The following is a 144,179-nucleotide window of genomic DNA, read 5'->3' as shown; positions in this document are numbered from 1 at the left end:
GGATTCTCCAGGCAAGAGTACTGGAGTGGGTTGCCATTTCCTTCTCCAGGGGATCTTCCCAACCCAGGGATCGAACCCCGGTCTCCCACATTGTAGGCAGATGCTTTACCGGTTGTCTCCTTTGGTAAGTTTATTCCTAGATATTTAATTCTTTTTGTTGCAATGGTGAATGGGATTGATTCAATAAATGACTTCAATAAATGGTGCTGGGAAAACTGGACAGCTACATGTAAAATAATGGAATCAGAACACTTCCTAACACCATACACAAAGATAAACTCAAAATGGATTAAAGACCTAAATGTAAGACTAGAAGTGATAAAACTCTTAGAGAAAAACATAGGCAGAACACTTGATGACATAAATCAAAGCTAGATCCTCTAATACCCACCTCCTAGAGTAATGGAAATGAAAACAAAAGTGAACAAGTGAGACCTGATTAAACTTAAAAGCTTTTGCACAGGAAAGGAAACTATAAGCAAGGTGAAAAGACAACCCTGAGAATGGGAGAAAATAGTAGCAAATGAAACACCTGACAAATGATTAATTTCTAAAATATACAAGAGGCTCATACAAGTTAATCCCAGAAAAACAAACAACCCAATTAAAAAGTGGGAAAAATACCTAAACAGACTTTTCTCCAAAGAAGACATACAGATGTCTAACAAACACATGAAAAATGCTCAACATTGCTCATTATTAGAGAAATGCAAATGAGTGAAGTCGCTCAGTTGTGTCCAACTCTTTGCGACCCCATAGACTGTAGCCTACCAAGCTCCTCTGTCCATGGGATTTCTAGGCAATAGTACTGGAGTGGATTGCCATTTTCTTCTCCAGGGGATCTTCCCAACCTAGGGATCGAACCTGGTTCTCCCACATTGTAGACAGATGCTTTATCATCTGAGCCACCAGGGAAGTCCATTGTTAGAGAAATGCAAATCAAAACTACAATGAGATATCACCTCACATCAGTCAGAATGGCCCTCATCAAAGAGTGTACAAACAGTAAATGCTGGAAAGGATGTGGAGGAAAGGGAACACTCTTGCACTATTGGTGGAAATGTAAATTGATACAGCCTCTATGGAAGACAGTATGGAGATTCCTTAAAAAACTAGGAATAAAACCACCATATGACCCAGCAATCCCACTCCTAGGCATATACCCTGAGGAAACCAAAATTGAAAGAGACACCTGTATCCCATTGTTTATTGCAGCACTATTTACAATAGCTAGAACATGGAAGCAACCGAGATGTCCATCAACAGATGTATGGATAAAGAATTTGTGTTACATATACACAATGGAATATTACTTAGCCATAAAAGGAATGCATTTGAGTCAGTTCTGATGAGGTGGATGAACCTATAACCTATTATAGAGTGGAGTCAGAAAGAGAAAGATAAATACTGTATTCTAACGCATATATACGGAATCTAGAAAAATGATACTGAAGAATTTATTTACAGGTAACAATGGAGAAACAGACATAGAGAATAGATTTATGGACATAGGGTGAGGGGCAGAGAGGGTGAGTTATGGAAAGAGTAACATGGAAACTTATATTACCATATGTAAAATAGATAGCCAATGGGAATTTCCTGTATGGCTCAGGAAATTCAAACAGGGGCTCTGTATCAACCTAGAGGGGTGGGATGGGGAGGGAAGTGGGAGAGAGTTTCAAAAGGGAAGGGATATATGTATACCTATGGCTGATTCATGTTGAGGTTTGACAGAAAACAGCAAAATTCTTGGAGAAGGAAATGGCAACCCACTCCAGTATTCTTGCCTAGAGAATCCTGTGGAAAGAGGAGCCTGGTGGGCTGCTGTTCATAGCATTGCATAGAGTCGGACATGACTGAAGCAACTTAGCATGGATGCATGTGTTGAAGACGGAAATGGCAACCCACTCCAGTGTTCTTGCCTGGAGAATCTCAGGAACGGAGTCTGGTGGGCTGCCGTCTATGGGGCCGCACAGAGTCGGACATGACTGAAGCGACTTAGCAGCAGCAGCAGCAGCAAAATTCTGTAAAGCAAATATCCTTCAATGAAAAATAAATTAATTTAAAAAAAAAAACTACCTCCAAAAAAAAAGATAACCAGTGGTGGATGAATATAAGTATCTAGAGAGCTCACGTGCCTTCATGTTTGGTAGAGAGAAGGTGAAGGTACTTCATTATTTGGTGACCCTGGCTAACTTTCTTTTAAATTACCTTTTTAAACTTGACAATTTTAATGTGCATTTCAAAGTCCTTTAGGTGAATATTCTTGGTCCAAATTCCATGATATTTTGAATAAGTCTGTAACATTATACATTACTGCAGATGTAACTGTGATTTAACAGCCATTAGATAAAATCTTTTGCCTTCAATGTTTGTCATTTTGAGTATGATTTTGATTGTGAGTACACCTCAGAGAATTTCAGTCCATCATAGAGATCACCCCCCGACACACTTCTATTATGAATTTCCCTTTCTGTAAGAGTCATAGAAAGTCTCAAATGGCATGTCACTGCATGTCATATGTGGCTGCAAAGGGGATAGAAATTTAGCTCCTAATATTTAGCAGTTTTCATTGCTCAGTGTTGAACCTACCTTCCAGTTTAAAGAGATCCATTGTTTTGTGACGTTAATTCCCAAGTAGATAATTAGTTGTTTTATCATTTGAGACACATGATCAATAATTTAAAAACAGAACCACAAAGAGGTAGAATGTGCTCTACTAAGCACAACCCTGTTGTAATTTTTTTTTTTTTTTACTTCAGAAAAAGTATCAAGTGTTCCCATGAATTTTAGAGAACAGCAAATATCAGTTTAGGAAACACCTTTTGAACTATATGTCACCAATTAAAAAACTAATGATGCCTTAATTCTGGAAATGACAACCAAATGAAAGGTGTTTTCAGGTCCTGGGAAGCACAACACCATGAGAGGGAGGGAAGGAAAATAGCTTCTTTGGGAAAACACAGGCACACCCACACACACGGACATCTACATGGTAACTCATGACAATCCACTCATGTTCCTTCACACGTGTGTGTATTTGTGCCTCTGAATGTTCTCATTGCTAAGTTTTGCTATGTATTTTCTATGGGCCTATACATTTAGCTATTTTTCTAAGTCAATAATTTATGCAAAGCATTTCACTCTAACACCCAGGCCAGAGCATAGAACATTCACAATTAATGGGCTTCATGTATTTTTGTTTCCAAGCATTGAGTTGTATCTTGACTGAGGTTCATTTTTACTTGTCTCAAACCTGTAATTATAAATATTACAAGCGAAGTTTAAGTGTAACAAGGAAGAAATTTGCTGTGTCTATGAAAATTCAGTTTAAAGTTCTAATATGTTCTAAGAAGGGGAATCATTAAAAAATGCTTTTGAATTAATTGTGGGAAGAAAAGTTGTTACAAGAGATCAGGGAATCAAATGTTACCATTTATGGACATTCTGCACTCTGCTCTCTTTAGGAGTGTCTCTGAGTTCTTACTCCATTTTTTTTTTTTTAAATGGGGCTAGTAGTTAATTACAGATATGAGAAATATAAGAAAAACAGTGACAAGCTCTATCAGTTGATCTATTTCTAAGAAAAGGCTTGACTTTATATCAAAAGATCAATTAAAAGATGTATAATTTTTATGTTTTTAGTTAAAATTTTTAAGACTTGTGTACATCACGTTTTCAGAAAAGTTCACATTTAGTTGGATATTTCAACTAATCAATTACCTATTAGCCTGAATCTCATCACAGAAAAGTGCTTTTAATGCAATTAATTGATGCTGGTCCCATTCCATAAAGTATTTGAATCACCTTACAAAAACACAGATGTTTTTATAAAGTTATATAAAACATATATGTAAAATGTACAAAATATTATGTAAAAGTGTAATGTCAAAGCTGAGATTTTAAGGAAAAAAGGGGAAAAAGGAGAGAAAATAATAAAGCCAGTTTTATTTAGTTCTTGAGATTAAGTTCTAGATTTCAGACACATTAGTTTTTGAATGGCCAAAACAAAGAGAGAGGTCAACCACAAAATTAATAGCATCCACATTGAAATAAAAGAGAAAAATGAAAGCAGTCTAGTTGCTTAGGCAAAATGCAGCTTTTTCTGATATTAAGAAAAATTTGATAAATAGCATATCAATCTTACATGGTTGTTTGAATTCTTAAATAGAGCTGAAATAAAATACAATTTAAAAACTCCAAAAGACTTTATGGAATGGCAGTATTTCAGTGTAAACGTCCAAGATAAGCTTATATGAATACCAGGTCATTTCTGTGTGTTCAAATTTACCAGAAACAGTTCATGGCTTATCTCATTATTTGTCACTGCAATCAGAGTGTAGGTGGCATCATAGTACCATTTTAAAGATACGAATCTGATGCCAGAGGCCAGGGCTGGAGGATTAGCAAGCAGGAGACCAAGTCCCAGGATGCCACACCCCTGCCCAACATCAGGCTGACACTTACCTTCTCAAGTATTTTTATTCCATTCCACTGAACCTAATCTTTGGACAGTTTCCCTGAATTGCTTTTGCTTATATTGATAATCAAACCTGCTGTCCTATTAGAATCACTTGGGCAGTTTTAAAATATACTTTTGGGCCTCACATTCCAGCCAGAGAGTCTGATTCAATCAGTCTAGGGAGGGACTTGGCATCAGTATTTTTTTTTAAATCACCCTAAATTGAGACCTGTGGAGGTGAGATAAGCATTTCTTTATTATTAACATAAATGATGCTTTGAAAAATAAGGTCCTGATCTGTATCTTCTGGGTTTACTGTCCCCTTAGGATGTGCTATAATCTTTTTTCTCCTGTTTTCCCTACCTCCTTCCCATCCAAACACCTCTGTGCCTTTTCATGACTGAGTGGTATTCGACTGTATATATGTACTACATCTCTCTTAATCCATTCCTCTGTCAGTGGACATTTATGTTGCCTCCATGTCCTGGCTGTTGTAAATAGTGCTGCAGTGAACATTGGCGAGCATGTATGTTTTTGAATTATGGTTTTCTCGGGGTACATGCCCAAAAGTGAGATTGCTGGTCATATGGCAGCTCTATTTCTGGTCTTTCAAAGAGCCTCCATACTGTTCTCCACCGTGGCTTCATCAATTTATATTCCCTGCAACAGGGTTCTCTTTTCCCCACACACTCTCCAGCATTTATTGTTTGTAGATTTTGTCATGGTGGTCATTATGCCCAGTGTGAGGTGATCTGCATTTCTCTAATAATTAGTGATGTTGAGCATCTTTTTCTGTACCTTTTGCCCATCTGTATGTCTTCTTTGGAAAAGTGTCTATTTAGGTCTTCCACCCATTTTTTTGATTGGGTTGTTGTTGTTTTCTTGGTATTGAGCTGCATGAGCTGTTTGTATATTTTGGAGATTAATCCTTTCTTAGTTGCTTTATTTGCAAATATTTTCTCCCATTGTGAGGGTTGTCCTTTCAACTTGTGTATGGTTTCCTTTGCTGTACAAAAGCTTTTCAATTTAATTAGGTCCCACTTGTTTATTTTTATTTTTCGTTAGTCTAGGAGGTGGGTCAAAAAATCTTGCTGTGATTTATGTCAAAGAGTGTTCTTCCTATATTGTCCTCTGAGAGGAACTATTAATGCATATATGTGAAATTAAAAAACAGAAGGAACAGGTAAAGAGAATGAAAACAAAATCAATAGCAGTAATTTGGGTATTTATCACTTTGTTTTTCCTTTAGAATTAATTCTTTGATTGTATTTATATTCATTGATAAATGCTGTGATAATATCAAAGAAAATTTTCAAGAAAATAAAAAAGATCACCCAAATCTCATATGCTAATACAGCTATTTTGATTCTAATTCATACTCACAGGTATATTTATATTTCCATTGTAAATGCTTAATAAATGTAAGCTATTATTATAATTCAAAAAAAAAAAACTTAGTGGTTTTAAACACCATCTCACAATCCCCTCAGATTCCACGGGTCAGGGATCTATCTGGACATGGATGGCTTATCTCTGGTCCATGGCCGCAGGGGGACTTGAATGGCAGTGGGTGAGAATTATCTTCCCTCAGGTCTCTGAGGCCCTGGCTGGAATGACAAGAAGGCTGGCTGCAGCTGAGATTGTCCCTGGTGCCTTCCACAGGCACTGTCCATGTACTCTGGGTGTCCCCACAACTCTGCCTTATATGGCAGCTTAAGGCTCTGAGAACAAAGGTTCCAACTGACATTCATTGGCCTTTCCAGCTGTGGACAGTCAGTCTGCCTCCCATCTGGTGAACTCTATTGACTGAGGCAGACACAGACCTGTTCAGTGCCCAGAGGAGACCAACATCCCACAGGTGCGTTAGACTCAAGAATAAAGTCTCTTTATGTCTCCCTCAAAGTACGCCAGTGTTCTTGCCTGGAGAATCCCAGGGACAGTGGAGCCTGGTGGGCTGCCATCTATGGGGTAACACAGAGTCGGACACGACTGAAGTGACTTAGCAGCAGCAGCAAAGTACATAGGGCATCTCAGATGGCTCAGTGGTAAAGAACCCACCTCCCAATGCAGGAGATGTGAGTTCAGTCCCTGGGTTGGGAAGATCCCATGGAGAAGGGGATGGCGACCCACTCCAGTATTCTTGCCTGGGAAATCCCATATACTGAGGAGCCTGGCAGGCTACAGTCCATGGAATCGCAGAGTCGGACATGACTGAAGTAACCTAGCATGCAAAGTACATATTGTCTACCTTAATGGGAACTATATCTAAGTATTTGTTGAGCTAGTATAGCTGTTACACCATAGTTTAGAATGATTTTTAAACCTACTGGAAAATAATAAAACTGAGCTCTTTAAAGTGCACTTTACTTAGCAAGCAAACTGTCTAAGCAAGCTCCCCCACATAGTCAGAGCAGAGTATCAATGAAAAGACAGCTACACTATGATCTCAAACCCTTCTTTTAATAGGTATGACACATCTATTATAAATAGGATCTAGATAAGAAGAATGGTTCAATTCAAGCTAATCTAGAAGACAGGTAAAAAGCCAGGGTTCTATGATATGGTTACTTAGCAAGATCTTTGATAAAACACAGAGCAAAATTCAGGATTTTTAGGGATCATTTTTTAGTTTTCCTTTCATTTCCATGAAACAAGTTACAATTACAGGGCATCTCAATAATCTTTTCAGGAAGCTTGGCTCCTGGTTTTAATACAACAATGAAAAGTCCCAGATTTCTATCAGTATGTTGGATTAAAATTAATCAGTCAATGAATTTTTTCCAGACCTAGTCCTTATTTACCATAATTGGTTTAGGTAATTAGTTGGCTCCCTACCAATTTTTAACTAAATTTAATTTGAAATTTGTTTTAACATTGCAATACAGTGAATAATACCCCTCCCCCCCAAATCCTAATCCCTAGAACCCGTGAATATGTTACTTTACATCATAAGAGACTTTGCAGATGTGATTAAATTAAGGAATTTTGGATGGAGAGATTAGCCTGGATAACCTGAGCAGGCCCACCGTAATCTTGAAAGTCTTTATTAGAGGCAGACAGGAGATCAGATGAGTAGAAGTAAATAGAAGCAAGAGGTTAGAGTGATATTAAGAAGTCGTGAGCCAAAGAATGCAGGTAGCTTCTAGAAACTGACAAAGCAAGCTTTAAAACAAACTACAAACTAAACTTAGTTAAAAATTGGTAGGAAGCCAACTAATTACCTAAACCAGTTATAGCAAGAAAGTCATTTCTTCTCCAGTTCTGGAAGCAACTAGTCTCGTTAACACATTGGCTTTAGCCCAGTGAGCTGATTTTTGGGCTTCTGACCTCTGGAATGATAAGATAATAAATCTGTGTTGTTTTAAGCTAAGTTTATGGCAATTGGTTATAATAGCAATAGGAAACTAACAAAAACATTCAGGATAGACATCTGTACCTTTCATTAGATTGGTCCAAGTACTGGTGTTAATATTGATTCCTACACCGGCTACTTCATCACTGTAAAAATATTAATGTCAGCTTTTGTTGGTTTAGATTTCTTTGACTACTTGAGAAAATACTGTATATGGCCATCCTGGAGAAAACTTTAAAGTCAAAATCCAGGATTAAAAAATCAGATGAAGACTGGCCCTTTCACCAAAGGATGTTTTGTTTAATCAAAGGCAGATTTATTGCATGAGTCTTAAATATTGAGCCATACTAGAACTTTTTAAAGTGAGTCAGCTTAGAAAATTGCAACTTGCTTCCCAGTTTTGGGAGCATATCTATTGCATAAAGAAATCAACCAAGGAAGGAAATGATAAAGATAAAAATAAAAAGAAATTTTAAAAATGAATGTAATTTCTTTTTGAGCACAGAGAACTCTACAATAGGCTTGGCATTAGTAACCTTTATGCTTTCCTTATATTCCTGAAATATGCTGAGTTGTAAAAATTAAGATAAATGATGTGGTGATGTCTGGCTTAGCATCTGGCACATGATGGGTGTATAAGTAATATTAGTAGAGTGTGAACAGAGGTGGTGTGGTGGCTACAGGGCAACAGGCTATTTATTGGAAGGTGATGGACATCCCCAGCTTAGAGCAGAGGGAGAGAGACACCAGCTTTTCCTTTTCCTTTTCAGTAGAGGAGAGGGGGAAAAGGGCCCCTTTAGTCTGGCGCTGTGCCAGGGCCTTAAGCTAGTAATATTAGCAACCATAAATAATTTGTGTTGACACTGACACACTTCTCAGCCATCCCGTTTTCATAATGTTAGTGAATCCACAAACATGAAGTGAGTTTTTAGTGCTTGACCTATGTGTTTTACTTCAGAGCTCTCTTAACAGTGAGCTAACAAATGGAATAATAAGTGGTGCCCTTAGCAGACCATTGTTGTTCAGCATTTGCCAAAAGGCAAATGTCTGATTGATTGCGCTCTTTCTCTCTTGCTGTCTCTTTTGTCAATAGAGTATTAGTAAAGACATTTGTCACCAATACTGCAGTGAGAAAGCTTTTCTCAGAATCCTGTGGTGTCTGTTGTAAGCTGACCTACTGTCGCTGAATGGAAATGCAAGCTGTTCCAGAATTTAGCTAGCTAACTAGAGGGTTGAGAAGCTCTGCGTAGTGGGCAAGGAATTTTATCTCGAAGTGATGTTTGTACATTTGCACTTTGTGGAAGACTGAAGACATGTCACACCCTAGCTGGTAACTTCCTGATCTGGGGACATGTTGGTGCCTCCACGCAGTTCAGGTCTCACCTTTTCTAAGCTTGTACTGATGATGTTGAAGACAAGTACCGATTCCTCCCCACTCCCCGCCACAGCAGCAAAGACTCCATCTTGACCTGGATTCTGAGATTTTGCTTAACTGAAGTTTGAACCATTGAAAAATGGAATATTGATAGTATAGTACTTCACTATTGGAACAGAAAGAGATGTGACCAATAGTAATAAGGGTCTTTCTGACTTAAATTCAGTGTATGACCTCAAGATGCAGGAAGAATTCTAAGATTCCTTTTAGATCTAAACATGTATAATTTTATGTTTTAAATCAGTTGTAAATGTTAGCCATCTTTTCTAACACAGTGCTATTACTTTTTAAAGTAGTGGTTTCCAGCTTGGTGTGATTTTGCCTCCTATGGAACATTTGGCAATTTCTGGAGACACTTGTGGTTGTCATGACTGGTGGTGTGGTGCTATTGGCATCTAGTGGGTTGCAGCAGACTGTTAGTGCCCCCCCCCCGCCATTCATATGTTTGCATACCTTATTTATTCATTCACATAACTGATGTGATGATATTGGAGATGGAGCCTTTGGGAAGTAATTAGGTCATGAACCCTTATGATGAAATGACTGTCCTTGTAAAAAGAGGAAGAGTGCTAACCCTTGATCTCTTTTTACCAAGTGAGGATCTGAAAAGACAGCTCTCTATAAACCAGGAAGAAAGCCTTCACCAAGAACTTAATCATGCTGGCACCCTGGTTGTGATCTTCTAGCCCCCAGAACTATGAGAAATAAACGCACTGTGTTTCAGCCAACCTATCTGTTATATAGAATATAATGTGTGTGTGTGTGTGTGTGTTAGTTGCTCAGTTGTGTCTGACTCTTTACGATCCCATGGACTGTAGCCCACTAGGCTCCTCTGTACATGGGATCCTCCAGGCAAGAATACTGGAATGGGTTGCCATTTCTTTCTCCAGGAGATCTTCCCGACCCAGGTATTGAACCTGGGTCTCCTGCATGGTGGGCAAATGCTTTACCATCTGAGCTACTAGGGAAGCCCCAAGGTATAACATAGGGTAGTATAATATATCATATAGGATGTTCTATTCTAGCAGCCTGAGCTAAGACATGACCAGAGCCCAGAGTTGCTGCTGAAGAATTCTGCAGGACACAGGACAAGCTCCCCACAACCAAGATCAATCAATCCCCAAATGGCAGGTGTGCTGAAGCCAAGAAACCCATGAATGAGAGTCTGTAGGAGAAGGTTAAGGAATGCAACTCGTCATAAGCAGAAGCTCACAGTTGTATGTCCTGGGAACAGTTTGCTAGTTGCGTAATTGCAAGTTTTGCAATGTTGATTATTACTTAAGAGGAAGCAAAGCATGCTCCAACTGAGTGGGAGAAACAGACGTGAACTTTCTGAATTACGAGGTTCCTCTGCCAAGGACATTCAGAAGTACAATTTGGGTGCTTACACAAATAGAAGACATTTAAATGTATCCATCCTCTTAATTTCACTTTTTTTCTGAAAAGAGCACTCACAAGAAATCCCATTTACCTTAGGCATAGCAAAATAATTTTCTGATGGGAACTCCTTACCATTACCAGGACAGAATGAATTCTCATTGGGAAGTCTTGCATACCTTTCAGCTGGAGGCTGAGATCCATTCCCACAAGACCAGGGTGTTGCCTAATACACACTTGATATTCGAACCTGTAGGCAGGCTACGTGGGTTCCACCTGGGAGCTTGTTAGCAGTGCAGAATCTCAGGCCCAGCCTTGATTTCCTGAATTAGAATCTGCATTGTTACAAAATGTGGGTGGAAGGTGGAGGTAGATGGCTAAGCATGTTCAAGATCAGGTGCATTGCTAGATGATCTTCATTCTATGGTAATCAAGCCCTAATTTTTGAGCCTGTGAATGAAATGCATTTCACTCCTCTCAAAATATGTGGGCACTTATTAATGACCAGTGCTGGGCTTCCCTGTTGGTTTAGATGATAAAGAATCTGCCTACAATACAGGAGACTTGGGTTTGATCCCTGGGTCAGGAAGATCCCCTGAAGAAAGAAATGGCAACCCACTCCAGTATTCTTGCCTGGGAAATCCCAGGGATGGAAGAGCCTGGTGGGCTACAGTCTATGGGATCCCAAAGAGTTGGACACAACTGAGACTAACATTTTCACTTTCTGTTGTACTGGGCAAATCAGTTCACCTTTTGGGCTTCAGTAGGACTGCAAGCAGATCCAACCAATCCATTCTGAAGGAGATCAGCCCTGGGATTTCTTTGGAAGGAACGATGCTAAAGCTGAAACTCCAGTACTTTGGCTACCTCATGCAAAGAGTTAGCTCACTGGAAAAGACCCTGATGCTGGGAGGGATTGGGGGCAGGAGGAGAAGGGGATGACAGAGGATGAGACAGCTGGATGGCATCACTGACTCGATGGACGTGAGTCTGAGTGAACTCCAGGAGTTGGTGATGGACAGGGAGGCCTGGCGTGCTGTGATTCATGGGGTTGCAAAGAGTCGGACACGACTGAGCAAATGAACTGAACTGAACTGAAGTCTCATTTTTTGAAAAGAGGGAGTGGCAATGAAAGAATCTCTAAGTTCTGTTCCACTTCTACCATGGTAGGAATAAATATAATTTTTTTATCCAAAATAAATATCATTTATAGCTGCCTGAGTTACCCTGGTGAATGTAAATTTAAAAAGAAGGTCTCTGGCCAGTACATACTATCAATGCACATAGAAAGAGACCCATGTATATTCATAGCCACTGAATTTTTATGTAAAATATTCTACCTCCCACCTACTGAAGTTGGAGTGTGCCTCCTCTTGACTGGCACTTGGATCTGCTCTCTGTAGGAGCATTGCTTGCCTCCCTGTACCTGCATCATCTGTAACCATAACCAAACACCCACCTCAGTGGGCTAGGACAGTAAACAGTCTGCCTGCAGTGCGGGAGACCCAGATTTGATCCCTGGGTCAGAAAGATCCCTTGAAGAAGGGAATGGCTACCCACTGTAGTATTCTTGCCTGGAGAATTCCATGGACAGAGGAGCCTGGAGGGCTACAGTCCATGGGGTCGCAAAGAGTGGGACACAAACGGAGCGACTAACACTTACTTCAAGTAGCAGCCTTGTCTGTACAAGCAGGCTCAGCCTGGTTGTGCCATGTGGGCTCCTGTGCAATGCCTACTTCTTCCCGGTCACGCCACTTAAGTCCCAAAGGAGAAGTCACCCAGCTGCTTTCTTCCAGCCTGTCACACTTGAAAACAGGAAGCCTGGGTTTTAGGAAGATCTTGCAAGACAACTCACAAAGAAGAAAAGTGTTTGCAATCAGGCTTCTCTCAAGAGCTGCTCCTGGAGTGTGATTTCGGAGATGCGAGTTTGGCTTTTTGGTTTTGCACAATCCAAGAGACCATAAGGTCACAGACACCAGCCCAACCACAACACTACCACACCTCTGAAGCACAGGCAGGGCACTCAGAGTTCTTTTTCCTCTGGAAAAGATTGAATACAAGCGGAAAAGTGAGATTTCTTCTTACTATAAACCAGAGCATAGAAAAATATAATGGTTTTTTATTGTCTAGGTAGCCAGTGCAAACTGCTCCATGATCTAGAGTTGGAAATAATGTCACATTTCTTCATTTCTCAAGGCAAATTAGAACTGGGCCCAGATGAGCAAAACATCCACAATTAGTGTCCTCGCCCAAGGGTATTTAAGAACTCAGGGAGCCTTTGCAGGTGGTGAGGTGGGAGACTTGGCGGGGTGGGCATCTGGACTGTGGCTCCTGCAGACCTAATGTGGTCCTTACGCCAGGCTTTGCTCACACACAGTCCACCTAGCCTTGCAGCCACATCCATGTGCAGCTTTCTGCCTGGGCCTGTGGGGTCTCCTCAGATGGGATAACCTACTTCCACTGTCCCTTAGAAAGACATCAGACGTTAAAGAAGTCGAGCTCTTCTACACCTCGAGCAGGAGAAAATGTATCTTTCCTTCATTCCTTGACATGTCCCAGTCTGCCTTCTATCATAATAGGTAGGAATTATAAAATGATTATTAATATTTCGTGCACTTTTGAACACTGTAGTAGGATTTACATTGCTATAATATTTTCAGAGGGCAATTTGGCTGTTATCTTTCAGTATTTTAAATGTACATATACTTTATGTTAGATATTCCAATATGAAGAATTTAATAAATATCTCAAAGTATACAAAGACATACATATAAAGATGATTATTCCTTCTTTGTTTGTAAAACAGAAAAAATTGTAAACAACCTAAGCTTCCATTAATAGGGGATAGTTGGATAATTTGTGGCATGTGCATACATTAAATCACTACCCAAACTCCTAGTAAGAAAAAAACTCAATCATTCCATAGAAAATATGTTAAGTGAAAAATCTTCATACACCCACACACAAATGAAACAGTGAAATGATTGCATATAGAGTATGACAGTATATACATCAATGCAGCAGGCCATTAAATTTTTGCAATTTAAAAATGGTAAATTCTGGAAAATGGTTTGAAAAAAATGAAACTGACTTTTTGTTTTATGCATTTCTTTATACACTTTGCAACAGCAGGAACTACATTTGCAAATATAGGTTTAAATTTGGCTGTTTACATTGAAAATATATTACACCTATAATCTGAAAGAAATAATAAAGATGAACATATCTTCATTATATAGTATTACCAATCCCACCACTGTTCTGTAATGAGCGTACTGTCAGCCCTTACTCGTTATGCATAATTTATCGTGTCAAAGGCCTCTCTTCTTGGACTCTGTGTAAATAATTGTCTCCTTTCTAAGTGATCCAATCTGCTTGGTGATCTTTACAACTATGCTCCACAGAGCAAAGAACTATTTACTTGTTTCAAGGGGCTATTGGAAAAGAGAAAGATACAGGAATTAGGTGTGCTCAGTCTTGTCTGATTCTTTGCAACCCTGTGGACTGTAGCCCATCAGGCTCCTCTGTCCGTGGGATTCTCCAGGCAAGAATACTTTAACCTTAGGGGGGAAAAACAGTTCTTTGGTTCCTTCCTCCATTTTTTAATTGAGGGTTTGTGTTTTATAAAACTATTGGGTTTCTATATATGAAATTTTATGAATTTCATGAAAATTTTTCATGAAATTTGTTTACTATTGGGTTGTTATACATGAGGTCCATGTATAGCTTGGATATTAACTTTGTATTGGATATGGGGTTGGACTTTTAGTTTCTTGATTGTTTCCTTGGCTGAGCAGAAGCTTTGTAGTTTGCTGCAGTCCCACTTGCTGATTTTTACATTTGGTGCCTTTGCTTTTAGTGTCAAATTCAAAAAAATCATTACTAAGGCCAAAGTCAAAGACCTTAACCACTTCCATTTTCTTTTAAGATTTTAAGAATTTCAGATATTACTTTCAAGTCTTTAATTCTTGTGTATCATGTAAGGTGGAGGTCCAGTTTCATTCATTTCATTCAATTATCCAGTTTTCTCAATACCTTTTATTGAAGAGACTATATTTTCCCACTGAGTATATTTGGATCCCTTGAAAAATATTAGTTGACCATATATGAAAGGGTTTATTTCAGGGCTATTTATCCTGTTCCATTCATCAATATGGCTATTTTTATACCAATACCACACTGTTTTAGTTACCATAGCTTTGTAATGTAGAAATCAGGGAGTGTGATATTTTCAACTTTGTGTTTAATCTCAGGATGACTTTGGCTATCTGGGGTCTTTCGTGATTCCATACATATTTTAAGGTTTCTTTTTTTTTTTCCTCTCTCTCTCTATTTCTGTGAAAAATGTCATTTGACTGCTATAGATATTGTATTGAACCCAGAGATTGCTTTGGGTAGTATGGCCTTCTTAACAAAATTCTTCTAATTCATGAGCACAGAATACCTTTCTGTTGTGTCTTCTTCATTTTTTTTTTCCATCAATATCTTATAGTTTTCAGTGTATAGATCTTTTATCATCTTGGTTAAATTTATTCCTAAGTAGTATATTATTTTATGATGCTATTGTAAATAGGACTGTTAATTTCTCTGATAATTCATTGTTAGTATGTTAAAACATAACTGGTTTTTGTACATTGTGTCTGTGTCCTGCAACTTTACTGAATTTGTTTATTAGTTATTTAACCATTATTTAGCGGAGGATTTTAAATTTTATTTTTCTAAAAAACTTTTATTGCTTTATAGTTGCTTGACAATTTGTGTTAGTTTCCGCTGTACAGCAGAGTGAATATGCTACACACACACACACATATATACACACATATATATACACATATATATACACATATACACACACACACACATATATATATACACACACACATATATATATACATATATATACATACACACACATATATATATACACACACACACATATACATATAACACATACATATCTCCTCTATTTTGGATTTCCTTTTCTGTTCAGTTCAGTTCAGTTGATCAGTTGTGTCCGACTCTTTGTGACCCCGTGAACTGCAGCACACCAGGCCTCCCTGTCCAGCACCAACTCCTGGAGTTCACTCAAACTCACGTCCATCGAGTTGGTGATGCCATCCAGCCATCTCATCCTCTGTTGTCCCCTTCTCCTCCTGCCCCCAATCCCTCCCAGCATCAGGGTCTTTTCCAATGAGTCAGCTCTTCACATGAGGTGGCCAAAGTACTGGAGTTTCAGTTTTAGCATCACTCCTTCTAAAGAATACCCAGGACTGATCTCCTTTAGAATGGACTGGTTGGATCTCCTTGAAGTCCAAGGGACTCTCAAGAGTCCTCTCCAACACCACAGTTCAAAAGCTTCAATTCTTTGGTGCTCAGCCATTTAGCTCCTTCCCATTTAGGTCATCACTAATATGCAGAGTCCATCATGAGAAATGCTAGGTTGGAAGAAGCACAAGCTGGAATCAAGACTGCCGGGAGAAATATCAATAACCTTAGATATGCAGATGACATCACCCTTATGGCAGAAAGTGAAGAGGAACTAAAAAGCCTCTTGATGAAAGTGAAAGAGGAGAATGAAAAAGTTGGCTTAAAGCTCAACATTCAGAAAACTAAGATCATGGCATCTGGTCCCATCACTTCATGGGAAATAGATGGGGAAACAAGTGGAAACAGTGTCAGACTTTATTTTTCTGGGCTCCAAAATTACTGCAGATGGTGATTGCAGCCATGAAATTAAAAGACGCTTTACTCCTTGGAAGCAAAGTTATGACCAAGCTAGATAGCATATTGAAAAGCGGAGATATTACCTTGCAACAAAGGTCCATCTAGTCAAGGCTGTGGTTTTCCTGTGGTCATGTATGGATGCTGGACTGTGAAGAAAGCTGAGCCCCGAAGAATTGATGTTTTTAAACTGTGGTACTGAAGACTCTCGAGAGTCCCTTGTACTACAAGGAGATCCAACCAGTCCATCCTAAAGGAGATCAGTCCTGGGTGTTCTTTGGAAGGACTGATGCTGAAGCTGAAACTCCAATACTTTGGCCACCTCATGCGAAGAGTTGACTCATTGGAAAAGACCCTGATGCTGGGAGGGATTGGGGGCAGGAGGAGAAGGGGACGACAGAGGATGAGATGGCTGGATGGCATCACCAACTTGATGGACGTGAGTCTGAGTGAACTCCAGGAGTTGGTGCTGGACAGGAAGGCCTGGCGTGCTGCAATTCATGGGGTCACACAGAGTTGGACATGACTGAGCGACTGAACTGAACTAGGTCACTGCAGAGTACTGAGTAGCATTTTCTGTGCTATACAGTAGGTTCTCATTAGTTATCTATTTCATACATAGTATCACTAGTGTATACATTTCAATCCTAATCCTCCAGTTCACCCACCTTTACCCTTGGTATCCATACATTTGTTTTCTACATCTGTATCTGTATTCTGTATTTCTGATTTGTAAATAAGATAGTCTATACCACTTTTTTTTTCAGATTCCACAATATGCACTAATATGATATTTGTTTTTCTGACTTCACTCTGTATGACAGTCTTTAGATTCATCCATGTCTCTACAAATGACCCAGTTTCATTCCTTTTTATGGTTGAGAAATATTCCATTGCATATATATACCACATCTTCTTGATCCACTCCTCTACTGATGAATATTTAGGTAGTTTCCATGTCCTAACTACTGTAAATAATGCTGCAGTGAACATTAGAGTGCACGTGTCTCTGAGTTATGGTTCTATCAAGGTGTATGCCCAGTAGTGGGATTTCTGGGTCAATGGTAGCACTGAGTTTTGCTTTCTGAGGAATCTCCATGCTGTTTTCCATAGTACCTGTATCAATTTACATTCCCATCAACAGTACAAGAGTGTTCCCTTTCCTCCACACCCTCTCCAACATTTATTGTTAGTAAATTTTTCGATGATGGCTATTCTGACTGGTGTGATGTGATATTTCATTGTAGTTTTGAGTTGCATTTCTCTAATGATTAGTGGACATTTCATGCAAAGATGGATACAATAAAGGACAGAAACAGTATGGACCTAACAAAAGCAGAAGATATTAAGAAAAGGTAGCAAGGACACACAGATGAACTATACAAAAAAGATGTTAATGACCCAGATAACCACCATGGTGTTATCACTCACCTAGAGACAGACATCCTGGAGTGTGAAGTCAAGTGGAACTTAGGAAGAAGCATCACTATGAACAAAGCTACTAGAGGTGATGGAATTCCAGCTAATCTATTTAAAATCCCCAAAGATGATGCTGTGAAAGTGATGCACTCAACATGCCAGCAAATTTGGAAAACTCAGCAGTGGCCATAGGGCTGGAAAAGGTCAGTTTTCATCCCAATCCCAAAGAAAGGCAATGCCAAAGAATGTCCAAACTACTGCACGATTGTACTCATCTCACATGCTAGTAAAGTAATGCTCAAAATTCTCCAAGCCAGACTTCATCATTACGTGAACCAAAAAATTTCAAATGTACAAGCTGGATTTAGAAAAGGCAGAGCAACCAGAGATCAAATTGCCAACATCCACAGGATCATAGAACAAATGAGAATTCCAGAAAAGCATCCACATCTGCTTCATTGACTATGCTAAAGACTTTAACTCTGTGGATCACAACAAAGTGTGGAAAATTCTTCAAGAGATGGGAATACCAGACCACTTTCCCTGCCTCCTGAGAAATCTGTATGTAGGTCAAGAAGAAACAGTTAGAACCAAACATGGAACAGTGGACTGGTTCCAAGTTGGGAAAGGAGTACATCAAGGCCGCCTGTTGTCACTCTGCCTGCCTATTTAACTTGCATGCAAAGAACATCATGAGAAATGCTGGTCTGGATGAAGCACAAGTTGGAATCAGGATTGCCAGGAGAAATATCAATAACCTCAGATATGCAGATGACACTGCTCTCAAGGCAGAAAGCGAAGAGGAACTAAAGAGTCTCTTGATGAAAGTGAAGGAGTAGAGTGGAAAAGCTGTCTTAAAACTCAACATTATAAAAACTAAGATCATGGCATTGGATCCCATCACTTCATGGCAAATAGATGGGAAAACAGTGGAAACAGTGACAGATTTTATTTTCTTGGGCTCCAAATTCACTGCAGATGGTGACTGCAGCCATGAAATAAAAAGATGCTTGCTCCTTAGAAGAAAAGCTATGACAAACCTAGATAGCATATTAAAAAGCAGAGATATTACTTTGCTAACAAAGGTCCATCTAGTCAAAGCTATGGTTTTCCCAGTAGTCATATATTGGTGTGAGAGCTGGACCATTAAGAAAGATGAGCACCAAATAATTGATGATTTTGAACTGTGGTGCTGGAGAAGACTCTTCAGAGTACCTTGGACAGCAAGATGATCAAACTAATCAATCCTAAAGGAAATCAGTCCTGAATATTCATTGGAAGGACTGATGCTGAAGCTGAAACTCCAATACTTTGACTCCCTGATGTGAAGAACTGACTCACTGGAAAAGACCCTGATGCTGGCATAGATTGAAGGCAGGAGGAGAAGGGGATGACAGAGGATGAGATGGTCGGATGGCATCACCGACTCTATGGACATGAGTTTAAGCAGGCTCTGGGAGTTGTTGATGGACAGGGAAGCCTAGTGTGCTGCAGTCCATGGCCTCCCTAAGAGCTGGGCATGCATGACTTAGCAACTGAACTGAATGATTAGTGCTGTTGAGGATCTTTTCATGTACCTCTTGGCCATGTATCTCTATATCTCTGTAGAAATGTCTATTTAAGTCTCCTACCCATTTTTTGATTGGATTGTTTGTTTGTTTGTTTGGTATTGAGCTGCATGGGTTATTTGTATATTTTGGAGATGAATCCTTTGTCAGTTGCTTCATGTGCAAATATTTGCTCCCATTCTGAGGGTTGTCCTTTTATCTTGTTTATGGTTCCCTTTGCTGTGCAAAAGCTTTGAAGTTTAATTATATCCCATTTGTTTATTTTTGTTTTTATTTTCATTACTCTAGGGAGGTGGGTCAAAAAAGATCTCGCTATGATTTATGTCAAAGAGTGTTCTGTGTTTTCAAAACTTTGTGACACAGCTGGTCTGTGGCAGATTGAATTTTCTTTATGTAATAGCACAGCATCTGCAAATAGAGACAATTTTATCCTTTCTGATTTTGATGGCCTTTATTTATTTACTTGACCTAATTGCTCTGACTAGGATTTCCAGTAGTATGTTGAAGTAACAAGAGTGAGCATCCTTGTATTATTCCAGATCTTAGAGGAAACGTTTCAGCTTTTCACCGTTGAGTGTGATATTAGCTGTGGGCTTGTCATATATGGCCTTTTTTATGTTGTGGTACATCCCTTCTCCAACAAGATGCTTGGAAGATTTTATCATGAAAAGATGTGAAATTTTGTGGAATGCTTTCTCTATGTTGACTGAGATGATTATACGATTTTTTATTCTCCATTTTGTTAATGTAGTGTATCACAATATTTGATTTGTGCATGTTGAACCAACTTTGCTTTACTGGAGTAAATTCCAGTTGATTATGGTATATGATCCTTCTAATGTATTGTTGAATTCAGTTTGCTAACATTTTGTTGATGGTTTTCACATCTATGTTTATTGAAGAAATTGTCCTGTAATTTTCATTTCAGTGTCTTTGGCTTTGGTATGATATTAACACTACCTTTGCAAAATGAGTTTAGACGTGTTCTTTCATCTTTTTTTTTTTTTTAATAGTTTGGGGAGGATTGGTATTAATTCTTATTTAAATGTTTGATTAAATTTACAAATGGCTATTTGCTGGAAGGTTTTTGATTTGTGATTCATTCTCCTTAGTAGCAATTAGTCTATTAAGATTTCCTATTTTTTCATGAATCAGTCTTGGTAATTTACATGTTTCTAAGAATATATCCATTTCTTAGAGGTTGTCTAATTTGTTAGCATAATAATTGTTTATAGTCCTCTCTTATGATTCTTTGTATTCTTTGGTGTTAATTACAGTGCTCCCTCTTTCATTTCTAATTTTATTTATTTGAGCGCACTCTCTTTTTTTCTGGGTTAGTCTGCCTAAAGGTTCAGCAATTTCGTTTATCCTTTCAAAGAGCCAGCTCTTAGTTTCACTGACTTTTTCCTATGTTTTTTAGTCTCTATTTCATTAATTTCATCTTTGTATTTCCTTCCTTCTTTTGACTTTGGGCTTGGTTCTTTTTTCTAGTTCCTTGTATTGTAAAGTTAAGCTGTTTATTTCAGATCTTTCTTGTTTCTTAATCTAGACATTTATCACTGTGAAATTTCTCTTAGAACTGCTTTTTCTGCACAGCATAATTTGGTATGTTGTGCTTTCATGTTCACTTATTTCAAGATATTTTTATTGCACTTTGATTTTGTCTTTGATCCATCGGTTGTTCAGAAGTGTAGCGTTTAATTTCCACATACTTGTGAATTTTTCCAGTTTTCTTCTTATAGTTGACTTCTTGTTTCTTATTATTGTGGTTGGAAAAGATGCTTAATATGATTTCAGTCTCCTTAAATTTATTAAAACTGAGAAGAATGTGTTCTGCTTTCAGTAGAAATGTACTGTAAATGTCTGTTAGGTCCATCTCCTCTAAAATAGCTTGGGTTCATTTTCTTATTGATTTTCTGTTGACGAGAACCTTTCACTGTTGAAAGTGGGATATTGAAATCCCTTAGTACTTTTGTATTGAAACTTATTTCTCTCTTCAGATAAGTTGATATTTTCTTTAAAGATATAGAGCTCTTATAAAGGGTATATGCATATTTATTGACATAATAGCCACCAGATGAATGGATTCCTTTATCATTATGTAATAGCTTTGTCTCTTGTTTAAGCTTTTTGGTTAAAAATCTATATTTTCTGATGTAAGTATAGCTGCCGCTGCTTTCTCTTGGCTTCCATTTGCATGGGATATATGTTTCCATCCCTTAAGTTTCAGTCTACATGTGTCCTTAAATCTAAAAAGCGTCTCTTGTAGATAGCTTATAGATGGTTCTTGTTTTTTGTATCCATTCTGTAACTCTGTGTCTTTTGACTGGAGACTTTAGTTCATTTCTACTTGACTATTGACAGATATGGGCTTATTACCATTTTGTGAATTGTTTTCTTGTTGTTTGATAAATCCTTTGTTCCTTTCTTCCTCTTTTGTTCTCTTCCTTTGTGATTTGATAACTTTCTATAGTGGTATTCTTAGATTCCTTTTTCTTTACCTTTTGTGTATCTACTATAAGTTTTTACTTTGTGGTTAACATGTCTTACATAAAACGTGTTATATTTATAACAGTCTATTTTAAGCTGATAACATTTTCAAGTGCACACAAAAGCTCTAAATTTTAACTCTGCATTTTGTGTTCTGATGTCAAAATTTATATATTTTAACTTTGTATATGGGCTTCCCTGGTAGCTCAGCTGGTAAAGAATCCATGTGCAGTGTAGGAGACCTGGATTCGATCCCTGTGTTGGGAAGGGCATGGCAGCTCACACCAGTATTCTTGCCTAGAGAATCCCGGGGGACAGAGGAGCCTGGTGGGCTACGGTCCATGGGGTTGCACAGAGTCAGACACGACTGAGCAACTAAGCACAGCACACTAGCCCTTTGTATATAAGTTACAGCACACTAGCCCTTTGTATATAAGTTAACAAATTATTGAAATTATAGTTATTTTAAAGTATTTGTCCATTAATCTTTGTACTAAAGTTATAAGTGATTTTCACACCCCCTTTACCATATTAAAGTATTCTGAAGTAAATTGTATATTTACTTTTTACCATCTGTTTTCATGTTACTAATTAGCTTCCTTTTGTTTCAGCTTGTAAAGTCCTCTGTAACTTTTCATGTAAGGCTGGTCAAGTCATGATGAACTCTTTTAGCTTGTGTTTGTTTAGAAAACTCTTTGTTTTTCCTTCCATTTTGAAAGGCAGTTTTGCGTAGAATATTCTTGTGGGCAGGTTGTTTTCTTTCACCATTCTAGTTAAATCATGCCACTCCCTTCTGCTTTGCATGTTTCTGCTGAAAATTCTGATCATAGGGTTCCTTTACATGTAAAAAGTTAGTTTTGTCTTGCCACTTTTTTTTTTCTTGTGCTTAAATTTGATTATTTAATTATGATATATCTTGGTGTGATCTCTTTGGATTCCTTTTGTTTGAAAGTCTGTTGGCTTCCTGAATTTGAAAATCTGTTCATTTCTGCAGGTTAGGGAAGTTTTCAGTCCTTATTTCTTTGAATAAACTTTCTGCTCCTTTTTCTCTCCTTCTGGTTTGAATATTGGTCTGACTATTGGTGTTGCATAAGTTCCTTAAGCTATTTCATTTTTTTCATTCATTTTTCCTTTTACTCCTTGATTGGATGAATTCCACTGCCTGTTGCTGAATTTCTGTATCTTTTCTTTTAGTTGATCTAGTCTGCTGCTAAACCTCTCTGTTGAATTTTTCAGCTGAATTATAGTCTCAGCTCTGTGATTTTTCACTGTTTTAAAATATTTTCTGTCTCTTTGTTGAAATTCTTCCTTTGTTGATGCATTGCTGTCCTAACCGTGATGAGCATCTTTATGAGCATATTTTGAACTGTCTGTCAGGTTAGTTACTAATATCTGTGTCATTAAGATCTGTTTCTGGAGGTTTATCTTGCTCTTTTATTTGAAAAGCATTTTCCTGTTTCTTCATTTTTCTTGACTGTCTGTGTTGGTTTCTATGCATGAGGTAAAGCAGCCCCTTTCCCAGTCTTGACCAAGTGGTCTCATGTAAGAGATGAAACTCATCAATCAGTCCAGCCTGACATCTTGGTTTTCTCTCAAGACTTTGTAGTTAACCAAGTTGCCCACTTTGTTCTTAGGGATTCCCAGGAGTTGAGGGCATACCAAAACCTGTCAGTGTCCCTAGAAGGAAGATCATGCTCAGGGCCTAGAATGTGGACCATCAGGTGGAAGGCAATGCATGGAGTTAAGTCCCTCTCAAGGAGAAACCAGAGATGGGCATTTTTTTCCCCCTCTGCTTCCCCTGTATTGGATCCAGGCATATTGTTGCAGGGATTTACCTGAGATTGTCACAGTCTTTTTAGACATGTGAAGGGAGGCCCCTGGTATGTCATTACCTGACACACCAGGGATTTGCCCCTTGGGCAGCAATTATAAAACCTGGGGCATAGACATATGTATAAGCTCCTGCCAGGGAGATACTGGTGACTTGGAGCAGGCTACCAGGAGACAATGAGAGAGGTGTTTGTTAGTTTCCATGGTTTCTGAGAACGTTCAGCTATCCCCTATATGTGTGCTAAATTAAAAGCCTACATTTTAGGCAGCAGCTTTCAAAGTATGCAGAAGGACTCCTTTAGGGGAAAGACTAGGAGATGCACAATTTTGTCTGCTCTCTCTGTACCAAAATCTGGAAGAATAGCTCTATTGTAAGCACTTGCACACCCGTTAACAACTATTTCTTTATTTGCTATAGTCTTGTGGATCCAAGCCTCATTAGCCTTAAGAATTAGAAGTTTTAGGGAGCATATACCTCCGTTGAGAGTTTTAAAAGTGGGGGTATTATCTGTTGGACAAACTCCTTGCTCCTCAACGAGAATCTGAAAGTTAGGAGTTCCCTTCCAATTGTATGGTGCTGTGTCAGGTCATGGCAAGCATGTGTCTCAGCTTTTCCTGGCCATTTGATGCAGGCTATTTTCTAATTTGCCTGATACATAGGGGTTGTTCCCTAGTTTCAGATTTCTTTCAGAGGTAATTGCTCTCTGTGTAGATAGATTCAGTGTGTACATAGGAAGATGGGAATTCAAGAGTCTCCTCTATTGCCATCTTGGCTTACACCCCTGTTCATAATTATCTTAGTGGTTTATATCAAACCTTTAGATACTTATAGACTTTTAACTGAATCAATTAAGGAGGATTGAAGAATTTGGCTCCTCTATGGTGTATGATGGCGCCATTATAAAACTAGAAAAGAAATCTGCTATCATGAGCTTTGCTGACATGCATTCCAAATTGAACTATGAATGTTAACTATTCACCCAGGATCAGTTAAGTCTGGTACCACAGCTTCTAGTAATCAAGAATTATTAGAACCAGAATTATTTTTCTTGATTTTTTACATGCTTTATTTTGTCACTTTATCAAATTACTCCAAAAAGAAGAAGATAAATTTGATTAAAATGAGAACACATAAAATAGTATAGCATGAGCAGAAAAATAAATGCAAAATGACAGCAGAGAAATAAATTGGAGTGAAAAGTTAATACAAGTTAGGAAGAGATGAAAATAGAACACAAATGTGCAGTCTGTAGGAGCATAAATCATTGATCTAGCTGTGCCCTGACTTGGCTTTATGCTTCTTGGTGTTCAGAATAAAAAGAGAATCCATTATAATTTGATGAGGTGAAAACATGCTGTTTTCCTAGTTCTGATACTAAAAAAGGCAAATGGATCCTTTTTGAAGGGACTTAAATACAATCGCGACAGTAATTGCCATAATGTATCTCATAAGACTGCTTCTCTTACTACCTCTCAAAAAAAAACTAAAAACCTCCCGAGATAAGCTGAGTGAAACTCCTTCTGCATATGGTTCAAAGTAACAAGGCTAAACTACAGAGTTTTTTGATGGTCAAGTTGGATCAAAAGAAAAGTTTGTGGTATTTTTATAGGTGATATAGAGAAGAGCTCCTATAGTGAGTACTTGAGATGTAGAAGTAACGTTCAACTTTCTACATAGTAAAAAGCTGGATTGAACGAATCTGCATGCTTAGACAGAGAAATGACAGATAATTTCAATGTGGATGGGTGTGTCATAGGTCTTCCAAGTTGTATTTGTAAAATAAGGACTCTGAGCCATAGGTACAATCCAAGAGAAGAACCTGGGATCTTTTGCCATAGATCATATTTTTCTCAAAGTACTTTCCTTGACATGCTAATATCATGTAATAATGAGGTCTGAAAATGGTTCTAGTGTCAAATAAGTTTGGTGAATATTGCATAGCAGTTCCATTTCTTGGAAAAGTAGTAGTAGTGATGCCTGGCAGTACTACACACACACAAAAATACTGCACAGCACAGTAATACATTAGAGAGCCATAATGAAGGAATCTGATTAACTTTTCTTTGCTGAGTGTTTCCCAACTTATTTGATTATCAAATCCACATGTTAATATTTGGTGTGACTAATATTCTATAAAACAGACCCTGAAAAATATAGTTTCTGATGACATTAACTCAATGTGTTATTAAGATTAAAACCACTTTAAAAAACATCAATGTGAAGAACATTCTAGGAAACAAAACAGTAGACATTGATGCAGAGGTCCTGCATACCAGCAGCCAGAATAGGATTCTAGTACATCTACTTCAAACAAGTATAAAATGGACATAGGGCTTCCTCAAAACCCCAGAAGGTGAATGAGAATTTGTGTAATGGATGTTTAGAACATGCAAGGTAGTGAGAAGTCAAAATTCTTTTTATACGACAAAATCTTTTTGGTAACTCGATTTTTAAATGAATGTTCAAATGTAGTAGTTAGTGAATTCAGGGAAAATATGGGAATCTATTATCTCAGTGTTGTCATATTTTTACAGTGAAGTATTCTCAAGATTTTTTAGTCCCATTGGCAATCTAGGATTTTTCCTTGATATATATATATATATCAAATGCAAGATGACATTTTGTCAATGGCTTTAGTGCAGAGGCACATGTTAATTTCCTAGGAACCATGAAGTTCTGTCAAGAGCAAAGAGCCATCTTGAATATTCTAGCTGTTATGAATGTTGAGTGGGAGACATTTGTTTCATATCCCACTAGAATCAAGCAGAGAGACCTCTTGAAAGATTGGTCAGTCAGATGGCCAGATGATTCTTAAGTCTGGTTATGACAATTTACATGACAGAAGAAGGTCATTTTAGGTAGTGCCTGTGCGCATGCTAAGTTGCTTCAGTCGTGTCAACTCTTTTTGACCCCATGGATTGTAGCCCACTAGGCTCCTCTATCCATGGGATTTTCCAGGCAAGAATACTGGAGAGCGTTGCCATGCTCTTCTCTAGGGGATCTTCCTGCCCTAGGGATCGAACTTGCATCTCTGATACCTCCTGCGTTGGCTGGTGGGTTCTTTACCACTAGTACCCCATATTAGCATTAATTATCTCACATTCTAGCTTCAGTTTCCTCAACTATAGGGATTCCTCACTAGCCTTGCCTTAGCAGATTCCACACAAATATTCCTGCCCTGCTATCTGAGGTTTAACCCACCGTGTAGCAGCTCAGCTTCAAAAGAAACTTTAACTGCTTGATGCATGTAGTTAAACCAGTGATTCAATCCCTGTTGTATCTTATTGAAGACCAACCTGAATTACTAAAAAAAATTTTTTTTGAACTTGGAGGTAAGGTGACTTCCACACAGTTTTTAATCCTACCAGTTACTGGTGGTGTGGGGTTACATAATCTTCTTGAATTCTTCTTTTTCCAAAAAAGCTCACCTTCCATAGTCATTGGCAATTCTGATAATGGTTGTGAAACTGGTTTCCAAATACAGCACTGAGTGTCCAAATACACTGCCCTGCATTCAGCAAAGAAAAGCTTTCAGACAGTTCTGGGTCACTTATTCTCTTTGAATAGTCTTTTCTTCAACCTATCTGTGTGATAACATCATGGTCTAGGTAAAAATGTGTTTTTTCCCCATAGCATCATAGATGCATAGCTGAAAATTGCATTCTCAAAAAGGCTGTATTAATTGTAAAAGAAGAACCAACACTTAGCTGTATATCTGATATTTCTTATCTAACAGCTAAATTACTAGAGTAAAGCCATTCTTCTCCTAGGAATCTGGCCAAATTCAGGTTATTTGCAAAGACCAGACACATTGATCAGGACCCTTCTTTAGAAACAAAATGCAGGCTATAAGCAACATATTGCCTGGCCTCTGACATGAGCTAAATATCTGGAAAAGGCAAAGCTGTAATGAAACTGTGTTGGCTGTGTTCTCCCATGTTTCTTTGCCATGCCCAGGCAAGACTGGAGCTTACCAGGCACCACCATCATTCATAAAGGGGAGGTCCTTTTGAGGCCCAGATGTAGCTGAGGTGGAGCTGAGGGATGGAGACTACTGCAGAGTGGCAGGAGAGGGGCAGAGCACGGCTCTTCTGTTTGTTTCTAGACATGATCATAAGTGTAGTGTTAGTCATTCAGTTGTGTCCGACTCTTTACCACCCCATGGACCATAGCCCGCTAGGTTCCTCTATCCATGGGATTCTCTAGGCAAGAATCCTGGAATGGGGTAGCCATTCACTTCTCCAGGGGATCTTCCCAACCCAGGGATCGAACCCGGGTCTCCTGCATTGCAGGCAGATTCTTTACTGTCTGAGCCACCAGGGAAGCCTCGATTATAATCAGACATGATGATAATGGGGGAGTAACTGTTTTCTTCCCAAAGGCCTTCTTTGCCTTCTTAAAATCCATAACCACTGTATTAGTTTCCTGTTGATATTGTTACAGATTACCACAAACTTAGTGGCTTAAAACAATACAAATTAATTATCTTAAAGTCCTGGCAGTCAGAAGCCCTAAAATCAAGCTGTGGACAGGGCTGCCTCCTTTCTGAAGGCACGAGAGGAGAACTGGTTTCCTTGCCTTTTCCAGCTTCTAGAGATTGCCTGCATTCCTTGGCCTGTGGTCCTCTATCTTCAGGCCAACAGCAGAGTATATTCAAATTTCTCTCTCCTTCTGTCCTCACCTCTCCTCTTTTGACTCTGACCCTCCTCCTTTCTTCTTATAAGGACTCTTATGATCACATGAGACCACCAAGGTAACAGAGGACAAGCATTCCATCTCAAGGATTTTCCCTAGTAACATCTGTGAAGACCTTCCTGCCATCCAATCTGGGATTATAATATGCACATCTTTGGGGGCACCATTATTTTATCTACCACCACCATCCTGGTTGTTCTGACTGCTTTTTAGAATAGTTTCATTGTGTATAAAATTGGGACAATGATATTCACCCCCTGGGGATATAAAGTCAATGAGATAGCCTGGCTTCAGCCATCATAACAAAACACTTGCATAGTGGCTGTTAGAAGATTTTTTTATGTGTTCTGAATTCAGAGATGCAGAGTTGAGATTCTGCTCTCACTGCTGCCTGCTACCTGAAGAGGCCACTTTGCCCTAGGTTTTCTCACTTTTTAAATGCACAACTTGAGTTTTCGCATCAACCTATGAGTAATGACTCAAATTTCAATATAACTCCACCTATAAAAGGCTTCCCAGGTGGCTCAGTGGTAAAAACCCAGCTACTAATGCAGGAGCTGTGGATTCAGCTGTTGGGTCAGGGAGATCTCTTGGAGAAAGAAATGTGACCCTCTCCAGTATTCTTGCCTGGGAAATCCCATAGACAGAGGAGCCTGGCGGGTACAGTCCATGGGGGGCGGGGGGTGGTCACAGAAGAGTCGGGCACGACTTAGAGACTGAACAGCAACAACAGCTTGAGTTTTCTCATCAGCCTGTGAGTAATGACTCAAGTTTCAGTCTGACCCCACCTATAAAAGAAAGCACTTGGAACCTCCTCACAATCTCACCCACTTCTTTATAGGAGTTAGAAGGCACTGTCCTGCATATATCCACATACCAGTTCTCCCAAGTCCTTTCTACTCTGGGCCCTTTTGGTTCACTCAAGTCCAGTAAAGAGAGCAGAAAATCTGAGGAATAGGAACTAGTAGAAGATACAGGCAAACTATGATTGGGACTATTAGATGAGTCAAAAGTCAAGTATTTCAAGCACAATTAAGTTCGCAGTGTCAGAAAAAATGATCATGATAAAATGTCATCACCTCTGTGAAAAGCAGACAAAATTGAAACTGTAATTCACAGTCATCATCCCTTCATTTGAAGGCTACTTCTGTCCTGAGCCAATCTGTCTGCTGTTAATGCTCCCAAGTTTAATTGGCTAATATTTTCTCTAAAAGCACTCATGGATAGCGTATTTTTCTCTCTCAGTACACTCACTGACTGTATCTTTATAAGGATAATTTATATCCTGCCTTTAAAGAATTTGTGGCAGCTGACATGAAAACTTAAAAAGTGTTGTCTAGAGGGAAGTAATGGATGAAGCAGGGGGAGTAGTCAGCGAACATGCATGCTAAGTCACTTCAGTCCTGTCTGACTCTTTGGGGCTTCTCAGTCCGTGGGATTCTCCAGGCAAGAATGCTGGAGTGGGTTGCCATGCCCTCCTCCAGGGAATCTTCCTGACCCAAGGATCAAACCTGCATCTCTTACCTTCTCCTGCACTGGCAGGTGGGTTCTTTACCACTAGTACCACCTGGGACACCCAACAGCAGTCAGGCAGAAGCACAAATAAATTTGCCAGAAATACAGCCCGAGGGAAGCTGTTGCACTGAGCACAAATCTGAATTCTGTGCTTTCTGGCAGCATGGACAGGTAGATGAAATAAACTAGATAGCACTTTGCTTGAAGAGAAATCTTTTTTCTCAGTCTGAACTCTGACTTAGTTCTGCATCTCAAAGGTGCCACTGAACAAATTAATGGACAGTGGAAAGGGCCCTGAACTGAAATTTTTACCAAATTAGGTTGCCTTTTAATAATGATGATGATGATAGTTGTGATGGTCAGGTTTGGACAGAAAAATCTTTTCTGTTACTTGAGTTTCTATGAGAAAGGATGAACACTTCTAGCCTCTTGTCTTATCCCTTAATTTTCTCCTTGGAGAAAGGCTGGGTGGGAGATGGCCACTGTTCAATTTCCTCAAATATATGAAGCAGATCTTTCAATGGTCTTGGGCATGAGGAATTTGGATCCTTTCCTCCTTTCTTGATCTCTCTGGAACTATAAGAGACAGTGACATGGAAAAGCAGGCTGGCTCTGCCCACTGAAAATGATCCCAGAATAGTCTACACACGGGTCTAGATTAAAGACTGAGGAATGGAGTGGTCAATTCCCGTTTGACTTTTCTAAGTTATAGTTTCTAATGATGATGACATTTTCCTCCATTACTTTTTTCTCTTTTTTTTAATTATTATTTTATTTTATTTTTTTACTTTACAATACTGTATTCATTTTGCCATACATCAACATGAATCCACCACGGGTATACATAAGTTCCCACTCCTGAATCCCCCTCCCACCTCCCTCCCCATACCATCCCTCTGGGTTATCCCAGTGCACCAACCCCAAGCATCCTGTATCCTGCATCAAACCTAGAGTGGCGATTCATTTCTTATATGATATTATACATGTTTCAAGGCCATTCTCCCAAATCATCCTGCCCTCTCCCTCTCCCACAGAGTCAAAAAGTCTGTTCTGTACATCTGTGTCTCTTTTGCTGTCTTGCATACAGAGTTATTGTTACCATCTTTCTAAATTCTATATATGTGTTAGTATACTGTATTGGTGTTTTTCTTTCTGGCTTACTTCACTCAGTATAATTGGCTCCAGTTTCATCCACCTCATTAGAACTGATTCAAATGTATTCTTTTTGATGGCTGAGTAATACTCCATTGTGTATATGTACCACAGCTTTCTTATCTATTCATCTGCTGATGGCCATCTAGGTTGCTTCCATGTCCTGGCTATTATAAACAGTGCTGCGATGAACATTGGGGTACACGCGTCTCTTTCAATTCGAGTTTCCTTGGTGTGTATGTCCAGCAGTGGGATTGCTAGCATCAAAATTCAGATGGAATTGAGAAGTATTTATTTTTGGTCTTGGTCCTTTAGGTTACCCACTAAAATCTGTTTCTTCTTTTTCCATAGAAATAGAATTTTTGCTGGGCAGATGGTTGCAGCCAGGTATAATCTGAGGACTAAGTCCATGGGTACCAAAGTTGGGTGGGAAAAAAATGTATGCAAATTGTGACTTTAGCTCTTAAAGATCCTTGGCCTGAACCAGTTCTTTCCTTTCCTTTCTCCTGGTAGGAAAAGGCAGTGGCTGGAGCACGCTGAGGCTAGAATAGTTGCCCCACAAGCCTGGGAAGCATTTTGGAGCAGAGCCCACATCCACTTACATGAAAAAAAGCCCAATTTTGAAATAACTCATTCTTTGATCTCTTCATTATACCATGCCGCTCACCTAACTCCAAACCAATACGGACTCCAAAACCAATAAGAACTAACAATTCTTTAGCTTTTTTTGGAGGTTTTTTTTTATTGTTTTATATCAACATGTATTTAACAATGTTGTGTTCGTTTGATGTATACAGCAAAGTGATTCAGTTATACGTATACATCTATCTATTCTTTTTCAACCCATATAGGTTATTACAGAATATTGAACAGTTTCCTGTGCTAAACAGTAACTCCTTGTTGCTTATCTATTTTAAATATAGCAGTGTGTACATGTCAATCTTAAACTCCCAGTCTATCCCTCCCAGACACCCTTCCCCACTGGTAACCACAAGTTCATTCTCTAGGTCTGTTTCTGTTTTGTAAATAAATGCGTTTGTATCATTTTGTTTACATTCCACATATAAGCGATATCATATGATATTTGTCTTTCTCTGTCTGACTTACTTCACTTAGTATGATCACCTTCAGGTCCGTCCATTATGTCATTCTTTTTAATGGCTGAGTAATATTCCATTGTGTGTATGTACTATCTTCTTTATCCATTCATCTATTGATGGACATTTAGGTTGCTTCCATGGCTTGGCTATTGTAAACAGCCTTGTAATAAACATTGTGGCACATTATCCTTTTAAACCATGTTTTTCTCTGGACCATATGGTAGGTCTGTTTTAGTCTTTTGAGGAACTTTGATGGTGGCTATACCAGTTTACATTCCCATTTCTCTGCACCTTCTTTAGCATTTATTAGTTGTAGATTTTTTTGATGATGACCATGGGCTTCCCTGGTGGCTCAGACGGTAAAGCGTCTGCCTGTAATTTGGGAGACCCAGGTTCGATCCCTGGGTCGGGAAGATCCCCTGGAGAAGGAAATGGCAATCCACTCCAGTATTATTGCCTGGAGAATTCCGTGGATTGAGGAGCCTGGTAGGCTACAGTCCACAGGGTCGCAAAGAGTCGGACACGACTGAGCGACTTCCCTTCACTACATTGTGATTGGTGTGAGGTGATATCTCATTGTAGTTTTCATTTGGATTTCTCTAATAATTAGCAATGTTGAGACTTTTTCCATATTGGCCATTTGTATGTCTTCTTTGGAGAAATGTATATTTAGTCTTCTGCCCATTCTTTGATTGGATTATTTGTTTTGGTGATATTAAGCCTCATGAGCTGTTTGTAAATTTTGGAGACTAATCCCTTGTCAGTTGCATCATTTGCAAATATTATATCCCCTCTTGTGGTTGTCTTTTTGTTTGGTCTAGGGTTTCCTTTGCTGTACAAAAGATTTTGAGTTTAATTAGGTCTCATTTGTTTTGTTTTATGGCTATAACTGTAGGAGATGGCTCAAAAAATATTGCTATGATTTATGTGTCAAAGAGCATCTGTTTGTGTCATCTTCTGTTTCTTTCACAGTATCTTATAGTTTTGGAGTACAGGACTTTTGTCTCCTTAAGTAGGTTTATTCTTAGGTATATTATTATTTTTGATGCATTAGGAAATGGGATAATTTCTTTAATTTCTCTTTCTGAACTTTCATTGTTATTGTATAGAAATGCAATGGATTTCTATGTATTAATTTGTATCCTGCAATTTTACTGAATTTATTGATGAACTCTAGTAGTTTTCTGGTGGCAGCTATAAGATTTTCTCTGCGTAGTATCATGTCATCTGCAAACAGTGACAGTTTTACTTCTTTTCCAATTTGATTCCTTTTATTTCTTTTTCTTCTCTGATTACCATGGCTAGGACTTCAAACATCATGTTGAATCAAAGTGGTGAGAATGGACATTCTTGTCTTGTTCCTAATCTTAGAAGAAATAAATGCTTTTAGCTTTTCATCATTTTGAGTATGATGTTAGCTGTAGGTCTGTCATATATGGTCTTTACTACATTGAGGTATTTTCTCTCTATGCCCATGTTCTGGAGAGTTTTTATCATAAATGAGTGTTGAATTCTGTCAAAAGCTTTTTCTGCATCTATTGAGATGATAGTATGGTTTTTATTCTTCAATTTACTGATGCAGTGTATCACACTGGTTGATTTGCAGATAATGAAATGTCCCTGCATCCCTGGGATAAATCCCACTTGATCATGGTATATGATCTTTTTAATGTGTTGTTGGATTCATCAGTGAGAGATATTGGCCTGCAATTTTCTTCTTTTTGTGTGTGGTATCTTTGTCTGGTTTTGGTATCAGGGTGATGGCGGCCCCTTGAGTGAATCTGAAAGAATTCCTTCTTCTGCAATTTTTTGGAATCATTTCAGAAGGATAATAGTTAACTTTTCTCTAAATTTTTGATAGAATTCGCCTATGAAGCCATCTGTTCCTAGAATTTTGTTTGTTGGAAGTTTTAAAGTCAGTTTCAATTTCAGTGCTTGTGGTCAGTCCTCTTTAACACTTAATATCATGTGCCAGGATCTGGGTGGAGCACTGCACATGTATTATGTCACCTGGGTCTCATCAATATCCTCTAAGGTAAAGTCATTACGTTCTTTTTTGAGGAAGGAACAAAGACACAGAAAGGCCAAATAAGCAACTTATACTACACACACAGCAAAGGAACAGAGTCAAGAGTTCCAACACAGTGTCCCCTGCCTTGGTTCTTAAACATCATGATGTCTTGTCCTTTACAAGGACTTGGAGCAGAGAACTGAAGGCAGGGTTTCTCTATTTCCATGGAGAGTCAGAACAGTGTACCTTGAAGATAGAAAATGTTTCAGGTTTGCCATGCACCCCCTTGCAAGCCCTGGAGAGGGGAAGGTCTACCCACTCCAGTATTCTGGCCTGGAGAATTCCATGGACTATATAGACCATGGGGTTGCAAAGAGCAGGACATGACTGAGTGACTTTCAGTCACTTCACTCCCTTGAAAATAATTGAAATTATTTGAATTGTCTGTGAAGCTAGAACAGGGAGGCAGTCAACAGAAGAAGGATAATTTTAGTTAGAAGGGCAAGCAGAACCCATCAGGATAAGTGCTGGAGACCATTCTCCGTGGGGCTCTTGTGTTTCTACATGTGCTTTCAAGCAGAGGCACTGGCTGCTTTTGTTCTGAACCATCTTTTCAAGGAAGTTTGTATAGTGAACAGCCTGAGAAGATATTGAAGGTATTTCCCTTCAGAGCAAAGGGTCAGGCATGTCTACCACCATCTTAAAAGATTTGGGTCCCCTAAGCTCAGGGCTCCTTTTCTGTAACTGTGTGTGGGGATGTTTGTCTTGCCTTGTCGGGAACTAACACAAATGCATATGCTGGCTGCTATTACTATTGTAAGTAATCAACCACCGTTTGCCTCTGACTCAGAAATCATGTCTTTTTGCAGTTAGTTAATGTGTTGGCTTGAATGTAGGGGAGAGTCTTAAACTATTCCGAGTGCTTGACAATAAAGTAAGTTTTTCTATTCCCTTTTAATTGCAATGAATCACTCAGTATTCAAAGGCAGTTGGTCTGGATTTTCTACCTGTCAGTTGATTGAATAGGGAGAAAGGAAAGTCTTTAAAGATAATGGAAATTAACACCCTTGAAATAGATATTCATTCAGTCAGAATTCATGTCCACCCAATTCCGAAACCCAGTTCCAAATCGTGTTGAGAAAGTTCCAAAATTAGATTTCCGTACTTTCAAATGTCAACAAATACATAGTCTAAAATGTTTTGAAGATACAGCATGATGGGGAAATGGAGTTGATAAATTTTTAGACATTCCACAAGGATTAGGATGTCCAACTTTACCTGAAAGGAGGGTGAAACTATAATTCTGAATAGAAAGAAAATAAAAATTTCATCCATAGTGGTTAAAAAATAATGTTATTTGAATATTTTGATTTCCCTAACTGGAGAATAAAACCAATCTCTTGTGCTGGGGAAAAATTACTGGTTTAGAACTCAAAATAGGTGAGATCATTTTATCAACTAATTGTGCAACTTCCACAAAATAGTATCTGGGCCTTATTCTTTCTTCAAGCATAAAAGAGGGGTCATGAACTATATCAGCTGGAAGCTCACATCTAACATGGAAGTTAATGGAATCCTAGACTCTCAGAAGTAGAAGGAAAACAGTAGTGATAAAGTGTAACGTTTCAGAATTTTGAATTATTTTCTCAGCATAAATTCTAAGTGGTGTTTCTAGAGACAGGAAGATCATTACATTTCAATGAATCAGTTTATTTCATCTCTAGAGATATTTCAATAAGGTCTTCTTTATATTAAGTAAAATCTGTCATTGTTATTCAGTCACTAAGTCATGTCTGACTGTTTGCAAACCCATGGACTGCAGCATGCCAGACTTCACTATTTTCCTGTCCTGCACTATTTCCTGGAGTTTGCTCAAACTCATGTCCCTTGAGTCAGTGATGCGATCCAACCATCTCATCGTCTGTTGCTCCCTTCTTCTCTTGCTCTCAATCTTTCCCAGGCTCAGGGTCTTTTCTGATGAGTTGATGCTTCACATCAGGTGGCCAAAATATTGGCGCTTCAGCAACAGTCCTTCCAATGTGAATATTCAGGGTTGATTTCCTTTAGGATTGACTGATTTGATCTTGCTGTCCAGGGGACTCTCAGGAGTCTTCTCCAACTCCATAGTTCAAAGGCATCAATTTTTCGGCACTCAGCCTTCTTTATGGTCCAACTCTCAATCTGTACATAACTATTGGAAAAACCATAGCTTTGACTAGATGGACCTTTGTCAGCAAAGTGATGTCTCTGCTTTTTAATATGCTATCTAGGTTTGTCATAGCTTTTCTTCCAAGGAGCAAGCATCTTTTAATTTCATGCCTACCGTCACCATCCACAGTGATTTTGGAGGCCAATAAAAATAAAATCTGTCACTGCTTCCATTGTTTTCCCATCTATGTGCCATGAAGTTAATGGACCGAATGTCATGATCTTCGTTTTTTGAATGTTGAGTTCTGAGCCAGCTTTTCATTCTCCTCTTTCACCTTCGTCAAGAGGCTCTTTATTTCCTATTGTAACTTTTATCATTGATCCTGGATTAACTTCTGGACCATAAATAATCTCTTTTTCCCCAATTCTAGTTTATTAGTTATTTGAAGTAGGTAATCATATCACAGACCTCTTCTCTTTTCTAATCTATTAATCCCTGATTTCTATAAATGTTTCTACATATGAGTCTTGTGTTCCTTCAAATTCTGGCTGGCTTTAAATTGTAAGCTGTTTCATGCAGGCCTGTATACTTTAGACACCAAACAGAATTCTGTCCATCACTCTTCCTGAAAAATTTTTCTAGAAGTGGAAGAACTAGCATCAGAAAATGACCCCCATGGGCAGTATATCCTGTCCAAGGTGGTGATGGTGGGGCTGGGGGTTGGGTAGGAAGCCAGGACTGATTCTGCCTCAGTTCAGTTCAGTTCAGTCGCTCAGTCATGTCTGATTCTTTGTGACCCCATGAATCGCAGCATGCCAGGCCACCCTGTCCATCACCAACCCCTGGAGTTCACTCAGACTCATGTCCATTAAGTCAGTGATGCCATCCAGCCATCTCATCCTCTATCGTCCCCTTCTCCTCCTGCCCCCAATCCCTCCCAGCATCAGAGTCTTTTCCAATGAGTCAATTCTTCGCATCAGGTGGCCAAAGTACTGGAGTTTCAGCTTTAGCATCATTCCTTCCAAAGAAATCCCAGGGCTGATCTCATTCAGAATGGACTGGTTGGATCTCCTTGCAGTCCAAGGGACTCTCAAGAGTCTTCTCCAACACCACAGTTCAAAAGCATCAATTCTTCAGCGCTCAGCCTTCTTCACAGTCCAACTCTCACATCCATACATGACCACTGGAAAAACCATAGCCTTGACTAGACGGACCTTTGTTGGCAAAGCAGTGTCTCTGCTTTTGAATATGCTATCTAGGTTAGTCATAACTTTCCTTCCAAGGAGTAAGCATCTTTTAATTTCATGGCTGCAGTCATCACCTGCAGTATTCTGCCTAGTGGAATTTAAAAGTCTAAATGCATCAGCACAGGACAGCTAATGGGGCCAAATTAAATTCTGTCAAGCATGTGCACATACCAGGGGAAGAGGGTAGTTAACCTCTTCCCCTGGTAAATGTGATTTTCTCAGTTGGGAGCCAAAGGATCAATTGGGGTCACTCAAATTACAGTGTAGCTTGGGACAGGCCTCCCTAGTCTAATAGTTATATTGGAAGATTATCCTGATGGTTTTCATATTTTAATGTAACACACATCTCATCAGAGGAGTCTGTTAAAAGGTGACCCTCAGAGACCATAGATTCATTCTCTAAGTCTGTGAGTCTGTTTCCGTTTTGTAAGTACGTTCATTTGTATCATTTTTATAGTTTCCACATATAAGAGATATTATGTGATATTTGACTTTCTCTGATTTCACTTAGTATGAGATCTCCAGGTCCATCTATATTGCTGCAAATGACATTCTTTCTTTCTTTTTAACAGCTGAGTAATATTTCATTGTTTACATGTACCACCCCTTCCTTCCCCATTCGTCTGTCTATGAAACATTTAGTTTGCATCCATGTCTTGGCTATTGTCAACAGCCCTGCAATGAACACTGAGGTGCATGTATCCATTCCAATCATGTTTTTCTCAGGATACATGCCCAGGAATGGGACTGCTAGATCATATGGTAGTTTTTTAAAGAAGTTCCATACTGCTTACCACCAATAGAACAACAGAGTTCCCTTTTCACCACACCCTCTCCAGCATTTAGTTTGTAGATCTTTTTCACGATGGCTATTATGACTGGTGTGAAGTGGCAACTCACTGTAGTTTTAATTTAGATTTCTCTAATAATTAGTGATGTTGAACATCTTTTCATGTGCCTCTTGCTCTCTGTATGTCTTCTTTGGAGAAATGTCTATTTAGATCTTTTATTTAGGAGCGAGAGGGGAACTAAGAGCAATAAAATATTATCATGTTACGGAAGCCAAGGTAAGAAAGTATCAAGGAAGAAAGATTTCTTGACTTAACAGAACATTTTTACAAATTGGTAGTAAATTCACACTGTGAAGATTTAAGGAATAGGTCAGTAATGAAGAAAGCAAGTCATAGCAAGCTGCTCTATTTAGATGTAAAACAATAAAAATGAATGAGTGAATCGACAGATGGAAAAAGAATGAAGTAGCAGTGTGATTTATTGTCCTTAGAAGAAAATGGTTGATGCTTGTGTGCTGGAGAAACCAACACGTTCAATGTCAGAAAATGCAAGAAAAAGGAGTAGGGAAAGCCTGAGAGGATAACTGATTGATAAAAACATAAAGGTAAAAGAGGAGGAAACTGATTGTCACATCAGACTTTCTTGGAGTCAAGTCAGAGATAATATCATTGGGGAGAGTGAGAAGATGGAGACACCATGGCAATCATAAAATGCCGGGTTAACAAGGCAGAAATCTTCTATCTCTTATAAGTGAGAAGTCATGAGGTAGGCAGACAGGGTTTATTTTGTGGTTTCAAGTCATGAGGGACCCTGGCGTGTCCTGTTTTCGCTTCACCATCCTAGTTTAATGGCTTCCGTCTTCAAGGTTCAGAAGAGCTGCTGAATCTCCACTGATCACACCCATGTGTGCTGGTTAGAAAGGAAAAGCAAAAAAGCACAAAAGACTTCTTGCAGCTGCATTAGTTCTATTTCAGCATCCTTCTTGGAAGTATCACAAAAGTTTTGCGTTCATATATTTGGCCAGATCTTATATTAGCTAAACCTATTGACTGAGCAACTGAACTGAACTGAACTGATTGATAAAAGAGTCTGAAAAACGTAGTCCTTTTTCTCCCTCAATGATCAGAGAAAAGTCAGGGTTCTCTTACAGAGAAAGAAGGAAGATATTACTGGTGTTAGGTAATTGTCAGTCTCTGCCAAAGACATGGTAAAAATTTGTGTGTGGTTCAGTCTCTCCGTTGTGTCCGACTCTGCAACACCACGGACTGCAGCATACCAGCCTCCCCATCCTTCACTCTGGGAGTTCGGTCAGATTCATGCCCATAGAGTCGGTGATGCCATCCAACCATCTCATCCTCTGCCACCCCCTTCTCCTCCTACCTTTAATCGTTCCCAGAATCAGGCTCTTTTCCAATGAGTCAATTCTTCGCATCAGGTGGCCAAAGTATTGGGAGTTTCACTTCAACATCAGTCCTTCCAATGAATATTCAGGACTGATTTCCTTTAGGATGGACTGGTTGGATCTCCTTGCAGTACAAGGAACTCACAAGAGTCTTCTCCAACACCACAGTTTGAAAGCATCAATTCTTCGGCACTTAGCCTTCTTTCTAGTCCAACTCTCACATCCGTACATGACTACTGGAAAAACCATAGCTTTGACTATATGGACATTTGTTAGCAAAGTAATGTCTCTGCTTTTTAATGCACTGTCTAGGTTTGTCTTAGCTTTCCTTCCAGTTCAGTTTGTGGTGAGGCCATTATTGCAGTTTTGTCACTTTGTCTAGCAAAACTGCTTATCAGGAAAAGAAGTGGCCAGGCTCTGTGCTGTGCTGAGTTTTGGCCGGGGCTATGGATTGGAGTGTCAGCTACCTATAAGGGAATGAGCAATTTCAGGATAGAAGCAAACACATTGCTGATGCCCTGATACTGAGCTCCAGGCTGATGGAGTGAAAAAGAACAATGTGTACTCACAGGGCTGGAGATCACAAGAAGGGCAAAGAGCTAGTTGAACAAAGAAGAAAGGATCAGGAAAGTGGAAGACAGTGTGATTAGAAAAGGAAATTTGACGTTGGCAAAAATTAGGCAGTTATAAGTGCTCAGAGTTTGAGATGTGATTGTTTTTAGCTGGAATGGAAAAATAGATTATTATATTGATGTGTAAGAGTTCTGGAAACATGCCTAGAAGGATCATTGATAAGGATGATAATCAAGAGATTAAAGTAGAAAGGAGCACTGGAGACTAAAAACCTAGATATTCATGAAATAAACAGGAAACAGAATGAGAAGGAACAGTACCAATGTAGAGACTTACCTACAACTGAGGTTGACTGGAAATCACAGGGAAATGGTAATTACGGACATTTATTCAGTACTTGCTATGTGACAGTCAACAAACTGTGTTTTTAATACAAAATGATTTTTAAATAAACTATTTAGGAATAATTTTAGATTTACATAAAAGTTTTAAAGATACAGAGTTCCTTTATTGTCTCCATTCATTTTCCTCTAAATTGAACCTCTTACATAACCATGGTACTTTGGTAAAACTAGGAAATGATACTGGTCCAATACTATCACCTAAATTTTAATTTGGCTTTCTGCAGGTGTTCCACTAAAGCTTCTTTTCTGTTGCAGAACGCTGTCCAGGATACTCTATTATATTTTGTCTTTATCAACAGTTATGTCTCCTTAGTCTTTTAACCTGTGAAAATGTCTCAGTCTCCGGTTTTCTTAACACTTTGAAGAACACTCCCAGAAATCTTGAGGAATCTCTCTCAATTTGGGGTTTCTCTGACATTTTTCTCATGATTAGACTAGGGTTTGGAGAAGGCAATGGCACCCCACTCCAGTACTCTTGCCTGGAAAATCCCACGGACGGAGGAGCCTGGTGGGCTGCAGTCCATGGGGTCGCGAAGAATCAGACATGACTGAGTGACTTCACTTTGACTTTTCACTTTCATGCATTGGAGAAGGAAATGGCAACCCATCCAGTGTTCTTGCCTGGAGAATCCCAGGGACGACGAAGCCTGGTGGGCTGCTGTCTATGGGGTCGCACAGAGTCAGACATGACTGAAGCGACTTAGCAGCAGCAGCAGACGACTAGGGTTACGTGTTTTTGAGAAAATGCCACAGAGCAGAAGTGTACTGACCATACCATTATATCTGAGAGGAACACCAACACTTATCATTGTTAAACTCGACTGCTTGGTTAAAGTGGTGCTAGACAGATTTCTACAATGCCAACTTTTAACTTTTTCCCTTTCTTTACTGTATTCTTTGGAAGCAAGAGGCTGAGTTTAGCCCACACTCAAGGGAAGGGGGGTATTAAGCTCCCTGGAAGCTTAATTATCTATTAGAAGGCATAGTTATCTATACTCAGGATTCTGCTATTAGGAAGATTTGCCCTTTTCCCCATTTATGCAGCCCTTTATATCAGCATGGAGTCATGGATATTTCATTCCGTGAGTTGTAATCCAATACTGTTATCGTTTTGCTCAAATTGTTCCCATTTTGGCCTCCTGAGAACTGTTTTTATATAAAGTCTCTGTGGAATCCCCCAACAATACAGTGAAGCATTACTGTTATCCTTATTTTGTAGAAACAGAAACTCAGGCTGAGAGAGAGGAAGAAACCTTCCCAGTGATTCACATCGTATGTGTGCTGAAGCCAGGAGTATGACCTCAGTGTCTGAGTGCTTAGCTCTCTTAGAGGAAAAGGATCTCGACGAATACAGATCAGAGATAAGCTGTCTCTATCACCATTTCAGAGGTAAGATCTGTTTTTGAGAGGATCATCACGAAAGTAGTCGTTGCGGAGAGGACGTGCTTCCAAAGGGTCAGTGTGAAGAGAAGGAACCACAAACAGTGATCAGAAATGAGACTCTTGCCAGGTGGGAGGAGAGGAGAGTAACTGAAGGAATAATCAGACGCAGGGTAAAACTAATACCACAGAAGCAACTGAAGGAAAGAAATCCATTGAGGCTACAATATATTTGGCTGCAGGGCCACAGAGAACCAGCCTATGGTAAGAAGGAAGTTAAGCGAACTTCAACAGAGCAATGTAATGGAAGGAAAACAAGATTTCAGGAGCTCAACACTGTTTTAGAGAAAGGAGGCAAAGAAGTGATAAGGAGAGGGATGCAGAATTAAGTAACATTTTTTCCAGGATAGAGGATGACCTGTGCACAGGTAAGCTTATAGGAGAGAGAAAAGATTCTGGAAGAGGAAAATACAGTGGTCTACAATGTTAATTTCTGTTGTACAAAGTGATTCAGTTGTACATATACATACATTTTAAAAATAATCTTTTCCATTATAGTTTATCATACTGAATATAGTTCTCTGTTGTTCCATGTCCAGTTCTAACTGTTGCTTCCTGACCTGCATATAGGTTTCTCAAGAGGCAGGTCAGGTGGTCTGGTATTCCCATCTCTCTCAGAATTTTCCATAGTTTACTGTGATCCACACAGTCAAAGGCTTTGGCATAGTCAATAAAGCATAAATAGATGTTTTTCTGGAACTCTCTTGCTTTTTTGATGATCCAGCGGATGTTAGCAATTTGATCTCTGGTTCCTCTGTCTTTTCTAAAACCAGCTTGAACATCTGGAAGTTCACGGTTCACGTATTGCTGAAGCCTGGCTTGGAGAATTTTGAGCATTACTTTACTAGCATGTGAGATGAGTGCAATTGTGCGGTAGTTTGAGCATTCTTTGGCATTGCCTTTCTTTGGAATTGGAATGAAAGCTGACCTTTTCCAGTCCTGTGGCCACTGCTGAGTTTTCCAAATTTGCTGGCATATTGAGGGCAGCACTTTCACAGCATCATCTTTCAGGATTTGAAATAGCTCAACTGGAATTCCGTCACCTCCACTAGCTTTGTTCATAGTGATGCTTTTTAAGGCCCACTTGACTTCACATTCCAGGATGTCTGGCTCTAGGTGAGTGATCACACCATCATAATTAACTTGGTCGTGAAGATCTTTTTTGTACAGTTCTTCTGTGTATTCTTGCCACCTCTTCTCAATATCTTCTGCTTCTGTTAGGTCCATACCATTTCTGTCCTTTATTGAGCCCATCTTTGCATGAAATGTTCCCTTGGTATCTCTAATTTTCTTGAAGAGATCTCTAGTCCCTTGGACTGCAAGGAGATCCAACCAGTCCATTCTGAAGGAGATCAGCCCTGGGTGTTCTTTGGAGGGAATGATGTTAAAGCTGAAGCTCCAGTACTCTGGCCACCTCATGCAAAGAGTTGACTCATTGGAAAAGACTCTGATGCTGGGAGGGATTGGGGGCAGAAGGAGAAGGGTCCGACAGAGGATGAGATGGCTGTATGGCATCACAGACTCAATGGACATGAGTTTGAGTGAATTCCGTGAGTTGGAGATGGACAAGGAGGCCTGGCGTGCTGCCAATTCATGGGATCGCAAAGTCGGACACGACTGAGTGACTGAACTGAACTGAACTGGACTGATAGTTCTCTGTGCTATACAGTAGGACCTTGTTTATCCATTCCATATATAATAGCTTACATGTGCTAACCCTCCTCATGGACATAAGAGAATAGACTTGTCATTCCCAAGGGGGTGGGCGAGGGTTGAGGGAGGGATAGAGTGGGAAGCTGGGGTTAGGAAGGGTGTTTAATCTTGAAGGCAAGGGATCTTGTTCTTCTCCCTCATTGGAGGTTGGCTTAAGAGCAGAGGCCAATGGTACTGCTGGGGTCAAAGTACATAGTCACTTAGGGTGTGCTGTGGGGTTTTGATAGTTTCAGTTGTATTAGTGGAACTGGAAGCATGGTCCTCTGGAGACACTGGGAAAAAACTTAGAGCAATATTCCTTAGTCTGGTGAGTAGCTAATAACATCCCTGGTCAGTGACTGATAGGCTTGATAACAGAGGGGCAAGTTGAAGTCACTCATGCTGAAGGAAACCAGTTGACTAAATGAAAGCAGGCATCAGGAATATGATTATCTGGATTTTTTTCTTGGTTCTTTGAGATCAAATATTTGAAACTGAATATATTATGCACTTTTCAGACAAAAGACAGTATTAGTCTTTCTCAGATGTTCAGACTCAGGTGTAATGTGCATTTGCTATGTTACTATCAAGTTGTTATGATTAAGAATAAGTGTAAAATTAATGTAAACAATTGTTACTGAGAATGAACTTTTTCTCAGGAATTTTTCTTCAAATAATGCCAACTGCAGAATTCAAGGTGAGTGTTTAATAGTTATAATGTAATACCAAAGGCTTAACATGGTATATTTGATAGAGACTTAAGTTCAGGCAATAACTTTTCTTATCAAAGCACAAAGTAGAACATGGGTAGTTTAAAATTTTTTTCATAAATATTCTTAAAATACTATTAAAATGGAATGAATACTACCACCAGTAAACTATAACACTGATTGTGCAAGGTTTAAAAGAACAGTCCATTGCAGAAGCATTTTAATCTATGAGTTTCCTTGAAGTCTTTTTTTATATTCCAGTAAAGCCCAAAATATTCAGGGGAGCAGAACTTCATAAGAAGTTTAGGAATTACTGACATAACCTATCTTTAAATATTATAGGTTGCCTTCATCTGACATAATTACAATACTATACTATAAGTGCTCATTTCCTTTATGTGGACCAAAAATAATTTGCATTAAAACATACTATTCATACTTGGTGATTATTTTATTACCATAAATTATCGTATACAATTTTTTGATAAGGATATTATAAATCATATTTTAAACAAAAATGTATGCATGGCATATGTAAGCAGTAACATCTCGAAGGAGAAAACACCCATGAAAACATTTACCTAAAATTTAGTAACACTGAAAAACACTAGATTGTGCAGAGTAATGATTAAAAGCTATGTGTAATACACCGGAACACTGGTAAGTCTTCAGGTACTGGAGGAACAACCTGGCATAGGGAAAAGATCAGAGTAGGAACAGCCACGTCCTTAGAAGTGCATGTCATCAAAAAATAAATCCCTCAAAATAGCATTACACAGAGATTCTTCCTTTGGCACTTAACAATACAGACAAAGGTGTATTGGGTTTAATGTGATTTTATTATTAGGTAAATTTTAGTTACTTTATATAGATAAAAATATACAATATTGCTTTAAGTTTTTTAAGTGTATACTTGATCGTCAACATATTCACATACAGTTTAGAAGCCTGTTTTTCCCCCACTACACAGTTCATCCAGTAACATGTGGAAGACACTAACAAAAATTATTTAGATGAAGACTTTTCATAAAAGATTTCAATGTAAAAGTGGAATATTAATCTGGTCTAAATCTTTAGTGATTCCTCCTGCTACAAACAAATTATGAAATGTTTTAGACAAATTTATTTTTTTCAACACTTGAATTCATTGTCCAGGTTCAAAATTCTGTTGGAAAATGCATAAAACTGACTTAGCTATTGTGTCTGAAGTCACTTTTATATACATTGATTTACTAAAAAAAGAAAAGTATAGTATTTTAATACTATATTTCAGTTAGGGATTTCATTGTGTTTTTATATAATACATGCAAAACATGTCTATGCCTTTCAGCTGTCCTATTTAAGTAAAAGAAAGTCAGACGGTGGCACTTTAAAGTCACCCAAGGATGGTAAAGTTATTAGTGGTCTGATTAATTTGCTACTTAAAAAGACACAGTGATAAAATATGTTAAGACCCAAACAAGTTATTTATGTGCATATATAAGGTATGCACTATTTTTCAATGAAAGACTGAAAACATTTTACAAACATCATTGTTCATTATAAACTATACAATGCACCATTTTTTCACTTATACCAATACTTTGCACCAAACATTGCTATATTTAATCTTAACACTCCTCAAATATGAGAAAAACAAATAGTTTCCACTGTACTAAGAAGTGAAATTTATAAAGTCAACATATTACATTTTAAAGGATTACAGGTCTAAAACAGTTTTTAAAGAATTTATACATATTGAAATGGGTGCTGTACTTATTAAAGAGCTAAAAATAAAGCTGCTTCTCTTCATTTTAAGTTAATACTCAGGGTTGCATTTAACAGCAGATTCTTTACAGGGCAACATTCAACTATTAAGGTGGAGATTTTAGTAAAGCTAAATGGTGATATATCTCTTACTTCTGAAAACTCTTGAAATTTTAGTGCTGCTCTCTTACAATAACTAAAAAAAAATTTAGGAAGATATTTCCACTTCCAAAATTTTTCAACGTAAGGCACACGGCAACATTAAAATCTAGAAACAACTAGAGTAAGTAATAAATATTTCTCTTTTCAACCATTATTTGCTCTTTACCTGAAGAAAGTGGGTGAGTAGTGCAGTTGAAACATGCCTAGATTAATAAAAATGACTGAATTTAAGAAATACCAATAATATTTGTGTGCAGAATGTTATTAATTTTAAAAAGAAAAAGTATATTTTATGTAAATATATATTTTACATAAAATATACTCCCTACAGTGTTATAGGTAGAAAAAAGTGTGAGGCACTTACATTACCAAGGAGGGAGGAGCATACTGAGATTATCTTTTTATACAAGCACCAAACCATTTGTTTTAACCTCTGAGATAAAAGCAGAAGCTAAGAGTAAAAGGAAATAGTTCATATTTGGTACACTAATAATCTACAAGTTCAAAACACAAAGTATTTTATTTCAATCTGATGGAAGTAATTCCACCAGAGAAAAAATTTTCATATTTAAAACTGTCAAAATATCTCCCTGAAAAGGTTCTGTATATTCTGTGGTATTATTTCAGAATACTGTAAACTGTAGATGGTATTTCACTCCTCTGTGACAGCATACTATTCTAATGATGGTAGTATAGGTGAATAACTCCTCTTATTACAAACCAGATTTTAATGTTTTTATAACAGTGAAAATAACACGTACATCAATGCCTCCATGTGAACTTGCTGACATCCAACAAGGACAGTCTTATTACTCTGTGATGCTTCACAAACTACTCAAAAACCAAGGTGAGGAGTGGGCTTGGAATTACAGGAATCCACCGGATGTCAAATCAGGGTAAGTTCTGGCTTCTGATGGGTGAAGATGGGTGGCAGGCTGAGTGTTACTCATGCTGTTTAATTCAGCTGGATACGTTTCATTTAAAATTGCTCCGTTCTGAAACTGCAAACAGCAACACAACTTATTAGAACAGATCCTTCATATATATTAAACCATCAGGTATGTGAAATGTAGTTCTAAAATCTTTATCCTCCAAGTTGTTCTTGTTAAACTTCAAACTCCTTTACTGCTATTTTAACTCATTCAGTGAAGTTGTATTGAACACATGTATTAGTTGCACTTAGAATCTTTCAGTTTCTCCATTAGATAGTATAGGTGAGTGATATCATTGTCTCACTTTAGATGTGGCGATCCATTGACTATCTGATCAATGAAATGCCTTTGGTTTGGGCAGGAGCCACTGGATCAGAAGGTACTAGCCACGAACCACAGGTACTATTCTCCGTCATAAGTCTGCTTTGACCAGATTGTATCTCAGTAAGTTTTAGGTACCAATAAACTAACTACATTCAAGATCACCACATTGGACTACAGATAACCCAGAACTTTCTGAAAAGCAGCAAGTTATGATTTGCGAGAGGTTTCTTAATATGCCTTATATACTATATACCATGGGTATGATTTCTATAACCAATTTTATTCATAATATGCTTTCAAAGTACTACTAAACTTATTGTCCTAATTATGGAAATAAAAATTACCAAAGTAAAATGCTTGCTCTTACCTTTTAACAATGAAATTTAGTCTCATTTCCATAAGTGCTACTGGAAAAAAAGGAGGGAGGGGAGGACCTTGAGACACACAGTTCTGTGGAATAATAATTAGTTGGTGATGGACAGGGAATCCTGGCGTGCTGCAGTCCATGGGGTTGCAAAGAGTTGGACATGAGTGAGCGATTGACCTGAATAATTCCATAGTTCTACAGGTTCTTATAGATTAAAGAACTTTTGAATCTTAGTATAATTAGTGAAAGTAATGGATTATAATCATACCTTTAATTGCTTCAAATGAAATTTACCTTTCTAAAGCCTATGTAACATTAGGTTTCAGTCCTTCTAAACGTTGTCAAGTTTTCAAAGGGAAGGTAATAATCGCCCACTAAAAGGTAGGTTTTGGATAAATTACTTTCATCACTCAATACAATGCACATCAGCAATTGTCTTTAAAGAGACTGTGTGCTAAGTCACTTCAGTCGTGTCCTATCCTTTGGGATCCTATGGACTGTAGCCCGCCAGGCTCCTCTGTCCATGGGATTTCCCAGGCAAGAATACCGGAGTGGGCTGCCATTTCCTCCTTCAGGGTATATTTCCAACCCAGGGATCGAACCTGTGTCTCTTATGTCTCCTGCATTGGCAGGTGGGTTCTTACCACTAGCGCCACCTGAAAAAAGACTTGTCTAGAGCAGTGCTAGTCAACAGAAATACAATGTGAGCCACAAATGGAGTTCCAATTTTTTTTAGATTTAATAACTTTTTTTTTTTAAAGGTGCTCAGTCATTTCCAAGTCTTTGCGACCCCATGGACTGTAACCCTCTAGGCTCCTCTGTTCATGGAACTCTCCAGGCCAGAATACTGGAGTAGCTAGCCATTCCCTTCTCCAGGAGATCTTCCCAACCCAGGGACTGAACCCAGGTCTGCTGCATTGCAGGCGGATTCTTTACTGTCTGAGCCACCAGGGAAGTCCAATAACTCCTTGGGGGAATATGTAGGTCCAGAATTCTTACTATTCATAAGGAAGTAACACAAAACAGTGGGAAAGAAAACACTGTAAGGAGCTGGTGCTAATGCAGGCCCTCTTCAGAATATAATTTTATATAATTCACTTCTCTACAGTTTACAAGTTACCTACCTGTGCTTATTCTGCAGCAATGTTGTGAGATAGATTGTAACTCATTGTTAAATTTTATTATAACTGAACAATGTCAGGAATGAGGATAAGAAATTTTTTCACAGTTTTTTCTAGGGAAAAACTCATATGTAATCAAACAAACCAAGTGTATAAAGAAGATCAGGAAAAAACAATGCGAAAGCTGCAAATGACATTTATAAACTATTATTACAGTCTTATTGGGATTTGCTTCATGACTAAAATACACAACATTAACTCAATATTTTCTAATGGAAAAGCATAAAGGCAAGCATAAGAGATTCCTGGGTGGTCACGAAGAGCAGCGATCATTAGGAAGTACTTTAAGTTACCATGTTGGTAGAAGGGTCTGAATGACACATTTAAAAACATCCAGCTTGAGTCTCGTGATAGAAAGCCAGAAAAGTTACCTTTCTTATTTTTCTTCAGATACCAGGGAAAAAACTATTTTACCTTGAAGGATAAAATGAAGATAGAACACAGAGGAGCCTAGGACTTTTAACAGAGATCACCTAGGACAAAAGTATTTGAAGGAAGCACATTGATACTGGTTTTAACCCAATTTCAACAGGAAAAGAGTCAACATTTAATAATAATGAGTATAATCTATAAAAATACTGAGTCACTGTGTTATATACCTGAAAATGTAAATCAACTATGTCAACAACAACAAAAAAAGAGCTTTGAAAAAGCTATTTTTAAAACCTTAAAGCTTTCTAAGTCAGCATGTTTAAAAGGTCAGATTTAAAAATAAAATCAACATTATTCTAAACAGTGTACTTTTAACTAATTTTACTTGGTAATTTTACTTTTAACTTATGGATGTATTCATACTGCTTTCGTCCTTGATTTCTTTTAAATGATATACTTGTATTAGTAATGTAAAGGTACCAGCTTACACAAAATAGTCACAAATAAAATTAGAAATGTTCTCCCATACATGCTACAGATAAAATGTTAAAATCAGTCACTGACAGAAAACTCATAATTTACATCTGTTTATAATTTATGAAGAGGCATTTGAAAGGACTTACTCAGTTTGAGAATACCCTTACCTTGTTTACAAATGCCTGTGAGCCCGGCGTGGTTGGGTTGTACGGCATCTGAGCCAGCTGGCTGTGCTGAGGGTCTGGCTGGCACTGGTACATTGAAACAGCCCCAGCGTAACATGTCTGAGGAGCTACCATGGCCGACTGTGGATTGAGTCCATGCTGTTGGTTTTCAGGAACTTGTAAACATGAGACAAAATCTTCTAAATTAGAAGCAGTAGTAGGGTACGGGGCTGGTTCAAAATTACCCATGGGAAAGTCTAACTGTGTACCCTGAGGTTGTGGTGGCAACCCAGGCTGACTACAGGGTATCAAGTTCTGGGGGTAAGGCATAGGATCAAGCTCAGGTTTGTAGGGAAACTCTTGACTAGTCCCGGGTAAGTCTGCAAAGACATTGTACTGCTGGAGGTCTTGCTGAGGACAATTCAAAGGCACAGATTGGTTAGAGTTCCAGTTTGCAAACATGTTGTTAACTTGCATATGCTTCATTTTCTGACACAGTTGTTGCTGCTGTTCCACTGCTGTGTGCATCTGATGGGGCTGCAGCTGCTGCTGGTCTAACTGGAGCTGCTCCTGGACCATACAGCTAGGGTTCAGAGCCACGGCTGGCTGCTGAGGGTACCCTGAACACCCGAAGGTAGGCTTATTTAAAGAGTCTTCAACGTAGGTCAGAATTTCATCTGTTAAGTCAATATCTCTGAAGTCATCTTCACCGGAAAAGTCAGTTCTGAAAAATTCCTCATTCTGTTGCATGTGTTGGATGTCTTCAAAATCAATGCCTAGGTGTTTCATAATGCTGTACAAGTCACTGTTTCTGTTATCTGTAAAGAGCCCGGCATGATCTCCAGGGAGAGTTGGGTTCATGTCCTGAGACTGGCTGATCTGCTCATGTTTCAGGATACTGTCACTCCCCATAGGCACAACACTGTTTCGCCAGTTACTGCACTCATTCAGAGAGTCACTGAAAAAATTCCTTTCAAAAGGTGCACTAGTTGAGGCAGGATAGAGGTAAATAGCCTCGTCTTGTTGCATCATGGCATTCAGGAGGGAACTGGGGTTGAGGGAATCCTTACTTAGAGTTGGTGTGTCTTTTCCACCAGCACCATTTTTAGTCTTTATTGGTAAGGGATCCATTATGGAAGGAAAGGGGCTGCTTATCTCATATAGAACGGCGTCTCCAGTGGTAAACATAAATGGCAACTTCATGTTGCGTTTGTTTAAGTGCTCCATTCCTTCTTCATCGCTACAATTGGGCACAAGAAAGTTTGCACGTATTAGAAAAAGCCGTATCCTAAACATTTCCAAAATAAGAAATTTTAAAAAAGAAAAACTAGCACACAAAATACATAGTAGTTAAATTTGCTAGAGGTGAACATAAATTTGAGAGAAATCTTTCTGATGACAAGTAATTAAAACTGTTTACAGAACTTTGGATAGACTTTGTCCAAAAATTTAATTTCACTCTCAGATTCCATCCCTACCTGAAAAAACAAATTCTGAATGGAACACAGATCCAAATATACCAGTGAGGCATGCTGAAATATAAAGCTCTAAAGGAAGATTGACATATGAAAATTAAAATGTTTTGCATGGGAAAACAATCGTAAGTTAGGTTAAGGCATGGAATAAATGTCATAGTTTCATATATACTATATAGTGTGTATATGTGTAAAATTTAATGCTGGTATTACGTAAAGAGCTCCAAATAGGTCTAACAACCTCTTTATAACTAATAGAACAAGCAAACAAAAATAGCAAATGTATAAAAACGTGAACAAAACAAACCAGACCACTGATACGTAAAGAATACTGTACATACAAGGGAACGTGTAGTCTTGATAAGAGTTTGTAGGAGATTTTATCAACACTGACCATACACTGGATTATAAAATAAGCCACAACAAATTTCAAAGGACTGAATTCCTTCAGTCTATTGTCTAACCTCAGTGGAATTAAAGTCAAGTAACAAACAGACAACTAGAAAATCCCCTAGTATTGAACAGTACATAACACTATGTTTCTAAATAATTCCTGAATAAACAAGTCAAATACTAGCACATATTTTCAACTGAATGATAAAGACAAAGGACTGTAGTTAAAATCATACTTAAAAGAAAAACTAATACCTTAACCAAATACATTAAAAAAGAAAAAGATGGAAAGAAATTCAAATTATACCCAAGAAGAGTAGAAGGAAGGAAATAATACTGAACAGACATAACTGGGTAACAAATGTATAACAGGAGAAAAATCAATAAAACAAAAGCTGACTCCTTGAGAAGGATGATAAAATTAACGGCCTTCGAGGAATAGTGACGAAGACAGGGCACAAATTCCTAATACCAGAAAATATGTCTTAAAATTATATGAGTACAGAACTTATAGAACAGAAAGAAAATAAGAGCATAAAGGAGAAAAATCATGATGTTGATGAATGCGAAGTAAGTATTTGGTGTAAAAATTCAACAACCACTCATGACGATGATATTCTTCTGGTAAACTGAAGAAAGGGATGCTTTTAAACCTGAAACAATAAACCCAGTATTTACAAAAATAACAGAAGACTACTTACAAATATCATATGAAATGATCAAGTATTTGAAGTCTTTCTCCCTTAAAGTTGGGATTAAGACCAAAATGAATTATCATTATTTCCATTGCATTCTACAATGGAAGAACTTAAAAAAAAGAACAAAACGAAGTCTAAAGGTTAAAAGAAAAAAATTATTTGCAAACAACATAGGACATATAAGAAAACCTTAGAAAAATGTCTACAGATACCTTATTAGAATTAATAAGTGAGATGAAGGTCACTAGATATAAAACACCAATATTAAAAACTCAACTATTTCTATATATTTTTATATATATATATATATATATATATATATATGCACACCATTTAAAACAACATCATAGAACATATCTAGGAATAAAATTAAAATATGTATAAGACTCAGGTAAGCAATGGCACCCCACTCCAGCACTCTTGCCTGGAAAATCCCATGGATGGAGGAGCCTGGTGGGCCGCAGTCCATGGGGTCGCTAAGAGTCGGACACAACTCAGCGACTTCACTTTCACTTTTCACTTTCATGCACTGAAGAAGGAAATGGCAACCCACTCCAGTGTTCTTGCCTGGAGAATCCCAGGGACGGGGGAGCCTCATGGGCTGCCGTCTATGGGGTCGCACAGAGTTGGACACGACTGAAGCGATTCAGCAGCAGCAGCAAGAACAATACAGCCCATTATTAAGATAAAAACATGGGTACATACACATGGACCACCACATTCATGGGTTGCAAGATTCAATATAGAGATGTTAATTTTTCCAAAAGGAACTATAATTTCAATATAGTCCCATTAAAAATCTCAACAGATTTTCCCATAGGAATTGGCAACTGATTGCTAAATATATATGGAAATATGAAGGGTAAAGAAGAGGCCAAGACTCTATCCAAGGAGAACAAAAATTCTGACCAAACAAAATGGTGGGCATAAAGATAGCAAGGCCTATCAAGATACAGAATAGTTAAGACAATGTGCTTTGGAATAAAAACAGACAACTTGACCCATGGAACTGAGAAGCAGAATCACAGATACAATCCTCTGATTGAAATGTAGTGCAGTGAGGAAAAGGTGGTCTTTTCAAAATAATCATCTTTTAAATAAATGTTACTAGTCGACTAAATGTCCATATAAGGGACAAAAAGTAATTGTGATCCCTATCCTCAAAGCCACATACACAAATCAATTCTCCAGAGTAGAGAAAAGGTGTGCAATGTGAATATTTGACAACATCCCCACTTCTAGAACATATGAGAAACTTAAGAATCACTGCCTGCTTATTAGCAAACACATGCTAAATAAAGCACTATTATATTTTTATTTTAACAGAAGGCCCTGACTTTTCACCTTACTTTCAGATACCCAGGATGAACCCTTGGAGTTTCTGTTAATCATTCTCTTCAATAGCTCTACATCCATAGTTGTTCAAGAAAGTTGGTTAACTCTGATTTCTCAGTGTCTTTAACTTACCTAGGCTTCTCTCTACACATATTACCTTTTCGGTGTTTATTTCCAGTGTAAATTCTCCTCGAATTTACTTTAAGGTTTTCATGTAAGAAGATTTCTAAACCAAAGTGTTAAAAATAAAAAAACCAAAACATGAAACATTATAGGTCTTTGTGCTTACGTTAGCGGTCTCTGAGTTGCAATGATATAATCTGGTCTTCCATTTTTATAAACTAAGCGTGCATTTGACTGCACCCAAGCCCATCGATTGTCTTTCGTAAGAAGCCTGAACACTATCATGCCACTCTCTCCAGTCTTAATCACTAAAACAAACAAACAAACAAACAAAATTAGCAAATCTAAAATCAACACAGTAATCTCTATAATATTTCTGGGTATAATTCACATATCACCAAAGATGATAAATACAGTGATGACTTCTAAGCACAGTATATTAAAATGCATCAAGATAGTTCTTCAGCATTGCTGTTTTTTCCTATTTCAGACTAAATTTATTATTTAAATGATTCAAGGAAAGATTAAGTCAGACAATTCAAGTAATATGTGAAACTATTAGGAAGTATAGTTTAGGGGGGAAATTGTTTTCATTTTTAAAAGGGAACATGTCCTACAGTCTGATATTTTACTCTACAATTTTAAAGTATAATCTGGGCTTCCATGGTGGCTCAGATGGTAAAGAATCGGCCTGCAACGCAAGAGATGCAGGTTCAATCTCTGGGTCGGGAAGACCCCCTGGAGAAGAGAATGGCAACCCACTCCAGTATTCTTGCCTGGGGAATTCCATGAAGAGGAGCCTGGTGGGCTGCAGTCTGTGGGGTTGCAAAGAGGCAGACACAACTGAGCAACTAACATTTTCACTATGTTAACAAAGTTATGAAATAAATTGATGAGACAAAATGGCCATTTTCAGAGTAATTAAGCTACTCCATTCCTGTGTGGCAGCTAATGAATTAAAAGTGTAACTCCAGTTACTCACAGTTGTGTGATACTGAGTAGAAGCTAATCCAGATAGTTTCCTTAAACACTTTTACATCAGTAATAATCTGAAACATATCCTCGAGTAAAAGGTATTTTCTCAATCAAGTTCATAAGAAACTGCAACTTACTCCGGATGTGGTACTCAGCACAGTAGAGCATGTCAGCAGCATGAATAAACTGGTATCCTGATCCTCTCAAGCACAGCTCCGCTTCAGTGTAGCCTAAAACAAGTTTTCCTCTGTTTAAAGGGAAAATAACCACAAAATTGAAATTTAACACAAATGAAGTCACCTACATAAATTATTTAGTTATTTTCTGCACTATGTTGACACTCAGAATTTCACACTAGCAGGTAGAAACGAACACATTTCTATAATTGCTCTCTTTTGTATATGTCTGCAAATTTCAGTTTTAGATAACTTTCATGGTCTTCATTCAGGAGAATAATCACTAAAGATGAGTCTAACAGAGTAGACTGAAATACAGTCTATTGTATTTCATATATTTCATATAGATGAAATACAAAATCTTTAATTATATTTTAGAATACTTTTACTTCATTTGGAGGGGCAGGGTTTCTCAAACCTGTATGCATTCCCATACTAGGAAGGAGAAAAGCAGTAACATACTTTGGTTACTGAACTTCCAGGGCAAAAAGTCAAACTTCGTACAATGTAAAACAAGCCAGCAATAAATGGATACTGAATCTTATTAATATAAACACATTATCTGTAATACAGAAATTGTGGCAATACTGTAAGATATAAAATAAATGATCTGTGAATGTGATGAAATTATTTTAAAGGGCTATGCTACAAACTATGAACTAATACTAGCTACTATGATAATAAACAAAGTTATAAACTATACCAGATGGAAAAAAAATATATAAGACAGACACATTTATAAAATACACATTTGGTAAAATAAACCTGAAAAAGTTTCACTTACTTGGCATCACAACCAGTAGGTGTGAAGTCGAGTTTGTGTTTGGTTCTAAAGATGAAATTTTTGGTTCGAATTTCAAGTATGGATGGTGGCTGCAGTGGAGTAGCTATTGCAAACAAAGCCAACTGAGGTGGAAGCATCGATCCATCTTTCCCTTTCTTGTTCTGTCCATGAAGATATTTCAATCTCCCTTGGAAATTCATTGCCTTAAGAAACAAAAAGTTCATTAAGATGAATGCTGTATAAAGGTTCCATACCACCCCAGTCTGATCACTATGACAGAAAGATATTTTCTGGGCTGTGAGTTTGCCCCGGGGTGAAAAGTGACAATAGTGGGAAGCTGAGTAGGCATTATAGCCAATAGGAAGCTTTTGGGACTGGCTGGTTGCTTCTACAAAATGTCTGTTAGATCTTCATAGCATATGTCTGTCCTCTGGGGATGGGTGAGAGACTTAGTTTCCAGTCAATCTTTTCCAGAGGAAAGCAGTAAGCCACATTTCTGCTCAACTCCAGTCTGAAGTTAAGAGGTCTGAAGAAAGAGCAAAGCACACAGAATGGAATCCAGCTCTTGGAGAATATAAAAAGTAGAATTTCCTTATACAACTTACCTGTTAAATTAGCATACAATCACTTCATTTTAAGCCTTTTTAAATAAAAGTTTTGTTTTTTTAAACTTTTGAAAAATAAATAAAATGGTTCCTTTTTAAAGGGCTCAATCAAGGCCATTTTCAGTGTTTTGATAATTCCACAAAAGTTCATGAGGCTATCAAATGCTATTGTTGTTCCCTTCTTCCCAGGAAGCCCATTAAAAACATCCTAAAAGATAGTATGAGACTGTCCTCAAGGGACTGCTAAGAGACCCACTCCTTGTTTTAACAGGTCACAATAGGAAGACCTACATAGTTTTCTGAGCTTGCAGCTGCCCTAGCATCTATGTCTAGCATGGGTCCGTGCACAGTGCATGCTCAAAATCTATTTCCTGAACAAACGAATTGTGATAAAGTCAGCAAGTACACATTAATTTTCAAATATTCATGGGCTCGATTCCATAGCTCAGAGTATATTTCAAAACTCAAGGAAATCTTTTCTGTAGAGAGAAAACACAACTGTTCAAAAACACTAAAATGAATCCTAAAACCATATAAAGAATGCAGACCTCTATTAGGATAAAGAATAATTTTAGAAGACAGAGGAAACAGACAATCATGACCACGATCAATTTGGTTGCTTAAAACAGTACTGACCAGGCCAAGGGATGACTCTGACGTCCATGTGACACCAGTACAAGGGAGAAAAGGCCCAATTACACAAAGAAATTTCATCTAGAAATACATACTAATTGATCATCAGCACAAGGAAAACGATCTCAAAGCACAATTCTAATTCTGGGTAAGCAAAATTCAGACATAAACACCCCAACAAAAATCATGTTGTGAACGGATCTGTGGTGGAGTGCACTGTCTTAAGGATACAAGTGAGAGCCTGGACCATCTACCTCCCCTCCTAGCGTCCTCCCTTTGCAGGTCATCCTGGGAATTCACACAGGGTGTTGTGATGGAATTCACTCCAACGCATGAGAGTTCACACTACACAAGAGTGTCTCATACCAGATGAGGACCCTGCAGTGATGAATATGCAACCGTTTTTCTACATGGCAGTTATTCTAGCCATATGGAAAATGCCGTGATAATTTTACCATCTAGCAGGCATTAAACCCAAAGAAGATAATAAGCAGTGTGCCACCAAAAAAGCGCCACATAATTATCTTATACCTACAAAGTCCAAAAGAAGGGCAAAATGCAATGGTCAATGTTATTCCATTCAGTCTTTGTTATACTGCATCCTAAAGGATAGAGGCTCTGAGTTACGGAAGATATTTTCAAAAATCTAAAAAGACTTTTAAAAAGTTACTTTCCTTTATAAAACTATTTAATTAAGTAGATTTTTATAACCCAAACTCAAATACATTCAGATTTGTTTCTCTTTTCTTTTTAATTTTCTACAACTTCATAATAAATGCCAGTATAAGATGCTACACCTTACCAGAAAACCAGATGAATTATCTAGCAGACACCTGAGTCGGCAGATGAAGCACCTCTCCATAAACGAAGAGTTCTCTGGAGGAATCTGGTCTGGGTCATAATACATGGCTGGCTGGGAGAGTCCATTAGCTTCTATAGAAATAAATAGCAACGCAAAGTTACTTTCTGTTTTGCTAAAAATTAAGTATTTGGGCTTCTCAGGTAGTCCTAGTGCTAAAGAACCCACCTGCCAGGGCAAGAGACATAAAAGACATGTGTTCGGTCCCTGGGTTGGGAAGATTCCCTGAGGGAGGGCCTGGCAACCCACTTCAGTATTCTTGCCTGGAGAATCCCATGGACCGAAGAGCCAGGCAGGCTACAGTCCACGAGGTCACAAAGAGTCAGAAACAACTGAGCAACTTAGCACAGCACAGCACAAGTGTCTGAATAGCTGAAATCTGTGTTCATTTCTAAACCAAAGCTATATTCTGATTATTAAAAAAAATCACTTTCAGAAGAGAAGCTAGTGAAAAGAAATTAAAACTTATTGAATAATACTTTTACTACATAGAACTTTACCTATTCAGCTGCTTTTATTTCTACTGAGCTATCACTGTCAACAATTTCTATATTTTCTAACACCTTTTTTCTCCTTTTTAACATTTTTACATATGTATGAAGACACTGCTTTTGTTGAAAAAAGTATTTTTTAATTCCTCCATCTGCCAGTTTGCTTTTATATTTGGTGCATTTTAAACCCAGAACAATCTATACACACTCCAGAATTAACCTTGTACATTCCATCCCCTCTTTCACAATAATGTAAGAATTATTTTTATACACTATATTACTGAGTATATGGCTATACTTTATCACTTGGAATTCATCAATGGCTGTCATCTCTCGAGGTCCTCCTTAGGTCATCAGGCTTCTTGTGACCTGGTTCTGGCCCACGGCTAGAGATTCATGTCTTTCCCCTTCTTCCTCATCTTCACTGTGGAGTTCCATGCCCCTAAAGATTCTCTGCCTCCTTTCAGAGAATTCAATTCCCAACACTACCTTTTGGTAAACATTCTTACCATCAATTCTTTGTCCGGAGTCTGGACACTGTTGGGGATTTAATGCCCAGTGCAGCTGGCGCTGAAATTCAGCTCGGTCTTCGGTATGGATCAGTTCATACACACTCTGATGGATGACATCAGACTAAAGAAAAAAGAAACAAAGAAATTAACAAGTAGTGCTGATTTTTAAATGAACGTCCGTGGTGCCTCAGTGGTAAATAATCTGCCTACCAATGCAGGCGACACAGGAGATGTGGGTTCAATCCCCAGACTGCGAAGATCCTCTGGAGGAGGAAATGGCAACCCACCCCACTATTCTTGCCTGGAGAATCCCAAGGACAGAGGAGCCTAGCAGGCTACAGTCCATAGGGTTGCAGGGTCGGATGTGACTGAGTGACGGAGCACGCATACACTGATTTTTAAAAATGTGGTTTATTAATTTCAAAACCTAGTTGCTCGATTACAGGGTGCTTTTTAGTGGTGATGTATGCAAATCAAACAATTGCAACGCTCTCCTGGAATTAAAAACAAGAAAAGCTAGAACGACACAAGCACTACAGCTGACAAATCAAAGGTTATTTGTCATCGCTTCCCTATGTGAACCACTTTTTAGTCAAATAAGTCACGTTCCTGTTCCTTAACTGCAACACGTGAGGTTCTGCTGATTTTTATTTATTGATCTTTTAAAATAGAGCCTCTTATACAGAGTGAAGTAAGTCAGAAAGAGAAACACAAGTATCATATATTAACACATATATATGGAATCTAGAAAAACAGTACTGATGAACCTAGTAGAGAATGAACTTGCGGACACAGCAGGGGAAGGTGCAGAAGGGACGAACTGAGAGAAGAGCACTGATACATACATGCTATCATGTGCAGAACCGGCAGTGGGGAGTTGCTACACACCACAGGGAGCCCAGCCTGGCGCTCTGTGATGACCTAGAGGGCTGGGGAGAGGGGAGGGAGGCTTACGAGGAAGGGGGTACATATATATAAAATTATGACGGATTTGCATTGTTGTACAGCAGAAACCACACAACATTGTAGGACAATTTTCCACCAATTAAATTTTTAAAAAAAATCTTCCTTTGACAAAACTTGTCTGAACATTCAGTTAAATTTGACTTCCCTCAGCTTGAAGTATTACATATTTCCTTCCCTGCTCTCTAACAATTTTCCTGACATGAAATTTTGACTTCTAGTAGATTCCCTAAGATTAAGGGATATTGCCTTTACAAAGGTCAGAGTCTTTCCTCCACCTCTTGCTTCTCAGCATTTACTACAGTGCTGAGACCTTAGCCTTTCCACCATTAGTGTTCTAACTTTTTTATTGCAACTCACAGCAAGAAATATTTTCCATCCCTTGTGTGTGTTTGTTTGTGCGCATATAGACATGGAAAAAAGTTCCACAGAGAGCTTTTATGTGTGACAATATTGTGTTTCCTATTTTATTTGAAGCAGCTAAAAAGAATGACTGGTGATCCTCTGTATCAATTTCATCAACCACTCATGAGTCATGACCTGCAGTTTTAGAAATGGTGCCATAAACCACCATCAATGTCAGATATAAATGTTTTCTTAAAGAATATCCAGGTTAGGTATAGATATGAAGAAAAAAAAAACAGATTGGGAAATAGCTAAGCTTTTTTATTTCTTAACTGTTATGAATCAATCAAATAATAATTAAGCTAGTTATGTAATGAAGTTTCTAACAGGTTTTTCCATGGACATTAATACATTTCCTTTAAAATTCAAAAATACTTAGGTCTGGTGTCAGGAGCCAGATTCCACCTCTTTAGCTATCCGGACTTGAACCTTCCTATGAACCTTTTCTTCTAACATGAAGTCATCTCTGTGCCATTCATTACACAACTGCCAGAGTTATCTTATGAAATATAGATTGGAGCACATGCATTCCCTTCAACAAAAGTATTTAGTGGCTTCTATAGTGTGTATGACATAATTTAAACTTCAGGCCATATAACAGTGAAGACAGTGTTATTCGACATCAGTCTTGGCATCACCTGTTGAGCCTGTTAGAAATAAAATACATGGGCTCCACTATGACATACTGAATTAGATTATATGGGACTGACACTCATCAATTTAATGACGTTTTTTCAGTGATTCTTAAGAACATTAGAAATTAAGAACTACTGATATGTAACAGTAGCGAGCATTCAAGGGTACTTACAAACTGTTCCCAAATCATATTGGATGTTTTCGCCCCTCAAATACACAGAACACCTTATGAATCCATATTCACCATATACTTAGTAACATTAAACCAGACACACTTACCTCCTTCAAGGCCTTCCAGCCTACTACCTAGAGTATGGGTAGCTCTTCTCTGCATTCCCTCCACAACTGTCCACTCATCTGGAGCCCACAATCTCTTCAGATTAAATACCATTTCCTTCAGGAAAACTTTTATAATCCACACAAGTAGGAATTAAAGGGATAAGCCACAGTAGTTTGCTTGTACCTTTACGTATCACCTCATTCATTTCATAGTTACCACTTGCCCTCCAATTTCCATAACTAATTTGATGGCAAATATTCTCCTGTCTGCCCCCATCCAAACCCCATCTGCTCTTTCTTATACATAAGAATTCCTTATAAATGAAAGAGGAAACACAAAACCCATGAATCACATGTACCTTTAAGGAAATTATAATGCAGTAAAATATTAAAAGCATAAAAATATATTAGCTGCAAACATATACTTTTTTATTCTATAACATATGCATTTCAATTACATTTTAATCTAAAAATTGTCACTTGTGTCCGTAAAGTATACGATAAATAAAAAGTAGTAAGTTAATGTTCAAAAAAGAATTTTTTAATGACCTAAGGAAACTATATTTACCTGCTGAAACCCCAGGTAATCTTGTATGGTAGAAGAAGCATAGAAAACCAAAGCATCTGTAGTGACAACCAGTACAAAGCCATTTAGTGCCTGCAACGAGAAAAGTTAGAAGATTAGTAATGTGACTAACTAACAGTATTATCATCCGTTAAGTATTGACTTCAATTAAGGTTATTACTTTTACTGATGAAAAATCTCTTAAATCGTTAAAATGATTACACCCCAGAAATGCAGACACACCACACCCCTAGTGGTGAAAAGAATCCATTCTTTTGATTTGGCCAAAGAAAATCTTAGAGCTCACTGAATACTCAATCACAATAACTTGAATAGAATATTGATTTCTTCTTCCCCATGCGCTATAGATTTTGTTTTTAATATACTGGACATGTTTTCTAAACATAACTGTATACATATCATTTACTGCACTCTGTCACACTGCTTTTAAAGGAAGATAGCATGTAAAGATGTTGATTAGAGCCTTAAAAGAAATTTGATAGCAGAAAATCTCTGTGTAAAGGTAGTTTAAGCACTAATGCAGTTTGAAATTGATAGTATTATAAAACACTGAAAACATTTTTATTTTAGAAAAGGAATACAAATGGACTATACATTAGAACTAATATATACATGTAAGACAAGTATATAGCAAATTAAGTTCTATTTAATATAATTACTAATAATATTTACGTTTAAAGCTATCATATTTTATAGATGTTATTTCTATCTGTTAACCTATATACTACACTACTTTTTCCACTTTGCCTCCGTTGGGACAATTATTTTTTATTATCCCTTTTTCTTTATTTTAGTTTAGAAGTTATGCTCTCTTTTCCTATTCTTTCAGTGGTTGTTTGAATCCTATGTTAATATCTCTATATGGTAATAAAAGTATTTAGATCACCCTAAGAATTCATTGTGATCACATCTTCTAAATCTCAAGCCCTCATTACTGCCTGCTTGAGTTCAACTCAGTACTTGTTTTTCTTCATGCTATGTGCTCTGATTGTTAAACCCTCCTGAGACACTCTTTTCTCTGTAAAGCGAGACATGGAATGGTTTAGTTTAAGAACCACATAGTTTGGAGTCAGAATTTGGACTAGATTCTTCTGTCTCTTACCAACAGTGTGGTTTTGTTATTTACCAGTTCAAGCTTTAGTGTCCCTGACTGAAAAACAGGCTCTTTATCGGGTGGATAGGATGACTGTGTCTCACCTAACGCAGTACCTGGTATAGAGCTGGCACGCTGTGGAAATGAGCAGATCAAGTATTACCAGATCATGCTTTGTGAACTACAGGGACACACAAATGATAGCAAGTAGTCTGCTCAGCACTTAATAAAATGTTACACACCAGACAGGACGCATGCTCAGTAATGAGATTCACCAACGAACAAGCCGTCGCCCCTGTGCTTATGATGCCCACACACTAGTAAATACCCTCACTGTCAGACGGGGTGAAAGAAACACAGTGACTGTCTTCCTTTTCACTCCAATCCCTTGCAGCTTCAGGATCCCTAGTCTATATTATACTTCTGAGAGCCTGACTATACAGACAACAGACAGCACCTACTCTGTAACAATCACTTTTCTCAATGGTTTCTTATGGATTCAAGTAACTTAATTCCCTCAGCAATCCACAGAAGTAGGTGTCACAGTCCAGTCTGTAAATCGAGGACACGGAAGTGAAGAGCCGAGAGCTAGGAACAAGCTGAACCACAAGGGAGAGGTTGGCTCTAAAGTCTGCCCACGTAGCATTGTGCGTCGTACCGTGATCTGCTACCTTTAAGCATTACTAATCACCAACTGTTGTATGGCTGTAACTCACACAATCACAACTGGGATCTGAGATCCCTGACTTCACATATTACGCCTTATCAGACCTGGCAGTTTCCCCAGGATGAATAATGGCAATGGCACCCACCAAGAACTAAAATGTCTAATGATTAACACCCTCCAAATTGAGCATTCTTAAATTTCACTTGGTTGTAGTACGGTTATGTCCATTACTGCTTTTTTTTGTCTGTTTTGAAAATATCTTCCTTCCAGACAACAGTACCCATCGATCATATGCATATTATTTTGGAGAATATCATGTTTTCTGAAGAGTGAAAGAAATTTAGTACTTTCCAAGAAGCTCATTAGTGTATTCCAGAAGACACGAAGATAATTTAGGGTATGCCAGTAACTTTTAGACAAATGTTAACTGTCAGAAATAAACCAAAAAGCCTCTAAAAAATATACATGTACATATCAGTTTTATATATATATATATATATATATATATATATATATAAAAAATGATCTGAAATACCATGTGGAATGAAGTTATACTGAATTACTATCTCAGCAAGTTAAAAGAAGGAATAAATTTGGTAATTACATACTAACAAAATTATTATTATTAGTCTCAGTCACAACTATCTGAAAATCATGTTGAGCTACACTTACTATTTAATAAGAGAAATGAACTGCAATTAACAGTTATTTATAATTTGAACTGTTATTTCAAAAATGAAGCTGTAGATTTTAATAAGCACAATATTAGGTGTCACCAGACAGAACGTATATGCATAATGAAAAGATACAAAAGTTACTTATTGTTTTATTTTCATTCCTTTTATAAGACAGTAATAAATTTAATAAAGAAAATAAATATTTTAAACTTTTGTTAAATATTTAAAAACATTTTCTTCATGTGCCTCCTTTGTTAAAACCAAAGGCAAAGACTCACCAAAGTTATAAGCCAAATAGTGTGCTGTACCTCTGGACATATCTTCTTTGGTAACTAGTTGACAACCACACATTATGGTAACTGTACATAATGAAATATCCCATCTTCACATGTCTACTATGCTTTTGGTCATCTACTTCATATGGGAGAATAGGTACTGTCCTAAGGAAGGGTTTCCCAGATTGTGGTAGTGCTAAAGAACCCACCTGCCAACGCAGGAGACCTAAGAGACAGGGATTCCAACCCTGGGAAGATCCCCTGGAGGAAGAAATGGCAACACACTCCAGTATTCTTGCCTGGAAAATCCCATGGACAGAGGAGCCTGGGTGGGCTACAGTCCATTGGGTTGGAAAGAGTCAGACATGGCTGAAGTGACTTAGCACGTCCTAAGCAAATTGTATAGTATGTGATGCCTCCTGCTGGAGAATAATCTACAAATGGCATAAAACAGAATTAATGACGGACTATTCATTTTAAATATTTAAATGCTTCCAATTTTTAGAACAATTAAAAAGTGAACACCAGCTTGCAGCAGTATATTTTTATTCTGGGCCCTTGACATAGGATATGTTGACAATCTGTCTAAATGTTTTAGAGAGAAAATAAAAATCACTGGCCTATAATTTAAGCCAGTTTAAGATAAGAAGTATGAAGCATGCCACATTTGTCTGTTTTCACCTGAGATAAAGAACTTCCTTATTACGTTACTACATAAACCGAGATGTATTTAATCACATTGTGTGTGTGTGTGTCTGTGCGTGTGGTGTGTGCGTGCACACACACGCTCAGTCATGTCCAACTCTTTGTGACCCCCATGGACTGTAGCCTGCCAGGCTCCTCTGTCTATGAGATTTCCGAGGCAGGAATACTGGAGTGGGTTGCCATTTCCTTCTCTAGAGGATCATCCCAACTCAGGGATCAAACTGGCGTCTCTTGTGTCTCCTGCAATGGCAAGCAGATTCTCTACCATTGTATGACCTGGGAAGCCCGCTATGTTTAATCACATTAAGCAGCAATTATTAGAATGCTTTCCTGTGACCTAAGGGGTCTTTGTGTTTCAGCTAATATATCAATACATAGAAATCCTCAGCCAGAGGCAGGAGGATGACTCATGGTTATTTAACTTTTTTCTAACATAATGGAAGCAAAAGTTAATTTTCCCTATCAGGGATTTGAACACAATTATAAAATTATAATTTGTTACAGACAATTTTATAAATTAAGTGTTATAAATTGTCAGGTTACACTTAAGCATTTACTGAATGAATGGAGTCACTGAAACTTACAGCTACTTTTTATCCCAGTTGCAAATTAAGTTCACATCTCAGTTCACTGGGTAGAATTAAAAATCGTTATGCAGAATTAAAAGTTCTGTAGAATTAAAAACCTGTAATAATAGTACAGATTACAGCACACATCCTTTAAATTTTGAGTTTCTTCTCTTTAATATCTTTGAATTGAAGTAGAGTTACTTTGCAGTACTGAGTTAGTTTCAAGTGTACAGCAAAGGGACTCAGCAATGCATATGTGCATACTTCATGGCATACCTCTTCATTCTTTAACAGAATAAATATCTGAGAGTTTAACTGAGAATCAAGCATTTTATCGGCTCCAAGAGAAAGAAAAATAGGAAAAGATTTCAAATACTTTCACAGACAAATCTACCAGAAACTCTCAGAGTTCTAATGCATGACAATAGGGCTGATAGAGGCTTAAAAACATCTATAGCACGTTGGTAAGTCATACACAGCCGCTAAAAGAAAATATAGTTACAAGAACACATTGTTCAGGTTAAGAACAATTTCAAACTATTACATAAAATTATTTTAATGGAACTATATTCCTAAAAACATATACCTAAAACCAATGTCTTAATGGGAACCTTTAAAATGATCTAGAATTTCTTGCTATTTAAGGAAATGCAACAGGGAAAGTGATAACTAGACTTCTAATACTTCATAAAATTCCATTTATTCATGTACTAGCATTATACCAACTACTGTAGTTCAGATGAAATTGCTATGAATCACTGAGTCCTAAAGAAACGAGGGACAGTTAAGAGGCTGTTAACTAATTTTCCATTTATAATGGTTCTAATGAAAAAGAACTCTATCTACTACAATTTACCTGTAGTAAGAATTCCCCTTCCTGCAAGTTCAGGCCTTCTCTGAATTTGCTTCTACAGTTGTCCTGGACTCCATTTCTGTCAGCTGGGGAGGACTTTAATGCAACTAGGGAAAAAAGAGGGGAAAACAAGGATACAGTAGTTAGTTTTTAAAATAAGTGATTTCAAAGAGCTCTAAGAAAAAAAAAAAAAAAACCTATGTACACCGAAAAAAGAATTTGAAAAATTGGTATCTACTGGTACTGCAATGACTAAGTAAACAGTCCTTTGCCAACGGGTGGTTTCTAATGCCAGCTGACAGATTCTTAAAGACAATTTTTGATGAGTTCAGTATACGATTTTTGGCATATTACTTAAGAAGTTTCAAGTAAACTGTTTCCCAGGTGGCACGACTGGTAAAGAACCCTTCCTGCCAATGCAGAAGACCCAGGTTTGACCCCTGGGTGGGGAAGATGCCCTGGAAAAGGAAATGGCAACCCACTCCAGTATTCTTGGCAAAGCCCATGGACAGAGGAGCCTGGTGGGCTATAGTCCCTGGGGTCACAAAGAGTCGGACACAACTGAGCACACATTATTATTATTCAAAGAACTGTATGGCATTGCTATAACACTCCTCTGGTTCTTATCTATTTAGAATAATATAGTTCCTCACAACATAATCTATAAAAAAAAGATTAATCTCTCTATATAATCATCTAACTTCTGTGAACTAGGGGCGGTAAGAGAAAGAATCGATCAAACCCCTTAATAAAGAGATATATGTCCATTAAAGTTAGGGTCCTCTAGTTTTAGGGTCAAAAAACCTTTTAGTATTGTTATTAACTTCATATGAAACTTATAAGTCAACTCATGGAGAATTAACATCTTTAAGATGTTGAATCAGTCTGTCCAAGAACATGTATGTTTCTTCATTTGTTCAAGTCTCTATTCTTTGTCCCAGTAGAATGCTGTAAAGTTGTCCACAAAAAGAGACTCGCACATGTATTTTTATGTCTGTTCCTAGGTATTACACCTTGTAACATGGCTTCTCTTTCATTAAGTGAAGTGGTATCACTCAGTCGTGTCTGACTCTTTGCAATCCCATGGACTGTAGCCTACCAGGCACTTCCGTCCATGGGATTTTCAGGCAAGAGTACTAGCTAACTGCTTGTGGACTGCTTATGTGAAGGAGAGGCGGATGGGATGGTGAGATGCTTCCAGTAGGAGATACCATGCTCTCAAGCAGCATGTATCACCACCTTCCCATCTCTCTCCTGTGTGTGTATGTGTGTGTACGCATTTAGTCTGGGAGACAGCACAGCTGAACAAAAATAATAACAGCCACCATTTACTTATTCAGTGTTTTCCTGAGCACTCTCAAATATTCTCTCAGTTAAAACATGTGCGCATTGGTATCACAGAGAACTGAGTTCAAATCTCAGCTCTGCTATTTCCTAAATGTGGGAGCGTTTTGAGCCTGTCTCCTGGTATGTAAAATGGTAATTGAGAAAACAAAAAATTACCCTGCAGGAGCTGTTGTAAAAAATAATTCAAATATATGTGAAATTTCCAGCACAGAGGAACTCAGTATTACTTCAGTAAATGGTAGCTTTACTTATTAGCAGTACTTCCCAGAGCTTATGGATTTCCCTTTTCTAAAGTATGGACTTTTAGACACTGTTATAATACCTTTCTATTTTACTGATCTTTTTGTAACCTGTGATATTTGAATAAGAGAAGCCATTAAGCAAAACAAACCTTGACAATCTTTTTAAGATCTCTTACTTCATCAAATTTTTATGTGCTAAGTATAATTGGGCTCAGTGATAAACCAGAGATTTATTAATAACCAAATTTCCTCTCAGTTTGAGAAAAGCGTTCCATATAAAACATTTTCATGTTTGAAGTCTATTTTCTGGTAAATCACCAATGCATGTGTCACATTTCAACCTTATGCCAAGTTCTGGCCTTTGCAACTTTTAAAACATGTCTCTGAAAGAAGAGGCCAAAACACTGGCCTCTGAATATAACAATTCCAAAAAGGCCACAGAACAGATTTCCTTAGGCCAAAAAACAGTTTGAGGTAAACTAACTGATCTGATAGTTCACCAAGACCAAAGGAAAAGGTTCAATATCTTCTCACTGAAAGGTAGAGGACGGAAAGGTTCTTCTCCCCTTTATATCCTGTTTCTCCCCTTTATATCCTGTAAGTTCTCTTGTTTGCTTTCTAGCGGCTGCACTTGCTGGAGTCCATTAAAGCCTCACAATGTCAGGGTTAACTACACTCTCCTACTTTTCCAAAAGCTCCAGCGTGAAGGAGAGGAGCACTGACAGGCAAGAATACCGGAGTGGGTTGCCATTCCCTTCTCCAGGGGATCTTCCTGACCCAGGAATCGAACCCAGGTTTCCCACACTGCAGACAGATTCTTTACGGTCTGAGCTGCCAGAGAAGCCCAATATATATACCACCATGTGTAAAATAGCTAGCTTCTGGAAGCTGCCGTACAGCACGTGGAGCTCATCAGTGGCTCTGGGATGACCGAGAGGGGTGGGATGGGGGTGAGGTGGGAGGGAGCTCAAAAGGGAGGCTGTGTATCTATACTTACGGCTGATTCACTTTGTTGTACAACAGAAACTAGCACAAGACTGTAAAGCAATTATACTCCAATAATACAATACAATAAAAGGCAAAAAAGTTACACCACATATTGGTAAGATTTGTTCTTAAGAAAACAAAATCCAAACCCTGATATTATGAAAGAAGCAAAGTCATCCTAAAAATAGATATGAATAGGGTCAAATTTAAATGTCTAAATTAAATCAGGAATCTTTTAAAATTAACTTTCAATCAAAACAATCTATGTCAGTTCCCACTAGTATTACTGGACGGCTGAGAAGCTGAATAAGAAATGAAAGAGGCCATTCATCTCAGTAACTTGTTTCTGGTCTTGTATGGGAGATATCAGCCAATGTAATTAGACATTAGACAGACTCTGCCTTTAAGTAGGGCATAGAAGCTATGGAAATAAAGAACTAGAAAAGAATGCCAAAAATATTAAGTACCAGCATGGAATTTAATTAAAATATTAGAGAAACTTGAAAGAGACAAAGTATAAACTCTTTCTAAACAACAATACGTACAGTTCTAACTGTTGGAGGGACAATACTTAATAGGTGTAACTACTGCTTAAGTAGGAAAAGTGACGAGTGCATTTTGGAGAAGGATCACTAGGGTTCTTCCAAAGACAAGCAAACAAGTACTTCTGTTGCTCTCATCTTTAAGGCTAATAATCACTCAAGAATTTAAGTAAATATTGTGCAAAGATCAGTCCAGGAAGGTACACTCCCTTCCCATTCTCACCTAAAAAAATACTAATATGACTTTTTAGAAAACTCAGATCCTATAGACTTGCCCCAAATTATGTAATTTTTGCCCTTCCACGAATCTGTCCTCCATTTCTTGATTTCATACCTACCACCTCTGCCTTCTAGGAGATGTATTAATTAATAATACTCACTTTCACATGCACATTTCTTGCCTTGATTAGAAAGCAACAGAAGAGTAAGAAGCAGATGTCGGGAGATGACCTTCCTACCACCTGAGTGCCCTTCAATAATTTCCTTAGTAATAATGTGTGATACTCAGAGCTCACACTCTATGCCAAGCCATTTCCAGGTATTACATCTTACTTAATCTTCACAAGAGTTATAAGAGACTGGCCTTATTGTCCTTTCAGTAGATTAGGAAACTGAGACTTAAGGAGGTTAAGAAACTTTACCAAGGTTATACCTTGAAATGGTAAAGCCGAGATAAGAACCCAGGGAGCTAGACCCCAATAGCATGAGCTATTACCAACCACCTACCAGACTTCTCCCCCATGCTAACCACCTGTTATCTTTCCTTTCCTCATCTTTAAATCAGGACAGTGATAGCTCTGGAGACAAATTCTTATGAGGGCTAAAATAGCATGCGGAGTACTTGGGTAATGCCTGAATCTATAACTGACAGTCAAGTATAGAGAGGACAGGCTGTACCCTGAGTTTATACACCCTCAAACCATGATGGCAGCTGACACTAAAAGTTACACACCAGGGATAACTGAGTGTTTTCTCATCTCTAACCAGGGAGCATTAATGAGTGTCTGACAGGACTGCTATGATGACTATAAACATAAAATTGAAGGTATTTCAAACTTATAAGTTGTTATAAAAATTACATGCATAATCAGATGGAGAAGACACTTTAATCATCACACCCCTGGAATTAAATACATGGTAGTTTACAGAAACAAAATATACTATCTGAAAACAAGTCATGAGTCAATTCTGCTACTGGGAAATCTCTGCCCTACTGCACAGACCTTGTTAAAACCCTTCCCTCATCTGTAGGAACAGCCATCTTCCAAAGTCTGCTGTAAGGTTCTGACTGTGAGCATTCAGGGGGATATTAAGGTTATAGACCACCACAATATTTCAACTATTTCCTCTTTGAGAGATCAGTGAAACAGCTGTATAAGAATTTAATTGATAACAGAATTTAGAGTGTAAATATGTCACAGCATTATCAGATTATAAGATTCTAATTATTACCAACTGATTCAAGCCTTTTTCCCCAAATTCAAGTCTTATTCCCACATGCACTTAACTGTATCCATGTTTCTTAACATGGCACTTTCTTTCCTTACATAGCAAAGCTGAGATTTCCATTTCTCCCTACAAGCCAAATATTTCCTCTTCATAAACATGCTCTGAATTGTTAAGAGAGAAATTCACAGGGAACAAATATTGGCATGTAGTAAACTATACTTTGTATTTTGTTACTATTGTTGGCATTTAAACAGAAGGATGTCATGATAAATGCCTTGCCAGGAAAAAGCATAAGTCTTTTTAATCTCTGTTGATATAAATTCAATTTCTTTTACAATAATATTTATCACCCCCTTTATTACCTCTGGCAGGAAAAGTTTAAGTTCTATTCCCACATTCATATAAGCATGTAAGAGAGCAAAACTACCACCAAAAATTAAAAAGGGCTGAATAAAGCAGTATTTATTGAATAGAAGGGCTTCCCTGGTGGCTCAGAGGTTAAAGCGTCTGCCTCCAATGCAGGAGACCCGGGTTCGATCCCTGGGTTGGGAAGATCCCCTGGAGAAGGAAATAGTAACCCACTCCAGTATTCTTGCCTGGAGAATCCCATGAATGGAGAAGCCTGGCAGGCTACAGTCCACAGGGTTGCAAAGAGTCGGACACGACTGAGCGACTTCACTATACTATACTATACTACTGAATATAAAAAATACTATATTACTTAATACTACATACCCCAATTGAGTATCAATGAGTATTTACAAATAATTTCCAATCATATATAAGTGTACCTAAGGGGAGTTTCTTCTAGATCCTTTGGGGTAATAAGATATTTCGCTTCGGTAACATGAAGTTTGCTTTTTGGTAAAGGAAGTATTGCCCTTTTGTGAGAAAGAAGAAACTGAAGTTTAAAAGAAAAACTGAGACGACCCAGAGAGATGGTACGGGGAGGGAGCAGGGAGGGGGGTTCAGGATGGGGAACACGTGTATACCTGTGGCAGATTCATGTTGATGTATGGCAAAATCAATACAATATTGTAAAGTAATTAACCTCCAGTTAAAATAAATAAATTTATATTAAACAAAAACAAAAACCCATGTTGCATTCTAGGAGAATATATATATACTATATTTTCCTAAGTCTCTAGGAGACAAAGATGTATATAGTTCAGTGCTTTCTGATGATAGTCACAGATTATTTTTTCTACCTGGAAGTTTCTACTCACCAAGGCAGAATAAAAGTAAATTTGGTTTTTAAAAATCCAAATGTTAGTTTATAATGAGTGAATGTAGGCTAAAGTGGTAGTTACTGTCTTTTTTTAGCAAATCTAAAAAAAAAAAAAAACCACCCATCATTCTAAAGTTGAAAAAGTCCTTAAAGTTAGATCAAGTGGAAACTATCTAACATACTCTCCATCAAGTGGAAACTGACTTTGAATGATATTACTCAAAATTTTTCAGTTTTACATTTTAGTTACGTGCAACTCTACTGTAACTACATGTTAGGCCTCTGAATTATTGAAACCAACTAGAGCAATTAGTTTACCTTTTCAGTGGGAACTGAGCTGCATTTGACTTTCCATGTAAACAGTGAAATTAAAACTGCATTCTAAGTAGGAGAATTTAATCAACCACAGCAGTGATTCTCAAACTTTCTCAGACATCAGAATCATCTGGAAGACTATTAAAACACATTGTGGGACCCCAGCCTCTAGAATTCTGCTTCTGCAGGCCTAGTATGGGGCCCGTCAGTCTGCTTCATTAACAAGTTCCCAAGAGATGCTGAAGAGAAGGTACCACTGCTCCGAGTGACTCAGAAAATCAAGATTGAGGAAGTAACTCACAATGTTCTGGATCTCATTCCCTCAAGTCCTCTAAAATTATCATTCATCTGCTTAAAGAGTTCATTTGTCTTCAGGAAGGAATTCTCATCTCAATTTTATAAAGATGAAAGTAGAACCACAAAACTGACGACTGAAACACAGGGCAGTAACAAGAAATTCTACACGTCCAGCTGGCCCGTGAACAACATGGGGTTTGATCTGGGCAGGTTCACATATATGTGGGTTTTTTCCCCAGCAAATAACACAGCACTACATGATCCATGACGGGCTGAATCCACGGATGCAGAGCTTTGGCTAGAGAGGAACCATGGGTGTGGAGAGCTGACTATAAAGTTTCATGCCTGTTTTTGACTAATCTTCATGTTGTGCAAGGGTCAACTGTAAACAATTTTAATTTCAGAATCTGGTTCACAAAGATCTTACTATTTAGGATAAATCCACTACAAACTTACAACATCAGGCAGGCAAGCATTCGTACTGTTCATGCTGAGAATATGAAAGCTGTGGAACAGTGAGGATACAGGTCTAATCTAAAGCCACACGGTTAGGTAACTGAACCACCTCCAAGTCCCCTTCCTGCTGGTGTTCTCCTTACACAACAATCTCCCTCTACTGGGCCAGGACAAGCAGAGGGGAGCTACCTCTGTGATACAGAGACTAGACACTATCAACAGTCCAGTGGACAACAGCATGTTCTGTAAAACCGACCATAAAAGCACTCTCACACCATGCAGGCAAACTTAAGGCTGAATGAAGTGAAAATGGCTTGGTCATGTCCAACTCTTTGCAACCCTATGGACTGCAACATGCCAGGCTCTTCTGTCCCTGGGATTCTCCAAGCAAAAATACTGGAGTGGGTAGCCATTCTCTTCTCCTGGGGATCTTCCAGACCCAGGGTCTGAACCCAGGTTTCCCCCCCGCCCCCCAGCCTTTGTAAGCAGATTCTTTACCATCTGAGCTACCAGGAAAGCCCAATTTAAGGCTAAAACAATTCAATACAGACAACTTTAGGTTCCAGTTGGTCCAATTTTACTGTTTCCCCTCTCAGCCTTCCACTGTGGGCACCTGGATGGCTTAATGTTTTCTATGGACAACCAAGAACCAGAAATTACTTCCTCTAGTATTATTATTTTTCTGTGGACTTAAATTTCATTTTAGTTTGTACTTTCAGGTGTAATTTTCTCCTTGACCCTCTAAGAACTTGAAACACCAAATGAGGTCATCTTTGAGCAAGCATCACCATAATGACGTTTGCTGAAACTGTATCACAATTTCATGTTACACATACACGCACACACGTGCTTTCCTCTCTCTCTGCCTCTTATTCTATAGGCTTTCCCCAAGAATATTTTTTTTCATTTTCATGGTTTAAAATACTATTCCAATGACACTATGATGACTCCCAAATTTAAATCTCCAGCTATGAACAAATAAATGAATTTGACCAACAGATTAAAAATGATTGATCACCCCATGCACCTCTGGTCAATTAATCTATGACAAAGGGGGCAAGACTACACAATGGTGGAAAGACAGTGTCTTCAACAAATGGTGCTGGGAAAGCTGGACAGCTACCTGTAAAAAAATGAAATCAGATCATTCTTTAATACCATACACAAAAAATAAGCTCAAAATGGATTAAAGACTTAAATGAGAGACTGGATATTATACAACTATAAAAACATAGGCAGAACACTCTGTGACATAAGTCACAGCAAGATATTTTTGATCTGCCTCCTAGAATAATGGAAATAAAACCAAAAATAAACGGGGCCAAATTAAACTCAAACACTTTTGCACAACAAAGGAAAGCACAAACAAAATGAAAAGACAATCCACAGATTGGGAGCAAATATTTACAAATGATGTGACTGACAAGGGATTAGTCTCCAAAATGTACAAATAGCACGTGAAGCTTAATACCATCAAAAATAATCCAATCAAAAATGGGCAAAGACTTAAATAGATATTTCTCCAAAGAAGACATAAAGATAGCCAAGAGGCACATGAAAAGATATTCAGCATCACTAATAATGAAATGCAAAGGAGGTATCATCTCACACCAGTCAAAATGGACACATGCACCCTAATGTTCATTGCAGCACTGTTTCCAAGAGCAACCTAAATGTCATCAACAGAGGAATGGATAAAGAAGATGTGTGTGTGTGTGCGTGTATATGTATATATATATGTGTGTGTGTGTGTGTGTGTGTGTGTATGTGTGTGTGTGCGCGCGCGCACAATGGAATATTACTCAGCCATTAAAAAGAATGAAACAATGCTGTTTGCAATAACATGGATGGACCTAGAGATCCTCATACTGACTGAAGTCAGTCAGACAGGGAAAGGGAAATATATGATATCCATTATATGTGGAATCTAAAAAGAAGTGATACAAATTAACTTATTTACAAAAATAGAAACAGACTCTCAGACTTAAGAGATAGAACTTATGGTTACGGGGGGCAGGGGGACAGTTAGGGAGTCTGGGATTGGTATGTACACACTGCTATATTTAAAGTGGATAACCAGCAAGGCCCTACTGTATAGCACAGGGAACTCTGCTCAGTGTTATGTGGCAGCCTGGATGGGAGAGGAATTTGAGCAAGGATGGACACATGTATATGTATCACCGAGCCCCTTCACTGTTCACCTGAAACTATCACAACACTGTTAATCAACTATACTCCAATATAAAATAAAAAGTTTTAGAAAGGATACCACACACAAAAAAATCAAAAAGTCAAAAAGCCATAAGGGCATTAAAAAATAATACTATATATATAATTACTGAATAAAAATGATTAGTGGTAGTGCTACTGTGTCTCATTACAGACCCTCAAGGGATTAATTTTACATTATATGTGAAAATAGTTTCTAAAACACTATAACAGGGCAGATGTATATTTCCATTAACCAACAGTGAAGTCTCACAAAGTCTCTCAAACTAAAATTTAACTAAAGACATTTACAACCTGTACTGGGGGCAGAGGGAGGGGGTGGGTAAGAGAAAACTACAAAAGTTGGGCTGGCTTTAATATTTCCCCAGTGGTAATCTTCCTTTAAAGAGAAAGCTAAGCCCATAAATGCATAACCAACTGGAACTGCTCATGGCCAAGCAAGTAAGGATCAAGGATCCTAGAGTCATATAACACTAGGAAATGATCAAAGAGAAAACTCATTAAAGCAGTAAATTTAAAAGAGACAAGAAAGAAGCAAAACATAGTATAAAGAACATAATGAGTGCAGGTTCTGATATGCATGTCACTGTGTTTTTAAAGAATACTTGCCAAAGCAAAGAAAACCACTCTAGATAAAAGTATCCTATATAAAATATCATAAAATAATTTTGTCATTTTATTTATTTATTCATAGAATTTAAGGGTTTCCCTGGTGGCTCAGTCAGTAAAGAATCTGCCAGCAATGCAGGAGACTTGGGTTTGATCCTTGGGTTGGGAAGATCCTGGGAGAAAGAAACGGCAGCCTGCTCCACTATTCTTGCCTGGAAAATCCCATGGACAGAGGAGCCTGGCAGCCTACAGTCCGTAGGGTCACAAGACTTGGACACGACTAAGCCGCCACCCATAGAATTTAATGCCTCTTTTGCTGTAAGTTAGACTATACGTGGAAAAGAGACATTAAATTCCTGACCCATATAGGTCATACTATTAAATATAAGAGCCAGGACTTGAGTGTACTACACCCTGACTCAATAAGAAAGTCCTACCATTCTTTTCATGTATCCATGTTTCCATCTGCATGGATCTGGTTATATTAAGTCCATAAATTAAAATTTAAAAGAATCTCTAAATTTTATGAGTTTATTTATGGAAGGTATCATGAATATTAGAGTTTTCATGTTTTCAGATTCTGGGGAAAAAAACACATAAATTATCATCTGAAAACAGCGGGTTAACGAAACAACACTATTGGATGATTTCAAATGTGTTGATCTTTTAGGACATTTCTAGAACTCAGAAATTACAGTTGCTATGTATGATACTGGAAGTTTTGTGAATTACTTGGCCTACAGTATTTTTTTTTAAAGAATTTAATTTCCTTTTTTTAAAAAAAAAAAGGAAATAAAGTTAGCACACAAATTCAGTGAATGTAAAAAACACATATACAAACATCTTAAACTTTTATATCAACCCTTAAAAAGGCTCTATTTCTTAGTTGGTTTTTACTGCTTGTTCAAGTCCATTCTTCAAATATATACTTCAAATACATATATATACTTTTCAAGATAATGTTCTGAAATTGAGAGAAACACACAAGCTAAAGATGAATAAACACAATAACTCTTTATTGAAAACCTAATGAACTGGAAGCGAATAATTAAATATCTACAAAAGGAAGACCAAGAAAAAAAGCACATACAATTTCTAATTTAAAAGAGTCCACCAAGATCCATGGTAAACACTGAGGCTGAATACATTCTAGATCATCACATAACAGAAGTTGATGCTTCTCATCCCCTCTTCTCACAGCATTTTTAGACTCTATGAATTTAAGATACTCCAATGTGCAAAATGTTCATGCTTTATAAGACAGTGATTATTTAAGCATGCACGGTGACTCATGACTCACTGCCCCTATGTTATCCAGCTTTCTGTGTTGTGTGTACTAAGCTGCTTCAGTTACGTCGCGTTAGCTTTGCGACCCTATGGACTGGAGCCCACCAGGCTCCTCTGTCCATGGGATTCTCCAGGCAGGACTATGGAAGTGGGTAACCAGTCTCTCCTCCGGGAATCTCCCCCACCCAGGGATTGACCTACGTCTCTCGCATCTCCTGCACTGGTCGGTGGGTTCTTTACCACTAGCTCTACCTGGGAAGCCCCATCTAGTTTTACAAATAACCAGAAAACTGTCCCCCGTGACAGCTGCAAATGCAGAACTTTGAAATTACAAACTCAGATCCCCAAACTCACCTCTAGACACAATCACCTTTTTCCTGTTTCTGAGTTTTCCTTTCCACAAATTAAATCTGTACATCTTCATTGTAAAGATGTCATGAAGAGTAACTCATGACTGAGGTATAATGAAGGATGTAAGATTTCACAGTTAAAGACTATATTTAAAGGGACAACAAGTACTATGGATATTTTACAGAATGAACAATTCCACATGTCCTTGACACTTACTATTGTCTCAAAGAAAGAAAACTTTTCTGCCTTTTTTTACTTCATTATAGATACTTGTGTTTCAACACAGAAGTGGATTAGTCATTCTCATTAATTTTGGGGAGGGCTGTCAAAAAGTAGAATAATGCAAATGATACTTACATGATGATGAATATTTTTTAAAATGATAATGAAATCTAATTTAACATTGTTCACAAGCTGAAGTCACTCTTACTAAGAATAAACCATCACCATACTGATTCAGACTGGCTAACAAGCACAACGTCCACTCTTTGATCCTGGCTTTAAGAGATAATGAAGAAGGAAACAACCCTTTTCCTTCACGTCACTCAATTTCAAAGACTAGGTCACATGCAACCCCCCAAATCTAAGTCTCTTTTAATAAACTATTATTGATCACAGTCATTAAGTTATTTAAATTTTATTCTAAATATTCTCCATCTCAGAGGTAACATATTATGTGAGTTTAAAACTCGCTTGTGACATAGGTCTTCCTTATATTTTCTACTTTAAAAAAAAATTAGAAAAGGACAGTTGAGTTTTAACATCTGAAATCTGATAGAGAAGTATGACCACAATGTTAAAGATTTCAGGCTTTCGCACTGACTTGCCAGGTCACAGGTCCACTTGGTCATTTTATGTCCAGAGGCTTGCTTCTCTTGGATTTAATCTATCAAGCAGCAAAAACTGCACTTTCCTAGGTTCCTATTTAATTACTAACATCAGAAAACAGCAATTTGGAATTTTTAAAATTTGTTTTCTAAAAATAGAGAAGACTCTACAGAAATACTTCACAGATACATAATTTAGAAAAGCCTTTCAACTGTTAAGCTGGCAAGAATGGAAGGTAACCCAGAAGAGCAATGCTGCTGAGGAAACTGAACAGAACTTAAAACACTTACAATTCCAATTAATCTAGTATTAATATGTGGTTGTTAATCCTTAAACATGTCTAAATGTGTCCATGGTGCAGAAATTAAAATGTCCCTATACTCTGGGATTTTTCATCTATCGAATGTACAAAGAGAGTGCTTTTTTCTTTTAAGTTCAGAGTCCTATTTGTACGTCCCATCGGCGCTGACATAACTTAAAAATACACCTAGACTGGCAGACTACTGGGAAGCGCAACAGGGACAGCCAACAAGGAAGAAAACGACCCTGGCTCAGGAGCAAGATAATAAACACAACGCGAAGGCAGAGAAGCCATGAATGCAAGGGGCTGCAGGGAGAGCGCTGCGAAAGGGCAGTGAGAAGGTCAGTTCAAAGCAGACTGGGTCCTTCAGCACTTCCACATGTCTCACTATATGATTCAGCCAACTGATGAAAGACCATGTAACAACCTCTTAGTGCTCCAGCTCCTTAACACAAACATTCCCTGCCTCTGTAGATTCTGAAATAAGAAAAGAAAATAATTGATAGAACCAACCACAGTCATTGTAAGTGGCTATTCACAGCGAGATTATCTGGAAATTACAAAATATTAACATCATAAACCAAGCCCCAGAGACACATTTCATATAAAGTATATAACTCAGAATTTCAACATGAATTTTACATTGTTATTCAGATATGTTAATACAATTAATAGACTTTCTGAGTGCTCACTCTGGGGCAGGCACTGTCCTAAGTATTTAAGGTGTAACAATAAACACAATATTCTCAAGGAGCTTCTATTCTAGTGAAAAAAACAGGCAATATGTGGCATGTTTAAATGCACCAAAAGAAACCATAAAGCATTGTATTATGAAAATGAAAATGCTGTAATGATTACTTCATCTATAAAATAAGTAGAAATTACAAACTGAAAATTCTCTGGACTTTACTATCTACAATACCTGTAGTTCAAGAGTTTTCAAGGATTAAACATTCAAAGACTTCCTCCATTATTTCCTTAGTTGAAACCAAAACTAATAACTAACAAGCTTCTAATCCTTTTCCCTCCCTTGAAAATACTCCCTAACTGTTGCATTATAAATATTTCATGTGCACATTTTTAAAGGATTTCACATACTATATTTGTCACAGTTTATAAGACACTCGATCTTGAACTATTAGAGGGCAGAAAAGCCTTTCCCCCCCTTTTTTCCTTCTTCATGAATTTAGCACAGTGCACAGTATTTAGAATAAATAAAGCACAATCTTGAATTACAAAAGGTATTTAAAAACCATTTTAGTTTCATAATGGTACAGAAACACCTTCTAACTTTACCATAATGACTGAGTTTTGTTCAAGTACTCTAAAGTTAGAGTTTAGAATGTTCTGATTAATTAAAAATGGATCAAGATTAATGTTGTACTTGAAACTTAAGTGCTGCTTTTCAGACAGTCATGGAAATAGAGTCATGGCTTCACAGTCTAAGAAGATCCCATCCAAGTTGGATTATTTAAACTTGCAATAAATAGATGTATTTTCTTGGAAAAATATCTATTGTTACAGTAGAACTTGAGTTTCCTTTCTAACAAGATTGTATGATTACTCGTTTATATTGTTCTTTCCGCAGGAATTAACACACCCCCTGTTTGCATCCTGTTATTCACTTAGAGCTTCCCTTCGCTCTACTCTCTCCCTAACAGTGGGAGAGTGGTTTTCACCACACACAGAAATCCTAATCACTGTCCTCAAGCTCCACATTTCCCTGTTTGCACTTAGTATCTGTTTAGGTCATAATGATCACCTGAAAATTTTATTCTCTGTGTGCTTCCAAAATACTGCATTGCCTTCCTAGACCACTGGTGGTCTGGGGGAGACTTTGGGATTTTTCACTGATTATTTCACTCACCTTCCACCTAACTCTATTCCTGTATTGAACAACCCTACAGTAACTGCTTAGAGTACACATTTCACTTAACCTCAAGCAAACACACATAAGTCTTTCTAAAACTGTCTACATCTGGATTTGTCTTTCTAAAGACAAAGAAAAAATATTTAAGTGACATAGGGCATAAAATCAGATTAAATCATTGTCCTAAACTTATCTAGATTGCTTATAAAAATACAGATTCCTGGGTTCTGGATAAACCTAATCAGAATCAGCAAAAGAAAGGTCACATCCTAGAATGTGCATTTAACAACCTTTCCAAGTTATGCTGAGGCACACTTAAGTATAAACACCAGTAATTCAAAGGACCTCAAATGAAAGATACTTTGATGAAGGAATGACACTAAGAGGGTAATGAGAGCCTACTGTCAAATACACTGAGCCAGAATAAAACATAAACTCACTAGTGAAGAGCCCAGAAAACCCTTTTTAACAAGTAACAATTCCATAATGAGCCCTGCTAAACTATGACATTCTTTATAAGGTAGATTTTGGAAACGCTTTTACTTGTGGGATTTAACAGGATACACATCCAATCATGAAAAAATATGTATAGATAGTTTTTAATTAAATATGCACATATTAATGTGTGTATGCATATGTGTAAGCATAAACACATATACACAGAGAGAGAGAGAAAGACAGCCTCAAAAGCAGTAAGTATTAATATATTAGTACTTAAATTGCACACTGGCTATCCTCTAAGCAGCTTCAATTCTGCCCCACTGCTTCTAAACAGGAAAATCCTACACATTTCCCCCCTCTCTTTAACATATAAGCTGATTGCCCACGAGGGAGGAGCAGGAAACAAAAAGGCCAAATGATCATGTCAGTACATCTTTATCAGAGTGAAGGAATAATGGCTCCTTGTTTCTAGACTATAAACTCTCTAAGGGCAGAGACCACATTGTATGTGTCACAGACGCCCCATCACAGGTCTGACAGCACCACATGTGAAGAGATGCTGAAGGTCAGGACTGCATCCCAAGAAGCTGGGAGTGCCCTTGAGGTTACAGTCGACAACAGGGGCGCCCAAACTTGCCACCACCCCAGTGTATTTGATTCCAATGCACTCAGTAAGGCTGAAGATCTGTTAGAAATGCCCAGCGGACAACTGATGCTGACCATCTGGGGACTAATAGTTTAAGAAGCACAGACCGAGGGAAAAGCCTTCAGGATTTTGCTACATATATGGTTCCCAGAAGACAGAAGTAACCGAGATGTGGTCTGCAAAAACAACAGAGGGAGTCTGGAAAGTTAGTTTCTAGCTCCTGCTCGCAAAATGACTGTACAGCTGATACACAGACACACCACTCAATATCTCATAACTCACCCCAAAGATGAAGGGTCTGGAAAATTCAAAGACTTTTTATACAGAACAGAGAAAATGTTAAGTATCCACTATGAACCTTTAAATATATAACCCTCCCTGAAATTATCATCCTGAAATCAGTGTATATTGCTCAGATTTGCAATCACTGAACTATATAGTTTTTTAACCCAAAATAAACGACATATGGCAGGCAAACAAACCTATAAATAAAAAAGATGCTCAGACTAAACACAGCAAACCATCTAAACACAAACCTAAAGCGAAATAACTGTCTTGCGATATTCTGCACACCAACTGCAAATTCAAGCATCTGTAACTGTGTCAAGGGCAGCACTGTTAGCATCATCTGACCGTCTGTAAGAAGTGCAAAATCTCTGATGACAGTGAAACCTACTGAATAGGCATCTTCCTCTTATCAAGGTCCCTATGTGATTGTGAGCACGTTAAAGGTTAAGAAGCACTGACATAAGTCATTGAGATTGTATCATTCATTCTCTACTGCTGTTGGTCAAATGGCATGGTACATTTAAAAGACTGAACAGTTTCTAAAATCTCTGACATAAAAGCAGAAACAGAGAAGACAGACAAAAGAGAAATCAAGGAATTGTTCTGCATGAAGAGACCCACTGAAACAGTATTTCCAAACCAAAACTTCCATTTAAAATACTTTATGACTGCAACAGACTACACGATTAACAAAGATCACCTAGTTCAAATCCCTTGCTTTCAGCTGAGTCAAGCGATGCTAAAAGATTAAAGCAAAATAGTTGTCAGTGGCACACTGGCGACTGAAAGCCAAGTCAAGTCCACTGCCTCCAATAACGAAATGCTCTTCCCAGTGGAAGAAGATATTTTAATTACATTTTCCTGGAGTAAATATATAGTTAATTATAAAGCAGCAGAACTATACATAACTTTCAAAGGACGAACGAAATGATATATCTGTGAAACACAGTGAAGGAAACCCAGCAAAAATATATCATAGTAGTTAATTTGTCTCATTCTTTCCATTAAGAAAAGACTTTAAAAATTTGAGTTGGAAGGAGAAGAACCGGAAAGTGTCATACTTAACATGTGTTATAATTTTCAAAGAATGACATACGTATCCTTTAAGTGGCAGCATCTGTTTGATGAAGACATCGGGAGAACTGATTTTTAGAAATATTAAAAATTAGGCTTTGCTACCCAAGTTTTATTCAACAGCAATAAACAAATCTTTTTCACATAAGGCTAATCTTTTCAGTTTTCAACACAGAAGCAGTAACAGCCATAAGCAACATAAGTACTTGGTAAGCGATTATGGAAAAATTAAACCCTTCTGTCTTACCATCAAAGAAGCTCTTGGCTCTCAGATAACTGACACTGAGCCTAAGAACGGAAAGTTTGTCCAGCTTGTTAATAACATCTTGTGGGAAGGGCAGCAGGCTGGCCAGCCGGTCCAGTTCTGTATTCAGTCGGTCTCTATGCCTCTTTGAAGGATTCGATTTGATTCCTTCAGCTGGGACTGGCTTGACACTGAAAAACAAACAGAATTCCATAAAATACATTCCATAAAAACATTTTTATCATGTTATAACATCTCAACTATGTTCCTAACAAAACATTTAAACCTACTGCAAGTTTATATAAATTTTTTTCCAAAATGCTTCTTTCACATCTTAATTAAGAAAAACAAGATAATAGGTAAACTCTTTTGTAATGTTTTATTAAAAACTATAAACCCATCACAGGAAAACGCCAAGTACCTCTTCCACACCTCATACATCTGTGGTACATGGTTCCCAGTTAACAAATCCACTAGGGTTTTTTTCTCCCTCAAACACAGCCATTGCTAGGGGGAAGAAAGAAATCTCCATAACTTATGTAAAATTATGCCTCCTTTGCTTTCTTTCACAAGAATCATCTTGGCATCATTTAGGTTGTAGATAAACAGAAATGACCTTAAATAAAAAGCTGTTTCTTCATCACCCTCAGCTTCCTGTATTCAACACTTTTCATCCTGACAGTGAGAACGTCTCAAAGCCATTCTTGCATCTCCACAGGGTCCTCCAGCCATCTAATGGGGTCCTCCAGTATTAAGGCAAGAAAAATCTGACCTCAGTTATTAGTATTTATTGACCGACAAATATTCGAGGTTAATTGCTTACCTGCAATTACTGGCAAATTTTATCTTTATGACATAATTTGTGTCTCAATTAGAAAATCCAATGAAATTCCATCATTTAGCATGATTTTCATCTGAGAGAAAAGATACTAATGGGTAGGAGTAGAACTTGAGTTCAGAAATGAGAAACTGAACTTCACACAAAGGCCTTACCCAGGATTTCATAACAGAAATCCATAAAAGTGAATTTACAGATCATCAGATACCCAATGTTAAAATATAGAGAAGATATTATAAAAAAAAGTCATTTTTAGGTCATGTCTCTATACCCTTCCATTTACCAGAAAATATAAAGAATATTAAGAGCATTCTTAAGATGAAGACTTCTTCCAGTTTTACTGGAGAAGACAAAGTATTTTTGATGACTCAAATTATAGTATTTTTAAAAGTATAAATTGGCTTGAGTATAATGCTATTAATTTGATTCAATCAAAACATTTCTAGATAGCATGCTTTCAATGTTACATGAAGTAACATGAAGAAGTAATACTTTTTTTAAAGAAGTCATATTTCATGCAAGAATATGATAGAAAGCAATATGAAAATTCAGCATATTTTTTTACACTGTCCCTAATGGGTAATTTCTTCAGAACTTGTTTATTTCTTTTTGTTTCTGTTATAGTTCCTGTCATTCCTACAAAAAAATAAGAGTATGAAATTGGTAAAGTGGCACAGATACAAAGTAAGTCCTAAATACTTTCCTCCAGACTTCGTGCATAACTCCATACCTAGTCGAAACTGAAGACTCTCTCTCTAGCTATTTTCCCTAATCACATGTGAAATGAAACTCAAGTCACATCTAGTTACTGCACTTCTCCAATTAATCAACTGAATTTCAACTTTTACTTATAATGCGTGTCCACCCCACTGAATAATTTTCTACCAACCAATCACCTGTTAAATATTTGTTTGCACCTATTATGTCCCAGGCAGTCCCAGAAAACATTCTTCTCCTCTACACTGAGAGAGTGTTACAGGGGGCTGAGGATAGTGAGCAACTGCTTGAAAAAAGATTTTTATACAAAAGGTGGTATATGAGCTGAACCTTGAAAGGTGAACAGGATTTCAGCAGGCGGCACAAGTGAGAAATGGTAAACAGTGAGAGGAACTATCTGAGAAGCTCAGAGTGCAAGAGAGAGACAGGGAAGCGGGTTAGGGCCAACTCCCTTCAACAATATTGACCACCCACCACGTGCCACACCCACAACACTGAGCTGTGAACAAAACAGAAGAAAGCCCCTGTTCTCCCGAAGCTTACATTCTGATGGGAGGATCCAGAAATAACACAAATGAAGAAAGAAACAAATAAGCATATAACTTTCCAGGCTGGTGAGTGTTGAGAAGAAAAATAAAGCAAGATAAGGAAGCAAGGAGTGATGTGGTGCTGGTTTTGATCTGCAAGGAAGGTCTCTTGCTGCGATGGTTTAGCACAGACAAGGATATAGTGAAGGAGTGAGCCATGTGGGCATCTGATGAAAAAAATTCTTGAAAGAGGAAACAGCAGGTTTCCCCACAGAAATGGTATGAAGTTGGCCCTTGGTATCGGGAAGTCAGCTTCAGCTCTCAGCTGGGGTTTACAGGACCAGTCTTGGGCTGCCCTAACTCTGGTGACGGAGGGGATGGGATGCAGGGCAGACCACAGTACAGCCAGTCCGCTTTTCTCAAACATAAATCCGTCACCCTCTGATCCAAACCGCCCAGCAGCTCTGCACAGTTTACGTTCCTTGACCTAACAAACGAAACCCCCTCTTGATCTCTCTATGGCCCCGAACTCTTCCTCTGGTCTCTGATGCCCCAGGCAAAACCTTCCTTGCCTGTTATTCTCCGGAGCAAAGACAGGACATAAGTTACCCATACGTACTCATGCTCTCATACACGTTACTCCCCAGTATCCCTGTGCTCTGTCACAGAAGCTTCAAAGTGCTGTTCAATTAGATCATGTTTGCTGTCTTCCCCGACCCACTCCTATGATTCCTCCCACCCGACTAGGCACTGTGTGCATCTTATGCAAGTGCCTTCGATAGCCATTCCACGAGGGAGTATTCTGGGCTGATAGCATTTCCCACAACTGAAAATAAAATCCAGTTGTGTGCTCTTGGGAGCTTTCCAGTAATGATTATAAAACACTGGGGAGAAGACAGTAACACAAACACTGAAGCAAGACAAGCTGCTAAGACACAGAAAGAAATAACAGAACAGTCGGAGAAAGAGGTTCAGCAGTGCTTCTACATGTGATATTGCTGCCTGTCTAGTACTGGCTCTTTGCAGAAGTCAGGCCTGCACTAGCAGAAGCTATTTCTTTACGCACTGCAAACTGTCCACAGTACTAATGTATTATTATGCACGTACTGGACTATTTAGCAGAAGATCAAATTTCCTAAGTGCTATGCAACCTATATTGCATATACTTATGTGTTACTCTTATTACATTGTTAACTTCATCATTTTGTATCTGTAATGCTCAGCATAGTACTTGACACAAAGAGGACTCTCAATTGATGGCTGCTGCTCAGAAGAGTCCAGAAAGGAAACGACTGGAGCCTGTCCAAAAGGAGTGATTGTGGGGTAGTAAGGATGGCCTGGCTTGAGATTTTTTAACAGCACTTTGAATCCACCACAAAGCTCATATGTAGCCAGACTCAAATGGTCACTCAACCAGACTGACTTGCTGACTTCCTAGGTACAGGGAGTAACAGGAAAAAAAAAAAAAAAATTGGTGAGGAGAGGTCACAAATGACTGGGATTTGGAGCTCGGGATAACAACTACATTTTCTAATGGAAGGTATGCCAAACAGAGAGAAGGTACTCAAGGATAGACCTCATTTATACCTAAATGATGTCAACATTTAGGTATAAAGTTGAGGAAAGGCAGTGGGCAAAAACAGGACAGAGAAGAATCAATAAGGCAGACGGGAAAAGAATTAGGGTAGAATATTTTGCAGGTCACAGAACAAAGTCAAATGCACAAAGTTACTAAGGAAAGCCAGGGCTGAGAAGTACTGGACTTGGCATTTCAGATCCACTATTGTTAAAGCTAAAGGAACAGACCTGACAAACCTTTTCACTGATTTTGTGAGAAATAGTCACAACTATTTTGTGAAACTATTTCACCCTTATCCAAGCCTATTTAAGATGCACCAAACAGTAAAAAGAGAGAGTAATTCTACATCAAACACACTTGACTTGAGTTATGCAAGCATTACTTCTGTATTCTCTTCAAACCTATGCCAAAACATACTGCCAACCATCTATTTAAACAAAAGGCTAACATTTGAAATATAAGTAAATGTCTCCAAAAGATTGGATTTGAGATATTTTGAATTCAGACATCTTCTGAGAGACGGTAGATGCTGATCATGTAAAGGAGTCAATTTATTATTTTTTTTTAAGCCTTAACCACAAAAATCTTGTCCCAACCTGTAAACCAAAACTGTTGTGAAAGCAAGCCTTCAGCTGACTGCATGCCATGCTTTGCTTTAGAAGCCGTGTGTCCCGTAAGTACTGGTGTAAAAGGCCCAATGGTATGTCCAATGCCAGCTAGCATGCTCCTTGTAAAGCCTTTTTACTATCCCGAGCTAAACTGTCTCTTAGGCTCATAATTTGTGCTCAGTATTTGAAACACAGCTAAAAAACATAAGGACCCAGTTTAACCATAAAGTACTGTGTTCGTAGATGTTCATATTTTTATGTGGCATTTACCATAAAACCTCAAAATGACATGCAAAGACTGTTTCAGTAATCCTATGAGATTAAGGTGACATTTTCTAACGGAGATTACCTATCACAGGACTGAGTCTGCTCTATCAGCTTTTTCCTGTGGATGATTTAATCTACCCTCACTGCTTCAAGCTACTTACCAATAACTTGTTTATTTCCAGTCTCTGTACCTGAATGTCCTCAAGTTCATGTTTTTCAGAACTCTGAGCACCCCTTCTCTGCATCTACAACGGTATGACTCTCATTCCAATAGCTAGGATATTGAAGTATTCCTCGATAAATCTGTCTACCATATCCCATTAAGCCCAGCTCCAAACACATTCATTCTTCATTTCCTCCCTATGGCTTCAGTGCATACTTATTTATCTCTAAATGCGGAATATCTACCATCATAAATTATATGCCTCATGTGATACTGGAGAGGGCAATCTATGACATGAATAAAGTCAGATTTCACATTAAGCTCAATACAGCTGGGTATCTACTTCCCTATGTGAGGCAAAAAAGGTCTACAAAAACTTCTGAGCATTCTGACCGGCAGTTCCTTGTACGGAGTCTTAGTTTCTCCATTACTCTCCTGTTCCCACTCTGTGGCGATGATGGCTTCTTCCCTTTCCTGCTTCTGCTATGCTCAAGGAGCAGTGATAAGGTACAAACAGCATGTAATCTTTAGCACAAGACTTTCACAATGAAAGCCAGAACATGAAATACGCCCTGGAAACCACTGTTACTTCCAAAATCCTAAAAGAAAAAAAAAAAATGTAAGGATGATCCCTTTAGCCTCTTCTGTTTTGAATATGCACTTTTTTCTAAGTCTTTTCCTTGGAACCCATATAGAATACATCTACCATATGCAAAGCACTAAAACATGAAAAAATTTAAGTGGTGGGCAATTGTTAAATTAATAGTCTCAGATATCTACTATGTGCATGGTACTAGGATGCTCTAGGTGCTACAAAGACAAAGAAAAGACACTTATCTTTTCAGAGCTTTTCTTTCTTACTAGGAGAAGATGCACTCTGTAACATGGCAAAAATCAAACATAATGTATTGCTCAATAATGTAGGTGCCTTAAAAGTTATGTTGGAGAATTAAGGAAGGTAAGATTCGGCTATAGGTAGAATAAAGGGGGAAGGTTTCATGGAGACGTGGCTTCTCAATCAGGTCTTAAGAGATACATAAATCGCTTCCAGTTCCATGATGGCTGAGTACATGGCTTTCTGCAACTATCCTTCTCTTCCAGAAAACCATGCCAAACAAGGAAATCAGAGACAGAAACACAAAATCTGTCTTGGATAAAGCAAAGACATAGCTAAACCCAGATGTAAACACAGATATAAACAATAGGAAGATGAAAAATAGGTAAACAATGAAATCGATGACAATGGAGAACAGAAAGGAAATGTAATCAGAGTGTATCACTTAACTCAGCAGTATACAATATATACGGTTTAAAAAGTAATGAAACACTGCAAGTGAATTGAATCCAAAATTGTGATAAAACTTATATTGGGAGGATGAAGAAGAGATTAAATAGCATTGATAACCATAACTATCACAGTAAAAGATCATCAGATAATGCTTAGTATGCCAAACTTAACATTACACATGTATTTTTTACTTCTTAATGTACATGTGTTGTTTAAAATGAATACTTTTCAAAATAGTATTTCATTAAAAATAAGGTAAAAGAGCGAACTGAAAAACATAAGACAAAGAAAACTAGTATGTAAAGGACATCTCTAATAGAAAAATCTGCAAACATACTATTATTCCACACATACAATCTCAACATAGAAGTTCAATTGCCCACCCCATCTTTTTTTCCTATGAAGTTGACAATGAATATTTGCAAAGCAAAAATGCAAGGATATAGGCTCCCCTACAGACCACCAATAGGAATATAACTTTTTTGGTAATCTGACAGTATGTTTCAGAGCATAATATCTGGCTCAACCTTAAAATTACATCATATTTTTGTACCCTAAATTTCCACTTACAGGAATTTTTCCCAAAGGAATGAACTAAAACTTCATACAGAAATTCACAAAACTCAAGGATATTCTTTGAAGTACTACTTGAAGTATTGAAAGATTGGAAAGAAAAAATTTCTGCCTCAAAATAAATTACAGAACATTAGCAGAAGGGACTACTCTGCTGCCACTGAAAACAATGGTTTGCAGGAGGTGAGGCTGGTAGTAGCTCAATGAAAATAGAAGGAAAGGAACCGAGAAGGCAAGGCGTGAAAGTACATATGGAGTGAAACAAGCATACCATCAGGTAGGGGCAATGTTGAATAATTTATTTCAGAACACTATTCGAGAAAAAACAGTGAGCATTATAAGGAAATCTCCATATATGGGTGTACCATACGCATCACTGAACATATTCACCTGGACAATATTGTGAAGTTGGAACAAACACAAGCTTTGGAGCCAAAAGACCTAGAATCTGATATTCAGACTCAGCCTTTCATTTACTACCTAACAACTTTGAATCTGAACCTTAGGTTCCTATAGAGGAAACTGAAATAATAATAAAACCTTTTCATAGTACTACTATAAAAATGAAATAAAATGATGTCTGCAGAGCCCTGTGCATGCCTGTGTCACAGTAAACACTAACAAAGAGTAGTTTTTTGTTACATTAAACCAGTATGCAAAAAAATCAATTTTAAAAGAAGCACAGAAATAGAAAGGTACTGGTGTCAAAGATCTGATGATATTCATTTCTAAGCAACTGTCTTAATTATGTGCATCAGTAAGCACGTACTATGTTAAGGTTTTCACTAGTGGAGTACCACATGTCATCACCCACAATTGAGAACATATTCGTAGACTGCCTCTTACTGTTTCACAGGAGAAATGGTCATTCTGTGACAGTGCAGGCTAAAAGTATTTACAAATGAAATTTAAGAGTTTCTGTTTCCTCTCTATCATTAGCAGCCTTTACAGATTATAAAACACTTTTCTCCTGCTAATTTTAGTTGTGAGAGTGGCAGTGTAGGTGTGGACTGCCCTGCCTTATTGATCAATCACTTGCTCGGACCAACAAAAGCAAGGAAACCAGGCTGCACCTTTTAGTTTAGAACTAGTGTTTTTCAACCTATATCTCACTGTTTCCTCTTTTCATCATTTATTTTGAATAGATTGCTGCTGCTGCTGCTGCTACTGAGTCACTTCAGTCGTGTCCGACTCTGTGCGACCCTATACACGGCAGCCCACCAGGCTCCTCTGTCCCTGGGATTCTCCAGGCAAGAACACTGGAGTGGGTTGCCATTTCCTTCTCCAATGCATGCTAAGTCGTTTCAGTCGTGTCCAACTCTGTGCGACCCTATGCACAGCAGCCCACCAAGCTCCTCTGTCCACAGGATTCTCTAGGCAAGTATACAGGAGTGGATTGCCGTTTCCTTCTCCTTTAACAGGTTACCTATAGCTAATCACTTTCATTCATTTACTTCATAGTTCCAACATCTAAGAGCCTCTACAGCCACTACGTGTAAACTATCTGAAGGAAACTACTTGAATGAAAAACAACAGTGGAGAAATAAGTATGTAACTAAAAAGACTTTTTTTTTTTTTTTAAAGCTACTTAGGTAATTGTATCATAGTACACTTATAACTAACATTTTCAAGAAAACATTGCAAAATTTTATTCAACTAAGTAGGCATCAATATAACTGAGATTCATTTAGTTTAGACAGAATGAACAGCAATTTCGTAAACACAGCAAGGAAGACACTGCTTTTCTATTACTGTTATTAGTGTGTTACCAAAGTTAAAGGGTCACCTAAAGGCTGAGAGTTATTTCTAATTCTGACACTTCATGATAGCTGGTTTGATCATCACTACTGTTGATATCATTTTCAGGTGTAGATTTTATTTAATCAACACCTATTATTTGCCAACATTCAGCACTAATTTTCTGCAGAAATGGTAAACTGAAGTACCACTAAAACTTTTTATGTATTAATAAAGCTTAAAAACTACAAAAACACACCCAAAGTTATTTTCATTGGTGGGGGGGAATTCAGACTCTAATTCAGTACTGTGTTTTTCACCTATCTTCATGATGCACAGTAATTAAAGAAATGAATAACAGGTCCTTCACCACCAAAGAAAAATATTGATAAAAGAAGAGGAGGGTTTAAGTAAAAAGATTGCTTTTTCTTAATTTAAGGTTTTGGTTGGTTTTTTTTTTTTTTTTTTTTTTGGAGCAGGGTTATTTTAAGGAACATTTAAGGAAACAGAATAGAACCTATTCCTAAGATATCTTTGAAAATCTCTTTAGGAACATAGATTGGATTCAGGGCTGCTTCAGGTCCTTTAATTTTTCTACCCTTCATTACCCTAAAAAGAAAGGAAACATTTATTGAATGTCTACTATGCACAAGATACTTTAGTAGGATTAAACTGAACACGTTTAAAATCATTTTGTACTATCAATAATGATAACTTTGAATGTTGGACTTCACCACTAGGGGGAGTTTATCTTGTTTAATAAATACCACTGAAGACAGGGAGATTTTCAGGTTAAAATGATGTCACCCATTTGATTCCAAAATTTTATAGAATTCTGTATTTAATGGTCATTTTATTAATAGTTCCTTGATTATGTTACAACGTATTTTCTTCTAAGTAAAATACAGAGGCTCACTTACAAGGTCAAAGTTAAACAGATCTTAATATCATTTTCAGCTCAAACAAGATGAATTTTTCAGACAATATACCAACATATTAGAGTGTCTATTAGTTATAGTAATTTAACTTAAAAAACATTAAAATACTGGGTTTATGGCTCCATTCTTAAAATGGACTCTAACTGCATTTTAAGTTCATCATTTTTCATTCAGTTAAAAACAATTTATGAACAACTTCCCGTGATTCTGTAAATGTCAGCACTAGGCTTTTCTTATGGAGCAGTGACATTTTAAGGCGTTTGTAGGATTAGAAGCCATGCATGATGCTCAGTAAAGATCTGATAAACATCTCTGCTAACTAGATAAAATAAGGGTGAATGTGGAAATACTTTGGTTGTATTACAGGAGATATTAAACACAAATATATTAAAGTCTTAGAAAGCATATTTAATTGCTAATAATAAAAGGTACATCCTTAAAAAAAAGAAAATGTGCAATAATATATTTACAGGGAAAATCTTTAATAAAATGGTAACAAGAAGCCCCAAATGTTAAACTTTAAAATGAATACAAAAATTAGAGCATTTCATTGAAGTCACCTAGGTCCTGTGTAACATACTTCCTGAAATGCAATAACTTAAAATTCTCAGGTTTTCTAACTATACAAATAAAACCTATGATATACATATATATATTATACATTATGTCAAGTGTACTTTTGTATTAACTAAAATACACAGAGGTGTCTGTGATGCCTTTCAATTTTAAATAACCATCAAGGACCAAGTCAAATTAGACAAGCACATTTTTTATAAGAAACCATTCTATAAAACACAAGTATTGTAAACCAATGTCAACAGAATTGCCAAGATAAAAACTGCTGACTTGACAGTATTCCTAATGTCAACCACGCTGCAGGATAAGTCTTCCAAATTTTAATCAGTCTATTTATAGATGAATATCCTCTGTTGATGCCAAGTCTAAATCTGAAGGACTGCAATCACTGAAATTCTAAAAGGAAATTAAAACCCCAGAATACTGAAACCTTTAAACTGGTCTTTAATATTAATTTTAAACTGCTATTTTTCTGGTTTGGATTAGTGACCTAAATTTAGTCTTAAGCCACATGCACACTTGTGATTTGTTCTGAGTAACCGTTTAAAGTGTTCTTAAAATTGTTTATGAAAGTTTGAAAAATGTGAAGTAAAATAACTCAAGGATAATAATTAGGAATAAACACATGAACATTGCCAACTCGAAAAAGTAAATCTGTGTTAAGCATGGATTTTTCTTTTTTTTTTCTGAAAAAAATTAAAGTATTTGCCATAATCACATAAATATCCCACCAAAACAAACAAACCTAAGTTTGTACTTTATCAGAATTGACCAAACTTTGAAGTAGAGGGAAAAGGGAATTAAGAGAATGATGCTAAGAATGAAAATGTCTGTTTCAATAATTCCATCTCCAAATTATTTGCAGACCCTAAAACCACTTCCAAAGTGATAAATCTCCCCCAAAAGATGACTTAAAATACAAATCTTCTACTGTATCCTGGCTACTACACTCACTCAAAGCTGCTATCACCTCTATACATTTTATTGATATGTTCACGCTGAGCGCTACAAAATTACTGCCAAATAAGTAAATAAGAGTATAACAGAAAGCCAGTTTCAGGGAACCAAAAAATACCTTCAGAGGCACTCAGCCCCTTTCTTGCACACAGCACGTGTTTAGCTATTTAAAGCATCTCGCCCTACCAGGAGTAAGAATGGTGACCGTCCTCTAACCTAACAGAGGAGGATATTAAATGTGAAAGGGGATTTCAAGACGGGCTTAGGTTAACTAATCCACCAGCCCCACAGGGCAGAGGAGAGCTGTTAACAAATTAGGACCACAGCACAGTGAACAGCGCTGCAAATGGCTGGAGGTGTGAAAGGGTGCTCTGGAGAAGGGGTTCGGGGGGGGGGGCAGAGAACGGGGGGCACAATTTTTAAAATGCAATCATTAATCACGGAAAAATCCAAGGCCTGGGGTTCTCGACCGGCCTCCAGATCTCGATTCCACAGACTGCACAGGGAAGGGACCTAATCCCCTGGCCTCGGGGATTTGGGGGCGGGGTGCGGCAGTGTCCCGCGCCTGAGCGCCCACCTCCCCACAGCACAGAGGACAGGCTCCGGAGACTCACGTTTTCTGCACCGGCTTCCGCCGCTTACGACTGGCGTAGGTGATGTTAGCGCTGCTGCTGTTCATGGTGCCTGGCTGGCTGCGGCTCCTCCCGGGCGCGGACGGCCCTGTCCCCGGGACCCGGCGGCAACTGGGACGGGGTTCCACTTAACCGCGGCTGCTCCACCTGCGCCCTCCCGGGGCGATGGCGGAGACACAGCACCCCAGGAGCCGCAGGGCTTCTGCAGCCCCGCACGTCCAGGTGCGCGGCCCGGGCCTGGCGCCGAGGGGCGAGGGGCGGAGACCGGGGAGGCTGGAGGCGCAGGTGCCGTCTGTACCAGCTGAGGCGGCGCCGCGCTGCCCGCAGGTGAGGCGGCGCGAATGGAGGAGGAGCCTGGGCTGTCTGTTTGAAATCCCGGCCTGGGTCGCTCGCTGTGGCGGCGCGCCCCGTGACCGTCGCTGCGGCCCCTTGGGTGAGGGAGGCGCCGCCGCGCTGCGCTGCTCCCGGGATTTCCCCGATCCCGGGTGCTTCCCGCCTGCGGAGCTCGGACTCCGGCCGCTGCTACGGGTGCCACCAGCTTCCGCTCGGCTATGCGGCTACCTCTGGTCTGAGCCGGTGGTCCCAGTCACGCTTTCAGAACCTAGCGTCAAGTGGACTCGCCCTGCGATGCCTCCCGCTGCTGCTTGCACCGGCTGAATAGCAGAAGCGCCCCCGACCCCTCTCCAGCCCCGCCCCGCCCCTCGTAGCCCCGCCCCATCCTACTTGGCCCCGCCCTCCGCTATATTTCCCTTGAGGGCCCCACCCTCCCGGCACGTGATGACGTAAGGCGTAATGACCCCCACCCTCTCCAGTAGCCATCTTCTTGAGGTCAAGGGGAGGAATCTGTGGACACATTTCCAGTCCATAAAGACATGTGACGACAAATTATGTGTAGCCAAAGTCTTTGTAATCAGACAACCTCAAGGAAAGAAATGCCAAGTAGTGAGCTTAAATTCACCTTTGCAAGAGACAGTGAGTCAGCCAACTTTTGGCTAAGCATTACAGTGAGCTGGCAGATAACCTGTGGAACTATAAATCTTCCTAGAGGAGAAGGCTTCAGGAGGCCACATCTCAGTTGAACTTGAAGGCTAGGCATTTTTCTTGTCTTTTTGTTTTGAGTTTGATTTTTGTCTCCGTACAAGACAGTATAGTATCTTTTCCCCAGGCAGAATAACTGTTACACTACAGTCAGATTTCAGGAAGGTGGGAAGGCAGGCAGCAGGAGGCATTTGAGAATAAGCAGTCTGGTATAGCTGGAGAGAGAGAAGCTGGAAGTGAAATCCAGGAATCTAGGGTCAAATCATAAAGCCTGATCAAGAGTCCACATATTATTCTGCAGTCAGTGGAAACCTTTGAATGATCCACAGCAGGCAAGAGACATTCTAGTGTTTTGGAAGTTTTAAATGACAGTGCAAGCTGGATTACAGGAGAAAAAGACTGGATGCCGAGAGAGTAGTTAGAGTTGTTGAAGTAGTCCAGGTGAAAGTCCAGGGAAGTGACAGTGGGATGGAGGGGAAAAAGAGCAGATAATAAGGAAATAGACAAACAAGAGAGAGCAATCTCAAGTACCTCCAACATTTCTGACTACTCCTGTGCCTTTACCCAGAAAAGTAAACACAGGAGTGTGTTTTGCTTGTCAGGAGAAGGGCAATCAGACTAAGAAGTCTAGATGAAATCTGGCACCATGTCCATTCCTACATTTCAAAATGTCATCAAGCCATTTCCATCCGGTGAGTTTGTTACCTCACATTCAGAACATCAATAAATTGAACATTGTTTTCTTTAGCTGAAACCTCACTGTCATATACTCAACCATTATCCTATCAACCCTATGAAATATCTTCAACTCTTCTACAACTTACATCTAAATATTCCAACAAATACTATTTAATTTTGTGTATTGCAACATCCCTAATTCATCTTCTGCCACGTTATTCTTCAATAATAACACAAAAAATGCCCAACTCAAATGCTTTATCATTTGAGATTCCTATCCAAATATGGCGTGCTTCCCTCCTAGCTCAGTTGGTATAGAATCTGCCTGCAAGGAGGGAGACCTGGGTTCGACTCCTGGGTGGGGAAGACCCCCTGAAGAAGGAAATGGCAACTCACTCCTGTATTCTTGCCTGGAAAATCACATGGACAGAGGAGCCTGGTGGGCCACAGTCCATGGGGTCACACAGAGTTGGACACAACTTGGCGACTAAACCACCACCATGCTCTCAAGGGATATTGTAATGGAGAAGCACATGATTAAGTATGGTCTCCTAGTAAAGAAAGTTGACATAGTCATTGAGACAAAGGTAGCTTTCCCAAAATCATGATGGTGGAGTTGAGGTCTGACGGATAAAGTCTTAGAAGAAAAGAGGGGAAGACACTGCAAGTCAATGAAACAGTACAAGCAACATCCCATTAGTGGAAGGAGCCTGGCAAATTTTATGAGGGACTAAAGCAAGTGCAAGATGAGCAGGGGAGACAGGCATGAATGATCAAATTTATTCTTCAAAATATCACCATATCTTCAGGGTGTAAAGGAGGTAGGAGCAGAATGCAATGGAAATGATATTCCATGGGAAGCCATTTACAGTAGCCCAGCCAATAGATGGTAATTATTGATACAGGGTGGAGGTGATAATATAGATGGAAAAAAGCAAATAGGTTCCATAGAATTCAAGGAGGTCCTAAAAGATGGAATGGATGGATATGTGACACTGAAGGAAGATGTGTCAAAAACAGTTTTTTGCACTATGCATCAGGCTATGTGAAGATGGCAGGTAATGGTGGGAAACTATTACCCACTCCAGTATTCTTGCCTAGAGAATCCTGCAGACAGAGGAGCCTGGTGGGCTGCTGTCCATGGGGTTGCACAGAGTCGGACACAACTGAAGTGACTTAGCATGCATGCATGCATTGGAGAAGGAAATGGCAACCCACTCCAGTGTTCTTGCCTGGAGAATCCCAGGGACGGGGGAGCCTGGTGGGCTGCTGTCTATGGGGTCGCAGAGTTGGACACTACTGAATCGACTTAGTAGCAGCAGCACTTATAGTTGAGGTAGCTCTGAGCTATCTAAGGTGTGTCAAGTAGGCCACAGGATATATAGGTTTGTAACTCAGAAATGTATGAGCTGGAGATATCAATTCAGAAGTCATCTGCATTTAAGTGACAAGAGATTACGTAGACTCTTGGGTGTGGATATATGCTAGAAAAGGAAGACAGGACTCAAAGGAACTTTAGTTTGTAATATCTAATAACTGCATAGAAGAGGATGGTCTTGTAAAACTGTCTGAAAGAGAGTTTCCAGAATGTTAGCAGGAGAATAAAAGACTGTCTTGTTGGAGGACAAAGTGGAAAAATGTTGGAGTGGTTCACAGAACTGCATGCTGTTGGGAGGTTCAAATAAGACGAGAACTGAAAATGTCCTTTGTGGCTTCCTACCATGGGGTAATTTTGTGACTTTAGCGAACACTGTTGGTGGGCTAATGGACCTACAAATTAGATGGAAGGGGAACAGAACTGAATTGGAGATGAAGTGATATCAGCAAACACAGACAATTCTTCAAAAGAAAAGTCTGTGACAGAGACCTAGGACCGCAGCTAGGGGGAGTAAAGGGTTAAATTAGGCCCTCTCCCTTTTTTTTAAGTGGGTGATATTTAAACGGATGAGAAAGAGATGAGAGAAAGATTGAAAATGACTATGTTAAAAAGACGAAAAACTCTAAGATTAGATGCTGAAAATAATAAAGGGAGGAAAGAACGCTAAAGCAGAAGAGGGGAGTGAGGATTATTACTGTAGTTTAAACAGCAGCAGAAACAGCTCCTCTAGTGCTAACTCTTTAGAGTGGTTCACAATGAGGTTATAAGAAATGCAGTCTCTGGGTGTCCTTACTGACTCAAAACCTGAATCTAACAAGATCTCCCACGTAACTGAAATGTACATAAAGGTTAAGAAACATTAATCTACAGAAGCTGGGGGACAGAAGGGTGGTGGGTGAGATAGAATAGGCTGGTAATTTTGGATCAGAAAGATAAAGAAGGTTTGATGAGGAGGAATTTCTAGCATGACCTACAAAAGTACAGGTGTGTTTTGTGGTTGATAGTTTATGGTGGTTTTTTTTTAATTTTATAAGACTATAAGGTAAAAGTGATCCAGGATGTGGCAATAGGGGCACTATGTAGACGTCAACTCTATATCTTGGATATGTGATGAGAGAAAATAAACAGATACTATTTGGGAGATGATAGCTTTGGGGAGGGCTAGCTTTTAGTTTAAGGGAAAAGATGAAACAAGGTCCCAAAGAAGACAGTGCATACAGGGGACTTTGCTGTTTACGGATTAGCAATTCCAAGTGCACAAGATCAACCATCTTTATCTTCTCTTTTATTTCCCCATCTCTGTACTTTTACCCATAGTCATTCTGCCTAAAAATGTATAATCAAATAATCTCTTTGTCTAAAAACTTTAAGGGTGAGAAATGCATAACAAAATATAATTTACCAATACTATATCTTAAAGCACTTTTCAGAAAACAGATATACTGAATGCACAAAATCCATGAATCAATCTTAATTTACTATTTTTTTAAAGTCCACCTTTTTTTTTAAAGTTGTTATAGTTATTTAATGCAATTGTTCACTATCTTACTGTGTCCTACACCTATATCCTTACTTTCTGTTCACTTTAGGATTCTGTTTGACTTTAGTAGTTGATTCTTATACCAGGATGAAAATAGAATATTAATAAGATTTTCAGAATTCATTTCAACAGTAACATCATACATTTCCCTTAAAATTTGTGCTTAATATGTCAGTAAAATTAGGCTTTGTAGTAGAGTATCATTAAAAAAAATAAGCTGCCATTTTCTAGAGACTATCACTTTTCTACTTCTGATATCACTACTGTAGGACGTTTCTCAAAGTGTGGTCTGGACCTTTGATAAGATTTTGAAGTTTTGTATTTGAGCAACTTTTATGAAGTAATATGACTTTTTCTACCGCAGAGCTAAATATAGATCGACAGAATAGGATAGAAAGTCAGGTACACCATGTACCTATGGGAACCATATCTATGACAAAGCAGGCAAGAATATACAAATGGGGAAAGACAATCTCTTCAATAAGTGGTTCTGGGAAAACTAGGCAACTGCATGTAAAAGAATGAAATTAGAACTTCCCTAATGGTCCAGTGGTTAAGAATCTGTCTGCCAATGCAGGGGACACAGGTTCAGCCCCTAGTCCGGGAAGGTTCCACAGACTGTCCAAGGCAGGACAGCTAAGCCCATGCACCACAACTACTGTGCTCCCAGTCTAGAGCCTGCGCTCCACAGAACAGAAGCCACTGCGTTGGGAGGCCCGCTCAACGCAACTAGAGAGCAGCCTCTGCTCACAGAAACTAGAGAAAGCCCACGTGTGGCAACAAAGCACCTAGCACAGCCAAAAATAAAGTTTTTTTTTAAAAGAATGAAATTAGAACATTCTCTAATACCAAACACAAAAATAACTCAAAATGGATTAGAGACATAAATGTAAGTCCAAATACTTTAAAACTCTTAGAGGACAACACGGGCAGAACATTCTCTGACATAAATCACAGCAGATATTTTTGATCCATCTTCTAAGGGTAATGAAAATAAAACAAAAACAAACAAATGGGACCTAACTAGACTTAAAAGCTTTTGCACAGCAAATGAAGCCATAAACAAAAATGAAAAGACAACCCACGGAATGGGAAAAAATATTTGCAAATGAAGCAACTGACAAGAGATTAATCACTCAAGTATACAAATCATGCATGCAGCTCAATATCAAAAAACAAACAACCCCATTAAAAAAATGGGCAAAAGATCTAGACATTTCTCCAAAGAAGACATGCAGATGGCCAAGAGGCATATGAAAAAGCAGTCAGCATCACTAAGTGTTGCGTGCATGCTAAGTCCCTTCAGTTGTGCCTGACTCTTTGCAACCCCATGGACTGTAGCCCACCAGGTTCCTCTGTCCATGGGATTCTCCAGGCAAGAATACGGGGTGGGTTGCCATGCCCTCCTCCAGGGGATCTTCCCAACCCAGGGATTGAACCCCCATCTTTATGTCTCCTGCACTGGCAGGTGGGTTCTTACCACTAGCACCACCTGGGAATCCCCACTAATTATTAGAGAAATGCAAACCAACACTAGAATGAGGTATCACATCAAACCACTCAGAATGGCCATTATCAAAAAAGTTACAAACAATAAATGCTGGAGTGGGTGTGAAGAGAGACCCCTCCTATACTGTTGTTGGAAAAGTAAATTGATATAGCCACTCTGGAGAACAGTATGGAGGTTCCTTAAAAAACTAAAAATAGAGTTACCATATGATTCAGCAATCCCACCCCTGGACATGTATCTGGAGAAAACCATAATTCAAATAGATACATGTACCCTAATTTCATTGCAGCACTATTTACAATAGCCAGGACACAGAAGCAACCTAAATGTCCACTGATGGAGGAATGAATAAATAAGCTGTGGTACATATATATATATATATATAATGGAATACTACTCAGCCATAAAAAAAGAATGAAATAATGCCATTTGCAGCAACATGGGTGGACATAGAGATCGGCATATTGAGTGAAGTAAGTCAGAGAAAGACAACTATTATATGACATTGCTTACATGTGGAATCTAAAGAAAAGGGTACAAATGAACCTGTGTACAAAACAAAGAATATCATGTATAAAAGAAACTTACAGCTACTAAAAAGGAAAGAGAGGAAGGATAAATTGGAAGATTGGGGTTGACATATACACACTGCTATTAAATATATATAAAATAGATAATAAGGATCTACTCTGTAGCACAGAGAACTCTACTCAATAAGCTGTAATGGCCTATATGGAAAAAAAATGTAAAAAGAGTGGAGATATATATATATATATATACATATATATATATATATGATTCACTTTACTGTACACCTGAGATCAACAGTGTAAATCAACTATACTCCAATAAAAATAATTTAATAATAAAATAAAACCACACTTTGCAAAAAAAAGAAATTTTCTTATAAAATTATTTTGCCTGTAAGAGTTTATGAATATTTGACTGTCTTATCCAAAGCAAGGTTATGCTTTTCCTTAGTTTAGATGAGATTAGATTCTGAGGTTCCCAATGTAGCTATATGTGTATGGGTTCCTTTTCACTGATAAATATTATGAGAAAAAGAAAGTTTTAGGAATGCTATTATAAAAAAGCAGCTGTTTTAGAATTAATAATTGAATGCTAACCTTATTCTGTCAGAGTATGTGCACTTATTCATTTCATCTGGCAAGGTTTTAGCTCCTATAATATACTGGACTGTGGGATACAGTGCTGATACCAGACATATTCCTAGCCTCTTAGAACTTAATTCTAACTAGAGAGAGAAGAATTCATTAAGTAGTTATACAAATAAATGTATGTATAACTGCTGCTCTGAGAGGTGGTATGAAATGACTACTCTGAATAGGTTAATTTGACTTGCTTAAGGGAGGCTGCCCTTAGGAAGCATGAGCCGAACTGTGAGGCAAAGGCAAGCATTTTGTAGGTGACATGGGGAGGGGAGGTGTGCCCCATGCAGACATTTATTACTATTTTTCCCTTCTCTTGAGTCCTGCAGCTTCTTAGCCCAGGGCTTCAGAGTGATCTATGTCACTTATTCTCTGTTTCTACATCTCAGATCACGTATTGTTAGTGACATTAAATATTTAAGAGAGTATAGCCCATCCTTCACAAACTGTGTACTGAGGCACCCCAAGGGCATCACACAAAGTCAAAGAGGCACCCTCATGGGATATTTAAAATTTTCAAGGCCAACAAAGTGACATCAGCTTGACAGTATGTAAGACACTACCTTCAATTAGCTTAGAACTTTAACGTGAAACTGTACTCAGTCCTTTTGATTACATCTTAGGAGACGGTTTCGTAAGCTGCTGTTGTAAAACTCAGGAACCATGGGAAAACGACTGTGGGACAGGAAACGAAGGTATGGTTTCCTATCCAATTCAAAGTTTTCAGAAAGATGTAAAGCACACAACAAACATGCACATACTCTTAACAAAAAGCAACATTTTTTTAAATGTATGTGCATTATTTTGTGAAATAGCAACTAAGTAGTTACGACAGATGTACATAATAAGTTCAGACCTAACTACTTAATAAATGGAATTGTTATTAATAGGTATTTCTTTTAGCCTCCATAACATGAAAAAATTTCTGAGACACTAAGAGAGCCATGAACTGGGAAAATTCGGGAATCTTTGGCATAGCTAAACCTTTCATTAACCTGAAAAACCTCAGGGCCAACAAGATAAAGTGGCCTGCGAATCAGCCAAGAATTCAGGTCTCGTGACCTCTATTCCAGTCAAAAAATATATTTTATCTCACTGTGAACTAACTTGATTCATTTCTTAAAAACTAATCTGGTTACAAATTGCCTGCCCTGACTCTAACACAAAAGAACAGATATAAACATCTAAGGGCTATTTCTAAACGCTTACTGCCCTCTTCCCTTGCTTGGATATTCTACACAATGTCGTAATCAGAAGCAAGAAGAAAGTAACACCTTTTTGGTTAATGCTAACCTGAACGCTGATAAGAAAACTAAAGTGATACATAGAAATAATCTGTTATTCATCAAAATTATTTCTATTTACTTAGGAATAATGCTTTGTTGTCAGAAATGTTAAGATTTTTTGAAAAAATGTTATCTGTAAAAATATTAACATGTATTAGGTTCAGATTTTGCCTTTTGCTTGCTGGGTCTTTTATTCTTTTATGAATGTAAAACTTGATTATGAAAAAGTTACGAAGTTTTATATTTTACAGGCCAAGACTCATGTCTGACATTAAATTTGCTCGAGCCCTTGATATTCCAGGAAACAGATGGCACATAAGCGAAAGAAGACTCCAGTGAAATTTCTGCACTTCTCTGGTTTGGGAACAAACTTAAAAGCCAATGTCCCCATTTCGCAGCATCCACAGACTGAAGAATGTATGTGTACAGTAGTTACTCGTGCCTTTTGAGAATTTAACTGCTTTAAGCTAATATCAAATTATTCATTTTGCTGTATCCACTAGCTACTTACATATACTAAACTGCTAGTAGCTTCCGTTACCTTACAAATATTTTTCACTTGTTCTTGTACTGTACATTTGAAATTTCTTCTTTATACACTCTTTTGCTTATACTGCCTGACTTGCATAAAACTGTACAATGCATCAGAAGTCAGCATTTATATGTGTAAGACGTATACTAAACTAATTGCTTTAAAAAAATCTTTTGGGAAAAACTGTTAACTTGCACCCCAAGTAAAATCTTCTCACATTAATGCTATGCAATGATATGAGGGTTCATAGAACCTTCCTAAAGCAAAGTCTATAGCAAGCATCAGAAACATCTGCCATTACCTGACTGGTAAGTAGATACTGATAAAGGAGATCTGGTTACATAATTAATCAAGGGGATGTCGCTGAGGGTGGAGTGTCCTGTGTATCAGTGGGTTCTCCACCCTTCCCTCCTAAGGCAGGGTGAAAGAATTTCCCTTGTAAAACTTTAAACTTTCGTTGAGCGTCTTTCCTGCCTGAACCTAGATCGAGTTGCCATCTGCCTTTACAGTGACAAGGAGTCTTGAAGGAAATAGGTTATAAGGATTCAATTTATTTCCAGCTTTTGGATACATCTTACTCTTTACATCCCTGCTTTAAGTTGAATCCATTCTGGTTATCTGGGTCTATAAATAATAACATAAAGCAAATGGGTTTCAGAAAAAAAAGCATGGAAATCAGTAACTGGTTTGGAGTACATTGGTATTTAATGAAATCCTAACTGGTTATTTTATAATGTAAACAATTCTTATCTAAATTCTTCAGGAAATAGGACTTTAAAAATATTTATTAGATACTGTGTCTTTCTATATTTCCTCATTTAAACTACGATTTTGTGATCTCAGATTTATGTCATTTTTTTGCATGATTCTTTGAAGCAAAGCACCGCTACCACCACCACCACCAAAATATACACCTGTGTTAGTAAAAATACCAATCTAAATCCAGCTGTAGTGTTTTGACAGTATTTAAAAAGCATATGAAAAATTGAAAATGCAAACTTCCACTCATTCTTCCTTGACTAACTCAGAGTTGAACGCTAACTTTGCAAGAACTAGGTTTTCTATGTAGTAACATGAATTTAACCCCTTCTTTTAACTGCAACACAGCATAATTAATAAACCTAAACAGAGATGTCTAAATAGACATTATCTAGTAATTGACATTTTAATGTATAGAAGTGTCTGTACCTCAATCATTAAATGTGCATATAAAAAAATGTTCCCAAAGTTGATTTAAAAAAGCATGTGGAATGAAAGTTGTGATTATATTTATATTAATGAGATATTAGAGATACATTAAAATTTTTCCATGTATCCAAATACTTCATTTGTATATTCCATATTTTAAATTTTAATATTGAAGTATACACTTAGGAAGATTTCTCAAAGTGGAGTTTCAGCCTTCTGTTTTTCTTTTATGCATAATTAAAATTCAAGAGAATTTAGCATCCCAAGTTTTTTCCTTTTAAATGTTTTCCTTGCACTGTTAGCAGAAAATGCAAACAAATAAAGATAAGGGACAAATATTGCCAGATTGGCCATTTTACCCAGTAGAAAGAAAGCCACTAATGTACTTTAACGATGTCCTTTCCCCCATTTTAATAAGAAGGTTTGTGTTGTTCTGACATTAAATGGATTAAGCAGCAAGCCTGCTGAGAAAAATACTCAAAGGTATTAAACCCTTGCAGTGTTGGTTTAACTGTAAGTACTGTAAAATAAGATTAAGTCTGAGTTTGGAAGAAGAACTAGATTTGACATAAGACTAAAAGGTAACAATATTCACAGATGCCTGAATTAATGCTTCATTGAAAAATATAATTAGCACAAGATTTGAAAATATGTCTCCTTTGGCAAATGTCTTCAGAGAGTAATCAGTGCTAGAGACTGATGTAGTGGAAAGAGCACTGGGCAAGTGGCCAAGATCTCTGAACTCACATTTACTGCTCCAGCACTCGCTAGTTCTGTGACCTTGGATGAGAAATTTCAAAAGCCTTTGAATCGCATGAGGTGGATGTGGCTGGTTGGCAACTATTCCCCGCTTTGTAGTGTGCATCCCTGGACTGCAGTAGCTCGAAGGCTAAAAATTGCACTTCCCAGATTCCTGCACAATTAAAGTTGCAGATGCAAATGATGTTCAACCAATTAGATGCACCGGTTGAGATTTAGAAGGCAGAAGTCAAGTGGAGGTCATCTTCCTGCTGCTTGTATTGTTTTCTGCTAATAAGTAAGATGGCAAAGACATGACTTTCGTGTGATGGCGTCCAGCATCCAAGTTCTACATTTCATGGGTTTTGAGAGGCTGTTGTGGCAGCAGTGGTGGTTTCTTGATTCCTTAATTGTAGCTGCAGTGGGCACTTTTGAACTCAAATTCTGTAGTGACTTCTGGATTCCTCACCTTTCTGACTGAAGCAGAAGTAGAGGTTCCCCTAGTAGGTCAGCTCTGCAGTGTTCTGGAGCACAGCCTCCATCAGCCTCCACAGCCTTTCCAATTATTTTCTAAGCTTTTAATTCCCTGTATTTAGTTTCCATCTCCTTAAAGAACCTGGGTCTTATTCTGGTTCCTTTCCTGATACATACATATGCACATTTCATTCAAACCTCATAGGGTCATTGAGAAAACCAATCTGGTGCTATTCAAGTATATTGAATATTGTTTCCTCCTTTTTTAAAAAAAAAAATAATGGGTGTTTGTGACATTACAAGCAGCTGTTAAAAATGTCTCATGGTACTTTCTTGTCATTCATTTTACTTGGATAATATTGGTCTAAACACATTGGTTCTATTGGGCAAATAACACAGAAGCAGCAATTGCATATTCTATAGGTATCTAGATATTATAAATCTCTGGTCCTAAGAAAGCCCATGACTTTGGATGGAACCTTTCTTATAAGTGAAATGAAAATCTTCCCTTCGATTTTATATGTTCCTGTTACTATTATATTTCTAAGATGATAATAATTAGAAGCACTGTGGATGATTGTGCAAGTGGAAATGGACTGACGGTCTGTCAAGATTTTGAGCAGATTTGGAAAAATTTGGCTGTGTGGTCTCTGACCTCATACTTTCTAAAGTAATAAAATAACCTAACCTTTTTCTACCATCCTTTTCCCCACAGGAAGTTTTTGCTGCATCTATTCATGGGGTTGCAAAGAGTCGGACATGACTGAGTGACTGAACTGAACTGAACTGATGGCACCAAGAGAATTTTTATCTTTAAAAAGATAAAAATGCCACATGCCAAACCATCATGAAGGCATCAATATTTTTCAAATCAGGTACGTATTTCCTGACTTTGCTTCACCACTCTCTGATGTCAACCTGGCTACTGACTCATCTCCGTTTCTGTGTGTGTCTTTTTCTGTGCCCTTGAGACAGACACACACAGACCCTTATACATCCATGTATACAGATAAAGCTAGGGATAATTTTGGTCTCTCAGTTCTTAAATTCATTTACTTGGACCTCAATTATGATAAACACTCTCCAGTTTTCCCCAATGGGAGAATTCAGAAAACAAAAGAATTACACTGAATATTTATGACCTTCTTATATTTTGGGGGCTTGTGGCTCAGCTGGTAAGCTGGTAAAGAATCCGTCTGCAATGTGGGAGACCTGGGTTCGATCCCTGGGTTGGGAAGATCCCCTGGAATCTTCCCAAGGGAACAGCTATGCACTCCAGTATTCTGGCCTGGAGAATTCCAGGGACTGTATAGTCCATGAGGTCGCAAAGAGTTGGACACGACTGAGTGACTTTCACTTTATATAATTTTAAATATTGGACAAAATCGCTCACTGGCTTCCATAGTGTCCAACTCTCTGAGGCCCTGTGAACTGTAGCCCACCAGGATCCTCTGTCCATGAGACTGTTCAGGCAAGAATACTGGAGGAGTGAGATGCCATGCCCTCCTCCGGGGGATCTTCCCAAACCCACATCTCTTCTGTTTCCTGCATTGGCAAGCGAGTTCTTTACCACTAGTACCACCTGGGAAGCCTATGGAACATAATAAACTGCATCCAGTTGTCTAGTGTGCTGTGTATAAAAGCCTATTTACCCCCATATATGTAAAATTCTATCATATAAACCCATTTTCTTGATTTCATTATACAGAGTGAAGTAAGCCAGAAAGAAAAACACCAATACAGTATACTAACACATATATATGGAATTTAGGAAGATGGCAATGACGACCCTGTATGCAAGACAGGGAAAGAGACACAGATGTGTATAATGGACCTTTGGACTCAGAGGGAGAGGGAGAGGGTGGGACGATTTGCGAGAATGACATTCTAACATGTATACTATCATGTAAGAATTGAATCGCCAGTCTATGTCTGACGCAGGATGCAGCATGCTTGGGGCTGGTGCATGGGGATGACCCAGAGAGATGTTATGGGGAGGGAGGTGGGAGGGGGGTTCATGTTTGGGAACGCATGTAAGAATTAAAGATATTAAAATTTAAAAAATAAAAAACTAAAAAAAAATAAAAAATAAAAAAAATAAAAGTTTGTTTGGGGCCAATTCTAAATCTTAGTAAAATAATTCCTAATAGTTCCTAATGTTCCTTAGTAACATTCCTAAATCTGTACCTCAAATTCCCCATTCCATCTTAAATACTACCACAAACTTTGTTCTGAAAACACTTTGTTCTGAATAAATGTCACTTCCCTTCTTAAGAACCTATAATTTCTTCTTGTCCACAAATCAAGTTGAATTAGCCATACTAAGATATCCCAGAAACTAATCTATCTTTACTTAATTGTTTCTTCCACATTCCCTAACACGTCTCCACTTCAGTCAGACTAATTTACTTGTGATTTCCTGAATATGTCAAATTCATAGTTTTCTCTTCATCATGTTGGAAAACCTACTCTCCACTTATTCAACTTGAACCTATCAATCTCATAAAGTACTTCTTTGTACCATGTGTTTGTTCTTTACATTAACTTCTATTTTATCATTTATTTATTTTTTCATTAATAAGCCATAAATCTCATGTAATTGAAAAACATGTTGGTAAAATGTTAAGTACGTCATATGTGTTTAATTGAGTTGAATTTATATACTAAATACAACAGAGCCTAGACATTTGAACTTAAACATCCTAAAACTTACACTTATGTTTTATTTAATCTGGAGTCAAAGAAAGAAGAAACATGGTGTTTCAGGAAGTTAAGTATGCTTTTTTTTTTTTTTTCATTTTTCATTCACCCAAATCTCTGTGAACCATTTTATGATTGTGGCCTTTTCTGAATTCTAATCTCTGACATATTTCAAAGTACCTCCCTGATAAATTGGTAAAATTTGTTGCATTTCATCATCATTCAATGTTGATGAATTTACAGAGTGTCTTTTGAAATGACCTTCTTGAGAAAGGTAAGTTCCTTAGATAGTCCATAGCCTAGGGAGCAGGATTTCCTAAAACTGCTGCACTTAGCTAAGCTACACACCTATTTCTGTAGAGAGTCAACTTGTCACCAAAACAAAATTAATATTGCATTCTCTTTTGGTCAAGGACACATTAAACATTTAGTGCAGCACACATCTCTCAGGAATGCAGGATCATAAACAATTAGTTGCATATACTTCTTATCAGATAGGGTAGCTTTTACAATGTGCTGTGCTACTGTTTAAAATTCACTGCTGACCACTAAGTACTGCACCAATGAAGACACTAGAGGCTGGCATAATTTATCCCTAATAATTGTGAACTTTATTTTTGCTACTGGTAGTGGCTCCATTGATGATAACAGCGAACTCTGACATGATTATTATAATTGCATTCTATATTTAAATATCTTGTGTGATATATAGCAACCAAAATATTAGTCACAGTGGTAACTCAGTAACTGGTTTACTTGATTGTTGGGTGGGCTGTTGTGTGTCTATCTCTAGGCCAATGACCAGACTTTGTTCTTGTGATAAAACTTAAAAGGAGCATTAATAGCTTGGTGCATTCACTTCCATATAAATAGTACTAGTCAGAAAAAGGCTAGTTAAGTGGTCTACTGTCTTTCTTAGGATTTATTAGTGTTTCTGTAAGTAGTGTTTTGATTTTAAAAGTTTTAATGCATTTGTATTCACTTCCCTTATAGCTTTTGTAAACTATGTAAACTACAATTGTTTTCAATTCTCAAAAATGAATACCGTCTATCTTTTCCACTGAATCCTTTTAAAAAGTGAAAAATTAGTATTTATCAGATGTAGATTATGCACATTTTACATACTTTCATTTAGTCTTACAACAACCCTATGAAACAAGTGCTTTTAAAAATAATTCAAATAAAATTTACATACCATAAAATTCACCATTTTAAAGGATACCAATTGAGTGGTTTTTAGTGCATTTACACGGTTATGAAACCATTAATAAGAACTAATTCCAGAACATTTTCATCACTGCCAAACCCTATATTCCTTAGCAGTCACACTGCATTCCCCTTCCTGCCAGCTTTAAGAAAACATTAATTCACTTGCTGTCTCTAGGGATCTGTCTATTCTGGACATTTCCTATAAATGGAATCATACAGTATATATATAGCCTTTTGGATCAGCTTTGTTCATTTGGCCTAACATCTTCAAAGTTCATCTGTGTTCTACTGTGTATCAATACTTCATTCCTTTTTATATATAGTGTTGATGTATCTATCACATTTTGCCTATCCATTAATCAGTTGATAGGCAACTGGGTAGCTTCTACTTTTTGGCTCTCTTGAAGAATGCTACTATGAACATTCATAAACAACTTTTTGCGTGGATATATGCTTACTCCTTGGAAGGAAACTTATGACCAACCTAGACAGCATATTAAAAAGCAGAGACATTACTTTGTCAACAAAGGTCCATCTAGTCAAGGCTACGGTTTTTCCAGTAGTCATGTATGGATGTGAGAGTTGGACTATAAAGAAAGATGAGCGCGAAAGAATTGATGCTTTTGAACTGTGGTGTTGGAGAAGACTCTTGAGAGTCCCTTGGACTGCAAGGAGATCCAACCAGTCCATCCTAAAGGAGATCAGTCCTAGGTGTTTATCAGAAGGACTGATGTTGAAGTTGAAACTCCAATACTTTGGCCACCTGATGTGAAGAACTGACTCATTTGAAAAGACCCTGATGCTGGGAAAGATTGAGGGCAGGAGGAGAAGGGGATGACAGAGGATGAGATGGTTGGATGGCATCACCGACTCAATGGACATGAGTTTGAGTAAACTCTGGGAGTTGGTGATGGACAGGGAGGCCTGGTGTGCTGCAGTTCATGGGGTCACAAAGAGTCAGACACGACTGAGTGACTGAACTGAACTGAACTGATGTCTTCATTTTTCTTGGGTATATATCTATAAGTAAAAATGCTGGGTCATAGAGTAATTCTATGTTTAACTTTCTGAAGAACTGCTTTCCAAGTGGTTGTACCAGTTCATATTCTCACCAGCAATGTATGAGCATTTCAATTTCACCATATTTTTTGCCAAAAATTGTTGTTATTGTTCTATTTTAAATTACAGTCCTCTTAGTAAGCATGCAGTGGTATTTCACTATAGTTTTGATTTTAATTTTACAATAGCTAATGTTAGGCATATTTGTGTGTGTGTGTGTGTGTGTGTGTGTGTGTGTGTGTGTGTATTTGCCATCTGTATGTCTTCCATGGAGAAATCTCTGTTCCTTTCCTCATTTTAATTAGGTCATTTTGCTATTTTGTTGTAGGAGTATTTTATACATTCTGACTACTATGCTCTTATCAAATAGATTTCATTCTGTGGACCGCCTTTTCACTATCTTAATAGTGTCTTTTCATGCACAGAAGTTTTAAATTTTGATGAAGTCCAATTAGTCTACTTTTTTCTGTGGCTACTTATGCTTTTGGTGTCTTTTGTTGAAAAGACTATTTTTTCCTCCACTGAACTGTGTTGGCACCATCCCTCCATCGTCTTCCTTTTAAACAGATTTGCAAGGGCTTTCTCAGATCACTTTCAAGATTTTTCTTACTTTTTATTTTGACATTTCCGAAATCTCATCCCTTGCACAAGACAATTATCATACCAAGTAACAAGTTAAGAAATACCATCTTACTGTAGCCCCTTATGGGGATTCCCCGATGGCTCAGCGGTAAAGAATCTGCCTACAGTGTGGGAGATGCAAGTTCAACATCTGGATTGGGAAGATCCTTGGAGAAAGGAATGGCAACCTACTGCAGTATTCTTGCCTAGGAAATCCCATGGACAGAGGAGCCTGGTGGGCTACACTCCATGAGCTCACAGAGGTTTGGACACAACTGAGCACACACGCACTCGTATCCCCTGTAACAATCAATTTTTTCTTCAGATGTGTGTCAGCTTGTCAGAGTTAAAGGCAAACTTCAGGAAAATAATGTAATCAGTGTAAATTCTAAAGTTTTATATACTTTATATACACACACGTGTATACACACACACACACACATATATATATATAAAGAGAGAGGAACTGATCATATCAAAGATAAGTTCTGTTGTGGTTTCTTCTCTGTATAAAGATGTCTGATCTCAAAGGCAGATAAAGACTGAATAACATCCATTACACAAGCATTTATTGAATAGCTACCTAGCATCACTGATGCTAGGAAAACTAGCATCTCTCCCCAAGGGACTTAGCTAGGAATGGAGAAAGATCAGTACACATAAGATCACATTCCAGCCCTGTGGCAGGGACTGAAGTGTACGAGAACAGGAAACAACTCATCCTTTCTTGGGGAGTTACTCAGAAGGTGGCACTCAATGAATTGATCTTGAAACTAAAAGACTTTGAACAAGAGGGAAGGGCGTATGATTTTCCAGTCAACTGGACGACATACAAAGCAGAGAAACACTAGAGGAAAGCATGACATATGGAGAAAAGGATCAGTACTTTGGTGTGACTAGCTGCACAACTGAGGACTGAGAGGTAGGTTGAGGCCATCCTGTAAACTGGGCTGACAAGTATGGACTTAGTCCTCTGGCCAGTGGAAATCATAGGCGTTTTAAAACAGGAAATGATCCTGTGCTTATCATATGCTATGTTAGTGCAGTGATCTGCTTCCAACTCTAAAACTGCTATTATACTATGAGAGACTGTGTAACACAGTAGTCTAAAACTTGGACCCTATAAACACAAATGGCAGTTCAAATTGACTCTTTTCAACCACATAGTTGGGTAATTATAAGTAGGTCTCATCACTTCATGGTAAATAGAAGGGAAAAAAGTGGAAACAGTGGCAGATTTTATTTTCCTGAGTTCCAAAATCACTGTGGACAGTGACTGCAGCCATAATATTAAGACTCAAATGCATGTTTCTCATCACCCTAAGAATGGCAAGCCCATAGACCATCCAGACAATGATGTTTTCTACTTCCTAAGCTTATGAAAAACTTCTATTTAGACATAGTGGTTTATGTAGGCTTCCCAGATGGCACTGGTGGTAAAGAACCTGCCTGCCAGTGCAGGAGATATGAGATGTGGGTTCAGTCCCTGGGTTGGGAAGATCCCCTGGAGTAGGAAATGGCAACCCACTCCAACATTCTTGCCTGGAAAATTGCATGGACAGAGAAGCCTGGCAGGCTACGAGTCCATGGGGTCGCAAAGACTCAGACACAACTAAAGCGACTTAGCGTGCATGCAGGCAGACATAGTGGTTTATATAGACACAGAGGTAGAAAAATCTTCCTAAAATTCATGTTTCTTTCTAATTCTAATCTGTTTTCCATGCTTAATCTCCTTATCTCTTTCTAAAGGAAATGGAAAGAAAGGTTAAAAGGTCCTTAGAGTTGTATTGCTAACTAGTTCCTATTGATGAAGTGAGGTCATTCTTTTAGAGTAATTAGATTCTGCTCATTTCTTTAGGCTAGAATGCTTTAGCATCTTATTTTAACTGGTAGTAAACTGTAAGGCTGGATGTGATTTTTGCTCTGCCTGTTATGCGTAACTAAAATGAACTAGTCAAGGAAGCTTGGGTAGGGGATACACTAGAGACAGGTATGTGTTTTCCTGTGTATTTCAATAATTATAAGATCTTTATTAAGAACCTACTGTGTCGAGGAAATATGTTAAGCGTTGAGAAAACAAAGATAAATATGACATGTCCCTTTTTCAAAACCTCCCTCTGAAGCTAGTTGAGTAGTCAACATATAAATAATAATCCACAGAGGTGAACAAGTTTAGCTTCTTTGGACTTAGTGGGATGGGGTAGTGTCATGGAATTCACAAAGAAAAGGTGACATCTGAGGAAACACTTGCAAGATGAAATATGAATTTACCTGAAAGATAAGAATGAGGAGGAGAATTCCAGGTAAAGGGAACAGCATGTTCAAAGTCAGGGTTGCATAAACAAATGTAGCGGGGTCCTCCAATTACAAGTAGTTGAATGTTGTGGTATAAAAAGTGGGAGGAGGATAAACGGGCTTCCAAATATTCTACATTTCATGAACAAACTCCCATATGTTTGTATTAACAGGTAGAGTAGCTGTTGTTTAGTCACTAAATCTTGTCTGACTCTTTGTGACCCAATGGACCGTAGCCCACCAGGCACCTTCCCTGAGATTTCCCAGCCAAGAATACTGGAGTGGGTTACCATTTCCTCTTCCTGACCCAGGGATCAAACCTGCATCTCCTGCATCTCCTGCACTGGCAGGTAGATTCTTTACCACTATGCCACCTGGGAAGCGCTAATTAGGTGGTTATTACAATACAAAAAATAAAGGTTATTGGGAATTATTTTACAGGACCCCACTTTAATGTTATGCCATGGATTTTTTTTTTTGAGAAACACTTTTAGAAATAAGAATTAAAGATTTTAAAATTTTAAAAATAAAAAACTAAAAAAAAAAGAAATAAACATAAGTTATGGTATATGCCTCTGTGTTTTTTATGAAAAACTTGTATATATTCTTTAATATCCCATAGCTTGAAAATTACTCCTAGAACTCTGAACCAGGGGAAAAAAATTCTCTTCTTGAACTGTATGATTCCTCAAATTAGATGAGGAAATATCTAACATTTATCAAGTTTAACATTTATCAAATATTTAACATTTACTAAGTCAAAAAAGAAATCAAAGTCATATAGACTGTTACCTCTCTAAAGCTTGTGCCTTACCCTAAAATGGAAAGCAGGTGTGTGTGAAGCTGCTTTTGTCAGCTCAGGGCTCAAAGGCTCTGGTCCAGATCTTGAACCTTCCTTAGGGTGAACCAATTTGAGCATCATTGTTCCAAACGATGAAAATGAAGTCATCATCATGTTTCTCTCTTTCCCGTATGAAGCAGTAACCTCAGCTCTAAGGTTTGTTTTGTTTTATACATGTTCCTGTCTGGGATTTCTGAATATAGCTTTTCTCCTCTTTCCCTTTGTTTTCTGTAATTATTTCAAATTAGCATATTAAGGCTGAAAGAGTAGAAACAACCTCAAATTCATTAAGTTGACTGTATATATTCATTGATCAGTCAATTGTTTCCTCTCTCAATTTGATGAAAGTAAGTTCGCAGTAACAGTTTCCCCAGCAGTTGGAGGCTTTCCCAGCTTCCACTGCAGCTTTCCCTGAAGCACATGCTCAGAAGTGGCACTAGTGGTAAAGAATCCACCTGCCAATGCAGGAGACACAGGGGATGCACATTCGATCCCTGGGTCAGGAAGATCCCCTGGAGTAGGAAAATGGCAACCTGCTCCAGTATTCTTGCCTGGAAAATTGCATGGACAGAGGAGCCTGGCAGGCTGCAGTCCATGGGGCTACAAAGAATCAGGCAGGACTGAGCAACTGAACGTAAAAACACAGAGGCAACTATGAAGGGATACAGGGCAAACAGACCACTATACATCTCCAATAGCCTCAGTTGGGCTCTGGGATTTAAAATGAACATACAATAATAATATGAAAGATTATATGGTTAACATACCAAATTGCTTGTGACTTCTGAGTCTGTGGCAGAAAAATGAATTGGTGCATTTTTTTAAAAAAATGCATTCTGAGAAAAACATTAGCCCACACCAGTTTCTACACCCCGAACTAACAGATGACACACATACCCTGAAGCTAATAAAACTGATGACAGATATATCTATTTAAGACTATGGATTGTGACTCCCAGACAGCTGGAAAATGATTTACTGGAACAGTTTCTAAATACAGTAGCTGCCTTTTCCATACCAGCATTACAACAATTGGCAACAACTGTGTCCACAGAAGCTTGAGCTCAGGAAACTGGCACTGTCATATCCCAAAGCTAGGTTTGGAAAGGGTGCTATTTCATGTTAGATCAGATAAATGGCAGCCTGAAAATTCATTGGTGTGACAACTGACTCTGGAACGTTCCAGTTCTCTTTAGATAGATCCACACATCTGCAAAAGGTACTTATTTGAAGGAGGGAGAAAAGAGCTTAAAAAATAAATCTCTTCAGCCTTAACATGTTCAATTCAACATTTTGTTGTTGTTGTTCAGAACCTAACATTTGCTAAACGGTGTATTAAGAGGTCCAAGGTTTACAAGATGAGCAGGACATTTAGGTAATATGTAGACCTTTCATGGGAAATGTAAGAGAAAAAAAGCAAGAACATCAGAAAATGAAAGTCACTCAGTCATATCCAACTCTCTGCGACCCCATGGAAAGCAGCCACTAGGCTCCTCTGTCCTTGCAGTTCTCCAGGCAAGAATACTAGAGTGCGTAGCCATTCCCTTCTCCAGGGGATCTTCCCAACCCAGGGATTAAACCCCATGTTGTCAGATTCTTTACCATCTGAGCCACCAGGGAAGCCAGAATTTAGGCATTTATTTTGGCATTTTTCCTCATTCTGTAAGATCCCACTACTGTAAGGATCACAAGCATGACCTTCTCTCACCTTCAATTCTCTTCTGCTTAAAGTTACTGTTTTTAAGCATCAGCTGGAGCACTGGTACTAAACTCTGACCTACTGCAGGAGGTGGTACAATAAGCCTACACATTTAGTAAGACTTATAGGTGGGATCTGCATAGTAGCTAGTTCAGGAGGTGAGCTTGTGCTTCCTTATTCCCTGGCTTTCTGTTTGTGGGATATGGAAAATGCTAGAGTGCTGTTAACTAACTAAAACTCAAAAATTAAATTTGAGAACCTTTGGGACCCCAAATTAGATTTACCCACTCCAGTATTCTTGCTTGGAGAATCTCAGGGATGGGGGAGCCTGGTGGGCTGCCGTCTATGGGGTCGCACAGAGTCGGGCACGACTGAAGCGACTTAGCAGCAGCAGCAGCTTGATACCTGATTCATCACAATTTCATCATTAGTTCATGCAATTTAGCTAGTAGGAAACAGTATTAGTGGTTCCTATGTTAGATTTCTGATGTCATGCAGACAGGGGACCATGCCTGTGGGTCAGCATTCTGCCTTCTACATAGGTAGGTTTAGGGTAACCAACTGTCCTTATCTATCTAGGACTGTCCCATTAGCAGGTAAAAGTCTTTGGCAAACCAGGAGAGCTGGTTACTCTAAATTGTAACCAAATGACCTCAAATAGTTCATTTTTCTTTCTTTAAAATTAGAGCCTGCAGCTAACACGTAATCACTAGTATTACAGAGTTCTCAATATGTGCCCCATTTTATTCTAACCATTTGAGGAAGATACTATGATTAACCCGACTTTATTAATGAAGACACTGGGCACTGAGAATTTCAGTAACCAGACCAGATTTTACAATGAAGAGAGATTCCAGCATCCACAATCTTAAGGACTTTGTATGAGGCTCTAGGAATAAATAGCACATCGGTGTATTCCTCAGTGTGCCTACTTTTCTCACTGGCAAAACCATGTATGTTGTGGACTGTATCGTTAGAATAACTAGGACAGAGTATTCAGCATAAGTACCATTCTCAAAACATTAAGAACATTCTCAAATTGTCATTGCTTGTATAATATAGCCCATTTAAAAATTACAATAAATAGCATTTTTGTCAGCAACCTCATAGGGCAAGGAAGTGGAAGGTTATTATGTAGATGATATGCTGAGTTTTAAGATTAATCTTTGCTTGCTTTAAGATCTGGGGCTCTAGAAGGAAGCATAGTGTTTCCATGATATTGGAACTGTTTGGTTCCAATTTCACACCCCGCATCTTGTTCATCATTGCTCTGATAAAAGACTTGTCTTTCATCATTAAGCATCTTTATGCACATGCTGAGACATTCTGTCATCCTGCACTTCTTCATGGAATGATTTGTTCAATGCCCATGGTCTGAGAAGACTGTAAGCTGCCTCAGGGCAAGGACCCTACTTGTTGTGCTCAGTATTTTATTATCAGTGTCTGACACAGGGTCTGGTTTATAATGGGCGACCTTCCCTGCTCAGTCATGTCTGACTCTTTGTGACCCTATGGACTGTAGCCCAGCAGGCCCCCCTGTCTCTGGAATTTTCCAAGCAAGAATACTGGAGCAGGTTGCCAATTCCTCCTCCAGGAGATCCTTCAACTCAGGGATTGAACCCACGTCTTCTATACTGACAGGTAGTGTCTTTACCCCTGAGCCACCTGGGAAGCCCTTAGAATGGGCACCAAATATATATTTGTTAAATAAAAGGATGAGGAACTTAGTAAGTGAATAAACATCTAGAAGCTTTATAGACACTGAGCCAGAAGTAAAAAGATATGGATGCTGGGAATTAAGAAAAAAATGAATTAGAAAACTTAAACTTTGGACATAGAAATGAACTCAATAAAATGGTATTGTAACATAAACTTAATGTTATCTCATTTTGCAGTTAACATTTATTGGGTGCTTACTATGTGCTTACTACCAGGCTTCCCTGATGGCTCAGATGGTAAAGCGTCTGCCTACAATGAGGGAGATCCGGGTTCAATCTCTGGATCAGGAAGATCCTCTGGAGAAGGAAATGGCAACCTACTCCAGTACTCTTGCCTGGAAAATCCCATGGATGGAGGAGCCTGGTAGGCTACAGTCTATGGGGTCGCAAAGAGTCGGACACGACTGAGTGACTTCACTACTACGTGCTAAGCACTGTACCAAGTGATTTTTTAAAAAATTTAATCTCATAACAAATATACAAAGCAAGTATTATTACTGGCCACAATTTTACATATGAGGAAATGAGCCTTTGAGAGGTTTAGCAACTCTATTAAGCTCTCGCTGCCAACAGGTAGTGGAACTGAGATGGTAATATTAATACCATATGCTTCCACAGAACTCAGCACTTCCTTATCAGGATACTCCGCACACTTCCCTGTAACTGCTTGTTTAGTGTTGTTTCCCCCCTCTACAAAGGCAGAGTCACACTAACATCTTATTCTCAGAACCGAAATACCTGGCCTTCAGTGAGGGCAGCTCGGTGTGGGTACGTATGCTCAGTCTCTCAGTCATATCCAATTCTTTGTGACCTAACAAGACTGTAGCTCTAGACCGCATATTAAAAAGCATACTAAACTTAGACAGCATATTGCAAAGCAGAGACATTACTTCGTTGACAAAGGTCCGTCTAGTCAAAGCTATGGTTTTTCCAGTAGTTCATGTATGGATGTCAGAGTTGGACTATAAAGAAAGCTGAGTGCTAAAGAATTGATGCTTTTGAACTGTGGTTTTGGAGAAGACTCTTGAGAGTCCCTTGGACTGCATGGAGATCAAACCAGTCAATTCAAAAGGAGATCAGTCCTGAATATTCATTGGAAGGACTGATGCTGAAGCTGAAGCTCCAATACTCTGGCCACCTGATGCGAAGAGTTGACTCATTGGAAAAGACCCTGATGATTGGAAAGATTGAAGGCAGAAGGAGAAGCGGATGACAGAGGATGAGATGGGTGGATGGCATCACCGACTCAATGGAAATGAGTTTGAGCAAGCTCCAGGAGTTGGTGATGGACAGGGAAGCCTGGTGTGCTGCTAGACATGGGGTTGCAGAGTCAGTCACGACTGAGTGACTAAACTGAACTGAAGACTGTAGCCCACCAGGCTTTTCTGTCCATGAGATTCTTCAGGCAAGAGTATGGGAGTGGGTTTCTAGTTCCTACTCCAGGGGAATCTCCCTGACCCAAGGATCAAACCTGTGTCTCCTGCATTGGCAGGCTGATTCTTTACCGCTGAGCCACCTCTGAAGCCCTAGGAGCTCAACAGTGTTTGTCAAATGAATGAATCCATAAGTTGAAGAATCCATGAACCCACAAGACAATAGGATTTATAGAGAAAAGTAACTGATCACTAACATTCTTCAAGGATGACAGTATAGATTCCTAATCCTTGACATGATTACCCACACTTGGTTTTTAAAAGAGATCACAGCTATAATGACCACACAGTGACACATGTTTGGCACAAAAAATAGACTTTCTAAGCAGAGGAGCCAAGTGCTATGTTGTTGGAAGCTGAGCTGCAAGAAAGGGAAGTAACTTTTTGGCAAAATGTAGACATGAAAACGAGAGATCCTGAATTAATAGTTCTTACAAGTAAGGATGACCTTGGCATAGGACATTATTAAATAAACTCTCATTGTGGGAGGATATGTTTTTCTACCTTCTTAATTCCTCATGGAGTTACTCCCAACCCAAATAAGAACAAACAAAAGACAGATGGATTTTTGTTGGATTGATCCTACCCTTTTGTAACAGACAGGGCAGATGGGCACATGGTGACTGATTTAGAGTGGAACCAGGTTAAAGGCAGGTGAGGACTAGCAGTTCTACCAAGTGAACTGCTTGATATACTCTTGCTAAGTCACTTCAGTCGTGTCTGACTCTGTGAGACCCTATGGACTGTAGCCCGCCAGGCTCCTCTGTCCATGGGATTCTCCAGACAAAAGTACTGGAGTGGACTGCCATGCCCTCCTCCAGCTTAATATACTGAGGACCACGTAATCAACTGAATCCTGTGGAAATTGCACAGAATTTTTCTTGTACAGACCACTCATCTGTACATTTTTCTGGAAGAAGAGTCAATGGGGATTATAGTAGATGAATAGATGGATGGATTCAGGTAATGATAGTGGCCATAGAAATGAAGACATTCACTATGAAAATGGAATAAATAATCAAAAAGCTGTAATTCTTCAAGTATATTTGTAAAGTAGGAGCAAAAATTTATGTTTGAAAAGTAAAAAATTAGAAATTTGTAGTTTTAAAAATTCTTTTTAATGATATATCAGAAAGGGGCACAATTTAATCAATGTGATGATGAGTTTAGTTTTAAGATATGTCAAGCTGGGATAGGGCACAAGACCTAGAGAAGAACAGTTGGAATTACAAGATTAGAAAGCTCCTTTGAGATCTGGATTAAAGACCAAGATTTGGGGATCAACAACATGGATGTGATCACTGAGGCCATCAGTGTAGGTAAATCTGTCCAGAGATAAGAGTGAGAAAACCAGCAAGCCTTAGGAATACCCACAGAAAACAGAAAGGTGGTGTAATCAGAGGAGTGGTCCTGAAGTTTCTTGTTTAGGAATCTAGAATTCAAGTGTTTTAAAAATTGGGGGGGTGGGAAGCAATATTCAAACTTGTTTACTGTAACAACGGGTTCAAGAAGGAGAAGATGAAGAGCAGACATTTGAATCTGTCGAGAAGGAAAGTCCCTGAAACAGAGAATATTGGTTTCTGGAAAGCAGCCAAAAGCAAATTAAGGGGTGAGAGGTAAAGTGAAGGGAGGTGATAAGTGTACACTTTTCAAGGAAGGACTTAGGGTATAAAAGGAAGGAAAGAAGCATAATGGTGGGAAATGTTAGGGGCACAAGGTTAACAAAATAAAAGGGCACTGATATAATACAGAAGAATCTCCCTGAATTCGAAGCTATTCCCTCATAGTAAATTAGTGGCCCTGAGAGACTCATTAAACTCTGGGAGGGCACAAGGGTATTGTTCCACGCATTGTAGCTGCAGCCTGACAAAGCATAGAGGCTATTATTCATGGCTTTAGGAAAAGCACTTCCTGTCACGTTGGAGAGACTCCCTAGGAAATAAAGATACCATTATAAGAAACAGAAGCAGCAGTGTCTGCTTTTCCAGAAGGAAGATATATTTGAAGGTAACTGTCAAATCCTTTAGCATAAAGCTTATCTGCCATGATCAGATTTTAAACCTCTGGTTTAAAATTAACCTTACATCTGTCCTGTATCATCTTTACATCCCCATTTCTTTCAGTAAAATAAGAAATCTGGAGTTGATGAACTGTAAAAAAACTTTAAAGTTTTCAAAAATCTATGTTATCTGATTCTTTAGTTTCTCAGATATTACCTGTAAGGAAAGGGAGGGTCTTCATCATTCAGAATGTGAAGAATGAACAGAGGAAGCTTTTATCTTCTTTTTCACTTCTTCTTTCTCTCCATTTTCCTTCAATTTGCCCTCTTTGGTTTAAAAAATGTGTCTTGAAGACTTTATGTATTATAGGTCCCCCATGAATGCTAAAAGGCATCAGAGTTTCTACAAAGCCAACATTTTACAATCTTTTTACATACTTTTTACATACTTTTTACATATTTTTACTTACCATGTAGCTCCTAGGATTCTTAACAGCATTATCACCTACACTATCAGAAAAGCAGTGATAATAAAACTTATCATCACCATGTCAATTTCTTTGACCTACTTAAATTTTGAAGACAGAATATACATTATTGAAATAGGGTTCTCATCTGTAGACTTTTGACTTTTGAATTTACTTGGAAAAGTGTAAGAATTCTGCTCTCCTCCATAATTCTATGTTGTACAAACTTTTAATGATACACCTTGTAAATGCTGGAGCTACAATATCGAATGTTTCCATTCAATTTGTCACACATTTATTGAAAACCCATTGTTGTCAGATTTAGAAGATAGCAAAATGAAGTCAAAGTCGTTACCTACAGGAGCTAAGTATCTAATAGGAGAGGAGAATGGCCACATTTATAATAAGTTTCTTCCAGATCCTAATTCACACTGTAACATGTACTTTCACCACCATGCTCACTTGACTCCGACAGCTGCCCTACAGAGTAAGCATGCATGTTACTTTCCTACTTTACAGATGATGAAATTTAAAAAAAGACAGGGAAAGTGACCTGCTCCAAGTTCAAGTTAGTAAAAGATGGACTAAAACCTAAATCTCCCCATTGAAAAAACATCAAGCTCCTTCTCCTCTGTATGGAAGCAGCAGGATCCAAGGAATGTTTGGATACTTTTAATTAGAATAGATACTTTGGGGTGAAATTGGAGGAGAGGGGTATTATTGGAAGAGACAATGTTAGAAAGCCAGACAAGGACAATTTATTAGAGAAATTTAAATCTCAATCATAGCAGGTGAGATGATACTATGTGTAGATTAGGAGCTAACCAAAGATTTTGAGCAGGGGGAAGACAAGGTTAGATCTAATTTTTAGGAAAGGAACCTAATGTCCATAGGTAGGCTGGTGAGATGAGCACAACAGTGGAAGCAGAGTCTAGCTCTTCCTACTTGGTCCAAGAAGCGGGCAAGGAGAGTCATCACCAACACAGAGGCAGTGGGGTTGGAAAGGAATGGAATGGACATGGTTTTTCTAATGGGAGGTACTAGCTTTGGACCTTATAGGAATGTCACCAGGCCTAGATTCAGGCCGTATGTCATAGTATCCACTATCCCATCTCTGAATAAAAGTATTCAGTGTTACAAACAATTTACTGTGAGAGGTAGGAGACTTAAAGATCACTTCCTTTAACTAGAATCTACTTGATGATTCCAAGTAATTAACTTGTTCAACAAGCTTTAGTAAGTCTGCATTCCTTTTATTTTCTTCCTTACACTCTTCCTAAACTCTCTATATAATGGGTCATGGTGTAAATCAGCTTGTTGATTTAATTTCTTTCATTTCACTTTCATGACAGTTTTCTGGTTCCTTCAAAGCAGAAATCCTATTTTAGTGAAATCACATCCATATCATGTCCTCTATCTGTATCAGTATGTGCCAAGTCACTTCAGTCATGTCCGACTCTCTGCCACCCATGGACCGTAGCCCACCAGGCTCTTCTATCCATGGGATCCTCTAGGCAAGAATACTAGAGTGGGTTGCCATGCCCTCCTCCAGGGGATCTTCCCTACCCAGGGATCGAACCTACAACTCTTTTGTCTTCTGCATTGGCAGGCGGGTTCTTTACCACTAGAGCCACCTGGTCATACCAGTATAACTTTCCAAATACAACTCAGTTCCATTCCAGGGTTTGTAATAAGAATGTATGTGACACTGGACATAATCTCACACATAACCAACACCTATATCTTTACTCAATTGTGGAAAAAATACATTTTGATTTTCCTTATGTACCTGAATTAGAATTGCTTAAACCTCCATTGACCAATGCAGGACATTAGCCCCTCAACCCTGATACTACACTCCCAAGTACCGCTCTGATGCCTAAGGATGCTTTTATATGCTCTAATCAACAGATCTCTTATCTTCCATCCTGGCTTCTCCCACAGCATCTGCTCTCAGCTAGTGACCATCACAGTTACTGTCTGTGGCCTTGGACAATGTTCTCCTTTTAGCTTTCTGTCAAGGTGGCTAGATCAGGCCCTTTTCTCATTCACTAAACCTGAGACTAGGCTATAATGTTGAACAAGAAGGATTAGAAATGATGGGAGAGTTCAGTTCACTTCAGTCGCTCAGTCGTGTCTGACTCTTTGTGACCCCATGGACTGCAGCACGCCAGACCTCCCTGTCCATCACCAACTCCTGGACTTTACTCAAACTCATGCCCATTGAGTCAGTGATGCCATCCAACCATCCTATCCTTTGTCATCCCCTTCTCCTCCTGCCTTCAATCTTTCCAAGCATCAGGGTCTTTTCCAATGAGTCAGTTCTCCACATCAGGTGGCCAAAGGATTGGAGTTTCAGCTTTAGCATCAGTCCTTCAAATGAATATTCAAGACTGATCTCCTTTAGGATGGACTGGTTGGATCTCCTTGCAGTCCAAGGGACTCTCAAGAGTCTTCTCCAACACCACAGTTCAAAAGCATCAATTCTTCTGCACTCAGCTTTCTTTATAGTCCAACTCTCACATCTATACATGACCACTGGAAAAAGCACAGCCTTGACTAGATGGACCTTTGTTGACAAAGTTATGTCTCTGCTTTTGAATATGCTGTCTAGTTTGGTCATAACTTTCCTTCCAAGGAGTAAGCGTCTTTTAATTTCATGACTGCAGTCACCATCTGCAGTGATTTCAATGTATAATTTACAGTTGCTGCTTCTCCCCATGGCCACACTCAGGACCCATCAGGTCCAGACTCTCCAACAGATGTAGCACCCCTTGGCTTCTAGAAAAACCTCAGATGAGTTTCATGAGCAATGAAGCAAATCCAGACTGATTAAGAGTTGAGACTAGAGATGGGGTGTGAATCTCTCTTTCAAGAACTTTGGCTTTCAGCGTGTGTATGACTTGTACAGCATCAAAGGGTCAAATATGTTTCTGTTGTGTGTCAAAGCATGCCTCACCCTGACAGTTTTCTCAGTAACTTCAGGAAACACTATCAGCGTAAGCCCAGACTGAGACGAACAACTGAGCTAACGTCTTTCATACTGAAAGGGAATTGAGGGGGAGTTTTCTGCTTTCTCAGCTCCAGAGAATGTGACTCAAACATTGTGTCATTATCATAAACTTCTTTAATTTAGTTTTGTTTGGGGGGAGGGGGAGGACTGGAGTACTAGTTTTCTATGGGAGTTGTGTGAAATTCCCACAGCCTTAATGGCTTAAACAATACAAACGGGTTTTCTTATAGTCTAATAGGTTAGAAGTCCAGCATGGGTTTTTCACTGGGTAAAAAAATCAAGGTATTAACAGGGCTGAATTCCTTTCTGGAAGCTCTAGAGGAGGATTTATTCCTTTGGCTTTTCCAGCTTCAAGGGGTGCTCACATTCTTTGACTCATGGGTCCCTTCTTCCATCGTTAAAGGCAACAATGGCAGGGTAAACCCTAAGTAGCACCTTTATAGCCTTTCTTCCACGTCATCTCTCTCTTTCTGAACACGGGCAGGAAAGGTTCTCTGCTAAGGAGCATAATTAGATAGAGCCCACTCAAATAATACCAAATAATCTTCCTATCTTAAAGTCAGCTGACAAGCAACCTTAATTCCATCTGCAACCTTAACTGCCTTCTGCCTGTAACACAATATATTCACAGACTCCAGGAATTTGGACAGGGACATCTTCAGGAGGTTGTGGTTGCTTAAAGACAGGGGGCTAAGAAATCAGGAAGACATAGGCATCAGAGTGAAAACTGGACCAAAACAAAACAGGCAACAGGTTCTGGAGACCACTGAGAAATTGATTAAGTGTTAAAGAAAAGAGGGGAAAAAAAGTATTTCCCAGGTAAGAGAATATTTATTTACCTTTCAGTATTTTCTTTAAGTATAATTCAGGAAGAAATAATGTACCTTAGTTGTCCCCAGTTTCTGGTGTTCTGTGTGTGTGTGTGTGTGTGTGTGTGCGCGTGTGTGTGTGTGTGTGTGTGTCTGTGTGTGTGTTTTGTGGGGCAGTCCAGACTAGCCTATTCCTGTCTCAATAGCCTGACTGCTAAAGAGATGCTCTGGTGGGAGAATAAACATCGCGTTTAGCAACTTGTGGGTCAAGTTTATTGGCACCACTTACTCTTGGGTGGAAGAGATCCCTCCCTAAACTAACATGATCTAGGATGGAATAATTCCCAAAGTCATCCCAACCACGTAGGCTGAAGATCTTTCTACTCCCTGCTGCTCCATGGGCATGCAGTGCTCAGCTGTGGCCATCTGCACGTGGTGGATGAATGCCACCGCCAAAGTGTCAGGTAGCTCCGAAACCTGAGGGAGTTATGTCTAAGTAACTGGGGAGTGATGGCACCCGTTTAGTGGAACATTGGAGTTGTGAGGCATGGAGCTGTACCTCAGGTGGCGACCTCGGCCTAGTGGCTAGGGCTGGGTCCTTCATCCTGCCCGTCATCCTAGGTGCTGACCTGAACACTCCTTGACCTGAATCAAGAAGATTCTTCCACACCATGCTTGGCAGGCCTACACTAAAATGTCCCAGTAGGGGGATGCTGTATGGGCCTAGATGAATCAGAACTGAAGCAAGTTCTGGTGCTGGAGAAAGATCCAGAAGATCCCTGGCACATTCCCATTAGTGGCTTGACAGTAAGGAGGTCTACTGTTTCTCCAGGGAAAGGAACAGGGAAAAGAAAGCAGGGACGTGTGTGCTGCTCTTTGTGACATCTGACTCTTTGTGACATCTGACTCTTTGCGACCCCATGGACTCAGCCCACCAGACTCCTCTGTCCATGACATTTTCCAGGCAAGAATACTGACTGGAGTGGATTACCATTTCCTCCTCCAGGGGATCTTTCTATGTCTCCTATGATTCTTGCACTGGCAGGCAGATTCCCTACCTCTGCACCACCTGGAAAGTCAAAACCAGGGACACCAACCAGTACAGACATATTTAGAAGTTAAAACTGAGATGGGCATGTCAGCTGAAAAGCAGCCATCATTTTTGTCCAGCCAAAGTACTAGGCAATTTCTCAAGTCTCAAAAATCCAAAATGTATTCTCATAATCCTCCTCTAGGCAAAGAGGAACTTCCCATCATATCTACTCTTCTAAAGCATGCTACCCTTGGTGATTCTAAAAGATCTGTATGTTCTTATCCTATAAAGAAATAGCCCTTTTCTCACTAAAGAGAAAAAAAATTATTCAGGCTTTGTCTTTAGTGTACATCCTTCTATATCATGCTCATCAAAATATTTTATGAAAGTTATATTAGATTCTTAATGGATTTATCATTTGATTCCAAACTGAAAACTTTCTAAACATGGGGGCCCACAGGAGTAGCCCTGGGTAAAATTAACATTCCACTTTCCAAACTTCCATTTCAATTACTATGCGCATTACTAGCAGATTTATTCACGCAAAACTGACGGATATTTCCAAAAATACTCCCTCAGAGTTGAGGAATATCTAACATTGAATTACCCTGATTCTCATAAAACCCGGAGAAGGCGATGGCACCCCACTCCAGTACTCCAAAAAATCTGATAAAAGTAATATTGATGTGATCATTCACGGCTATTCCTAATATCTGCTCATTGATAAAATAGGATAACATAGTAAAAAATCAGCAACAAATTCCTAGAAGCTTTAAGAAATACTTGGGGGAAAGACTGAAGGAAAAAAAAGAGATAAAAATATCAGAGGTGCAAATGCTATGGTTTTCCTGTAAGTCCCTTGAAGTCAATATTTATTCAACAGATTTTTACTGAAGCTACTGAGGCAGACATCACAGTACATGCTGGAAATATAAATAGGACAGGCCGAGAAGATTTTAAAGATACGAGGTTTGCTGAGGAGCAGTTTTTGATAAAAAATGATAATAAAAAATGGTGGGAATGGAAAAGGTTTAGCAGAGGAAATGACTAGTCAAGATTTTGTGGGTTCAAGAATACAGTATTTGTATTTGTACAAAACCGTTTTACACCTACATCCTCTTTCTAATGATACCAAATCTTATGCCAGGACTGGTGTATCAGTCATTAAGATTGAAACGTCTAGACAAGACTGATATTCTCAAGGTTCTTAGCAGAATGACTCACTTGGGTATGAAACCACATATATACAAAATAATCACACTTTGCAGTCCAAGGTGGTAGTCTGGCATTTCACGACATTTACTGTCTTAGAAGTGAGTAACCACAGAATTGCAAGTTGCTATACAAGGTAATCTGATAAGACACTTAAAGAAGATGCCCAGAAATTAAAATGAGTTTATGTCTATACTTTCTAGTTCAAACATCCTTTCCCACTGATATGACTGCACTTACAGTCAAAACAGGGTCTACCACTTTTTAAATGATTAAATCACACAGTTGAATTTTTGGTTCACTTACTCTGAAGCTTGCAGTGGATAACCTCAAATTTAAATTTTTTCCTTTGCCTAAAATGTATCTATAATTTAATTTAAGAGCTTAAAAACAACTAGAATAGAACCACCAACTCTACCAAAAGGAGTTCAGAAAAAACGAACCATCCATTACTATAAGCATTCAGGATGCTGTCTCACACTAAAAAATTAAACAGGTAAATGTAATCAAACACCACCAGAAAAATAAAAGCCATCTTAAGTTTGTAGATAACATCAAACAGTGTTCCATGAAGAGGGACAGTATAGGTTGTAAATGGCAGAACTTGCATCCTGAAAGGCAAATATTTGGTATTAAAATAACCACTGTAAACTGAAGTGCCATAAAGAAAATAAACACAATGGAACACAAAAGAGGCATCTAAATGCTAATATGTTTGATTCAAAACTTTTATACACTTTAAGATATAGAAATTAATATGAAAGTAAATATTGTGTTTTAATAAAAGAAAAACAAATAAATAATAAATAAAAGTAAACATTGTGTTTTTAGAACATCAGAAGGCTAGAAAATGTAACATGAGTTACCTACAAAGATAAGGACACAAGTATGGGAAAAAAAATCATCAAAAGGGCATTTTAGTGCAGTGAAAATACATTGTGATATGATAATAAGGACATATGTCATTATACATTTGCTCAGAGTCACAGAATGCACAACACCAACAGCAAATCCTGGTGTAAACTCGGGGCTCTGGGTGACTGTGATGTGTCAGTGTAGCTTTATCCTAACTCGCCATTCTGGTAAATGACGCTGACAGCGGGGAAGGCTCTGCATGTGTAGGGGTTGGGGAAACACAGGAAATCCCTATACCTGTCTCTCAATTATTTGTAAACCCAAAATTGCTCTAAAAAGTTGTCTTTTAAAAAAAAAGAAGAAAATGGCATTCAAAATTTAGAAGTCAAATAAAATTAATTTTTCTCTTAAAAAATTTCATAGAGCACGGAAATATAATCTAGATATCTTCCTGTTAGACAAAGAATAGCGTTATATGAAATGAGGTATAAGGGATACAGTATTTTGAGAAATGTCATGTGGTTATGCTTTTGCCCTTTCTTGAGAAGAGCTGTTTTCCAACACCATCTTAGGAATTACAGGGAGATCAGGAGAGTTGTAGCAGAAAGAAAAAAAAAAAAGAAGAAGAAGAAAAAAGAAATTGCCCGAAGGCACTATGCAGACAGACAATAATCTTGAAAGCCAGACTTTGAGAAAAAAAGAATTTCTAGTCAAAAAGAAAGAGGAAGAGGGAAAATTTTACCCGTTGGGTCCCAAGGCTTGATAGGAAGAGAAAGGGAGGGGCAGGTAGAAGTCTGAGAGACATTTATAGCTAGATCTCCCCTTTCCAGGCTGAGGTTCTAAAGGGGAGAGGCGTGTGACATGGGACGCAATGCCCTCAAAGGCTCCTGTGTCAGCCTGCACCCCAAAGAGCAGAGAAGCTTGGTGGCAGAGAGCGACAAGGCAGAGAGCAGACCTGAGCTTGGTTTCCTCCTACACCTGCTTCCTGTGTGTCCCAGATCAGACCCACACAAGCCTGTGTGCCCTAAGGGGGGCATGTGGAAGTTGAGAGTTAGGCTAGGGGCTCTTTCAGGGAGCTCAGAAGTTGAGGCTCATCAGCTGTGTAGTCAAGTACCTGTGAAGTCAGCAGGAAGATGACTGTGCTCGACCGAGTCTAGGGTATCTAGACTCTACATTCCACAGCAAGTACCTGGACGCTGCTCAGATCAGATGCTCAAGGAGCCCTTCCCCGGCCACTTGGCTCAGCCTGCTGACCAGTCAGGTGCTTCACAACAGAGCCCAAAGAGGTTCCAGAGGCTACTCCTGTCTCTACAATGTCAAAGAAACCACACTCCCCAAAACCATTACGAAAACCAGTTTGAAAAGGGGCAAGGAAGACAGCCTCTGAGATACTGCTAATTTTACTTGAGATTAATATTATAGTAGATTTAGTTTTTGAATGGATCAAATTTTAGATTTTTCTTCCTACCTTGTAGGTACATACCTTGAAGATGATCTGATTGTTACAGAGAAAGGAAGAGGCTCCCCTTTCCTTTCAATTCTCAGTGAGAATGTGAGCAAACTTGCTACTCCCATTATATGCATCTCGTCATTATTGACTTCTTCAGAGTTCTAGAATCTTTTCCTGGGCCCAGATTACCTATGCTCACTTTCCAAGTAAGAATCTTTCCTGGGCTCTCAGGACACTGCCCTCCTTTTTCTTTCCCTGTCTATGCAGGATCTGCAGATTTCTAAACTTAGCCACTTCTCAAGGCTCAGTTTTGGGCATCACACGTGGATTCATTCTGTTTGAAGGTTTATTTCATGGGAAACAATTTTATATGCTGCGTGGAAGAAACTACTGGATTGGCCAAAAAGTTCATTCAAACATTTTTCATAATGTTACTTTTGGCCAACTCAATGTTTCATAAATAAATATAAATTTTGTTATGACCAATTTATTCTACTGTCTATAATTCTGCCTTGGATACCTGTTCTGCCACTTTCCTTAAATGAGTTCAGGCATGTATGGTTCAACTATATTAACCATATATTGATGACCAGTCATGAAGAAGGACTCTCATCAACAGGACATTGCTCAATGATTTATTCACTGTAGGTACATACTAGAAAACTGAACTGCTTTGGTTATGATAAGTACCCTAAAAAAACATACAAGAGAAGTAAGAAAATATTTTTGCTTTAAAGTAAGAAACAAATTGCCAAAGTAAACCAATAAGAAATGCATGCTTCTCAAAGAAAGATAATGGACAAATAAAGAAAGATCTGTCCAACCATTCAATTTGTATATGACCTCATGAAGTTGACAGGTTCAATTTTAAGCTTCTGTGTTCACTTTCTTTATTCCAAATGGATGGAGCATTTGAGAAAAAGTAACTGAGAAACAACAGTTTGCAAAGTCCAGTGAGCAAGAAAAATCAATTTTAACAAATTCAAATCAGTAAATTTCAACATAACCAGGACTGACAGAGCAGGTACTGCTTGACAAATAAATATATAGAGGAACAAAGTATGACCTTGTCCTCAAGGAACTTTCCATTTAGCAGGGGGAACAGAGAATTACAACCAGACAGAACCTCAGTACTCTGACAGAGGTGCAGAAACAGGGGAAACTTTCTTTTATTTTCAGGTAATGGGAATGGCTTCTATAAGAAAATGACCAATGAGTTTGCCTCTGAGGATGGGCAGACCATGGGCAATATTCTGAGCGGAGAGAACCATTCATACAATGGCATTTCCACAAAGCTTATTTCCTGCAAAGGCTTTTATGAATAGTAATTAACTATAGTAGTAAATTAACCCTTAAAACCATAATACAAATGTTTCAAAATTGTTTATTAACATATGTGATATTTATAGCAAAAAATATAATTTCTAATTCAAAGTTAAAGACAATTTCTGTCATTACAGCATTTTATTTCATTGAAGTAAAATTCATGTGTAATTAATCATTTTAAAGTATACCATTTAGTGGTCCTAGTACATTCACAATGTTGTACAACCATCACCTCTCTTGTTTCAAAACTATTAAAGCATTTTAAAAGAATGACTGAAATCATTTGAGTGTTCATATATATATATGATTTAAACTCATTATCATTCTGTCTCACCCAACACTAACTGGTTCATACTAGAGCTCGGGAGCTATGTATCTCCTGAAGAGTGAAAGTGAAACTTGCTCAGTTGTGTCTAACTCTTTGTGACCCCCATGGACTATATGGTCCCTGAAATTCTCCAGACCACAATACTGGAGTGGGTAGCCATTCCCTTCTCCAGGGGATCTTCCCAACCCAGAGATCAAAGTTAGGTCTCCTGCATTATGGATGGATTCTTTACCAGCTGAGCCACCAAGGAAGCCCTAGAAACGATCCAATTAGTCTATACTTTTAGTATTCCACAGCTTCTAATTATTTTATGCAGTTCAACAATGTTCAGTTTTTAATGTTTTTAGATAATACGTACATACAGCTTAGGCCATAAGATGCACATTAAAAGTTCTTATCTGTGGCATATACATACAATGGAATATTATTCAGCTTTAAAAAGGAGGAAATTTTGATATATGACCACAAGATGGATGAAACTGGAGGATGAGATTATAAATTTAAAAAGTCAGTCAAAAAGGACAAATACTGTCATATTTCACTTACATGAGGTAACTAGAGTAGTCAAATTCATGGAAACAGAACAACGAGTGATGGTATCAGGGGCTGGAAGGAAGGGGAAAACAAAGTTACTGTTTAATGGGTACAGGGTTTCAGTTTAAAGAAGATGAAAATTTTCTGGAGATGCATGATGGTAACAGTTACACAAAATAATATGAATATATTTAATGGCACTAAACTGTACCCTTAAAAATATCAAAATGGCAAATTTTATATCATGTATATTGCCCACAAATAAAAATTTTTTTAAATTATCCAGATAAACAACATTGTCCCACTAAGATGCACTGAATAAACATTCTCATTGCTATGAGAAAACACAGTAAATGTCTTTATTGTGCTATAGACATATCATCTTCATGGTTATATTAACAGCTAAGGGTCATTTCAAGGGTGGAAAAATACATGAAACTGACCTAACCAGCAGGAACACAGTATCTCTGTGATGACAGTCAGCTCACATGAGAAAAGACCATTTCTGGTAAGAGGGATAAGTCTTCCATCTTAGGTTCTCCTGTTCTAAAACTGCTCCTATGAGCTAAAGAGATCAGTATATCCTAACTTACAGCATGTCTGACATATAATGAGTTAGGGATGATTGTCTTTTAAGAAAAAAAAATTATTCTTGACAAGTCTTCTAACCACAGAAAAGTGTTTTGAATGTGTACTGCTTCTGGGGAAGAAAACAAAACTCTGCTTTTAAAAACAAAAGCCAAAACAAATATTTATGTGGCAGACACATTATCTATATTATTTTGTTGACTTTGTATTTCTGTTGTATGATAGTCATTGGATTACAGCTACCCTAAGGAGCCATAATATAGATTTGGGCATTTAAAAGCACAGCTAGGTATCTGAGGAAATGACTGATTTAGAAGACATATATTAGTAATTCAAGAAACTTAGGACTAAGATAAAATGCTGTAAAATCATAGTCTTTTAAAGATTATGTTTGTATGAAAACTGTTCAAAGGCAAAATTATTTTTCAGTGATTTTTGTTTATACTGAATAGTGTAATTTAGTATGCCATATCACAAGTATACAAATTATCTAAGTGATGAATGATTAAGAATATTTTTTGATGGATGTTGACTTTAAGGTTAATTTTAAATGTCTTTTTTAGAACTTTCAGGAAAATGATGTCTTGAGCATAAGTTCATTGAAAACTATCTCAAAATAAAAAGAAAGACTAGAACAGATAAAAGTGTTTTTGGCAGGTGGTAGGGGTAAAAATTGGGGAACAAATAATTCCTTATATCCAGAGCAGTTCTTTTGGATTTTGAGCCACATGAGCTGTTAGTAAATTTTGGAGACTAATACCTTGCAGATCCTATTGTTTGCAAATATTTTCCACCATTGTGTGGGTTGTCTTTTCATCTTGTCTACAGCTTTCTTTGCTGTGCAAAAGTTTTTGAGTTTAATTAGGTCTCATTTGTCTATTTTTGTTTTTATTTCCATTACTCTAGAAGATGATTCAAAAAAGATACTGCTGCAATTTATGTCAAAGAGTGTTCTGCCTGTATTTTCCTCTAAGTGTTCTGTAGTATTCAGTTTTACATTTAGGTCTTTAATCCACTGATTTTATTTTTGTGTAAGATGTTAGAGGATGTTCTAATTTCATTTTTTGACTTGTAGCTGTTCAGTTTTCCCAGTACCACTCATTGTATATTCTTGCTCAACCCAATCAAAAAATGGGCAGAAGACCTAAATGGACATTTCTCCATAGAAGACATACAGATGGCCAACACACACATGAAAAGATGCTCAACATCACTAATTATTGGAAAAATTCAAATCAAAACTACAATGAGATAACACCTTACGCTGGACAGAACGGTCGTCATCAAGAAACTATCTAAACAATAAATGCTGGAGAGTGGAGAAAAAGAAACCCTCCTACACTGTTGGTGGGAATATAAATTGGTGCAGCCACCACGGAGAGCAGTATGGAGGTTCCTTAAAAAACTAGAAACATAGGTGGCATGAAAGAAAGAAAGTTAGTCACACAGTTGTGTCCGACTGTTTGAAATTCCGTGCACTGCAGCTCCTCTCCCACGGATTTCTCCAGGCAAGAGTACAGGAGTGGGTTGCCATTTCCTCCTCCAGCGGATCTTCCCCAACTCGGGGATCAAACCCAGGTCTCCCGCATTGCAGGCGGCTTCTTTACCAGCTGAGCTACAAAGGAAGCCCAGATCATAGCTAGTGTACCATCCAGCAATACCACTCCTGGGCATGTATCTGGAGACAAACAGTCCGAAAGGATCCAAACATTCCAATGTTCACTACAGTGTTGTTTACAATAGCAAAGACATGGAAGCAACCTAAGTGTCCATCAACAGATGAAAGGAGAAAGATAGGGTACATATAGTCAACAGAATATTACTCAGCTGTAAAAAGAATAAAATAATGCCATTTGCAGCAACATGGATGGACCTGGAGACTGTCATACTAAGTGAAGTAAGTCAGAGAAAGACAAATAATCATATATGGTTTACAAGTGGAATCCAAAAAAAAAAAAAAAAGATACAAATGAATTTATTTATAAAATATAAACAGACTCATAGGCTTAGAGAATGAATTTATAAGTTACCAGGGTGAAGGGTGGGGGAGAGGACTAGATTGGGAGTTTGGGACTGACATGTACACACTGCTATATTTAAAATAGATAACCAACAAGGACATACTGTTTAGCACAGGGAACTCTGCTTGATATTCTGTAATAACCTAAATGGGAAAAGAATTTGAAAAGGAATAGATACATGTATGTATATAATTGAATCACTTCACTGTATACCTGGAACTAACATAATATTGTCAATCAAATATGATCCAATATAAAATTTAAAAATTTTAGTAAACAATAAAAGTAATTTGTTAAAGAAGGAGCAGATCTGCTTATCATTCATGAATTCTACCTTAAATAATTTCTGCTTATTCTTGGGCTTCCCAAGGCTACAACCTTAGGATGCTGCTCTACATCAGCAAAGAGGTCTCCAGTGAATACCACCAACCTGTCTCTAACCCTATCTTTGCCTCTCCAAAATAGGCTTCTGCCTAGCATTTTTGACATTTCTTTTCCATTCAAATCATGGACTCCTCCTCTATCCATTCCATAAATGTTGGTGTACCCACTGTTTGTATTATTAACAAACCAAGAATGTCCTTGATAAACTCATATTTCTCAGCTATCAATTTCATATGCAGATAAAATAAAACTTTAAAATTTCATTTTATATTCTTCCTGCAAGCTCCAGATCAGGATAATTGACTGTATGTTTTTCTGAGCACTAAAGCATTTTGCATTTCAATGAGACTATGATAGGAAATAATTCAATAAATATGGTCTATGCATGAGCTTTGTCTGCCTGTGTGTTGACAATAAACTGAAGTCATAGTTGGGTGCTGACACACAGACATTGGTAGAAATATTAGATATAAATTAGCCCCAAGGAAAGATTGCTATGCCTGAATTTTAAGCAGCAAAGTTTTAGGTTTGAAAAGTATTTTGTTTAATAAGAACAGCACCAAATACATGCAGTGAGGAGAAATGGTGATTGTTGGCTATATATATTGATAGTGTCCAACATTTATCATGATTACGGTATGGTCTATAAGCCTTTTAGTCCATACATTAGACAATGTTTACCAGGAGGTAAACAGAACACCAGCAGTTGTCTTGACTTGATTCTCTAAGGCTCCAAAGTAAAAATCTTAAGTCTTGAGCTGACCTTTGGCCTGTGAAGTATAAGTGAATAAATCAGAATCTTGGTCTTAAATGTCTCATTATACAGCCCGAGCTGGCACTTGGAAAGGTAAAGTCAAACGTGTAAGCAACTCAAGACATATCACTGGTAAATTAATATGAATATCCTACATCATCATATTTTCTATTTATGTTTTGAAAGCTTATCTTTAGGCTCTGAACTTATGTGGTCTGGTTATGAACAGTGGGTATGTTCAGCGAGGAATGTCGAAAAAATTCTCAGCAAACAAGTGCAGCAGTTTTATTCTGAATTAGCTAAAGGGCAAAACACTGTAAAAGAGAAAATGAACCACTCTTTGCTGTCATCAAAAATGAGGAAATGGCTCTAGGCAGTAGCTAAAGAGTCCTTTTGAACTTCAGAAGTTCACTGGCTTGGCAGTAAGGAAGATCTTGTTTGCCCTGCTATTTCTAAAGAACTATTTATCCTCAAATAATTCCAGTAAGTAAGGCACAAGGAAAAAAAATCATCAATCTCATTTTTTCTAAATATCTCTCATGTTACTATTGTATGTTACACCATATCCAAAGTATGGCCTTAGTGTTTTATGTATATCTTGATATATGATGCATATTTCTATTTAAAATAGATGATCTATTACTTTACAATATTGTATTGGTTTTGTCATACATCAACATGAACCTGCCACGGGTGTACACGTGTTCCCCATCCTGAATTCCCCTCCCTCCTCCCTCCCCGTACCATCCCTCTGGGTCATCCCAGTGCACCAGCCCCAAGCATCCAGTATCATGCATCGAACCTGGACTGGCGATTCATTTCATATATGATATTATACATATTTCAATGCCATTCTCCCAAATCATCCCACCCTCTCCCTCTCCCACAGAGTCCAAAAGACAGTTCTATACATCTGTGTCTCTTTTGCTGTCTCATATACAGGGTTATCGTTACCATCTTTCTAAATTCCATATATATGCGTTAGTATACTGTATTGGTGTTTTTCTTTCTGGTTTACTTCACTCTGTATAATAGATTCCAGTTTCATCCACCTCATTAGAACTGATTCAAATGTATTCTTTTCAATGGCTGAGTAATACTCCATTGTGTATTTAAAAAAAAAGAAAAATAGCATTGAATTTTTATATAGAAAGTAAAAAAAAAGATCTAATTATACAAGTAATTACATGCAAAAACTTAAAGCTATTTTGAAAAATGGTTGTCATAAAAAATCAAGGCAAGACAATTTTATCACAGTCAACATTCTTATGTTTTATGCTTTCCCAGCAGTAATGTATAAGCTGTTCTGCATTGTCACTAGCATTTAATACTGTAGTTTTTATTTTAGCCATTTTAACACGTGAGCAGTGGTTTTAATTTATATCTCATGAATGGCTAATGATGTTGAATATCTTTTCCTATATTCCTTTGTCTTCTGAATATTCTCTCTAATGGTGTCTAATAATTTTTTCATTATGTTTGAACTGGGTTGTTTTCTTACTGTGGTATTCTGTGACTTCCTTTTTTATTCCAGTGCAAAGTTCCTTCTCAAATATATAATTTCCAAATGTTTTCTGAGTTGCTAGCCTGCCTTTTCACTGTCTTAGACAATTGATTTGGATCAAGTTTCAAAGGCAATGTAGTAAAGAATGGAAAATCTTTATTACAAAAGAATCCTGGAATAAATGGACATTCATATCCAAAAATTTAACTTTGATTCGTATCCCCAAACAAGACTGTTACCACAAAATGTATCAGAGACCTAAAACCTAAATTGAAACTGTTAAATCTTGAAGATGACATTGAAGAAATATGTGTGATCTTGCATTAGGTGAAAATTTCTTAGATGAGACATCAGAAGCACATTTCTCAAAGGAAAAAATGCTAAACTAGACTTCATTAAATTTTTTAAAAAGTCTGCTCTTCTAAAGACAGACTACTTTTAAAAAATAAAAATACAAAAACTTGGAAATAAGAGGAGGATTCAGCTAAAGGAGTCTATAGGAAATGCCAGAAAAATATGGGGCCCTGGAAGCCAAGTGAAGAAGTTGTGTCAGGAAGGAAGGAGTGATCTACTAGGTCAAAACTGCTGATGGGGAATGATGAATTTGAATTTGAATTGAGGAGTTAACAGAGACAAATTTCCCCAGACTCTAACACCTCTGGCCACTGTTGTCCTCCTAGTCATGACTCAGCTACCACCAAGGTAGGAGTTATAGCAATAGCTTTAGCCCATTATCTGGTGAGACAGACTTAAACTTGGTACCACAGGCTTTGTATTTGGCACAAAAGGGATTAACTTTAGGTTGATGTACACGGAAACTCCAGTCACGGTTCTATCTGCATTTGTTCATTCCCTCCTTCAATACTTACAGAGCCCCTTCTCTGGGCTTAATCATCACTGAACACACAGTGACACTGGCTACATACTAGTTATTTTAAACAGGCCCAATACCTGACAATATGGAACTAACAGAATGGAAGAGATGGCAAGCATTAGCCACACTGGTTAAAACTATGATGCGTCTCTCCACTGCATTACAAGAATAACTTTATTATTGATTCTAGCGTTTGGACGTGTTATCAGTCACAGTACTATGAGCACTGGAATTGTTCTGCTGTTATCAATGGCATGTTTACATCAGTTTTCACATTCTGTGAATGTGCCTTTTGTGTGTTTAAACTCAGCTTTCACTTCACTTTTTCACTCATTTTATGTTTCTTGAGATTTCTTTACCCTTCGCCAAACTAAAGTTGCCATACACCTTAATTTCATCATTAGTCTCTGCGTATCTCTACTTAAATTTGATCTCTGTTTAGAGTAAATAAGCCAAATGTGAGGACTAGAAAAACATTAATCATGAACAACTGGGATGAGTCTGAAACATATGCGTAATCTGTATAAGATGCATGTCCATAAGTTGTGCCACCTCTGGGAAATTGCCAATTAAAAACATATTGATGTATGGCAAAACTCATCACAATATTATAATTATCTTCCAATTAAAAATAAATACACACATAAAAACAAATTGGCAATAGAGGTAGCAGACACATTTTTGAGGAAAAAAAATTCTATTTTCAGCAAGTATCTTCATCAGATAGATTTTCATTACTAGAAATCACGTGTTTGTTGTGAAAGTGAAAGTGAAGTTGCTCAGTCGTGTCCGACTCTTTGTGACCCCATGGACTGTAGCCTACCAGGCTCCTCCCTCCATGGGATTCTCCAGGCAAGAGTACTGGAGTGGGTTGCCATTTCCTTCTCCAGGGGATCTTCCCGACCCAGGGATCGAACCTGGGTCTCCCACATTCCAGGCAGATGCTTTAACCTCTGAGCCACCAGGGAAGTGTTTGTTGTGAGTACTTTTCAAATATCAAAGAGAATCTAACATAGTGGTTAAGAGCGCAGATTCTGAAATTAAAGTGCTTAGGCTCTCAATTCATTTACCTACTCATTGCGTTACCATGAACAGATTAACCCCTCTATGCTTCAGTTATTTATCTACACAGAACACATAATATTTGTGCTTAGTTTAAGATTATTATGAAGATCAAATGAGTAGATACATACAGAGTATAAGAAGAGTTTCTGGACCATAGTAAGCTATGTTTATATATATAGAAAGGAGCAGCAGGGTTGAGAGAAAACAAGTGCATTGGCTTTTAAGTTAGGCAGTTTGGGTTCAAAGCCTGGTCACTATTGACTACCTAAATGACCCCGGTAGTTCAGTTAAGCTTGCTGTTCAGTTAACCCTTCCACTTGCAAAACAGGACTCATAATAGCAGTACTCATTCCTCATAGAGTTGCCATGAAATAGTTCATGTAAAGCAATTAGAACAATACAATTAGTATCAGCTCTTCTTTTATGACTAGTCTTGAGGTGATGTGTTTCCAAAAATACAGATTAAATCATGGAACACAATCAAATTATTTATAATATACTCAAAAACTAAAATAAGAAAAAAAAACTAGGGGAAAATTATAAACTATATTTGCCTGGGTTCCAGCCATTCTGAGTGAGTTTGGTAACGCAGAGAATTTCCCACAGATAGTACCTTAAATCCAATAAGAACAGATAACATATAACAGTTAACAGTTAACTGAAAGATTTTAAGGTGACCAGAGTGAGTAAATGGCTTGCAATTAATTGATGGTCTATATTTTGATTTATTTGCTGTGAATATGACAATTTATCACTGAAAGGAGCTAAATACTTCACTACTTTTGATGGAGTGTCTATATGCAATAAATGCCTAGCTCAGAGGTTAAACCGTCTGCCTGCAATGCGGGAGACCTGGGTTCCATCCCTGGGTCAGGAAGATCCCGTGGAGAAGGAAATGGCAACCCACTGCAGTATTCTTGCCTGGAGAATGCCATGGGCGGAGGAGCCTGGTGGGCTACAGTTCATGGGGTCGCAAAGAGTCGGACACGACTGAGCAACTTCACTTCGCTTCAATGGGTATTCAAGTGGTTGTTTAGTGAGCTAAAGAGGAATAGCTATATGTATGGAGGTAAGAAGATAAATACACATTTTTGATGCTCTAGTGTGAGCTTATAAGAGGACTGTAGAGAGCTGAGAAACCGCAGCAGCCTAATACCAGCTGACAGGCAGCCACAGGAAAAGGGCAAATGCTGGAACCACTGAGCATTTACATGACTGGGTTACCAGTGTCTACAGGCTCTGAGTAACAACCACAAAAATCAAAGAACAATCTATAGGCATAAAGAGAACAGAAAGGACTACTAAGACCACATTAGGCTCTCCTATGATACTGGCATGTATAAACGATATCCATCAACAACCACAGTACCACCTTCTCAGTTAACACAGCACTACCGTCACGGAGAGAGTTAACCTTTTTTTAACCAAAATAATTGAACTATTTACACTCTGCAAACCCATCTTCATTGTGCCATGGAAAGAAAGGCTTTTTCACATTTTCTTTTCTGTGGTGGGGTCTTCTGATATACTATAAAACCACCAAATGGGGTGGGGGGAAAGGTTGAAATTTCATTTTAATTATAAGGTTGTTTTTTTTTGAAAAAGACAACTTCTATTAGTAAGTTGACAAAAGAAAAATATGAGGAAGAGTTTAAATAAAGGAAGTTACAACTTTTTAATCCACACTTAGAAGTTTCCTGAGATACCACAGGAAACTTTCTCCTCAAAACAAGGTTAATTTAACCATTTTAAGAGTATGTGTTTGTGCCTAAGGTAATTTGTTCTCACACTGAAAATTTACCTGAAGATAAAGCTGATTATATTGGGCCACCTGTCTTGGACCAGGTAATGCCAGAAACTATATTTGGATTCTGACCTTCAGTCATTGTTCTGACTGTAATTTAAGTGAGCAAAATGCTTTATATCAGTAGAAAGAAAAACTCTTTTAATAGTAAAATTTAATAAGATGCACAAATTAAGAAATCAAAGACAAAGTTCTGTTTCATTAAATTAGATTTACAAAAATTAGATTTACATGTACAATTTTTAATAAAAATTCGCATAGAGCTCATTCCTGAGGATTCTTAGGATTTCACTGTCAGGCTTTATTATTTGCCACCTAATGGCATTTGTTGGAGAAGGCAGTGGCACCCCACTCCAGTACTCTTGCCTGGAATATCCCATGGATGGAGGAGCCTGGTAGGCTGCAGTCCATGGGGTCACTGAGGGTCAGACACGACTGAGCGACTTCCCTTTCACTTTTCACTTTCCTGCATTGGAGAAGGAAATGGCAACCCACTCCAGTGTTGTTGCCTGGAGAATCCCAGGGACGGGGGAGCCTGATGGGCTGTCGTCTATGGGGTCGCACAGAGTCGGACACGACTGAAGTGACTTAGCAGTGGCATTTGTCTAGTTAGAAGCAGTAAATACAGTGACAGTCTAGCTAAACCACTCAAGATCCAAAAAATTCTTTGTAGACGTGGCGAGTTACTTGCAAACTATTCTTTTACTTAATTCAAGGACAATGTGACAAGAACAACTTCTGTGTCACATTTACTTTATAAATTCTTTTTAAAATGTACAAAGATTAGTGGGTTCTAAGTCTGGAAATAACCAGACCCACATAGCTTTATAGCCAAGGTAAAAGTGAGCGTCCAATTCAAATAAAAATGAAGGTTTCCGGGATTTTCAGAAACTTTTGAACTCTCTGCAGCTTGTCAAATTTAGTTAAATTTTAATTGTAGTGTAAATATTATTTATCTTAGAATGAAATGGATAATTAATCCAAATCTTTTGAAGTAGGCAGAAAGTATTTTATGTAATGTTTTGTTAGATATGGATCAATAGGGAACGAATACCATTCTGCCTGATAACTTCATATACCCCATGCATTTTACTTCCTAATGGTTATTAGGCAGTGGTCTAACAGGTAGTTCTTAAAACTTGGTGGTGAAAAGGTCATGGTGCTAACAAGATTAGATTCATAGCCAATCATCTTCAAAAATGTGTATGAAAAGTAAAGGAAACAGAAAGTCTGTGCACTGCGAAAATTAAGTTTCCGGCTCTTCAAAACCCTGTGAGCTGTAAAGTGAAAATAAAACATCAGAAAAGAAAATGTCTGCAAAATTGGGTTTTGTGTGAAACACTTACCTTAGTTCCATTAGCAGAATTTTGCACTGAGGTGGTGGAAGAGAGGATATGAGTATGCACAAATGTTTTTGTTAGAAACAGAGAAATCCCATAACTGCATTTCATACCTTCTGATTCTTCCTTTTCCAGGCACTAAGAAATATTTCTTATGAGTCCAGGAGAACTTCTTTACCAATTTAGGGTCTCGTATCCGACAAGGGCAATGGGAGAAAATGATGAACCTAAAAAATAAACAAACAAAAAAGTC

At 38.2% G+C, this 144,179-nt stretch overlaps 1 protein-coding gene and 2 non-coding genes across 4 annotated transcripts; 2 read left to right on the top strand and 1 right to left on the bottom strand.

The window, feature by feature from the left end:
* Positions 1-45,357: 45,357 nt before the first annotated feature.
* Positions 45,358-96,119, bottom strand: AHR (aryl hydrocarbon receptor). Of its 2 annotated transcripts, none has more exons than XM_060414533.1 (11): positions 95,443-96,119; positions 84,064-84,251; positions 67,033-67,136; positions 62,173-62,262; positions 59,319-59,442; positions 58,262-58,392; positions 56,222-56,424; positions 55,399-55,508; positions 54,453-54,594; positions 50,266-51,502; positions 45,358-48,108 (listed from the first exon to the last, which is right to left on the bottom strand). In XM_060414533.1, the coding sequence occupies exons 1-11, from the start codon at positions 95,505-95,507 to the stop codon at positions 48,106-48,108; spliced, it is 2,397 nt and encodes a 798-aa protein (XP_060270516.1). In that variant the 5' UTR covers positions 95,508-96,119; the 3' UTR covers positions 45,358-48,105. The 2 variants fall into 2 exon arrangements, with proteins under 2 accessions (XP_060270516.1, XP_004007824.2); XM_004007775.5 differs by having other exon boundaries at positions 45,358-47,446.
* LOC114114641 (small nucleolar RNA SNORD31) lies at positions 56,458-56,521 on the top strand. The gene has a single exon (XR_003589261.1). It is a non-coding gene; the product is annotated as a small nucleolar RNA SNORD31 (small nucleolar RNA).
* On the top strand, positions 72,077-72,148 carry TRNAW-CCA (transfer RNA tryptophan (anticodon CCA)). Its single transcript has one exon. It is a non-coding gene; the product is annotated as a tRNA-Trp (tRNA).
* Positions 96,120-144,179: the final 48,060 nt, after the last annotated feature.

Source organism: Ovis aries, chromosome 4, assembly GCF_016772045.2.
Source record: "Ovis aries strain OAR_USU_Benz2616 breed Rambouillet chromosome 4, ARS-UI_Ramb_v3.0, whole genome shotgun sequence".
Taxonomy (NCBI): Eukaryota; Metazoa; Chordata; class Mammalia; order Artiodactyla; family Bovidae; genus Ovis; species Ovis aries.
The sequence above is the reverse complement of the archived record's forward strand: the minus strand, read 5'-3'. Positions and strand labels throughout refer to the sequence as shown.

Coding starts and splice junctions, on each gene's coding strand:
- AHR (XM_004007775.5), bottom strand. CDS start 95,507: ATGAACAGCAGCAGCGCTAACATCACCTACGCCAGTCGTAAGCGGCGG. Junction 59,443..62,172: donor ATTACCTGGGGTTTCAGCAG/GTAAATATAGTT, acceptor TTTTTTCTTTAG/TCTGATGTCATCCATCAGAG. Junction 56,425..58,261: donor ATAATTCATCTGGTTTTCTG/GTAAGGTGTAGC, acceptor TTGTTTCTTAAG/GCAATGAATTTCCAAGGGAG.